Here is a 132,497-nt window from a genome sequence, read left to right on the forward strand (position 1 = left end):
CGTCAAGTATGATGCCATCAAAGCAACAGTAAAACATAACAATAAAACAATACAATAAAATGTTAATCAACAGTAAAACTGCACACTCTGTTTGTGCTACAGGCCATAATTGGCTGGGTCATACTTCAGAAAAAAAGCCTGTGTGAAGAGATGGGTCTTGCGAAGACATCTAAACTGAGGGAATGTCTAAACTTTGTTGTTTCCTGCTTTGATCAGAATGGAGAGACGGGTAAGAAATAAATTTTTATTATTATTATTATTATTATTATTATTATTATTAATGGCGATGGGTGCGTGGGAGGCTGTATGACAGTTGGCAAAGTGTTCTAGAGGGTAGGTGTTGCAACACTAAATGCTCTACAGCAATGACAGGAGTATGTGCCCCCCTCATGATGTCATACACCAACAACCCCACAGAAATCATACATCAATGTGTGATCATGGCTAAGCAACTTCATGATGCCATCCAACCCAGTACCCGTTTCCCCTCCACCCACACAACACACAACCAGGCAGCTAGAAAGGAGATAAGAAGTCTTCAAGGAGAACCCAGAGGCTTTTGAGGAGAAGGGATTGAATCCTGTGAAGGGAAGGCCTCCATTCAGGCATAATACTGCCCACAATGGCTGGGTTCACCCATCATGCTAAGCCATGGTGGGCAGCAAGCTAGGCTGGGTAGGTAGTTATGCAAACAATTAAATGGGACACCAGTAAATGAAGGGAAAATAATCTAGACATGTTTAAGAGTGTTAAAAGATAGAACTACTCCTTTTTAAATGTCCATGAGAAGAAAACTGGTAAGCTGCTTTGATATTTTGCTCTGCATAAGCCTTAACTTCAGGAGTGGCCAGCACACAGCCCATGGCCATTTTTCTGAGGGGCCCTGTTGTTTTCTTGTAAACTCACCACTTTTTGCCATCTCTGCTGTGGCAAATTTGGCAGGGGAGAGGTGCGGGGGGCAGCGGGTTCAGGGAGGGGCAATGGAACCCCCCTGCTTAACTTAGTATGATTTTTTTTTATTTATCATGTGTTTAAATCTATGCATGTGTATAAAAAAGACTGTATATCTAATAATGGAAGATTTGAACCTTTTCTGCCCCAAGGGGCATTTTGTTCTTGAAGGAATCTAAATATGCCCAGTTAACTGGGCATCAACAGTCATCTATGTACAGAAAGCACATTTTGAGGAAACCTCTGAACAAAACCAGATATGTCACAGTTTCATAACTAGAAGCTGAATATGGGAACCTGGGGGTTTGAGGTGAGGTAAGGGGAAATATCTGCCTACGACAGCTGATCTTGTCCTGTAGGCACCCATTCCCACATATAAGTTACACGACAACACTCCAGTCATCAAGCAATGAAAGTGCACGTGGGAACCAGCCCTAGCAGTGTTCGCATTTTGAATTTTGCAGCGCAGTCCTCCTAACCGTATTTATTTGAAAGCCATGTCCATTATTTTCAATAAACCTTACTATTGGTAAGACTGCAGCCTTCAGCACCTTAAGGCATTTATGTCCCTCACACGTGCAGACTACTTAGACTATATTCAATTCTTTTAATATTTTATCAGATGCCAGTCGCAGCCTCACTGCATTTCATCATTGGTGATGTTTCTGTTGCTGCCATTTGAGAATGCTGTACACTATTGTTCATACTTTTTCTCCTCGACTTTTAGAGCCATTGTCCTGCTTTGTTGCTATCATTGCTTGACATTCTTGCATGACTGAAAAGCCTCAAAACACTTTTGCATGCCTACTTGTAAGGACCTGGTTTTCCCAACAGAGGCTTCCAAACCTTACACTCGCAATTCTTTCTAGAATACCTCTGAATGCATTTTTAGCTCCCATTGCTTTTCTGTATGTATGTATCCTTCCTTTCTACCAAAAATAATGGCACTCAAGGCAGCTGAAGGAAGGATCACTTTGACTTTTCGTAGATTAGCTAAAGCAATTGCCTTTTCAAAAGCCTTTGTTTGCATTCACTTACAATTTCATTGAATTCACTGTGTTATTTTAAATAATTTTGAATCAGGTTGTTTTGAAAGTGTTTGCAAAAACTACATTGAAAATAATTACACAGTTCATGGTGTCTCTGCCCAGGCTGTTTATGATGAGTCTAGAATGGTCTATAAACAAGATGGTCTGCATATACGACTGAAGGGATTCTGTATCACTTGGCAATCTTATATGAAAACACCAGGTGGGCCACGTATTTGTTCCTTCCTTCTGCCCAGCTTTTGCAGCAGAAGAAGAATAATGCAATCAGGAAAAGAGATTCCATATCGGATCTGCAACACTTAACAAATTAAAATTAGTCTTCAAGGTAAGAGTTAGGAGATGGCATCCTATGGCTGGCTGGGGGATGCTGGGAGCTGTAGGACTTCTTCTATGTCTAAACATACACAGGATTGTAACCTAAGCCAATAATGGTCATGATTTTTTCCTTCATGGGAAGAGACCAAGTATTAGGGATTTTCTCTCTTTCCTCTTTCAGTACCTCAGAAGGGAGTGGTGTACTAATGGCCTGATCAGACCCAAAGTATATTTGCAATGGCAGTCAACAACACCATAAATGTTTATGTATAAGTGCTTCTACACTGGGTTTTTTAAAGGCTTGTGTTTGTTAACTATATCCAGCTTTTGTAAACCATCTGATACCCACCCCCATGCACCAATGAACAAAGCAGGCATAAAGACTCATGAACCAAGCACTAAGACACACAGTCTAAGCTGAGGAAGAAGTACTGTTTGTGCCCACAGAATCATAGAATAGTAGAGTTGGAAGGGGCCTATAAGGCCATTGAGTCCAACCCCCTGCTAAATGCAGGAATCCACCTTGAAGCATACCTGACAGATGGGTGTCCAGGTGCCTCTTGAATGCCTCTAGTGTGGGAAAGTCCAGAGCAAGACTGGACCGGACTGGCCATACATTTGGATGAAGCAACTTGCTTCAAGCAGCAATTGGGATGGTACTACACAGCTTTTGGCCATATCAGAAGGATTGGCAGCATTTGAGCTCTGCTTCAGTTGGCAAAACACCTTGCACTGCTTGCTCTGTGTGTGTGTTGAATTGTTACTAGCTTTGTGTTGAAGCTCTTGGAACGTTGATTTAAGTTCCATGATATTTTCAGGGCCAAATTTAATGTGAAGTTAAATTAGGGTGACCATATGAAAAGGAGGACAGGGTCCTTTATCTTTAACAGTTGCATAGAAAAGGGAATTTCAGCAGGTGTCATTTGTATATATACAGAATCGTGTGATATTCCTGCTTCATCACAAGAGTTAAAGCTACAGGAGCCCTGCCTTCTTTTTTATCTGGTCAATAAGCCAGGTTCCTGCAGCTTTAACTGTTGTACTGACGAGGGAATTTCACCAGGTTCTGCATACATACAAATGACACCTGCTGAAATTCCCTTTTCTATTCAACTGGAAAAGATACAGGAGCCCTGTCCTCGTATGGTCACTCTAGTTAAATGCATCTTTGCATTTAACAGTGGAAGATTTTTTAAAATGCAAATTGCATCAGCTAGGGAAGCAAATAATTAGGTAGATGAGAACAGGTGTGGTAGGGAAATTTAACCCTTTAACCCTTTAATTTAACCCTGCTGTGGTCCTGAGGAAAATCTCTCTTCAGAAGGAGAAGTAGTATTTGCATGTCAGGGGAAATCTTACATTGGTATCTTCTGTAGAGTGACCATATGAAAAGGAGGACAGGGCTCCTGTATCTTTAACAGTTGCATAGAAAGGGGAATTTCAGCAGGTGTCATTTGTATATATGGAGAACCTGGTGAAATACCCTCTTCATCACCACAGTTAAAGCTGCAGGAGCTATACTAGAGTGACCAGATTTAAAAGAGGGCAGGGCACCTGCAGCTTTAATGGCTGTGATGAAGAGGAAATTTCCCCAGGTTCCCCATATATACAAATGACACCTGCTGAAATTTCCTTTTCAATACAACTGTTAAAGATACAGGAGCCCTGTCCTCCTTTTCATATGATCAGCCTAATCTTCTATCCCCAGCTGATGTGATTTGCTATTGAAAAAAATCACCCTGCTTTTTAGATGCAAGGATACATTTAACATCATGCACTGTTTGGCCCTCAATTAAGTCAATTATTTATTTTTTTAAAGCTAAGTTCACAGCTTGTTTTGATAAGGACTACAAAGCAAAAAAAAAAGCTTTGATGTTTTATTCTGATGAATTATTTCAGAAATGGGAATGTTTGGCCCTGGGTATGCCTCATAGGAACTTTAATATATTGCTAGTCAGCTCCCCAGAGAAAACAGCAGACAGAATGAAAATACATAAATCCTAAAGAGACTCTTTGAAACAGCCCCAAGTTATTATGGCAGAAAGGGAAGGGCATTGATTGTTTGGAGAATGAATCACTATGAGCGGCTTATACCTCTTTAAGCACATCCACTTTGCTCTCATGTTGCCAGAATGCATGGCTTTTCCAAGCTCACAGAGTAGCCATTTTCTCTGAGTACTATGTATTTTAGATGATGAGAACAACAGCAGAACAAATTGTCTCTGAAAGGTGCAACGTGCCTCAGTGTCCTCCACAAACACCTGTTTCTTCAAAAATTAACAACAGAAAATTTTATTTTATTTATTACATTTCTATACCGCCCAATAGCCGAAAAATGCACTGAGGAAAACATAAAATCATTACATAGATGAAATGCTGACAGAGCAGCACAAATCGGGGACACTGCTGTGGGCCAATGTACACATGAGGCTTAGTCACATGTCATTTGTCCTCAATATTATTATCTTTTGTTTGGTTTTGGTTTTATAAAACTGCAGACCAAAATGGAAAACTAGACCAGGCTGGGGATGGACAGCAGGTTCTTAATCCTTTCCCTTTGTGTCATTTTTCTGTTATAAATCACACCCTCCTGATAGCTTTTTACTCCATAAGGAAGGATAAAGATATAAATACCTGTATCTTTTCCCTTGTGAATCCAAAATAAAAAACATCAGGATGATTTTTACTAGAAAACTTTAGGGTCTATGCTATACTTTGCTAACCAAAACACCAGACAAACCATATGCATTTGAACATCGTGCAAAGGTTGTCCCTTTCCCTCAGAATTTATACCATGTTATAAAGCAACCTTCCCCTCTAGATCTAGTGGACTACACCTCTCATCATCCCCAGACAATGTGGTCAATGTGGAAGTCTGCTATAAGCATCAATACCATGGCAGGATCTACACTACTGCTTTAAAATGGTTTATAACAGTATTGACAACTGTTGGGGCCCAGGACACGCTCCATCTACAGTTTTCAAAATGTTTTTAAAGCTTTGTATCTTGCTTGGTGTTGATATGGCCCTTGTGTGCGTGTGTGTGTTTAAAGTGCTCTCTCTCGCTCTCGCTCTCTCACTCTCTAGCTGAGGGCTGGGCAACTTCAGTTTTAGAGGACTATAAACCTCATTTTCCCTTACCACTGCCTATGCTAGCTAGGGCTGATGGGAGTTGTAGGCCCAAACATCAAGTTGCCCACCTCTGCTCTCGCTACAGCTGGTTCATCAGGCAGGTTCTATAGGGCTCCCTTAACCTGATGGTCTCCAAATGTGTTGATCTTCAACAGCCATCATCCTCAGCCAGCCATTATGGCCAACAGAGGGGGTGGGAATTTTAGTCCCATATGTCTGAGGGCATCAGGTATGGAAAGGCTAAACTGGTAGCAGAGTCACCAAAATGTATCGACTTAGAGCTCAAATAGACTTGATCTGTGAGATTTGCAATTGGAGTCTCCCACAGGTGTGGGGTTTTTTTCCCACTGGGTGGTGGTGGTGGTGGAGGAGGGTTTCCTCCCCTCCCCCAGCATTTTGAAGCAGTTGATTGGGCTGCTGACTTGTTTGGACACCCATTGCTGGGAGAGGTCTCCCAACCTCCACCCCACCCTGCAGGCTGTTATTAGGTCTATCAGGGGAGGGAAGCGTCTGTATCTTCTTTTTTTAATCACCATAGGACTGAGGATTCTTCATGACAACTAGTTTGGTCCTGATGTTCTCATGCCTTTTCTTTTGATTAGCTTGTGTAAATTTCCTTAAGAAGTATCCATCGTTAGATAGTCCTACATTTCCTTATCCAAATTATTCAAGCCATTTTACACATAATAAAATATTATGATCAACAAATCGTAGATCATTACTAGTCCTTTAAACTCATTGTTTTTATCAGCTATGCTGACTCAATAATAGCCAGATCTACTCCAAGCAGGATACGACACTTTGAAAACTATATATAGAGTGTGTCCTGGGTCCCAACAGTTGTCACTACTGTTATAAAGCAGTAGTGTAGATCCTGCCAATGAAAGATTTATAGGTAAAATGCAAAGGAAGTCGCTGCTACCCATGTCCATCAAGCATATTAGACATCTTTATTCAAAGGCAAGGTCACCCACTCATACAGTTTTGATGTGTTAACATGTCCTCAACAGCTAATGCTAACTTGAGAAGAGACGCGAGTCCAATGACTGCTTTATCTGCTTTGTAATTCTTATTCTCCGGGACCAAGTCTTCTCTATAGGGAACATTTTTTATTGTTGCTAATATTCCTGTTGAAATGAGGGCTTTTGTATGTCAGTCTTAGAAGAGCTATACAAAAGCAACTATATAGCTATGGGGGCCATGCTTAGAAACATCACGCAAAATGCAAATGATGAATTGATGGGAACAAAAGGCGGCAGTCAAATCTCGCGGAGGATCCAACTGGAGCAGGCTGGGGTGAAACGGGGCCGATGTTCCAAGAAAGCACAGAATACGCTGAGCTCTTCTGACAACAAAAGAACAGGATTCAACAGGAGCTAAACACCTTGAAAAACCTTGCCCCGGACTTGATACATTTAAGTTCTAATTAAACTAGATTGAAATGCTCAAAACATCTATCCTTGAGGGTCTAACATCTTAGGCCTCAGCTAGACGAGCGGGGTAGTAAGGCGATGATCTCGTGATTTTATGATCGTGAGATCGTCGCCCTGGTTTACATGCAGCATGTGACATTGCGGCTGCCATTGTTTTTTTAAAGGAAACAGAGTGCATGAGCACTCGTGTGCAAAATGGTGAGTTTTTATTAAAAATAATAATTTCCCCACTCACCCCACCCCACCCCTGATGGTGCTCTGTGCCCCATGCCCGGGTCACGGGTCCTCACGAGGAGCCGGGACAAACTGCAACGCCTGTCCACATGTTCCACGGTCTCGGGATCAGCCCGAGACCACGGAAAAAGCGGGCTAGAAGTGTAGGGTGATATCCCAGGGAAAGGGAGGGATGATACCTCCCTGCTCCAGGATCCCCTGTGCGTCATGTGGATGCACAGGGACAATCCCGGGGTGATCCTTATATTTGGCTTTATATTTGTGTTTGGATAAAATGAGCAGTGCCTCAGGATTGCTCAGTTTACCATTGTCTCTCAGCTCTTTCCTTTTCCAGGTCCCTTCAGGATTCAGAGATGGGACTGTGCAGGCTTTCTGGGCAATGGTGGTGTTTCTGGTGTCCCCTATAAAAGAAGGAACTGCATCAGGGAATTCTAGTAAGTCCTTTCTCCTTCCCTCGGGATAATGTGCCTGGCCATCAGTGGCCCTGCTAGGCCAGGGCCCAAATCTGTTTCCCATGGCCCCGATTCTATTCCCCAGAGCCCTAAATCTTCACTAGTCCCAATGGAAGGATTTTCTTTTCCCCTCAATTGCCATGCAGGAAGGAATTTTCAAGGAGGGTGGGTTTGCAGCTGGAGAGAGAAGGGCTAATCCCCTCTCCACATGTTGTAATGCCCTCCACCCCCTGCACGGCAATTAAGCTGAGGAAAATAATAATTCTATTGATGCCAATGTAAAGATTGGGCCCCAAATCCTTTAAATGCTTACCAATGCACCTGCTGGCCATATATGGCAGATCAAAGATAATCATAGAACCATAGAATCATAGAATAGCAGAGTTGGAAGGGGCCTACAAGGCCATCGAGTCCAACCCCCTGCTCAATGCAGGAATCCACCCTAAAGCATCCCTGACAGATGGTTGTCCAGCTGCCTCTTGAAGGCTTCTAGTGTGGGAGAGTCCACAACCTCCCTAGGTAACTGATTCCATTGTCGTCAGGAAGTTTTCCTGATGTCCAGCTGGAATCTGGCTTCCTTTAACTTGAGCCCGTTATTCCATGTCCTGCACTCTGGGAGGATCGAGAAGAGATCCTGGCCCTCCTCTGTGTGACAACCTTTTAAGTATTTGAAGAGTGCTATCATGTCTCCCCTCAATCGTCTCTTCTCCAGGCTAAACATGCCCAGTTCTTTCAGTCTCTCTTCATAGGACTTTGTTTCCAGACCCCTGATCATCTTGGTTGCCCTCCTCTGAACACGCTCCAGCTTGTCTGCGTCCTTCTTGAATTGTGGAGCCCAGAATTGGAAGCAATACTCTAGATGAGGCCTAACCAGGGCCGAATAGAGAGGAACCAGTACCTCACGTGATTTGGAAGCTATACTTCTATTAATGCAGCCCAAAATAGCATTTGCCTTTCTTGCAGCCATATCGCACTGTTGGCTCATATTCAGCTTGTGATCTACAACAATTCCTTCTCGCTTGTAGTATTGCTGAGCCAAGTATCCCCCATCTTGTAACTGCATTTGGTTTCTATTTCCTAAATGTAGAACTTGGCATTTATCCCTATTAAATTTCATCCTGTTGTTTTCAGCCCAGCAGTCCAGCCTATCAAGATCACTTTGAAGTTTGTTTCTGTCTTCCAGGGTATTAGCTATCCCACCCAATTTTGTGTCATCTGCAAATTTGATAAGCGTTCCTTGCACCTCCTTGTCCAAATCATTAATAAAAATGTTGAAGAGCACTGGGCCCAGGACTGAGCCCTGCGGTACCCCACTCATTGCCTCTCCCCAGTTTGAGAAGGTTCCATTGATAAGTACTCTTTGAGTCCGATTCTGTAGCCAACTGTGAATCCACCTAATAGTTGTTCCATCTAGCCCACTTTTAGCTAGTTTGTTAATCAGAATATCATGGGGCACTTTGTCAAAAGCTTTGCTGAAGTCAAGATATATGACATCCACAGTATTCCCACAGTCCACAAGAGAGGTTACGCGATCAAAAAATGAGATCAAATTAGTCTGACAGGATTCGTTCCTGACAAATCCATGTTGGCTTCTAGTAATCACTGCATTGATTTCAAGGTGTTTACAGATTGACTTCTTTATAATCTGCTCCAGAATTTTCCCAGGGATGGATGTCAGACTGATTGGTCATTCCACAGCCGGGGTGCCACAGCAGAGAAGGCCCTCCTCCTGGTAGCCACTTGCCTCACTTCCTTTGGCAGGGGCTCACGGAGAAGGACCCCTGAAGATGACCTTAGGGGAGGAGGCATTCCTTCAGATAACCTGGCCCCAAGCCGTTTAGGCTTTAAATGTTAATACCAGCACTTTGAATCGGGCCCGGACCTGGACTGCAAAGATAATAGACAAAGGTTCTGAGAGTTCTTCTGCTAGCTCCTTCATTACTCTAAGATGCAGTTCATCGGGCCCTGGAGATTTGAACTCATTCAAGGAAATTAGGTGTTCTTTGACCATTTGTTTATCAATCTCAAACTGCAATCCTGCCCCCTCAACTTCTGCTTCACTTTTTCCATGGGGTCATAGACCCGCTTTTGGGAGAAGACAGAGGCAAAGTAGGAATTGAGCACTTCAGCCTTTTCTTTGTCATCTGTTATCAATTTGCCATCCTCATTAAGCAGTTGAACCACCATTTCTTTCCTCTGTCTTTTACTACTCACGTATCTGAAGAAAGCCTTTTTATTGCTTTTAGCATCCCTTGCTTATCTAAGCTCATTCACAGCTTTAGCCTTTCTGACACCATTTCAGCACTTCTGCGCCACCTGTCTGTACTCTTCTTTTGTAGCCTGGCCTTCCTTCCACTTCCTATATGTATCCTTTTTTGTTTTCAGGTAATTTCTAAGCTTTTTGTGGAGCCACATTGGTTTCCTCTGTCGTCTTCTATCTTTTCTCCTTGTTGGAATTGTTTGTATCTGTACCTTTAAAATTTCCTTTTTTAAATACTCCCACCCATCCTGCACTCCTTTTCTCATTAGGCTCACTTGCCACAGGACTTTACTTATCATAGTTCTGAGTTTATTAAAATCAGCTTTCCTAAAATCCAGAGTATGTGTATGGCTACAGTCAACTTTTGTGTCCTTCATAATCAAGAATTCAAGTATGACGTGGTCACTTTCCCCCAGAGTTCCCGTAACTGCCACTTTATCCACTAAGTCATCCCTATTGGTCAATATCAAGTCAAGGATTGCCGATCCTCTAGTTCCTTCCTCCACTTTCTGTAGGAGAAAGTTATCACCCATACATGTCAGGAATTTCCTGGAAGGGCCGCTTTTGGCAGTATTTGTCTCCCAACAGATATCAGGGTAATTGAAGTCCCCCATCACAGTTCCTTGAAACACTGGCAATTTGTTTCTCAAAAGTTTTGTCCTCGTCCTCTCCTTGATTGGGTGGTCAGTAGTAGACTCCGATTATCATGTTCTTTTTATTTCTTGCCCACTTATTTTAATCCAGATGCTCTCGATGGGGCTCCCAGTCTGATCCGCCTGTATTTCTGTGCAGGGATAGGTATTAACATATAGGTATTTTTAACCTATAACAGGGATAGGTATTTTTAACATATAAATGCTGCCCATTTAATCTGGCATAGAGCAGGTGATGCATCCAACCTGAAGGATCACCTCCTTCCACCCATACCTATTCGGGCCACATGGACCATCTTTGGGCACTCTTCTCTGGGGGCCTCCACCAAGTAGGATGTGACAAGAGGCTACTGAGGAAAGGGGCTTTTTGGTGGTGGTCCCGAGTTATGTGAAGCCTTCACCAGAGAGGTTCAACTGGCATCTTCCCTTTACTCTTTTTGGTCCCAGCTGAAGACAAAGTAAAGGCTTTTTAGATCTGTGCACTTTTAATTCATTGAATTTTAAACCTGCCATGTACTTGTCATGATGCTATGTATCTTGTACAATTGTACTCGTTGCTGCTGAAATTTTTATGTTGCTTCTAATTGTTTTATTGACTGATATCACACTTTAATGTTTTATTAATGTAAGCTGCCAAGAGAATGCTCCATTTGGGCAGCGTACAAATAGCGTTAATAAACAATAATTAAAAATAACATGGAACAACTTGAGGAAAACCAATATTTTCTGGGATTGGCACACATTTTAGGATCATTGTTTTAAGAGGGGAAGCTGCATTTGAAATATGCTGTGTCCCTCGCATAGCAGACATAGTACATGTGCTTTTTAAATTATTATTGGGTATCTGTACCCATACACAAAAATGTTTCCTCAAAAGTGGGCCTTGTTTGAGACACATATGAACAGAAATAAGGCTTTGGTTAGTTCTCCAAAAAGAGATTGCCTCAGTTTTGATACTCTGAAAATAACCTGTCTTTGTTGAATTCATATCCTCCTACCAAGGAAAGTCAAATATAGATTATTCAAATATAGATAATTCAAACATAGAACATTTGCTGTCAATCTAAAAGAATAGAAGGATATTCTGTTCCACTGTAGTTTGTGGCTAAGGCCATGCCATACAATAATGTAAGCATCGAACTTTACATGATTCATGAAGGGAAATAGAATCAACCCATTGTGAGAAATGCAATACAGAAAGAAGACTGAGCCTGCAATCTTAGGTTGCTGCATGAAGGACAACTCCAAACACCACCAGTCAATAGAATATGAGCAGCTATATGTTTTTTATCTATGGTTTTCCTATGCTACGAAATAAAATGGTAGAAGCAGTGGGGAAAAGTGGTAGGGTCTCAAATGGACACAATCTCTGGACCTCCCATAAAAATTCCATGACCGAGGCACAGCAATTGCACAATAAAAGCTTCATCTGGAAGCACCCTATGACCCAACTTGTGGCCCTCCAGATGGTTTGGCCTACAGCTCCCATCATCTCTCACCATTGGCTATGCTGTCTAGAACTGATGACAGTTGTAGCCCAAAACATTGGAGGGCCGCAAGTGACCCATTCTTACCAGAATTACTTTTACGTTAGCACAATATCGTCTATATTAGTAGCAGTGCAGCACTGGGTACTACTCAATCTTATCAGAGATGCATAGCATTGCAGTGGGATCTTCTGTCTGCAAAGTATGTGTTCTTACCACTCAGCTATGGTCCTTTCCCTCTTGACAAACTTTTCTCTGTCACTCTCTTAAAGGTTGATCTGCTCTAAGATCACATTTTCCCTGACTATACAAACTTGTCTTGGGCCCACTGGCTGTCATTGGCTTACCTGCTCTGAGGAAATAAAGAGGCTCACCCATTTTAGCAACAAAGCTCAGGAAAGAATCATAACTGAACAGAAACAAACAATAGTAGTAGGCAACCTTTTGAGCCCATGGTCACATATGGATATTTGAGAAACTGTTCTGGGCAAAAACAGAAATGGCTGCCATGGGGTGGGCCTGGCTAGTCACAAAGGACAAGTAACCTGCCCAGAAACCTTCAAGGGAAATTAAGATGGCAGCCGCTAGAGGCTACAACTTCACTTTGAAACAATCCCAGCTCCCAATAAGAAAATATAAGAATATTTTTAAACTAAAAATTGGAAGGAGTAGGGTGTCTCAGTGGGCCCCAAGGAAGTTGTCTGGGACACACTGGTGCCCACATGAGCCACATTGCCTACCCCTGACTTACATGGTACAGCAAATCCATATTAGAAACTTTCTATCATCTTGCCCCAAACATTCTCATGCTGTATGGGGATATATCGGAGAGTATTCAAATATTGAACCCCCTCTATCTACAGCTCAGCAAAAGCCATACCATTTAAGTGTTCAGCACGACATTATAATATACCACTGATTCTATCCACTTAGTTTAACTGTGCTGTGCTACTAAACAATTTATGGCCAGAGATGAATGCAATATTAAATCCTTCAAACCATCAATCATAATTCTGTTCAAAGAAATAAATAATGCAAAAGAAGACATTCAAGTACAGTTAAACTGAAAAAAAGTCTCTCTTGTTTATATAATGGCCTTGAATTTGAATATGATGGATACAAATTTAAATTTCCGCATATCCAGGTACATAGTGAGGGATGAACATTATGCACGAATGTATGTAATGGAACCTTAACAGGTTTCTAAAATGAAAAGCAGCCTTTGCTGCAATTCTGAGTAGAGAAGCCATGGTAGGGAAGGGGGTTCTGGATCCTTCTGTCACTCGCTATTTTTCCAAGCCAAATTGCCCTCAATCAGTGTCCCCCGCATCCTATGGTGTTCCAGGTGTGCATTAGTCCTTTTAAATACACATCTGGAAATGGCTGAAGCAGCAGCAGCTTCAAGGAAAGCCAACTGGCAGGGAAAGGGTTAAGTATCCCTCTGCTGCTTCTCCATTTAAATTACAGCCTCCCAAGAGTGTGTTTCATTAAAAAAAATAACCACAATCACAACCACCACCACCTGTTGGGGCTCTTGAGTTGTCCAACAAAGCAGCTCCTTTGGGTGAATCTTTCTAAGACAGAATGGGAAATATGACAAGTTCGAGAGCTGTTTCAGCTCATGGAATCCTCATCCCCACAAAGAAGTTGTTATGGAACCCTCATACCCACAAAGAACTTTTTTTAAAGAAATAATTTCTTAGGGTGACCATATGAAAAGGAGGACAGGGCTCCTGTATCTTTAACAGTTGTATTGTAAAGGAAATTTCAGCAGGTGTCATTTGTATATATGAAGAACCTGGTGAAATTTCCTCTTCATCACCACAGTTAAAGCTGCAGGTGCCCTGCCCTGTCCTTTTCATATAGTCACACAAATGCTAAGTGAAAAATATGAATAGAGGTTAAATTTATTTATTTATTAAATTTTTATACTGGCCATCAGCTGAAGCTCTCTGGGCAATGCACAATTAAAAAACATAAAATATAACAAGTATTAATTTAAATCATTAAGAAGTTAAAAAGGCAATATAAAACCAGCTACATTAAAAAAAAAGGGAAAGCCTGTGTAAAAAAGGCATGTTGTCCTCTGTGAATAATTTTATTTAAATTCAATATATTCCTTTTTTTATTTACTTCTTTTCTTTTTCATACTTCTGGTTGACTTTCTTTTGGAAAATATCCACAGATAAACAGTTTTTTGTGTGCTTTGCCCCCTAAAAATAGGGGGAATAACACTGAATCAAAATATTTCCTTACAAAGGGTTTTGGAGAATGTAAAGCAATGCCTATATATTAGGGTGACCATATGAAAAGGAGGACAGGGCTCCTGTATCTTTAACAGTTGTGTTGAAAAGGGAATTTCAGCAGGTGTCATTTGTATATATGGGGAACCTGGTGAAATTCCCTCTTCATCACCACAGTTAAAGGTCCAGGAGCTATACTAGAGTGACCAGATTTAAAAGAGGGCAGGGCTTTAAAAGAGGCCCTGTCCTCCTTTTCATATGGTCACCCTATTAGTGTCTTGTAATGTTTAATTCTTTGTATGGTTCTGTGAAGCTTCAGTCTATTCTGTGTAGGTCTCAGGCCTGGTTTTTGTTTCTATCAAAAGCCTGTTATAGTAATTATTTATTGATGTTCTGAAGTGGGGTTGGGGGAAGAGAGAAACAAATAATTTGAATATTTCTGGGTGGAGCTTGGATCAAGTAAATTCAATTCTGGGCGTTCCTGTGAGGTGGGAAAGAGCGGGAAAAGATATTTTAAGTCAGTCAGTCAGTCTGAGGTTAGTCAGCGAGAGGGAAGGGGTGTTCTTTGGTGGGTGACTTTTCAGAAAGAAAACTGAGGAGAAACTCAACAGCCAAGGCTTGAATATGAAACTAAGGCTTCTGTTGAATATTCCTCTCAAATATTAAGCTATTGGATGGATGGTTAATGGAGGTCAGGTGTTGGGTGGCTGTGTTATGCCAGAAAGCTGCCCTAAAAGAAGCTTATACAAGCAGGCAGAGGCAAACACCCAGATAAATGGCCCAAGCAGCCAGAAATACAATAGGAGAAGCTTTGGGATTCAGAAGAAGACTGTTATGGGGTGTATTTGGCTAAAAGTTTAGGGGGGTGATTTTTCCTGAGGGAAAGGAAGGTTATACAAGCAGGCAGCAGCAAACACCCAGATAAATGGTGGGAAGGGGACCCCTTATTGCCGGCCTTCACACTATACTGGCCAGACTCCCCTTCAAGGGAAGAGCAGTGCTTACTGCCGGCCTTCACACTTTAGTAGCCAGACTCCCCTTCAAGGGAAGAGCACTGCTTATTGCTGGCCTCCACACTTTACTAGCCGGACTCCCCTTCAAGGGGAGAACAGTACTTATTGCCAGCCTTCACACTTTTTCCTCTTCAAAGGAAACCAATGTGGCTTACATCGTCATCTTCAAGGGAGAATAGCTTATTGCCGGCCTTCACACTTTAGTGGCCAGACTCCCCTTCAAGGGGAGAACAATGCTTATTGCTGGCCTTCACAATTTACTTTTTACTTTACCTTTTTATTCTCCCAACATTTTAACAATTTATAAATTTTAAATAACATGGTTTTAAATTTGTAATTTTGCATTGCTGCTGTTTTTATCTGGTTGAGCTTTTATATTGTATTTTATATTATGGTTTTATACTGTTGTTTTATACTTTGAATGGTTTTAATTTTTGTGAACCGCCCAGAGAGCTCCGGCTATTGGGCGGTATAGAAATGTAATAAATAAATAAATAATAAATTATTATTATTATTTATTTATTTATATAGCACCATCAATGTACATGGTGCTGTACAGAGTAAAACAGTAAATAGCAAGACTCTGCCACATAGGCTTACAAAGAGGTGAGCCCTTATTACCGGCCACACACTTTTCCGGCCAGATTCCCTTCAAGGGGAACAGTGCTTATTGCCGGCCTCCACACTTTACTAGCCAGACTCCCCTTCAAGGGAGAACAGTGCTTATTGCTGGTCTTCACACTTTAGTGGCCAACCTCCCCTTAAACGGAGAACAGTGCTTATTGCTGGCCTCCACACTTTACTAGCCGGACTCCCCTTCAAGGGGAGAACAGTACTTATTGCCAGCCTTCACACTTTTTCCTCTTCAAAGGAAACCAATGTGGCTTACATCGTCATCTTCAAGGGAGAATAGCTTATTGCCAGCCTTCACACTTTAGTGGCCAGACTCCCCTTCAAGGGGAGAACAATGCTTATTGCTGGCCTTCACACTTTACTTTTTACTTTACCTTTTTATTCTCCCAACATTTTAACAATTTATAAATTTTAAATAACATGGTTTTAAATTTGTAATTTTGCATTGCTGCTGTTTTTATCTGGTTGAGCTTTTATATTGTATTTTATATTATGGTTTTATACTGTTGTTTTATACTTTGAATGGTTTTAATTTTTGTGAACTGCCCAGAGAGCTCCGGCTATTGGGCGGTATAGAAATGTAATAAATAAATAAATAATAAATTATTATTATTATTTATTTATTTATATAGCACCATCAATGTACATGGTGCTGTACAGAGTAAAACAGTAAATAGCAAGACTCTGCCACATAGGCTTACAAAGAGGTGAGCCCTTATTACCGGCCACACACTTTTCCGGCCAGATTCCCTTCAAGGGGAACAGTGCTTATTGCCGGCCTCCACACTTTACTAGCCAGACTCCCCTTCAAGGGAGAACAGTGCTTATTGCTGGTCTTCACACTTTAGTGGCCAACCTCCCCTTAAACGGAGAACAGTGCTTATTGCTGGTCTTCACACTTTAGTGGCCAGACTTCTCTTTAAGAGGAGAGCACTGCTTATTGCCTGCATTCACACTACTGGCCAGACTCCCCTTAAAGGGAAGAGCAGTGGTTATTGCCGGTCTTCACACTTTAGTGGCCAACCTCCCCTTCAAGGGGAGAACAATGCTTATTGCCAGCCTTCACATTTTAGTGGCCCGACTCCCCTTCAAGGGAAGAGCAGTGCTTATTGCCGGCCTCCACACTTTACTAGCCAGACTCCCCTTCAAGGGGAGAACAGTGCTTATTACCGGCCTTCACACTATAGTAGCCAGACTCCCCTTTGAGGGAAGAGCAGTCCTTATTGCTGGCCTTCACACTTTTATCCCCTTCAAAGGAAACCAAGGCAGCTTACATCGTCATCTTCAAGGGAGAATAGGGCTTATTGCCAGCCTTCACACTTTACTGGCCAGATTCCCTTTAAGGGAAGAGCAGTGCTTATTGCCTGCCTTCTCACTTTTGTGGCCAGACTCCCCTTAAAGGGGAGAGGATTGCTTATTGCCAGCCTTCACACTTTGTTGGACAGTCTTCCCTTCAACGGGAGAGCACTGCTTATTGCCTTCACACTTCAGTGGCCAGACTTCCCTTTAAGGGGAGAGCACTGCTTTTTGCCGGCCATCACACTTTGGTGGCCAGACTTCCCTTCAAGTGGAGAGCACTGCTTATTACGTGCATTCACACTCTACTGGCCAGACTCCCCTTAAAGGGGAGAGGATTGCTTATTGCCAGCCTTCACACTTTGGTGGCCAGACTTCCCTTCAAGGGGAGAGCACGACTTATTGCCTTCACACTTCAGTGGCCAGAATTCCCTTTAAGGGGAGAGCACTGCTTATTGCCTGCATTAACACGTTAGTGGCCAGACTTCCCTTCAAGGGGAGAGCACTGCTTATTGCCTGTATTCACACTCTACTGGCCAGACTCCCTTAAAGGGGAGAGGATTGCTTATTGCCGGCCTTCACACTTTAGTTGCCAGACTCCACTTTAAGGAGAGAGGACTGCTTATTGCTGGCCTTCACACTTTAGTGGCAAGACTTCCCTTTATGGGGGTCAACAGTGCCTTTTGTCAGCATGCAAACTTTAGTGGCCAGTGTCCCCTCCTCTCTCTCCCCTTCATGGGGTGGGCTTTGCTTTTTTCCTCTTCAAGGGAAACCAAGGTGACTTACATCGTCATCTTACTCACCGTCTCATCCTCAAAACAACCCTATGATGTAGGTCAGTCTAAGACTCTAAGCAATATATTACACTGGCTTTGCTTGCAGTTCTTTTTGTGTTTTATTTCCTTCTCTTTCGTTGATTGTAGATTTTCACTCCTCTGTCGCAGGTTGATTGTCTGCTGCACTTCTGAAATCAGGAATCTGCCTTGGCTGGCCTGGCTGAAGACTTCCCTTGGCATTTCTCTGCTTTCCACCACCCGGATGGATTGAGTAGAAAGTGAACGTAGCTGCCGAAGAAGGGATGCCTGGAAATTCTGCTGCAAAGACTTGAGATGAGATGAAAGCAAAACCTTCAGAGAGAGGGGACCCCTTATTGCCGGCCTTCTCACTTCAATAGCCAAACTCCCCTTCATGGGGAGAATAGTGAAGCCTTCATTTTCAATTGCTTAATGTATTTCTCCCAATGAAAACCTGTATTTTTTTATTTTAAGCCTCTGTCTGTGGACTTTTACCCTGAAAGGTGGCCAGGAAATGTTTTAAATAAAATGTATAAAGATATAAATGCCTGCTTTTTTCATTTAGCCCCAATCACTACTCGAACCTGGCTTCCAAGAGCTGTTGGGTGTTTTACTGTGGTTTTAATTTTTGTGAACCGCCCAGAGAGCTTCGGCTATTGGGCGGTATAAAAATGTAATAAATAAATAAATAAAATAAATATTCTGAAGTTTAATTTTGGCTCTTGTGCTGAATGAGGTTTGACACTCACTTCTACCACAGCCCCAGTTTTCTAGGTTTTTAGGGAGGCTTTCCATAGTGTTGGGACCCCAAAACTCTGAGCAGTTGTGTCTACATTGTCTTCCAAGAGGTCCCTCAGTCCTCACCAGTTGCTAATCACCACAGAGGCCCCTCAAGTTGCTCTCTTGCCATAGTCCTACATGCATTTCCTTCACATACCTGACTTTCAATAAGTGTGAGTGAATTAATTCGAACAACCATTTTACTTGCAAAAATACCCTCTTCAATCATCAGGGTAGAGTAAGCAATAACAATTTATAAATCAATTATGATAAATAATAATGCTGCACGTGTGTGTGTTTTGGGTTTATATGGTTCTTACAGCTTTGACCCTCCCCACCATGACAGTGTCCTTGGTTCGTGGGAAAAGGCCACCCCAAGAGCTCCCCACCATCCTGACCGCAAGTCCAGCCCCGCACCAAGGTGTTGCCATTGCAGAAAAATATCTATCCTGCTGTGCTAGGCTTCTGGAGGATGCAATCTGTCTGCAGCACCACTTTCCTTTTGCTACCCCCGTCTCAGGGTGACCAGATACCAAAGAGGACTGGGCTGCTGCGCCTTTCACAGGTGTGTGAAAAAGGGCATTTCACCAAGTGCTGCTTCTCATGCATTCACCCTCTTCACAGCTCTCAAAGGTGCAGGAGCCCTATCCTTGGCCTCTGGCAACCCTGCTCTCAATTCAATTCACCAGATCCTGTTAGCAAGAGGAAGTCAAAGTGACAGAAGTGGATTTTCATTCTGGGACTGGGGGAAACCAACTAACTCCCTGTTCACTTCATACACTTCAGAATGCATACTGAAATATTCCAGTTTTTGCTTCAGTTAGAAGCACCTTATTTTTATACTTCTCTCTTTATTTTCCTCTCTACAATATCTGTGCATCAGCCACTTAGGCTCCTTCAGAATCCAGTCATTCCTGTGGTTGCAGCTAAGATGTATTAGAATTTGTTAATCAGCACTAAAGTGGATTGAAATACATCAAGTGGGTATTACTTTCACCAGATAGAAAGAGGTGAGACTAAAATGGAGAAGTGAGAATTAAAACAGGGATAAAATTGTATCTTTTTCTTAGCACAGGGCAAATTATTTTAAGCAAAGTAGTTCTGATGTAAGCGAACATTATTATGTATTGGCAGTATGTAGTGAATTCAGGAACAAAACAAAACAAAATACATGAAAGGCCACTTTAAATAGCCTTTGCCAGAAGAGTTCTGGGCCAGTCTTTAGACCTATAGCAAAATTAAGGTTCTTTTCAAATATAATGTATATACCATAATATGCACTAAGAGAGAATGAACTCATACAACTTTTCTGATGTCATTTGCATAAGAATATCTAAAAGCAGACAATCTGACTGACAATTGCTATTTTTAAGGCATATTTCTAGCAGTATCTCTTTTTTCATTCAGTTTCTTTCCATAAATTAGCTACATACACACCCCACGCAAGGTAAAGATCATACTTTTTGTTATACCTATCAGTACCATTCAAATACTTCTGCCCCACTCCGTTACAAATGGGGGGGGGGATCTTGTGGACCATTCAGTAGGGTTTGTTTTGCATTAAAATGCAATTTTATTTTATTTTAACCTATCATAAAATACAGGAAGACCTTCTGTTTGAGAGCAGCATCTGATGCTCAGGCTAGAGAAAGATCTTGTAGTCCCTATTTTGGAAAAAAATAGGGGACAAATTGATAGCTCCTCTAATCGATGTCCTTGCCCATGTAGGGTTGCTCTCTATTGAATAACTGCCAGTTTTAAATTGGGATCAGGGAAAGGTCGCGTTCAGTCTGCTACTGAAGGCCTCCAACTGTAGGATTTCCAGGCAGCCCGTTCAAGGGATAGAAGGAACAAGGGACATTTGTGTGACAGGCGACATCTCCTCTCATTTTTTATCCCAGTCCTCCAAGGTATAAGTGGCCATAAAAAATACAGTGACAATTATCATTGCTTAACTGAGCAATGTAACATGATTTTCAACGCTGCCAGTTCTTTTGCAGTTGTATAAATCTAATCAACTCATTCATCCTGGCTTGTTTCCCTACTCTAAAGGATTATCCCAACCATGAGTAAACGCATGCTCCAACAGCATGCACACCCAGTGATGTGGTGGTACATTTTGAAGCATAGGAGCTCATCATGCTCAAAAGTCTGACAGCAGCTTAAGTGCCTTCCTCAGCGAAGAGGAAGATGCTGTTCCTTCTGGGAAAATAAAGTGATCACAGAACAGCAAACCTCAGAGGTCTCCAAAGGCTTTGGAGCCTAGCCCCTTGGATCAGAAAGGGAAAGGCGTAGAGAAGAAATCCAGGTAAAACAATTAATATGGGTCCCATTTCATAGCAGGGGGTTGGACTCGATGGCCTTATAGGCCCCTTCCAACTCTACTATTCTATGATTCTATGACAACCCCATAGCCATACCACATATACGCATCCAATGAGCAGCAGTACATAGGATAAGGCCCATTTTATTAGGATCAGCTGACAGTATAGAATACTGAGCTGACCAAAGGTGGCGTAGCTGTTAGCACATGACTTTGGTTGAGGAGGTGTGTTTTCACATCCCTGTTCCACCATGGAGGCCATTGGGTGGGCATGGCCCAGTAACTTCTACCCTCTTGTCATGGTCGGATCACTTCCTATTGAGGTTTAGACTCTCGGTGGCCTTTCCCCTCTGCAAGGGTGGGGGGCCTATTAAAATGGTCCGCCCCTGGAGGCTAATGGACTCCAATGGATTCCAGAGGGCTCTGGGGGATTTTCCTGCTGATATGGCCGGTGCTCCTGTCAAAGCCCAGGTCGCTCTGTGGAATGCAGAGATGACTCGGGCGGTTGACATGATCGCGCCCAAGCATCCTCTCCCTCTGAGCAGAGCCCGGTCAGTTCCTTGGTATACACCTGAGCTGAGGGCAATGAAGCAAGAGGGGAGACGGCTAGAACACAGGTGGAGGAAAACTCGTGCTGGGTCTGATTGAACATGGGTTAGAGCTCACTATCGAGCCTACTCTGTGGCGGTAAGGGTGGCAAAGAGACAGTTCTTTTCCACCAGCATTGCATCTTCTCAGTGTCGTCTGGCGGAGCTTTTCCAGGTGGTTCGTGGCCTGTTACACTCTGGGCCAGGGCGTGAGATAGTTGAACCCTCGGTAGCACGCTGTGACAGGTTTGCACGGCACTTTGAAGATAAAGTCGCTCAGATTCGTCATGAATTGGACACCACACTTAATGCAGCTTCACTAGTAGAGGCATTCAGAGCGCCGTCCGGTTCAGTTTTATTGGATGAGTTTCAGTTATTGAGGCCTGAGGATGTGGACAAGGTCCTTGGCCAAGTCCGGTCGACCACCTGTGTGCTTGCCCCTTGCCCCTCGTGGCTCATTACATCAAAGAAGGAGGGGATCGCCGGCTGGGTCCAGGAGGTTGTAAATACCTCCTTGAGAGAGGGAGTGGTGCCGGCCTCTTTAAAAGAGGCGGTAATCTGGACCCGGAGGACGTTAATAACTATAGGGCTAATATCCCCTTCCTGGGCAAGGTGCTTGAGCAGGTGGTTGCAGGACAACTCCAGGCACTCTTGAATGAAACGGATTATCTAGATCCATTTCAATCGGGTTTCAGGCCTGGTTTTGGAATGGAAACTGCCTTGGTCGCCCTGTGGGATGACCTCTGCTGGGAGAGAGACAGGGGGAGTGCAACCCTGTAGGTTCTCCTGGACCTCTCAGCAGCCTTCGATACTATCAACCATGGTATCCTTCTGGATAGGTTGTCTAAGTTGGGAGTGGAAGGCACTGCATTGCAGTGGTTCCGCTCCTACGTGGATGGCCGATTCCAGAAGGTGGTGCTGGGGGATTATTGCTCTGTGCCGTGGCTCCTAAGCCATGGGATTCCGCAGGGCTCTATCTTATCCCCTATGCTGTTTAACATATACATGAAGCCGCTGGGGGAGGTTATCTGGAGATGTGGACTGAGGTGTCATCAATATGCGGATGATACCCAGCTCTACCTTTCCTTTTCATCAAACTCAGGTGAGGCAGTGACTGTTCTGAACCAGTGCCTGGGCACGGTAATGGACTGGATTAGGGCTAACAAACTGAGACTCAATCCAGACAAGACGGAGGTACGGTTAGCGGGTGGTTCATCTGTCCGGCGAGGTGATGTTTGCCCTGTCCTGGACGGGGTTGCACTCTCCCTAAAGGATCGGGTCTGTAGTTTGGGGGTGCTCTTCGATCCAGAACTGTCACTTGAGGCACAGGTGAACTCAGTGGCAAAGAGCACCTTTTATCAGCTTAAGTTGATATACCAACTATGCCCTTATCTGGACAGAGATAGCCTAGCTACAGTTATCCATGCTCTGATAACCTCTCGTTTGGATTACTGCAATGCATTATACGTGGGGCTGCCTTTGAAAACGGTCCGGAAGCTTCAGCTGGTACAAAACAGGGCAGCCCGTTTACTAACAGGGACTGGCCGGCGAGATCACATTACGCCAGTCCTTTTACAACTTCATTGGCTGCCAATCCAGGTCCGGGCCCGATTCAAAGTGCTGGTATTGACATTTAAAGCCCTAACCGGTTTGGGGCCAGGTTATTTGAAGGAACGCCTCCTCCCATATGTACCTGCCCGGACCTTAAGATCATCTACAGGGGCCCTTCTCCGTGAGCCCCTGCCAAAGGAAGTGAGGCAGGTGGCTACTAGGAGGAGGGCTTTCTCCGCTGTGGCACCCTGGTTGTGGAATGAGCTCCCCAGAGAGGTCCGCCTGGCGCCTACACTGTACTGCTTTCGTTGCCAGCTGAAGACCTTTTTATTCTCTCAGTATTTTAACACTTAATTTTAACTTAAATTTAAATTTTACTGTTCTAACTCTGTATTTTAATCTTATATCAATTTTGCTGTGTGGTTTTATCCTGGTTGCGCTTTTTATACTGTATTTTGTAATTGTGCTTTTAACCTGTTGGTTGTTTTATTATGGTTTTAATTTTTGTGAACCGCCCAGAGAGCTTCGGCTATTGGGCAGTATAAAAATGTAATAAATAAAATAAAATAAACTGTCTGGATCTAGCCAGCTAACAAAAGGATCATGTGCCAGGTCAGTCCTATCCTCCAAATGCCCCATCCTTACAAGATTGGCAAATAAAGCTCTAACAAATTTGCTGTATGCAGCTTCCACTGTGAAAACATATACTAGAGTTGTGCTCCCCTGTGTTCCTGTTATGCATAGCTCCCCAAAGACAGTTGCCAAAAAGGGATTTACCCAGTTTCTTGAGAGGTAGGAAGATTTGGGAATGTCCTCTTTACTGGAGCCATTTCCTTGTGGAGTGAGAAAGATCTGGAGATGTATGGTGTCTTTGTAATATCTGTTTATCTAAGAGGTACAAGTGGAGTATATTGGAATCAAGCAGACTCCCAAAGCATTCAGCACAACTGCTATCCTTGTATTAGAGCCCTAGAGAACAACGGCATATGCTCCCAACCCCAGGCTGCTTTCAGTTTAATTCCCAGCTAAATTCCCAGCTCTCTGTTTCACTTTCTATCTAAATTCAAGCTTCTGGCTGCTTTCTTTTCTGGTGCACACACATGCATGCACAGCCAGGAGCACATTGGTCCCAGTCCTATCCTGAAGATAGATTGCCCATAAAACAAACATCTGCATCTCCCTTTGAGGAAATATCAGCTGATCGTCTCTGACCATTACTGAGCAAATAAAAGATGGTAATCCAACAGGCATTGCCAACAGTGCGATAGCCACCAGTCCATATTCAAAAGGGTGTGGGTCATATGTACTGCTACTTACTCTAATTTAAAAAGAAAAATTAGGATATGTATGCATTTTGTTACTGAAGCACATAGAGCATTTCTACAGCGGGGAAAGCCCCGCAACTTTACCACAGCTTTCAGCTTCCGTTTTCATCCCACAATCACAATGTGCTCTCTTACGTACACTTCCCTTCACCCCTCCCCTTTAACCAGGAGTTCAACTTGTTTCATTGATACCGCCACAAGATAGCGCTGTAGTCTGCCTCTTCTTATAGCACAATTTCATCTTTTCAAGCTGAAATGGAAAGGATTTTTTTGTTACTAGTTTATTTCCATTTCAAAGAAAGCCACCTTCCAAAGTACAAGAGAGGCAGTGGAAGTTTACAACAACATGTAATCAGACTGGAAACTTCTGGGAATGGCCAGTCTCTATATAATTTCATTTTTAAAAAAATTCTATCTTTTTTGGTATATTGAATGAGTGACTAATAAAGTGGCATTTGCTATAATTGGTTTGTACCCTACATAATATTTTAATTAGGACTGAAGGATTACATTTTAAAACAATTTTTCTCAATACACCTCTAACAAACTTCTAGATCTTTCAGAATAATTTATTAACAGGTCAATCATCTATGTATCTACTCAAATGAAAGTCCCATTCATTTCAATGGGGTTTAGTCTCAGGTAAGTATGTATAGAATGGCAGCCTCCATCTCCATTGCAAATTATTTCCTGTAATTCTATTGTCTCATTTCTTTAGAATTCAAATGCTTCATATCTTTAATACCCTATTGCCTCAGGCCCTTAATTATCCAAACAGTCCCAGTCCCTTAATCTTCAAATGTTCCTTGATATTCAGAGAGCTTCTAGTATTCTTCTTCTGTCCCTAAGTACCGGAAGAAATTGGCAAGACTTCAGTGAGTTCAGTGGACAATTTACCTCCTCTGCTTTCCTTTTCTTGAGGCTGTAGAGGTCTCAGCTGCAGTAGTTCTAATATCATAAGAAAGGTGAATGTCTTTTGTCTTTCTTACCAGCCTTATCCTCATTCACTCCTGTGCCCACTCCAGGTGTGATCACCAAGCCCACCTTCAGCATGATTGACTAACAGTGCAATCTTACCATGTCTACTCTGAAGTATGCCCAATTAACTGCAATGGGACTTACTCCCAGGTAAGCGTGTATAGTATTGCAGCCTTAGTGTGGGCTCAACTGCAAGTGAACACATTGACCTTAGCTGCAGCTGGATTTCCAAACAGGAGACAGCAAATATTCCCTCCTTTACTGGCCAAATCCCATTGATTTTCATTGGGGAGAGTTACAACGCAATCTTATCCCCACTTTCCTGGGAGTAAGTCCCATTGAACTCAATGGTATTTGTGTCTGAGTAGACATGTATAAGTGTATGCTCTTAAGTACTTTAAACCAATGGGAATTAAATGTGGATGGATTTTGACGTGTGTGTGCGGGTGTGTATATGTATGTAACCTGTGATGTTTTTACCTCCCAAACACAAATGCATTGTGTTTGTGGACCTGGACTGTGTGACTGTTTTGGCACAATAAGCAATGATTGAGGGGAGAATGTGAAAACAATAATAACAAAAAGAATATAAAAGCAATGCATGCTTACCTTCTCAAATCAGTCACATACCTTTTATTTTATTTTATTTTAAAAACTTTGTCTGCATTTCTTCAAAGAAACTTTGGTCAGTTTGAGTTAAACTTTTGCTTGTTTAAACTGTGCTAGAAAAGAGGTTAATTTGATTCACTGACCTGTATCTCCAAAGGCACCAAGATTCTGTCTCCAGAATACGCGCTGAGGGGGAAAGCGCTTATTGCAAGAGAACGGATTTGGCTTGAATGAAAGGAAATATCGACGTGTTCCCTCCCTTCTCAGCACTGGGGACATGTGTCCTGCTGCTCCTCTGAACTGGCACTAAACAAAAAGCGGAGGGCTTTTTTGTACTTCGCTGAAAGCGGCTGCCACCACGTTTATTCCAATGCACAATGAGTATATTCTCTCCCTCCATAATGCCCATCTCTTACAGCCAATCCCCAGGTGAAACTTATTTTTTTATTTTCAAGACAAAAAGCCATTGTAGAGGAACTGAACAGCTGAGGGCAGAACTGGGGAGTTACCTGACAAATGAATGTTCCCAAATCCACCTTTCCTGAGACAATGGGGGTGGGGAAGGCCCTCATGAGGGAGGGTCAGTGGCTGGCCTAGGACCTGGAGGGATAGGGTGACCATATGGAAAGGAGGACAGGGCTCCTGTATCTTTCACTGTTGTATTGTATTGTATTTCACTGTTGTTGTATGGCGTACCACAAGGTGCCATCCTATCCCCAATGCTGTTTAACATCTACATGAAACCTCTGGGAGAGATCATCCAGAGGCATGGGGCGGGGTGCTATCAGTATGCTGATGACACCCAAATATATTTCTCTATGCCTTCAATAACAGCATCAGCTAAGGATAGTGTGTCTCCTGGATGAGGAAAAACAAACTGAAGCTGAATCCAGACAAAACAGAGGTGCTTGCTGTCAAGGGCTCTGACCTAGGTTTGCAGGTGTGTCAGCCAGTTCTGGATGGGGCTACACTCCACCTGAAAGACTGTGTTCGCAGTTTGGGGGTGCTCCTGGATCCGCCGCTCCAAATGACAGCCCAGATGGATGTGACGGCCAGGAGTGCCTACTATCAGCTTCGGCTGATACTCCAGCTGCGCCCCTTCTTAGAGTCAGAAGACCTAAAGACAGTAGTGCACGCGCTGGTGACCTCAAGACTTGACTTCTGCAATGCGCTCTACACGGGGCTACCATTGTATCTAGTTCGGAAACTTCAACTAGTTCAAAATATGGCAGCCAGGTTGGTCACCAGTACATCTAGGGGTGAGCATATTACCCCAACATTAAAATCACTCCACTGGCTGCCAATTAGTTTCCAGGCAAAGTACAAAGTGTTGGTCATTACCTTTAAAGCCCTAAATGGTTTGGGTCCAGGTTACCTGCGGGATCGCCTTCTCCCATATAGTCCTCCCCGCACACTCAGGTCCTCTGGGGTGAACTTACTTCAGTCAGTTAAAACTAGGCTAACATCATTTTCCCAGAGGACCTTTTCGTCTGTCGCCCCCGGATTGTGGAATGGCCTGCCGGAGGAGATTTGTAAAATTAACTCTCTGTGTGATTTTAAGGAAGCTTTAAAGACTAGCCTTTTCCAGCAGGCCTATCCAGATCAATGTTAAATCATGAATTTTTAAGATGTATTGATTCCTGTTCTAATGTCTCAATCCAAAGGGAGAGGCGGCTAAGAAATAAATAAATATATTATTATTATTATTATTATTATTATTATTATTATTATTATTATTATTGAAAGGGGAATTTCAGCAGGTGTCATTTGTATGCAGCCTGCACCTGGTGAAATTCCCTCTTCATCACCACAGTTAAAGCTGCAGAAGCCCTGTCCTCTTTTGTATCTGGTTACTCTAACTATACTCCTGCAGCTTTAACTGTGGTGATGAAGAGGGAATTTTCACCAGGTGCTGCCTGCATACAGGAGTATTTTTCACCCTTCCCCACAGCTGAGCTTGCTTCTAGTTTCAGAGCCCAGGTGAGGGGGGAAATCAATTAAAACAGCAGTGGACAATGCATGTGTGTGTGGGAAATCAATGGGCAGTGAAAGGGTTACACATATGCTCCCACTTACAAAGTCTCCTTTGCAAGTGCTTCTCACACACACACTACTGTTATGTGTGGAAAAGAGGCTCCCCTGTTGCTCATAACCTCTGTTTCTGCCCTTTGATTCAGTTGACTGGATTTTAATCCGGCAAAAAACAGAAATATCTTGGTCAACGGAAGTTGCAGGTGTTGTAGGGTACGTGGGAAATATCCTCTGCACAACCTAGGGAGGTTGTGGGCTCTCCCACACTAGAGGCATTCAAGAGGCAGCTGGACAACCATCTGTCAGGGATGCTTTAGGGTGGATTCCTGCATTGAGCAGGGGGTTGGACTCGATGGCCTTGTAGGCCCCTTCTAACTCTGCTATTCTATGATTCTATGAACTCTCTATTTCTTAATTGAGGGTATCATCCAGTGAGGGGGGGAAGGATAAAAGGTTCATTTCTTGTCTCTTCAGCAACCCAAAGCCTGGTGATTAGCATAGTTGCCTTCATTTCTCATATACTCATAGAAATAATTGGAAGATACTGTACACTGAGGGGTAGGGGGGATGCACTGCTTCATCTCTCCCAACCTGAACAATGCACAGGTACCAAGATGAAAAAGAAGCTGTAGACCCAGCATATTCAAACCAAGTGAGATTTGGTTAGACCCATTTCTCTAGGCTGTCCATATGAAAAGGAGCAACAACAGTATAATAAGAGTGATAACACTCAAACCACAAAAACATCAAAACAACTTTCATAAATGAATAATTCAAAAACTTTACAAATGTACAAAGAACAGGCACATCAACAATATTTCTAGGATGTTCACACCAACGTTCACAACAAAGCCTCTTTAAAGATCTGAGAGCATTACTGTCGGCTTTGAGGACGTAAGAATGATATGGTGATAAACCCTGGTGAGTTTCTTTCTAATTGTGTAGCCGTGGCTCCTTTTGTAAACCAGTTGCGTCATACTGAGGAAGAATCTTCGAAACAGCTATTTGTACCGGACTACTGTATATATATTAGGCATGTGCTCCGCTCCAATTAGAAGCGCAGAAGCAGGAGCGAATTGGCCTGCTCCGCCTTGCCCAGAGGTGGAGTAGAAGCGGACTGCGGACCCCTAGAAGCAAGGCGAAGAGAAGCGCCCATTTTCAGAGCGCTCCGGTTTCCGCAGTCCGATCCGATCGCCATCTTGAAACATTTTGCCCATAGGATTGCATTGCGGAAAAGAAAGGGGGATAACTGTGTTGTTTTTGAAGTTATCTTTCTGAAAATTCTTGTGCTTGGAGAGTCGTGGATGGGGGTCATTTTGAGCCTACTCTCAGCTCTCTGCGTGGTGCGGTTCGTGTGCTAGAATTTAAAAAAAAACTGGCGGGAAAATACCTTTTCCGAAGGGCTGAGGGGCAGAGTCAACTCCCGGTCATGATCACATGATCCCAAAGTTGGAGGAGGGGATAGGCAAAATGGGTAACTTGGGATTCTGGGAACTTCTCTTTCTTAGTCTGAACAGACTTTTCCCAGTGTTTTTTAAAACAGTAGCCCCACCAAATGCACAAACACAACCTGAAATCATATACTATTCAATAATAAGAGATAGAAACACAGCACTGCTACCCACCCTAACTTTGGGGAACAACTGAAAAGATGTGGTGCAAGGGGATGAGCTACCCTAGAGCATCCCATGTGGACGTGCCCTCACTCTCTCCTGTACTTGGAGGGCCATCAGAGCCCTCCAAAGAGAGTAACCCGGTGGAGCAATGCCTATCATGAGTTGAAGTGACAGTTCTACTCCTCAGCTCTCGTGAAGCAATGGCTTTCATGAGTTGAACTGGCAGCTGCTTCCCCCTCCCCTGGGCACGTCCCCCTATTGCTGGTAAAAGACAGATATAGCCTTTTTTTTAAAAGTTCTTCTTGTTGTTTATTCAGCAACACTGCTGCTTTTAATTCCACCCCTCCTTTGTTTATTTATTTATTTATTCCATTTTATATGCATTACTGGCTTATCCTTGGCTCACTTCCTTATGCCCCCAGAAATGTCTCCTGCCTGCCTTCCCTCTCTCCTCCCCTGCCCGCCTTGCAGGGATGTTGTGTGTGTCTGGCTTTGACTCAGGGGAGAAGTCCTTCCTGCGCTCACTTGGAGTTTTGGAAGTTCCAAATACATTTTTCAAGTGTGAAAGAAGATTCATATAGGTTTATCTCTACTCCCCAATTCATGGCATGTTGGGATTTCCTTTGAAATGGCCCCATTGAGAGGTCTGCAGGTTTAAGCCCCGCCAAAAAACAGAGGATCATGGGACTGCCTTGAGTCTGGGCATGCGTGTGTATCCCTGGATAAGCTATCATGGTGGCGAGTTTGAGGTTTTTAATGTGCAAATTGACGGAGCTATCGAAAGGGGTGTGAATGGGGTGTTGGATTTTCATAAATTCCCCAAAATTCAGGGGATGATGGGATTGCCTTGAGTCTTGGCGTGCGTGTGTATACCTCCATGAGGTGTCATGGTGCCAAACGTGAGATTTCTAACTTTCACAGAAAAAAAGTTGTATACTTTTTTAGCTGAATGCAAGCCTATGGGGGGGGAAATGGAGCTGCGATCCGGATCCGGAGCTCCGCAGCAGAGCGGAGTGGACATAGGCGGAGCGGGGGCAGAGCGAAGCGGCCCGATCCGCAAATTGCGGATCTGGAAGGGAAGCGGAGCGGGGGGTCCGTGCACACCCCTAATATATATTTAGATGCTTTATGTGAATAGTCCATTATATGTATATTAGGAGTTTATATTGTAGGCTTTGTGGTGAATGTTGGTGTGAACATCCTAGAAATATTGTTGATGTGCCTGTTCTTTGTACATTTGTAAAGTTTTTGAATTATTCATTTATGAAAGTTGTTTTGATGTTTTTGTGGTTAGAGTGTTATCACTCTTATTATACTGTTATTGTTTCTAAACCACAGCCTTCTCGTTTTTCTTCATATGAAAAGGAGGACAGGGCTCCTGTATCTAACAGTTGTATTGAAAAGGGAATTTCAGCAGATGTCATGTGTACATATGGAGAACCTGGTGAAATTTCCTTTTCATCACAACAGTTAAAGTTGCAGGTGCCCTGCCCTCTTTTAAATCTGGTCACTCTAGTATAGCTTCTGCAGCTTTAACTGTGGTTATGAAGAGGGAATTTCACCAGGTTCTCCATATATACAAATGACACCTGCTGAAATTCCCTTTTCTATGCAACTGTTAAAGATACAGGAGCCCTGTCCTCCTTTTCATATGGTCACCCTAATTTCACATAAGACTTAGGGAAAGACTTTGAAGGAAACCAGCTATTTCCCAGTATAAATTTAAAGGGAGGTCATCTTATGGTATTGAAGACTCTTGGGTTAGCAAAAATTGAGCAAAAAAAAGATGTATGCTGTAGGATGGGATTGTCAGGGGTTGGGAATTTCTTTCATATGTGTTGGACTTGTTTGGTGGCCAAGACATTTGGGATGCAAATAGTTGACAGCAATGGTGTAGTGGAGGGGGAACACAAGGCAGTGCAGCTCTGGGTCTTTTACAGAGCAGGAGCAGTGAGGTCATCCACTGAAGCACTTGAGTCATTGCTAGTACCCCATTCACTTCCTCTGGCAAGTGAATGGGGTACTAGCAAGGCTTTCAAATGGTACTATTTAGGCATGTGTTCCGCTCCGATTAGGAGCGGAGAAGCAGTAGCGGATTGGCCTGCTCCGCCTTACCCAGAGGCGGAGTAGAAGCGGGCCGCGGACCCCTAGAAGCAAGGCGAAGAGAAGCGACCATTTTTCGGAGCTCCTAGTTCAGGCGGAGTGCTCCGATCGCCATCTTGAAAACATTTCGCCATAGGATTGCATTGCAGGAAATAATTGCGGATAACTAGGTTGTTTTTGAAGCTATCGTTCTGGAAATTCTTGTGCTCAGAGAGTCGTGGATGGGGGTCATTTTGAGACTACTCTCACCTCTCTGCGTGGTGCGGGTCGTGCACTAGAATTTTTTTAAAAATCAGCAGGAAAAATACCTTTTTCAAAGGGCTGAGGGGCAGAGTCAGCTCCCTGTCATGATCACATGATCCCAAAGTTAGAGGAGGGCATAGGCAAAATGGGTAACTTGGGATTCTGGGAAACTTCTCTTTCTTAATCTGAACGGACTTTTCCCAGTGTTTTTTAACACAGTAGCCCCACCAAATGCACAAACACAACCTGAAATCATATACTAAGCCAATAATAAGAGAGCACTGCTACCCACCCTAACTTTGGGGAACAACTGAAAAGATGTGGTGCAAGGGGATGAGCTCCCCTGGGGCATCTCATCGTGGACGTGCCCCCACTCTCTCCTGTACTGGAAGGCCATCAGAGCCTTCCAAAGAGAGTAAAACGGTGGAGCAATGCCTATCATGAGTCGAAGTGAGCGTTTACTTCTTAGTGGTGGAGCAATGCCTATTATGAGTTGAAGTGAGCGTTTACTTCTCAGAGCTGTTGGTGAAGCAATGGCTTTCTTGAGCTGAACTGGCAGCTGCTTCCCTCTCCCCCGGGCACGTCCCCCTATTACTGGTAAAAGACAGATATAGCCTTTTTTTTAAAGTTCTTCTTGTTGTTTATTCAGCAACACTGCTGCTTTTAATTCCACCCCTCCTTCGTTTATTTATTTATTTATTTATTCCATTTTATATGCATTACTGGCTTATCCTTGGCTCACTTCCTTATGCTCCCAGAAATGTCTGCTGCCTGCCTGCCTGCCTTCCCTCTTTCCTCCCCTGCCCGCCTTGCAGGGATGTTGTGTGTGTCTGGCTTTGACTCAGGGGAGAAGTCCTTCCTGTGCTCAAGTTCCAAATCCATTTTTCAAGTGTGGAAGAAGATTCATAGGTTGATCTCTACTCCCCAATTCATGGCATGTTGGGATTTCCTTTGAAATGGCCCCATTGAGAGGTCTGCAGGTTTAAGCCCCGCCAAAATACAGGGGATGATGGGACTGCCTTGAGTCTCAGCGTGCGGCGTATGTATCCCTAGATAAGCTGTCATGGTGGTGAGTTTGAGGGGGGTTTTTAACGTGCAAATTGATGGAGCTATTGGAAAGGGGTGTGAATGGGTGTTGGATTTTCATAAATTCCCCAAAAATCAGAGGATGATGGGACTGCCTTGAGTCTCGGCGTCCATGTGGACACATGGATAAGCTATCATGGTGCCAAGTTTGAGGTTTCTAACATGCAAATTGACGGAGCTATGGAAAGGGGTCTGAATGGGGTGCCCGATTTTCATAAGTTCCCCAAAAATCAGGGGATAATGGGATTTCCTTGAAACTTGGCGTGCATGTGTATACCCCCATGAGGTGTCATGGTGCCAAACATGAGGTTTCTAACTTGAACAGAAAAAAAGTTGTTTACTTTTGTAGCTTTCAATGCAACCCTATGGGGGGAAAAAACGGAGCTCCGATCCGGATCCGGAGCTCCGAGCGGAGCGGAAGTGGGCGGAGCGGGGGCGGGGCGAAGTAGCCCGCTCCAAAAATCGCAGATCTGCAAGTGAAGCGGAGCAGGGGGTCCGTGCACACCCCTAGTACTATTGTTTGGGGGAGATTAACACAGAGGAAGTCAGTGTGGTGTAGTGGCTAAGGTGTTGGACTGGGAGTCAGGAGATCTGGGTTCTAATCCCCAGTCAGCCATGGAAATCCACTGGGGGACTTTGGGCCAGTCACACACTCTCAGCCCAACCCACCTCACAGGGTTGTTGTTGTGAGGATAAAATGGAGAGGAGGAGGATTATGTATGCAGCCTTGGGTTCCTTGGAGGAAAAAAGGTGGGATATAAATGTAATAATAAATTAAAATAAGTCAGAGGAGGAGGAAAATAATCAACCAGAAGTTGGATGGATGCTACTTTTTTAAAATGGGATTTGTCCTTCACATAGTAACACTTCTTCACAAGATGATTTGCATGTTGACTTAAGAGCTAAAGGTTTTTGTTGCCCTTGGACTCATCAGGAATGCAATTTATTTAATCTCCTTCAGGAGGAATTTGTAATTGAGGTGCTGCATTCCCACCAACTGAACCTCTCCCCCCCCCCCCCCAATATCAACGTCTGTTCTGGTGATTAGAGGTGAAAGGAGAACCATGGGTTTCTCTTGCTTGCAAACGGGCCCAATTCTGTTTTTGTTTAAGTGACAGGAAGGGGTTTGCTTTGCAATTTCAATGTTTTAAAGTCTGTAGGATAAGAGTTGTCCTCCGACTGCGGTGAACAAAGAAGAATTTATTCCAGGGCATGTTGATTATTTCAGCCAATGCAACTTAGGACATTTGGCAGACAAAACTCATTAAAACAGCATGGCCCATATTCTATTTATCACGCACGCATGCTATTTATTCCAGGCCTATTTACCAACTCCGTCTGCGTTCCGTCTGAAGCACAAATGTCCATCAACAATTCTTACCAAAAAGGAGGAATGACTACTATGCTAAACGTTTATCTGTAGAGAGCTAGGATTCATGGGGGTCTAAAAATCCTAATTGTGGGTTTTAAAGAATTGTATTGCAGGGAATAATGACTCTGCAGTAACATTCACATACCCTCTGAAATGCTAAAGCTTCCACCCATGTAACAATCCAAGTACATCATGTTCTACGGACTGCATGATTTCCCTGCATGTTTCAGTATTTTTTGTATCATGGGCTATTTTAAATGTGCTACACAGCCTTGTTATGTCATACATTAACATTCTGACGCTAAATTAAACATTACAATGTGTTGCTCTGGAGAACGTTGCACTTCTGAGAAATTCTGCCCACCTGGCAATAATTATTCAGTAGGCAGGCTGCCAACAGTGTCAGAGAGCTTAAAGGTAACGGTGAAGGCCTTGCTACATCCGAGAGATGAAGTCTTGTGTTCATTTCAGCTGGATTTCTACATTCAGGAGACTTTCCATCTATATACTAATAAGAAATTCCAGGGTTCTGTGTTGATGTGGCTTTAGGGCATGTCCTGCTTTTCATGCAACTGTCACAGAGCTCAAAGCAAATCATGGTGCATATTTAAAAAAACACTCTTCAGGACAATTTTTTAATGGAAAAAAACACCCCGCAGATCCCTTTCAATTGTGGCAGCAGCTGCTATGTGCTGAGGGTGAAATAATAATAATAATAATAATAATAATAATAATAATAATAATAATAATAATAATAATAGTTACCTGCCTCTCCCTCTGGATCGAGGCGGGGTACAACACAATTAAAAACAACATAAAATACATAAAACTAATTCAAACATTTAAAACCAGTGCATCATTAAAAGCAGCACACCATTAAAAAAAGGCATCTTAAAATTCAGCTGGGTAGGCCTGCCGGAAGAGATCAGTCTTTATGGCCGTAACATGTCTTATCAGTCTTTAGTAGCCGTAACATGGGGTTGAAGGACATGTAGTACACAGCTCAAACCACTGAGGAGCCAAACCCCAGGAGAAGTATTTTAGAATGAAGAAGGCACATGGTGCTCAGCAAAGCTCAAAGACTTCTTCTTTGATATAAGCGTGACCAATCCATCGAGGGACAATGAGACCAAACCCACTCGCCTCGCCTCTTGACACCTGATAATCCACATGTGCCATTTGAAAAGGGAGCCTACACTTCTAGGCAAAGTCAGTCACAAAGCCTGTTCCAACTGGGCTGTCCCTTCCTGTCTTCACAGGACCATTACCGCCAACTGCCCTGTGAGGATCACAGACAAAGGAAGGAGGCAGAAGAAGTTCACCTCAAGCCCCGCTCCAACTAGGCTATCCCTCCCTCCCCACACAGGGCCATTACCACCAAATTCCCCATGAGGATTGCAGATGAAGGAAGAAGGCAGAAGAAGATTACCTCAGGCTTGAGCTTGACTGTCCCTCCCTCCTCCCATAGCGCTTTCTACCATCAGTTGCCTTGTAGGACAGACCCTTATAAGTTGTTACTTTCAATATTGTCTTATGATTTTCCTTTCCTTTCATAAGATTTTATCCTGAAAGGCAGGATCAGCACCACCACTAGAGACAGACCATGAGGTGCTGGTGTGGGGCCCCAAAGTCTGGAATAGCCCCCAAATGACCCCTGACATGTGGCACTGTGGGCAGTAGCATCTCTTCCTCCTCCTGCTGACCTGCTGTTTAAAGCGAGTGCTACGGCAGGGCCAAGGCTACTGCTCTGTGGCATGACATTTTATAGTGTGGGTTTTTCAGATGCTGCCATGGGGAGGACCCCATGGGGAGGACATGGCCAATGAGGACATTGGAGCAGAGAAAAGACTGCCCTCTTCACCACTTTGGTCTGGCCAGGCCCAAGGCAGCTCACCACCTGAAGTGGAAACTCACCATGGATAAACAAGCCACACATAAACCTGTAACAGACCATGGGTTCTGGGTGACTTGTAACCCATGGCAACAAGCCAGCCTGCCTGGGTTCGCACAACACCACAAGCCAGGGGATAATCATGTTAAACCTCTCAGAATGCAACCAGCATGTGTGAGGAGGGGGGGGGGAAACAGAGTGGCTTATTTCTCCTCTGTGTTCTGCAAACCCAGCCATTGTGTTGATTGTGCAAATGTCAGGGCAAGGGGTGGGGCAGACTTGCTCCCCCCTCATAAATTGGGTGTAAGCATGGAAGGGATCATATGAACATCCCTGTACTCATTATTTTTGAGTGGGGACAGAAGGTGCATCTTGTGGGCATTTGTTATGTGTACATTTTATGCCACATTATAAGGTGCCCTAAGAATAATCATATGTGATCTGCAACCGGGGGGAAGGGTAACTGCCCATCCTCTCAGGCCTGAATATATATATTCATATACATTTCTGCTTATAAATATATATTTAATCCACCCTTCATCACATAGATATCAGGACAGTGTCCAAGGTATAATCCAAAACAGTCATACAGCTACACAATGCAATCAAAGCATAAAAGAAATAAAATATCATCATGTATGTTAAGTAGGTCTGTGCACTGCCTTGGTCAGAATCCAGAGCAGTACTGTATCAGCCTGAGGTGCTCTGAGGCCAAGGAAGACTGGCACTGAAGCCTCGGAGGTGCCTCAGGCCACTTCGGGGCAGTGCTGCGCACTTCTCCCATCCACCTGGGAAAGCCAGCGCAAGGCCAGCCATGAGTCCAGATGAGTCCACATTGGACTCACTTCCCTCTGCCTCCCCAGCCTGCGCTGCTACCACCACCACTTACTTGAAACATGTCCTCATCCTAAAAGCCAGGCCGCGATATTACGTTATCACGGGGATCATCTGTTTTTAGTAGGGGTGTGCACGGACCCCCCGCTCCGCCCCGCGGGCCGACCCGAAAATTTCGGATCGGCCCACTCCGCCCCGCTCCACCCATACTCCGCTCCTCTTCGCCGCGGAGCTCTGGCTTCAAATCGGAGCTCCGCAGTGGAGGGGAGTGGCACCAGGTAAGGCCGGGAGAGGAGAGCGGGGGGGTTACCGGGCCCTGCCGCCTTCGCCGCCCATGTGGCGATGGCGGCAGAGCCCGGTAAGGGACCAAGGGGGAGGGGGGCCTTACCTGCCTCCGCCCATGGTCCGTCGGCTTCTTCAATTGAGCCCGCGGTTCAACCAGGAAGTCTGGGCCGCAAGTGTGGCCTAGACTTCCTGGTTGAACTGCGGGCTCAATTGAAGAAGCCGACGGACCGCGGATGGACGCAGGTAAGGGAGAGGAGGGGGGGTTACCGGGCCCTGCCACTGTCGCCGCATGGGCGACAGCGGCAGGACCCAGTAAACCCCACTTACCTTTCCAGCGGAGCTCCGGATCGAGGCGAAGGATCCGCCTTCACCTCGATCCTCTTCGCCACGCTCCGCTGGCCCCCCAATCCTCTTCGCCTCCGCCTTAAGGGCAGGTGAAGCCCCCCGCTCCGCTTCTAATTCGCCGGTCCGATTAGAAGCGGAGCACATCCCTAGTTTTTAGTATATCTACTAAAACCAAACACAGCAGGAACATCCCTTCTAGAGCTAATAGTTTTTTGGGGGAGGGAAGGGTTAAGCCCCCTCCCAGCACACTGTAGTCCCAATTCTGATCAGACTGACAGTCAGACAGACATGCCTGCTATCTACCTTTTTAAAAAATGTTCATAAAGCTATAAATGACATGTTTAAAATCACAAGTGAAAAATGTAGCCAGGGTCATGAAGAGAAAGAAGTTGGCTGTGACATATTATCAAATTGGGGCGGGGGGGGAATCGTCTTGCTTCCAGCAAATATAAGTGAGAAATGAGACTTCAATAACATCTGTCTTAATTCCAGAGAGATTTCTTCCTTAATTGCTGTTGTGAGACATAATTATAGCTGCTGTAAGGCATAATTATTGCAACAAGAAGGGGGCATTGGTCCCTCAGATGCAATTCCATCAGAAGTTTCATCTTTGCTCAAAAGTCTATCAAGCTGCTTGCCCTTGCTCTTTCAGAGTTCCAGTTAGTTATGTCCCGTCCCCCTTGAATGGTGTGAGAGGAACCCACTTCAGAGAGCTGTATTGGTACAAGTGTTGTTACCAGAACCTTAAATCAGTTCAGTTTAATTTGCTAGTGGGTGGGGTGAAACATCTCTTTCGACGTTTGCAATAGGTAAAAGCAGTAAATGCTGGCAAGATGGCAACTAGATGGTAGGTAGTTCCTTGACCTTCCACTCATGCTTGTAGCAACTCGTTTTTCTTGCATAACTCCTTGTGAATTGAACACTCTACCAGTTGAGATCTTTTACATTCAATCCCTCCTGGTTTCATAGAAGATGCTTTCGAAAGCTGAAAGATTGATTTGTCCTTTAGGCGATGTTTTAAAGAGTACAAGCTTAGCTCATGAGTCAAGCCCAAGAGCACGCACCAAAACACATCAAGATGACATTTCCCCCCCAAACGTACAGTAATTGAATACTTAAGTTCATCCGCTAAGCTTTTTTCCACTTGCTTTAAATCAAAACTTGAGACAGTTATCATAGAAGAGTTGCTAAAATAATCTTATTTTCAAGGAGTACATGTATTATATAGAAGGTTATCATTCCAGACTAGATTAATGGTCATAAAGGACAGTTTGTGAACCATTTGTGTCTTCATTGCCTCCTCCAACTTTGTTTTACCTCCAAAGCGTGATGGTGAAGGGTTAACTAGAAACTAAGGCTTAATGCTGAAATGCTTCTTAGGCAAATTATAATCATTTAAGGAGAGCTTTCTGTTTTGATTTGTATGATCAGCTACCATAGATAGCTGATCCTAGAATCAGAGAGCTGGAGCATACATTATGAAGATCACATGGAGACAGTTGGCGGTAACCTCCATGTGATGACTTATACCTACCATGGCTGTAATGCATAATGCCAGTCAGTGGCCCTGTTCAGAAGACACCTTAAATCACAGCTTTAGCCATGGCGAATAAGGTTTTTTGCCTTATTCACCATGGTTGAAGCCTTGGTTTAAGGTGTCTTCTGAACACAGCCAGTATGTCATTCGGGCAATATTTGGACCTGTCCAAGACAAGGGAACTATTGACATATCTCTTCCCTCCTACTACACAGATTACTATCATCCCACCTGGTAGAAAGCACCAAATTGAGTTTATCTCTTGCTGCATGAGTAGAACCCAAGAAAGGCTGGGACAGCCCCAGGATTTTCTTAGTGGCTAGTAGGTCCTTAACTGCACCTAATAAAGCTGGGGTCTTCAACTTGTTGCCCACAGGACCAATATGCTCACAAACACCTCCCTTGGTGCCTGCAAACCTCCCTGTCCTTTCTTATTTTTATTTAGTATCTTGGGACATTATTTAATTAAAACAAATTAATAACTGGGAGGTTGACATGCTGCCAAAGTGAAGTGCTGCCCTCCAGAACCATCTTTATTTGGGTTCAAAGGCGTGTTTTTGTGTTTTGGAGTTCAAACCCTACCTCTGCTTTGCAGAGATTCTAAAGCAAGTTATTTTTCATTTAGTCTCGCCTTGTGGGGAATAAATATTTTGTGACCGGCCATGCACATCATGGCAGCCATTTTATCAATGGAGAACTCCACCTCATCCAGGCAGCTATTTTGTGAGAGCACTCACAGCACTCCCTCAAAATACCAAATATGGCCATTGCCCACTGGCTCCAAAAGTTGGCGACCGCTGAGATAACACGTGAGTGTGCTGGACTATTGCTCAGTTGTAAATATTCTTTTTGGCTGAACTTCAGGTATTCCTAAATGACAGGGACTTCAGTTGAGCTTCTGGCCCAATTCTGGGAATGAAATTGCCTTTGTCACCCAAACTGATGGCCTTTGCCAGAAGATGGATACTCCCTGTTGATGCTCCTGCTCCTCCCAGTAGTTTTTGATACCACCAACCATAGTATAAAGGAGGGGCCACAGCTCATTGGTAGAGCCCAAGGTCTGCATGCAGAAGGGCCCAGGTTCAATCCCAGCATCTCCAGTTAGGGTAGCAAAGAATCCTGCCTGAAACCCTAGAGAGCCGCTTCCAGTCGGTGTTGACAATACCAGGCTAGGTAGACCAATGGCCTGACTCAGTATAAGGCAGTTTCCTATGTTCCGATCCTTCTGGATTGACTGTCCCAATCGGGGGCCAGAGGCATCATGTTCTGGTAGCTTTAATTCTAGTCAGTGAACAGATTTCAGAAAGTGGTGGCAAGAGGCTGTTGCTCTATTCAATGACATTTATTTTATTATTGCATTTATATCTCACCTTTTTCCCTCCAAGGAACCCAAGGGGACACAACAACCCTGTGAGGTAGGTTGTGCTGAGAGTCTGTAACTGGCCCAAAGTCACCCGGTGAGCTTCCATGGCCAAGTGGAGACTAGAACCCGGAACTCCCAACTCCCAGTCCGACACTTTAACTACTACACCACACTGGCTTTGGTGCCTCCTAGATTAATATCTACATGAAACTGCCAGGAGAAGTCAGTACAAGTTCTGAGGTGAGGTGCCACCAATAACTTGTTACAGTTGTCCATGCCTTGGTAATCTTTAAGAGTTTAGAAGTTGCCGCTCTTTGTTTGGATTGCATTGCTTCAATGTGTGGTTTTTAATCAGAACTGTATGTTACCCACTTCGTAGAGTACACTATGGTAATGTGGGTTATATACAGGGTCACCCCAAGACATTTTACTGTCTGGGGTGGAGGGCAAGAAAGCATCCCCTTCCATTGCACATACAGAAGGTGACTGGACTGGCAGATGAATCTAACTTCACACTGGCAATGGGATAGGATCTTCCACCTCAACTGAAGGCAGCCGGGTAGTTTAGGAGATACAAGACAGGCTACGTGGCACAAACAGACCCAAGGGCCAGGGAGAAGACCCAGGAGATCAGGAGGAATATTGGGGTGGAGGCTGCCATTGCTGCCTTCTAGCATCTGCCGCCTGAGGAAGTTGCTTCACTCTGCCTAATAGTAGGGCCTGCCCTGGTTATATATATTTTAGAGGAACGACTCTATACACAGAGCACTCAAACATATCCTCACCCCAGATCATCTCCACATACAAGCTTTCCGGCTGTGCAGATATGTATACAAACACACCCCTGGAATTTTGCCAGTATGATACTTGGCCTTGCTCATCCTTTCTTCAAAGTTACAGGGATGATAAACTCCTTTTCTTTTAAGTAATAAAATAGACCCTATAAAAAGATCCCGCCCATCTGCAGCCACATAATGCATGGATTCAGTAAATAGAACAGCAGTGACAGATGCTGGCAGGTCTGTAGCAAACGCCCCACACTTGTCCACCCTGCTCCTCTTTCCATCTCTTTTCATCTTAGATCCATTAAGGAAGTCCATTTTCTATCTCATTGCACACCTGAGTGACACATAATACAGTGCAGTGCCAGAACCTCATTCCCCGTAGCATAGCTAACATTAACAAGATGACAGCATGGTATTTTTAAGAGGCCTAAATATTTGATTGAGGGCAGAAGGGGGAGAATTGAACATAATGTCCAGGGGGATGGTGGAGGGGGGTGGGTGGAGAGAGATAGAGACAGGTATTGAAGGGGGAGTTCTGAAAATAATCTAGCCATCAAAAACAACACACACCTATTTCACCCTGGCCCACAATTGGTATTAAAGCTGGCTATGGGATCAAGAATTCCGCTGGCCTGATGGGAGAAGATAAAACTAGTAGGAAATGTAAACAATGATGTCTATGTTTGTTCATATTGAGAACCAATGCGGTGGAATAGCTCTGCTACAAGAAAACTCTCTAGCAAGCAATTGGTACACCAATAAATACCAGTTGTGTTAGCTGGTCATTTTATTTTATTTTTTATTATTTATTGCATTTGTATACCACCCCATAGCTGAAGCTCTCTGGATGGTTCACATAAGATAAAAACACTTAAAAACAATATACAAAAATTAAAAACCACAAAAACATGCAAAATGCACATACATTTAATACCACTATAACTACAATTAAGATAAGGCTTAGTTATCATCTAGGCGAGAACTTCTTACTATAAGAGAGAGAGAAAATACCATCTGTTGAACACCACCTCCACCATCAAAAGATAGCAATGCTAGAACACCAACAACAACAAAAATAAGAACAGCAAGTCATCCCCACCCATTAAAAGATGGCAGCTTGACAATTCTCCAACAGGAGGGAGATCCACAATCATGGCATCACCACCAAGAAGGCCATGATATGTACCTGCCTGATCTTACGTATGGATGGGAAAGAGAGAAGAGCCCCTGAGGCCAATCTCTATGGCTGGGCAGGTTGGAATGGGAGCAGGCGGTTTCTGAAGTGCCCTGGCCTTGGGGTTCACATTAAATTAACACCCAGTGTTGGCAGCTAAACCTAACAAAGCAAAAGGGTGTTATGGGTTGGGCACATGGTCCCTTTAAGAAAACATCTTTGCATTATCCCGGAGAGAAGGAGATGGGTTTCTCTGTGTCCAGAAGGGAGTAGCAAGCTAAATGCCAAGGCCGTGCTTTCGCAAGAAGCGCCTAGCATCTGACAACGCCTCCCCGGGCTGGTACCGGGGGAGAGTAACAAGTTGCAGCTGCGCAATGTCTGGGAGCATTCCCCCTCCCTTTGGGTGAGGTGTAGGTTGCTAGGGGGTTTCAATTGGTCAGGGTGGGTCTGGTGACAAGGGGGTCCCAGAAAGAGATAAAAGCTTGGGCACCCAAGGGTCCAGTCTCTTTCCTGTGGGTGTCAGGAGTCCGGTGTGTGCATGGTGAGCAAGAGCATCTAGGCCGGGCCGGCTGGATGGCAGAAACCCGATGTGGCTGCTGAGGGAAGGAGTCTAGTTCGAGTAGCATGGAGACGAGTTGAAGTGAGCAACAGAGGTTGAGTCGCAGTGTTAAGTGTTTGTTTTGTTTTAGAATAGGTTTAGGTACAAGTGGGCAAGGGACCTTGCCGGAGTTACAGCTAGTGGGTGGTTAGTGGGGAAAACTTTCAAAGGGTGGGCAGATTAACAATTATTTTAAATAATTTCTTTGGAAAAGGTGGTCAGGTCCACTCCTTTGCTTCAAGGTAACCAAAATGCTTACATCTGCGTAATTTTTAAATATAAAGAGATCAAACTTGGCATGGTGATAGATCTTAAGGAGGGCTTTAGCCACCCCACGTTTGAATCAGATCTGTTCATGGCTTGATTTTAAGGAATTTTTAAAATGGAAATTCACAAAAATGCTTACATCTGCATACTTTTTAAATATAAAGAGATCAAACTTGGCACAGTGATAGCTCTTAGGGAGGGCTTTAGCCATACCAAGTTTGAATCAGATTGGTTCATCCCTTGATATTTTAGGATTTTTTTTAAAAAAAAATCCCCCTTAAACCCTTTCCCCATAGTCCCCCAATGCAAAAGTCCACATGTTTGCAATTCTGCTAGGCTGAAAAAATAATAATTTATTTGTTACCCGCCTCTCCCTCTTGATCAGGCAGGGTACAACACAAATAAAAACACCGTAAAATACATACAACTAATTCAAACATTTAAAATGGTGTAATGATGCAATGGTGTACCTAGGGGATTAAGGAAAGTCAACCCCTTGCATCTCCACAGACTGGTCTACCTTCAATGAAGTATTGTTGCACTGTAAAACTTTGGAGAAAGGGAGGGGGGAGAAAAACAACACATAATGCTTTCCCTAACATCCTTATAAACCGAGTTGGAGGACCAAAAGTATGATGGACCTACTGAGCAAACTACAGGGGTGGAGGACCAAACGTGCACTGCCTAGCCCCGTTTTAAAAAAAAAATCCCCAAGTGAAGTGAAGCAAAGCTTCACAGGGTGAATCGCCACCACCCCTGTCCCGGTGCATTTTCCGCATTTCTTTTAAGGTGAAAATGTACCTCTGGTCATGTCTACTCAGGAGTAAGAACACAAGAGTTAAATGGAGAACCGCCCCACCCTCCTCTTTTGTTAGTGAGTCCGCCCTTAGACACACACGCCCCCAACAAAGAACGGGATGGTTGAATAGAAGACAATGACAGCAATACACGGGAGGGAGGAGCGCCTTTATTTCACATGGAGGGGGGAAAAACCAGACTTTCCACGCTCCAAAAAGAAACGAAACATGGAGAGGAAGAGGCAAAATGAATGTGGGACATGGATGACATCATGTGAGTACCAGGCTGCAAAACCGCATAGCAGGCATGGTGAGTGTGCGATAAATCACTGGTGTGATGGAGCTCCATATATCTAAATAAACATCCAGAAAAATTGGCGACTATTGCATATATATTGAAATGCTGCAAGATTGTTTCTGAAAGCCCTACGAACTTGGAAGGAGAACCTTTATGGGATTTGGGGTGGGGTTTTGGTGGTTTTTAAATGGGCAAACTGCAGCCCACGGACCACATGTGGTTGTCAGTTGTTTCCTCTGCAGCCTACTGGAACTCAGGGTACCCCCTCTTCCCACCTGATCTACCATCAGCTGGGGGATGGAAAAGAGCTCTCCATTTGAGGATTTCTGGGGCATGGGAGAAGGGATTTAACCTGTTTCCCTGCTGCTTATTGAGCTTCTATAGTCCACTTACACGCAACCCCTCCATTTTAAAAGGCAATTTAAATATTAATAAATCCAATCTAACAACAGATCAATAGAACACAACACAGTATCGTCAAAGCCCCATAGAGTCAGTGATCATCAGAAGATGGGCCAATAAAATCCTGTCCAGCAAAGTTATTGCTGTGCATACATAGTATAGGGATATGTAGCTCTTCAGCCATATTGGAACTTCCTATCCTTTCCTTTTTAATAGCCACTCGACCCACAGGAAACATGCAAAGACTGGGAGGTAAATCAAAAGAACTACAGCAGAAACTTTCTACTACAAATATATTCCTAAGCAAATATTCTCCAGATCCCCCATTATCTGCTCCCCATCTGCCCCCGAGGCTTTCAATATGGTCTCACTGGGGAGATCCACCACTTCGATAACAATTAAGCCTTATCGCCTCACTATGGCTACTAATGCTCTTTTCTACCTTTTTCGTGTGTCAAGAGACAGAAGAATTATGGCTTTGCTGATGCGTCCGTGCTTGGCTAGTTTTAAAATATTACCCACTTAAGAGGCATAGCTGCCAGCCGCTTGTAAATTGTCGAGACACGCCCGGCATTCAAGGAGAGATCTCTTCTCTGACAACTTGCTTTAAAAGGGATTACTTAAATGTAATGAAAAAGGGAGTTTGAAGAGCAAGGCCGGCTGTCTGGCCTTTTGAGGATTGTTGCAACAACAAAAAGCTTGCCCGCCTGTGCAACAGCATCTGTTATTCTTTGTAGCAGCTCAACATGAAGAATATTTTAGGCTACGCCATATGCAATTTAATACTTCCTTCCTGTCTAACTTTAATGAAGACTAGAAGCTGTGTAAATTGGTCTAGTCCTCAAAAGTGACCTGCAGCTCTCATTATTTAATGCTTTTGTCTACGTACAAATTATTTGCTTTCTGTGCCTAAACAAGTCAGGAGGAAGTAATTTGAGACCAAGTTTTCTCAAAATTTGGTTATTATTATTTTTAAGAAGTGTTGAAGCACCATCTAGTGGAGGCTTACTTACCTTTGCAGTTTAGACCAAGGTGGTGGACAAACACATAATTTGATCAGCAAGCCCATTGTAAAAGCAAGCATGTTGCTTCTTGTTTAGATCTAGTCTCCTTCCCTGGCTGGAGTTCCAGGAGAAAAGTGGTTCTGGGCATTTATAATGGAAGACAACAGTTATGCGCTGTGTCAATAGGTTGAAATGTATGAACAACAGGTGCTCACCTTAACCAAAAGTTAAACAACGAGTGACTACAAAGTTAAGGAAATAATGAAACAATAAATTTATAGCAAAAGCAATCTTTTATTAAAAAACAAAAAAGAATAAAATGTGGAACACTTTTTGTCAGCATACACACAAAAATAATAAGCATACGAACAACAGTAATGCAATAATAAATCTGCTCCACAATATCTGTGAGTGAAGGCCAAATGTGGAACAGATTTATTATTGCATTACTGTTGTTCGTATGCTTATTATTTTTGTGTGTATGCTTACAAAAAGTGTTCCACATTTTATTTGTTTTTGCTTTTGCTATAAATTTATTGTTTCATTATTTCCTTAACTTTGTAGTCACTCATTGTTCAATAGGTTGAAAACCAGCAATGTCCTTAAACCCACATACCCCAATAATCTCCAGAGCATGACTTTAAATATATATATATATATATATATATATATATATATATATATATATATATACTTCTACTCTTAAAAAGAGGGACAAATGCTCATTTGAATGTAACATATGTAGTTAACAGCTTTGGGGAAAATAAGGAGGGATGAGGGATAAGAGACTACTGAATAAGCATCCAATATCTCTTGCCTGTTTGTTTGGTAAATGTGGCATAAAGGCAGTATGGGAAGACGTGGCATAGTGGCAGGTTCAAACTCCTGCCTGGAACCCCCAGGCAAGCCGCCGCCCATCCCTATCAATAAGACTGAACTAGATGAACCAATGGCTGCTTCAAACTGCAGAGGGGGGAAACCCAAGGATTACCACAGCAAATCCTGATTCGTCTGTAGGCTCCTTCACACAGAGCTTATGCACTGCGATCAAGGTCCATTACTCACTGAAGTTTGTGGGTCCTTTTTGCAACGTTGTCATCTTCCAGTGCATCTTCTGCCTTTTTTGAGATTTATTCCACCATGATTTAACTCGCCGAAAATGCAGTAACAAATACAGCCATCAAAGAGCTGGTGCATTTAAGGGACAGTGCAATATTCCTGTAATGTTGCAGCACCATCTGCTGGCTGTATAACTGGGGCATATGGAATTTCCCCACAAGGAAACCACCCAAAAAAGGGGGAGGTACGCTTATTGTGCCCATGATAATCCCGGAAAAACTCCGCAAGAAGAAAGCCCGGTAAGGGTGTGGGTTTTTGCTTTGACGAAGAGAAGTTCTGTCTTTGCATTCTAAATGACCATTCTAGAAATACATAACCATCATCTTGTATTTCCAGTTGCATCGCTATTGCATACTGTGTATGGTTGTATCTATTTAGTCCTGCTTAAAATGTCATGACTATCCATTCATTTCAATGGATCTTCTCTAAGTAGGACGAACACTGGATATAACCCACTGTGCACTCATGTACCTACACACAAAAGCAATTCTTGTGTTGTACCACACTCTGCAGTAACACAGAAATGGAACTAGGACAATGCCATGGAGACAGAAGGATACAACCACACAGGTATAAAAGAGCTGGATCCATTCTCAGTGGTCTCGACCGAGTTCTATTTATTTATTTATTACATTTTTATACCGCCCAATAGCCAAAGCTCTCTGGGAGAGCTAGGAGGAAAAGTAAAAAAAACCAAGAAACCAAAGCGCACAAAGATCACGTTTGCTTCCCATTTTAACTCTTGTGTTAAAATGTCTGTCCTCCCTTGCCCTTCCCAAGTGCAGACTTTTCCCTGCTCCCTGTGTTCCTTGCTGTTATTCACTCCTCTTGGAGTTTGGGCAGGGGGAGTTAAACTTTGTACTGAAAACACCATTGTGGTGACTGTCAAGTCAGGCCTGGTCATAGCCAACACTGAGAGTGGCCCAATCTTCACTGAGTGAGACTTCCTAGGGAAGCACACAACTGTCTGAAGAAACAGGGCCCAGGTTGCAGATCTGCACATGAATACATGGCCTTGAAGGTACAAGAATGGTAAGAGGAACTTGGACCTCAGTTGAGCTCCATGGAGAAGGCTACAGTCCTACCTGCACTTACTTTGGAATGAGCCCCAGTGAGGCTTACTTCTGAGTAGACAGGTATAGGCTGTACCGTAAGCAGAGATTTGAGCCTGGGGTGGCCCTGGTCTAAGACCAGCACTGGCTCTCTGCTGCAAAGGATTCTCCCAGTATTAGGTAGGTCAAAATGCCCCTTACAAAAACACCAGGCGGCCTTCCCAACATACTTTTGGAGCACATGGGAGTGGTGATGGCACATAGGTCCTTAGTCGCATGAAAGTTCAATGCAAGAGCAGCAAGCAGACATGTTCAGAAAACGACCCACACAATGCAATCATTCAGACATTATGGAGGACTCAGTTCTCAATACCTTCAATGCACCACTTAAAACACCAGAAGGTAAGACAGTGCATAGATGTTGTGTTGGCTGAGGGAAGAGATTTACTGTAGTGAGACTTCTGAAGTGCTTAATTTCACTCCCTGCTGGTTGCACAAATGTGCATTAGCGCAGTCATTAAAGTAAATATATATACTGCTCAAATTTAGCCTGGGAGCACTCATTAATTTGTTTTTCTTTTAAAAACAGAGATTATCCCAGGAAGAAACCAAAGCATTAGCATTTGCTACATCAACAAAGAACAGCCCTAACCTGACTGGAGAACTCTCAAGGGGTAAAACCCAGCATAAGACCTACTTAAGAGTACAACCCATTGAAATGAATGGGGCTTAGATTAGTCATGACTAACTTGAGTAGAACATACATTCGATTTTATCCAAGGAGTATCATTTAATTCCATATTGGAAAGGAAGACAGATTGGAAAGGAAGACAGCCAGTTTGAAGCGCTAACTTCTACCATCATTGGAAACGAAAGTCTACATACCTAGAGGTTTAAATAAGGAATGCAGGGACTTCATTTATGTGTGCAGCAATTCAGCATATGTAGCCATCAATAGGATCTTGTGAGGTGATCAACCCACGGTGCACTCAAATGCCACTGCCTGAGGCAAAGAGTTATGTGGTACCATGTGACAAGCTGAGCCCCGCCTCCATCCTGGATTTTCACCTAGTATTATCTGCATGTTTTAAAGCAGGGATGGAGATTTTGTGGCCCTCCAGAAGTTGTTCAAGTTCTATTAGACCCTGCCACCATATCCAGTGGTCAGGGATGATAGGAGTTATAGTCCAACATCATCTGGAGGGCCACAAGTTATCCACCCCAGTTTTAAAGGCTTTCTCCACAGCCTTAAAGTTTAGAAATATAGGCATTTTTGGTTTTTTTAAAGAAACACTCAAAGCCAAGATCCTGAATATGCTGAACTCTCTGCCCAATGCCCATATTTAAGCTGAACATAGTATAGTTACAGACGCAGTCCTGTGTATTATTGTCTCTGGAGAGAATGGAAAACGAAACACACGTAGGTACATATTAATATATTTAATCCCCCCCTCCCAATTTGAACAGCTACCAGTACCAAAGTCTATACACAAATTTTGGAAATGTGAAAAAGAGGGAGTGCAATGTTTGTACTGTACATATAACTAATAGTACAAATGCTACACAGTTCACAATCTGAAGCCACTTCTCAGTTTAGGAGAGCTCCATTCTGAAATTCAACCGCTGAGAAGTTATGCTCATTATTCTCCAATTTAATAATAAAAAAACCTCAATGCATTTTCTTTGTTCGGAGTCGTCGCTTGATGATTTCATGATCGCTTTCCTTTTGATCCAGAACAATCTGAAAAGGAATTTAAGTTCCGTTATATATCAAGTACTGGCATAATATGATCACATTGGCCTGTCCCTATTATCGATCTCGCTGCCCTATTTGTACCAGCTGAAGATTCAAAGGTGTATAATGCAGTACAGTAATCCAGGTGAGAGGTTACCAGAACATGGATAACTATAGCTAGGCTATATCAGCCCAAGCTGATAAAAGGCGCTCTTTGCCACTAAGTCCACCTGTGCCACTAGTGAAAAAGCTGGATCCAAAAACACCCCCAAACTATGAACCTGATCCTTTAGGGGGAGTGCAACCCCCTCCAGAACAGGTTGAATATTGCTTAGATGAGTATATAACCACCAGCTAACACTCCCCTCCATGTTGCCTGGATTGAGTCTTAGTTTATTGGTCCTCAGCCAAGTAATGGAGCCCAATGGATTCCCAGACCCAGTCGGGCACTCGCAACATCCCTAGTCTTAGTTTATTGCCTCTCATCCAGTTTATTACCTCACCCAGGCACTGGTTCAAAACACCTACTGCCTCATCTGGATTTGATGAAAAGGGGAGATATAACTGGGTCTTATCCACATATTTGTCCATATCTCCAGATAATCCCTTCCAGCTCTTTCTTAGATATTAAACAGGATAGGGGATAGAATAGAGCCCTGTGGCACCCCATGGCTTAAGTGCCAAGGGACAGAGCAATAACCCCCCAGCACCGCCTTCTGGCATTGGCCAAGTAGGAGTGGAACCACAGCAGTGCAGCACCTGCAACTCCCAGCCCAGATAGCCTATCCAGGATACCATGGTCGATGGTATTGAAAGACCCAGAGAGGTTCAACAGGGTCGCACTCCCCCTGTCCCTCTCTCAGCAAAGGTCATCCCACTGGGTGACCTAAGCAGTTTCTGTTCGAAAAAATGGCCTGAAGCCTGATTGAAATGGATCTAGATAATCACTTTCATTCAAGAGTGCCTAGAGTTGTCCTGCAACCTCCCACTCCTTTCCCAGGAAGGGGATATTAGCAATTGGCCTATAGTTGTTGGCATCTTCTGGGTCCATGTTAGGCTTTTTCAGGGGTGGCCTAATAACTGCTTCCTTGAAAGTGGCCAGTAGCACTCCCTCTCTCAAGCAGGAGTTGACAGCCTCCTGGTCCCAGCCAGACATCCCTTCCCTATGTAATAAGCCATGATGGACATGGATCAAGCACACAGGTGCTTGCTTGGACTTGGCCAAGCACCTTGTCCACATCCTCAGACTTCAACACCTGAAACTCAGCCAAGAAAACTGAACCAGATGGTGCTCTGGACACCGCTACTAAACAGAACCACATTAACTGTGGTGTCCAGGTTGTGGCGAATGCAAGCACCTTTATTTTCAAAGTGCCATGCAAACCATAGAGAAGCAAAAGGCAGGAGATCAGCAGTGGTCAAGTTAAGAGTGCGTCCATGAGAGAGGCGCCTGTGTGCCTCACCGATTCACTGTTTGGAGCAAATTCTTTGGTGTCAAAGCAACTGCATCACTGTGCTCATGACAAAGCAATTGTCTTCAACTGTTTAGTTAGAATCCCCAATAGCTGCCGGCCAACTCCTGTAGAAGCCAATTAACATTCTGCTTCTCTTAGGGTGACAGATAATCTGATCTCATGACAAGCCACTTAGATGACAAGTGCTTTATCATGAGTGGACAACACAGTGGCTTTGTTTGCATGTTAACACTAAACCATGGTTTAGCTTTATGAGGGTGAACCAGGCCATTTTGGGGGCACACTAAAAACAATCACAGACTTTAGCTCTTAAAATTCTGAGGTCAAGGTAGGACTAGGCTTCACATTAAGGATGAAGCGGGGATAGACTGATTACACCCTCAGGGAAATCCTACAATTGGGTCAAATCTACCCATAATCAAGAGTAAGGCTACAATCCTATGCACACTTACTTTGGAGGAAGTCCCATCAAACTCAGTGGACCTAAGTTTTAAGTAGACATGTATAGGATCATGCAATAAGAGAAGGTGGGGGAGAGGGAGGAATGGGAGGATGTAAGCATAAGCCTAACATTACTGCAGGATGAAATGCACTTGTTCTATCATATCCCCAGAGGGTCAAGTCAACATCTTCAGCCTATGCAGCATCTCCAGAGGCATGGCAAAAACAAGTTTTAAAAAGAACACCAAAAAACATCCTATATCCATTTGGCCGATCAATACTATATGGCAGTGCTAGTTCTGATCTTCAGATGTGTACTCTGCCTTTCATCCGAGGACTGGATCCTCAGACCTGGGGGGTCAAATCCAACCCTCCAGAAGGCCCCACCCCCTTCCCCCAACCACCAATTGTTTGGCAGTTTCTTGGCTTTTGTGCCGTTTTCCCCAACCCCACCCATTTTGCTTTTGCTCCACCCCCTCTGCTTTCAGCCCCACCCACTGCTGGGATGTGGCCCCCAAGAGCTTCTACGGAATGGAAGGCGGCCCTCGGCTTGAAAGACGCTGTGCACCCCTGCTTTGCAGCCAAGTTCCAGGGCATCACAGGGTTTTACTTACCACATGGCCGGAGAATTCCATAGGCGAAGAAATATCAGTGGAGTACAATCTGCGCTTAGCTCGCTTTGGCTTGACATCGTTTTCTTTCACGCATTCCTCCTCAGTAGATTTGGGAGACTGGATTGTTGCCATCAGCTTCTTTGCTAGAAGAGCCATTTTTGTAACAGTTTACCCCTTTTGAGGAAAGCACGCTAAGGCAGCGGAAGCATACCTAACTGGGCTACAATTCCCATAGCTAATCAATATCCATGCTGGCTGGGACTGATGGGAGCTGTAACCTAGAACCTCTAGAAGGCACCAGACTGGGGGAAGCCACCTTATGCTGTACTCAAGCCACCCATTTTATTTATTTTATTATTGCATTTATATCCCACCTTTTTTCCTCCAAGGAACCCAAGGTGGCATACATAATCCTCCTCTCCATTTTATCCTCACAACTCTGTGAGGTAGGGTTAGGTTGAGAGATGGGGACCAAGGGCAAGTCACTCCATGAGCTTCATGGCTGAGTGGTGATTTGAACCTACGTTGTTGTGGCCCAATGCTCTGACCACTACACCACACTGCCATTAGTGCCAATGGCTTTTACTGTCCCAGCTACAGGGTTGGGGTCCAGTTCCAAAGCCCTTGCTTTGGAAAAGGATCCAGCTAAAAAGTGTCATTAAATTTAAGTATGCCCCCAACAAAATGCTACAAGCAAGGAGAGTGAGAGTCTGGAAGAAGACCCCCAGTCACTTCTTCCAGTTCACATCTTCCTCAATCTGATCCCAAACACAAATTGTTCCCCTCAGAATGTGCCCTGTGCAATCAGAAACTACAGAACCATTTTAGCAACTGCCAAAAAGTTTAAGGAACTTAGTTGTCGTCTTGCCATTTACCTTTGGACTGTATGATCGAAGGAGACGTCTGCAAGAAATGGCCAAATTTCTGTAGAGTTCCACCTGCATCCCTGGGTGTATCCCCAAGACCCTTACTTCTTAAGGGATACTTCTTGTTGAGAGAGGAGCCAAGAGCAGTCTGAAGCAACACAAAACATTCGACAGACTTTTAGAATATTCCGTTTAAAATCCAGACCATTTCGAAAACTGTGCCAGATCCCAGCCTACAAATAGTAGTTGTTCTTCTGCAGAGAAAGGCAGGTTCTTCTGCAGTGGATTGCATTTAATAAAGCCAAGTCCTTTATTAACAACAGCAAAAATCCCTTTATTTGCATAGGATCTCAAGTGGGGCTTAACACATTTGAAATGTGACTCAGCTTTGCAACATGTTAAGTAATTTACAGCACAAATCTATGGTTGTCGACTCAGAAGTAAGCTCGATTGGGTTCAATGGCACTTACTCCCAGGTACGTGTGCATAGGATTGCAGTCTTACGAAGAAGCCTTTCTTTGCCATTTGAGTAACTGCAGCTAATCGCTCCTCTCCGATGCATCCAGGATGGCTAGATTTGCTCTGGCAGGTTTTAGTGTTAGTGTTAATACCTCACAGTAGTAAATGCTGCAATAAGTAATAACTAAAAAGTAGTGGATTCTGGCTATCTTATTCCTCCTGATCTAGTTTACATGTTACAGTGCCAGCCACGTTGATCCATTCAGGGAGGATAGAGGCACAAATAGGGTGCTTCTCATAGAGGCACCCTCTGAGTGAACAAGCAGCTCTAGATAGGGACTGTATGCACACGGGCACTTCCATTTGCACAAACTAGCATCTCTACGTATAGGCAGGGATCCAGTAGCAGCTTTGAGCATTCCCAAAGTACTCGCGTGGTACCACCGTCAAGTATGAACCAGCGCTTTGTTAAATGATGCTATTGCTCAAATGGACCCTTAGGGTTCAATTACTAAAGCTGAAAAAGAAAACAGAGAACGTTCCTGCCAGAAAATCGCATTTCAGAATTCATGTAGGAACTGTTAACAACATAAGATTAGATCAAAGGCCGAGATTTCTGTTCCCAGTGGCCAACTGGTTGCTTATGGGAAGCCCACAGGCAAGGCATGAACAAAATTTAGCACCCTCCTCTCATTTTCCCCAGAAACCGGTTGGTATTCAGAGTCAGGCATCCTCAGATACTGGAAGTAATATTCAGCCATCATGACTAGTAGCCACTGACTGCTTTATCATCCATGAATTTTAAGGCCCTCCAAATTGGTGGTCATCATTACGTCTTTTGGTAGCACATTCCATAGTTTAACTACGGACTGCGTACAGAACAATTTCATTTTATCTGTCCTGAATCTTCTACAACTCAGCTTCATTGGATGTACCCAGGTTCTAGTAATATGAGGGAGAAAGCTTAAAAAGCCCCAAGCATTGTAACCTTTCCCCGTAGCTGAGTAGCTGCAGCCCCTTGACCATTTTAGTCACACTTTTCTTTTCCGCTTCTATCAGTAATGCCCCTGGAGTAAGGTGTTGGATCCAAGAGGATCCAAGAAAGATCCCTCAGTAGCAATTGCCAAGAATAAAGCAGTTGCACTCCATATTGGCAACAAAAATAGACAACATGATAGGCAGAAGGAAATTAGAACAGCAATGGTGAATTGCACAGTAATATTTTGATGACTCACATTTAACATGGAATTATACTGGCTCAGAGCAAATCTCATTCCTTAGTAGCTATCCTCTTTTTTCTGGAGACAGGAGAGAACACTAGTGTTTCAGATAATTGCCCAAAGGGTTGGGAAGAATCTGCCAATCAAAACAGAGCTGTTCCATATCAAAGCAAATGATCACATACAATGCTTTTAAGTTTATTTATTTTTGCATTTATATCCTGCCTTTTTTTTTCCTCCGAGGAACTGAAGGTACATAATCCTCCTCCTCCTCTCCATTTTATCCTCACAACAACAACCCTGTGAGGTAGGTTTGGCTGAGAGTCTGTGACTGGCGCAAAGTCACCCAGTGAGCTTCCACGGCTGAGTGGAGACTAGAACCCGGATCTCTCAACTCCCAGTCCAACTCTCTAACCACTACACCACACTGTGTTAACACACATGCATGCACATACCTTTTTCTTTTGCCTACTTGTGTTAGCCAGGGATGTAGCGTTCTTCTCATTTTCACTCTTCAAGAAGTCCTTAAAAACAGAATGGCAATGTTCAACATACAACTACTCTTTCCAAACTGGCTTGTTTACTACTACTTCTCAGAGGAAATGGAGAACAATTATTAGAATGGAAACCAATAGCAATGCTCAATTCACAAACTATTCCACAATAGTGCTTAAGCTTTGAACATGAAAGGAACATGCTCCCAAATGAAATAAGGCTGAAAAATTGCCAGTGCTATTTTTATTTACTTTTATCATTTATTCTGTGCTTTATATTTCTTTTGCCTGCATATTTTACAAAGTGAAATATATTTTCAGCTTTTTAATAGATTACAAAGTCAGACAGGTAGCATTTTACACTGACCAGCCAACACATGATAGGTCATTGAGATGAGAAAATGCTATTATGTACAAGGCATTTGTGAATAGGAAACTTGATGCAAGCTTGATAAAGTGGTCAGGCATTTTTATGTTTTTGGGTGGGGGGAAGGAAGAACAATCTTGACTTTAGATGGGTTGGCTACCACTGAGACTTGAAGGACTCAAGGCAGCGGTGCAAAGAAGGCAGACAGATCACAGTCCAGCAGTGAAATACTGTTTCTGCTGGAACACCAATCATTCCAAGATGTACACATCATGTAGGTGAGGGATGAACAAAATTCAGATTGGGGTCTATATTTTTATAGACCATCAGCCCATTCAAGGCATAAAAGGAGAGGGCTTGGGTGTCTGAATGGGAAGATGATCAAGTTTTGAACTCCATCATTATGGCCACTCCAGGAACTAAGCCATCAGTTTTATGTTCTGGATTCTACTGTAAATGTGCTATCATGGATGATGGCCAACGCTTAGCCCCACTTCCCGTGCTGAATTCCTCAAACTTGCAGAACCATTTCTGGCAGGAAATCTAGCCCATTTCAGCAGAATTCACTTCCAAGGATTTGAGCTTAAGACCGTGGCCTAAGTACTCCACAAGAGCGTTAGCTGACGCAGGTAGGCTGATTTCAGCAGTGACGCAGTATCAGTTCTGTATACTAGAGGAATACGGAGGAACAAGTACACTAGAAAAACAGATTATTCGAAATATGGAAACAGAAGTGACAGATGAGGGACCGACTATCGTAGTTCAGTGTTACTAATGTGTTAGGATCTAAATGGGCTACTGGAATGGAAAACAAGGAGTAAGAGGTGATACTGGTAAGTACTCTGATCTACAGTATCTATATATCTACAGCTGAGAAGGGATTCAGTACCTGACTGACACCATCAGAAGCGCATTTATTTCTAGCTTTGCTTTTCCTGCAACTCGACAATGTATTGCTCTTGAAGAAAAATAGTCGAGGAGAAAAAGTTAGTTTTCTAATGAACTCACCTCCTCCAAGAGTTCATGTGCAATACCGAGCCTGAATTCAAGTGGCCCCTTCAAGAAATCCTACACTACTTTGAAGTTTAATCCTAGCAGTTAAATGTGGTCTTGATGGTCCTTATCTATCACAGACAGTGATCTGGGAGGAGCACGCACACAGCGTTCTGTGGCAGAAAGCGACCATGACGTAAAGCTTAATAATTCATCTGCAAGACTCCTATTCATTCAAAGAAGGGAAGGCCAGCACAATATTTTTATGGGCACAGCCTTTCCCACAAATCTGCCACTCTCAGTGTTAACTGTGGGAGGGCAGCCCTAATCAAAGGGGACAGCTTGCGTTCAGCTGGCAGATCAAATCTAAGATGAACGTTCAGATTCCCTTGGGAAGATAGAGATGTGCTCTGTGGCGTTGTGCAGCCCACCTGTGGCTTAGTCACCCAGAAATGCCTAGAAGGCAGGATTTATACCTGCGACTGACTAGATAGTAGCACATTTCATATCTAGCAAACCATAACTTCAGAGGATGGAGAAAGCATTCTAAGAAGCCTCGAGGAGATCAGTTTGGTCCGTGTTTTTAATGCTAATACTTGCTTTCTAAAAATAGGAACATTTCCCATTCAGAAATCTTCAGAAAAAGATGCAAATGTCTGACAAATACTGTGTTAATGCAGATTATCAGGCATCGATAAACATGAACCTACCCGTACACTCTGCTCAACATCGAAGGTCCTCCTCCGAGTGCCTACTCCGAGGGAAGCTCGGAGGATGGCAACAAGGGAGAGGGCCTTCTCAGGGTGGCCCCCCAATTATGGAATGATCTCCCTGACGAGGCTCGCCTGGCGTCAACATTGTTATCTTTTCGGCGCCAGGTCAAGACCGTTCTCCTTTCCCAGGCATTTAACAGCATATGCTGATTTTATAACTGACCGAAAATAGTTGTTTTAAACAGGTATTGTTGTTTTTATACTTTTAGTGGTTTTAAATTTTGTATATCGGTTTTAATGTTCATTGTTTTTAACTTTTGTAAACCGCCAGGAGAGCTTTGGCTATGGGGCGGTATATAAATGTAATTAAATAAATAAAATAAAATAAATCGATAAAGGCAAGGTGTACGTTGTTGTAGAATTCAAGCAACTTCCCAGATTATAAATACAGAGCACAGCATGACAAAGCAGTTATGGAGCAATCCTATGAATACAATACAGCACAATCCTATGCATCTTTGCTAGATGCGTGTTCCCTGTGTTCCCTTTGTAGGTCTGTTTAGGATTGCAGGCTTAGGTGATTTTTCAGAACTGTGTTTTTTAAAATTAGAAGTGCTGTTTACAGCGGTGTACAGACACATGTCAGGAATGCTTGCTTTCTGTCACTTCTTAATACCTCATCCAGTGCATTGCTCTTCCTTTTCCTTGCCTTTGGCACTTTTATAGTCACTGTGGAAGGACTCCCTTGATGCTTCACTTCCATCTTATTTGGCTGCAGAGGCGTAAACTGAATTTCCATTTCAGGTTTTGGAAAGCGGCTGGTTTGGCCACTCTCTGAAGATACTTCACAAGAATCGAGGATGGCGTCCGACTGGTCCTGCGGATAGAATAAAACGGTGAGAAGAGGGAATGGTAGGAAGACAACAAAAAGCAAAATTTCGCTATAGAAGGTAAGATAAGAGGTTTAACACAAGCGAAGCCCAGAAGTAGTTGCCACACAACTAGGTTTCACTTTGCAATGATAAACGTTTGCAATAGGAACTACTGCTTGATTGTCTTATTGTAACAACGCAAGTTACGAGATTCTCTTCTTCCCAAGGGGGAAGCAAATACAGTGTCTTTCATTGGAGGAGGGGGGGGGAGACAGAGAGGGAGCACATACAGGATGCTATTTAATTTTTTTACAGGTTGATCAGCATGATAGAACAAGCACACAGTTACTACCAGAACATCTGCTCAGCAAATGACTGGAACTACTTTCAGTTTAGCAAAACCCAGTCTTTCCAAAAAGTTTAGGGGAACTCAGCATGACTTAATTTTAGTGGGGTACACATGACCCCGACCATGTAGATATTTGGGGGAGCGGATGGCAGCCGGTCCTGCCCACTGCTGCCACACACTGCCCCAAATATCCATTTGAAGATTGGGATTTTTTCCCCCTGTGTATAGAGATGTATGTGCAGATAGCTTCTAGATGAGAGGAGGGACCCTGACCAATCAGCTTCCTTCCTCGCATGAAGTTGTCTCCACCCGTACATCTGATGGTGCAGAGAACTCAGTTGGGTGAGTGGGGAGCAGGGTGTACCGTGATGGCAGTGGGTAGGGCTAGCCTGTACAGCCCCCTCTGCATGTTCATTCAATGCAATGAAAGAGGTCATGTATATGTAGACCTCCCTGAAATGGTGCTGTTAAGATCCTGAAATTAAGAATACTGAACTGCTCACATTCAGCAAGAAACACCTAAGAGAACATTTCAGAGCTTTGGGCTGGGACCATGCACGTGCACGCACACACACGTGCATGCACACCAATGAGCAAATCATGTAAGATTTCCTCATCAGGATAGAGGCATACCTGAATATGTTCTACTGAAGATACCCTGTTAGGACCTTGTAGCAATGAACCCGGGTCCCCAACATTATTGCAGTTTAGCAGGCCATTTTGTTTTTCTTTAAGCTGTAGAAGAAAGAGCTGAATGAAAATCTTAAGGCTTATATCATTCAAGAACACTTCTGATTTTTGATGCCACTAACGCTGGAAGAGGCAAGTATGTGGACCATATTATGAAATGGCTCCGCTCCCCGCAGTGGGTCTAGCTTTGTCAAATGTTGGTGACATTTCAGCATCAAAGCCCTAGCTTTTTCAAAAGGCATTCACCACTGGCTAATATGAGGCTTTTAAAAAACTGCAGCTGTTAACTTGGCTGTGTATTTATCATTTGCTACTCTTCCTGAGTTTTGTCAATTGCTTTAATAACCATTAATGTTTTTACTGATGTGGTATTCTCTGGAGGGAAATGACACCTGAAATAGTTTTTAATAGAATCAGAGCAGTTTTATTTTAAGCCATATGTAAACAAGTGAAAAATCAACTTGTTAGTATTGCTCCGTATACCTGGATTGCTTGAAATGTTATACTGAAATATACAAACACACACACACACACACACACCCCTTTTCCTATGTTTTAAAGCAACCTGAAGTTTAAATTTGCTATGAAGGAAGAGGATAATGAGATTGCTAGTCTATTCTAATCACTAAAGAAATAGTTTATATAAAGGGTGTTATCGGGTTAAGAGGGCAGGGCTCCTGCAGCTTTAACAGTTGGGATGAAGAGGGAATTTCACCAGATGCTGCATGCATACAAATGACACCTGCTGAAATGCCCTTTTCAATACAACAGCTAAAGATATAGGAACCCTGTCCTCCTTTTTATATGGTCACCCAAGGTACCAGTCTTCCAAAATATATTTTTTTAAAAAATCAAATTGTTTAAGGTAGGTTTATGCTTGTGAGTTTCTATCCTAAAAGAGAGAAACAACAATTCACAAGAACCTGCAGGAGTAATAAAAGATCCCTAAAGTCAGGGAAGGGGCATAACTCAACAGTAGATCACAGACTTTTTATGAAGAAGGTCCCAGGTTCAAATCCCTGGCATTTCCAAGTAGGGCTGGAATAAATCCTGCCTGGAGAGCTGCTGCCAGTCATTGTGGACAATACTGGGTTAGATGGACCAAGGGTCTGACTCACTCTAAGGCAGCTTCCTATGTTCCTATACTGACCAGTGAAAGTGATGCCAGACTACACATGGGAAGAACTTGACCCTGTTTAAAGCCTCAAACAGAAGAGAATTTGTACCCGCTGAATTTTCTGATTGCTGCTGCTGCTCAATCAAGTTGCGTAGTCAGCACTATTGCCCTAACTGGACTATACTTCCTTCACGCTTCATGTGTAAGGCAAAAGAGATCCCACCAGAGATGCTGCACTACTGTACAAGTAAAGGGGAACAACTGGTAGGAGGTACTGCAGTCTCTCCTGTGGCATCTCTTCCAACTTAAACCTGAAGCATGAAGAAGGCATACTGCCATTAAGCCCACCCACGCCTGCTAAATTCTTGAGAGTTCCACCAATATTAGATCTCAAAGTGAGAAGGGATACTTTGGGAATGGCTTCGGGCAGAGAATAAGACTGATATTGACCTGGAGGTTCAGTGCTGGAGAAACAAATGAAGCTAGCTTCTGAGAGGGAAAAAGAAAAACCCTCTACAGATATACCACAAAAAATATATAATGTCCTCTCATTTGCTTTCTGGCCAATGAAAGTCAATGTCGTTAACTTGGATTTGTGGAGCAATCCTAAACAGGTTAGGGAGAATGATCTGGACTTCCGTCTGTGCCTAGAACTTTTAAAATTGTCATTTTAAATGTTTAAATATTGGAATATGTTTAATATACTTTTAACTTTTGTATAACTCTATAGGTTTTTAATGTATATGTTTTAAATTGTGTAATGCCGCCTTGAGGCCCAGCATTGGGCAAAAGGAAGGATATAAATAAATATAATAATAATAATGAATAAATTGGCAGATTATCTCAAAGCCTGGCCATCTCACTCAGCGGACTTTTTTGGGGGGGAATCTTCTCCCCCACACCCTGCTCCGAAACCAATGGGGAAAAGTTAGCTATATCAGCTCCAGGCCGGCATAGCTGTGGGGCCAAATCTGGGGGCTTCTTTGGGAAACAGAGGAACATCAGATATAGCAGACCAAAGCCAACTCTGTCTCCACCCCACCCCCATTTGGGGCCTATCACCAGCAGGAAGACCGCTGGTGATAGATCTAAGCCCACAGAGCTTTCTAAGGGCATACCAGGGTCAACATGCCACTGCCAACCAATACTAGAGTCCTGCTTTGAAAAAATCTGCACTCCTCAGTTGGGAGTTGGTCTAACTGAGCACAGCGGGACTTATTCTCAAGGACTACATAGTAAGACACAGCTAGTATTGTGACATTACCTGTTCACAGTTAGACAGATCTTCGCCCTTATTTTTTTCTGGACTTTTGGGAATGGGCGACATTACAGTCGTAGGTTTCTTAGAACCAATCCATTTTAATTCCTTAGTACCATCTCCCCTAAGTTCTTCAGAGGTACTTCTTTTACAAGCCTTTTTTTAAATACAGAGAAAAAGAACTAGACAGATTCAGAAAGGAGTGGCGAACACAAAAGTTAAAACATACTGTATTTACAGTGAACTGGATTTTTATAGACAAAGATAAAGCTCATGTTGTAAGTGAATCTGTTTATATACTTAAAACGAATTAAGAGCACAAAGACGTTTTGAAACACCCCCACACAAAACAATTCTGTATTTGTTATAATTTGGTAATTCTGTCAGAGAAATGTGACAATATCAAGTCCAGTCTATATTATAAGTACTACAAAATAGATTCCTGTCACGATACAGCAACAACAAAGGGGCTTCCCCACATCCTTGCTGAACTTTCAAGCTGCAATTTTAACAATTCCCAAGTGCCCCAACCTGCATTCCCCAACCTGGTGCCCTCCAGATATTTGGGACTACAACTCCCAACACTCCTGATCATAGGTCATGCTGCCTGGGGCTGCTGGGACTTGAAGTCCAAAACATCTGGAGGGCACCAGGTTGGGAAAGACTGTCCAAAGCTGGGAGATGCAGGAAGGAGGGATGCTTAAGTTTAATTGTGTAGCCTTTGGGGGCCATCTGCTATCACTTACACCATCTAAAAAGGGACCAGAAAAAGGATTTCACCTTCTGTTAGGGTTGGCTCAGAAGAAGAGTCCTTCTGGATCTGACCAAAGGCCTGTCTAGTCTCGCATCCCATTTCCCATAGGCCCACTCAGATGTACTTCAAATGCCCATAAGCAAGGTGTGAAAGCAATATCCCCTTCCCACTGATGTTCCCCAGGAACTGGTATTCAGAGGCTCACATGACTTGATGGCTGCCAACATTACGTGATGACTTACACATATGACTCGGCCCTTGCAATATCAAACACCACGGGCAGAACTTCCTATCAATGCATTTCATGGAGTCAGTTCAAGCGTCCAAATGGCGGCCACCCAAGTGTACAGTAAGTCAAGTGCTATATGTGCGGATCAGATCCTCGTGGCAATTTGTTTGGGAGAGGGAGGAGGTGTAGTTGTTCTAGAGACCCATAGTTCCTTTCAAAAATACTTTCCCCATATTTTGAGACGCCACAGTAGGCAAAGTAATTCCATCAAAGTAATTCTCATCAACAGAAAAAGGCAATAGGGGGAAAAAGGGGAAGATTATACCAACCTTCCCAGGCGCTTTCAGTACAGTCCTTTTCAGTTCTTCTATTTCTTTGTCTTTCTGTGCATTACTGGCAGCTAGAGAGCTAAGCTGAACTTCCAGGGCTGCCACCAGCTGATCCCTCTCCGCATGCCATTTTTGAAGAGCATCCTCTTTTTTTGTCACAAGTTTTTCCTGAAGAGAAGAAAAGGGATTAAAAATCCCTGTAAACATTCCATAGGTAAGAACTATCCCAACTGCATTATTTTTAATTTGATTTTTACTGTCCTTGGAAGACTGTTTTTTTTAAAAACTACTTTAATATTTTTTGTATTTCTTACTGGTTGTTTTTAATTGTACATTATTATTATTATTATTATATTTATTTGTATCCCGCCTTTTGCCCAATGCTGGGCCTCAAGGCGGCCTTACAAAGTTTAAAATATACATGGGGGGGGGGGGGAGGGAAACAAAACCATAAACAATTAAAAAAATACACAACAAAATTATAAAACATTAACATAGATGGAGGGCTGGATTATTCTCCAAAGGCCAGCTTGAACAAAAAAGTTTTAGCCTGCTTCCGAAAGCCCATCAAGAAGGGAGCCAGCCTAGCTTCCCCAGGAAGAGAGTTCCAGAGCACCGGAGCAGCCAACGAGAAGGCCCTCTGCCATGTTCCCACCAAGCATGCCTGTGAAGAAGGTGGGACTAAAAGAAGGGAGAATACGGTCTTTCAAATAACCTGGACCCGAACCATATAGAGCTTTATAGGTCATAACCAGCACTTTGAATTGTGCCCGGAAACAGACTGGAAGCCAGTGGAGCTGTTTTAACAGGGGAGTTGTCTGCTCCCTGTAACCAGCCCCGGTCAACAATCTGGCTGCAGCTCTTTGAACCAGCTGGAGTTTCCGAACACTCTTCAAAGGAGTGTTTTTTGCGTTGAGTACTTCAGTAAAAAGGCAGTTGATTAACTGGAACACACTGACATCTCCCACCGTTACATTTCCTGTCTCCTCCAAGCTGAGCCTTTGAAGGAACAGGAGGCTGTTCCACAACGAATCATAGAATAGTAGAGTTGGACGGGGCCTAAAAGGCCATCGAGTCCAACCCCCTGGTCAATGCAGGAATCCACCCTACTGCATACTTGACAGATGGTTGTCCAACTGCCTCTTGAATGCCTCTAGTGTGGGAGAGCCCACAACCTCCCTAGGTAACTGGTCCCTTTGTCGTACTGCTCTAACAGTCAGGAAGTTTTTCCTGATGTCCAGCCGGAATCTGACTTCCTGTAACTTGAGCCCATTATTCCATGTCCTGCACTCTGGGAGGATCGAGAAGAGATCCTGGCCCTCCTCTGTGTGACAACCTTTTAAGTATTTGAAGAGTGCTCTCATGTCTCCCCTCAATCTTCTCTTCTCCAGGCTAAACATGCCCAGTTGTTTCAGTCTCTCTTCATAGGGCTTTGTTTCCAGACCTTTCCAAAATGAAAGGCAGCATCTGCAGATCTTAAGAGTTTGGGAAGGTTCGTGCAGCAGGAGGTGATGCCATTGTCCTAAGAAACCTAGCACCCACTGAAAGTCATACAGTCAGTTTCAAGATACTGGTGATGTCCCTCAAAACTACCCAGTGGGCACAAAAATTCTCTTAGTACAAGACAGCCCAAGTGACCAGCACTGACTAATTTCTCTGCTGTCACATTTTGGACCAATTAAGGTTTCTGCGCCGCCTTCAAAAGGCAACGCCACATAGGAAGCATTACAACAGTCCAGTCTTGAGGTTACGGGCTTATTGGGGATTGCACTGTGCGCCACAGAGACTTCGGTTCGAAGTTCTCATCTCAGCCATGAGGCTCTTTGGGTGAACTTGGGCCAGTGACCATCACAGCCTAGACCTGCCTCACAAGATTATTGAGAGCATAAAATACAGGAACCCTTATTATCACGACCTAGAGCCCTTTGGAGAAAGGGCAGAGATATAATCCCCATATAGAGAAGTGATGATTTAAATTAAACCTGCAGTTTGGACAGAAAGTCATTATATTAGTCATTTTACACTGAGCAACTAGCAGGAACAGCACATATCGAGCAGGATTAAGGCTGCCAGCCTACGCACACACTTGCCTGGGAGAAAGTTCCAATGAACACAAAGGGACTTCCTTCTGAGTAGACATGTCTCGGTCTGTGCGGTTAGACCCTTATATTTAGAACTTGGTTTTGCAATATGCGAATTAGAGCACAAATTGTTCACTACTCACAGCTTCCTCAAGCTGCCTTGCATGATTTTCTCTGTCACCAGCAAATCTTTTCATCTCCCGGTTACGGTGGGTCTCAGCTTCTTTCGCCTGAGTTATGAGGAGCATTTTTTCTGCCAGCCACTTCTTGCGATCCGTGTTATGCTGTTCTTCATATTCCTGTTTCAAACATTAACCAGAGTTAAACCTATTCTTCTTAGGTCTGCTTGGTGGCGGAGCAGGCTGCCTCAGAATGTGGTGGGTTCTCCTTCACTGGAGGTATTTAAGCAGAAGCTGGGCGGCCTTCTGTTGGGACTGCTGTGGCTGCACCCCGCATTTAACAGGAGGTGGCTCTGTTACCTCCAAGGTTCGGAAAGGAGTCCACTTAGAGCTCCATCACACCTGGGGAAAAACGCCGGCTATCGTCGCTTCTCTGCTCCTGGTTTCATCACTCAGTTACTTCCTGTTTGAAGTAAACAACGAGCACGAGGCCCATTCAGTCAGGAGTTGTAATTATGCTGCTTCTCCTGCACACAGCAGGAGAGAGCAGCAACTTCCAGTTTTAAAAACGTTTCGGACCGTTTTCCTTGCGGTGCAAGGAAGGCCAGAAGGGGCAGAAGACGTGCAGGAGGCAGACGACGTCATGTGAGGGGCCTACGAAAAATCCATGAGTGCCCAGTAACAAGCGTGCAATAAAACGCTCGTCGGATGGAGCTCTTACAGTTCTGAGTCACTGAGGTCAAGGTTCGGCCATTTAAGCAGGATCAACTGGGAGCTTGCTCACACCAGCATGAGTGGAATATTTTTACATCTATCCAGATGCATGTCAAGCTTTTATCTATGAAGTTTGCATAGATAACACTCCTTCAAGTTGCCACAAACCCAATTTACTAAGGGTACTTCAAATATGCCAGTGTGGTGTAGTGGTTAGAGTGTTGGCCTGGGAGGCGGGAGATCCGGGTTCTAGTCCCCACTAGGCCATAGAAACCCACTGGGTGACTTTGGGCCAGTCACAGACTTTCAGCCCAACCTACCTCACAGGGTTGTTGTTGTGAGGATAAAATGGAGAGGAGGAAGGCGGGGGATATAAATGCAATGATGATGATGTGAATAATAATAATAATAATAATAATAATAATAATAATAATAATAATAATAATAATAATATAAAATATTCATGCAAAGTGGGGAATCATTAAAAACAAACTTGAATCATGGTGGTTCAGACTTCTGGTCTTAGAAGCTCAGGTTTACTTGCCCCTTTAATCCTCAAAAGTTTTAGTCAAGATTACCAACATACATTTATTAGTATTCTTGACAAGAGGCAGACAAAGCACACGTGGGTGCCCTGAGTGGTTTGCAGTGAAGTCGTACACATTCTTTCAAGTGTGACAAGAACCCAGACATTACCTTCAGTTTCTGTTGCAATCTTTTTAGCTCGTCAGGCAAGGTGGTGCTTTTTTCACATTCAACATTAACAGTCTGCTGCAGACGACTGCTCTGCTTCTCTAACTCGAGGTATCTTCTTTTCCATTCTTCCAATTCTACAAGAAATAAAAACACATTAATGAGGGACTAAACACATTCCGTTATTAGAAGTTGCTCATGTTTACTGAGAAGTTGCTCATGTTTATGGATGACTGGAATTCACGTATTTTGAATAGGTTTAAACTTAAAATGAATTGCCACAGACCTGGTGCTTTCCAAAAGTGTTGGATTAGAACTCCCAATCCAGATGTTGTGGAGCTCTCCAGATATGTTGGACTACAACTGTGAGTTCTAGTCCAACACATCTGGAGGGCACTAGGTCAGGGAAGACCACCGTAGACTGTTTTTTGTTTTGTTTTTGGTAGTTCATGACTTCTCAACCCACTGTTTACTTCATTTATTTCCCTTTTCACCCACATGAGATAAGAGATAGATACACATGCTAGCCAACTGAAGACAACACTTTATGTATCTGATGCAGCTGACTCTAAACCTTAAACAAGGGCTGGCGACCCCTCTGGAATTCAACTAGTCGGTCGGAAACGTGACCCTCAAAACGACCTCTTTGAAGGATTTCAAATGACTTTCTGACTCTACAGTTTAGATCAATCACGTTGAGAGTGGAGAGGATTGGGGGATAGAGATGGGGAAAGAGGGAGGAAGGGAGAGAAGTGGTCCGGCCTCATAACTTACCTGCCACACATCTTTCGTTCTCTTCTAACCTGGCCTCAAGGATTTCGTCTTGCTCGGACTGAGTCTGCTCTTGCTCCTCTAATGTCAGTTTCATATCTTCAATGATTTTCTCTTTGGAACATAGATCTACAGATTTAAGAAAACCCACTTTCAAAGGCGTCCTTTCTTTAAGCCCTCTTCAGAAGTGCTTCTACAGGTTCAGCAACTGCCTTTGTGTGGTGGGAGAGGGAAAGCAGGGCTGCCCCAGCCCCTGTCAACATTCCCCAGCCTAAACATGTAGGCTCCCCCTTCGGCCAAACACACAGAGGGGCACTTCGATGGTGGGGGTGGAGCCAACGGGGACAGCCCCACTTCATGCATTCACTGAACGTGGAAATCCTGTTGGCACTCCCCAGCCGATTTCACTATTAGAGGAGCAGTACTCTCGTCCAACTTATTTATTTATTGCATTTCTATACCGCCCAACTTTGTAACGACAACGGTCAGATACTAGACCAAGATCAGAATTTTCACTTGAGGCCTCGCTAAACCTGAACTTCCCTTTCATTTTAGTTGCAGACATTGGAGGAAAACATTAAACTTCTCACTACTTCAGAAAGTCTTGAACAGACGTCTTCTGCGCATATCCGATAGTTTATTTGCTCCTTCTTTAAAGAACGTTTAAGGCTATTAACAGCTGTTCCCAGCCCACCAGCCAACTGCTTACTGAACCTGGATGCCCAGGTTTCAACGGTGGCCAGGAGTGCATTTGCACAGTTAAAGCTAGTGCGCCAGCTGCGCCCGTTCCTAGAGATGTCGGACCTGGCCACAGTGACACATGTCTTAGTTACATCCCGATTGGATTACTGTAACACACTCTATGTGGGGCTGCCTTTGAAGCGTGTCAGAAGCACATGAAGGGAAAAGAAAAACATATATACAAACGCTGGTATTTACATACCCTTACATGCGCTCTGATACTGCTGTGAAATATCCTCTAGTTTCTTATTCAGCTCTTCCTAATTGGGACAAAGAAAGGGAGGTTACATACGTACAAGAACTAAAAAGACATAATCAATATGATTATGTGATCAAAAGCTTAAAGATGCATTTATACAATGATAACCCTATACATGTTTACTCAGAAGTAAGTAGGTTTATAATCCACCCAGAGAATTGGATAGATTAAAAATATAGTAAGTAATAAGTAAGTCCCACTATCTGAATAGGACTTGGGCTGCAATCCTATAGCCACTTATCTGGGAATAAGTCCCATAGAACTCAGTGGGGTTTACTTCGGAAAAAACATGTATATTAGGGGTCCCCAGCCCTTTGGGGTTGGTGGACACATTTGGAATGTTGAAAGTTTGTGGGTACTCTCACAAAATGTCTGCAATGGGAGAGGGGCTTGCCATGGCCAGTCAAAGAACAATTATTTCCCAGAAGTCAAACTGGTGAAGCTAAAAGAAAAGTAACTTGCTCATGTACCTAAATACAAGGCAGAGGTGAGGTCTGAGCTCCAAAACATGAAACCACTCTTATTTTGATTCAAATATAGATAGAGTTGGAGGGCAGAACTTCACTCTGAATTACAAACAATAAATATCTTAAGGGGCAGGACCCCTGGTGGGCACCAAGAAAGCTGCCCATTGCTGCTCACAGGCACCTCATTGGCGACCACAGATATATAGGATTAGACTACTAAGAAACAAATTTATTATAGGACAGAAGCTGCATTGGTCCTTAGCTAGTGCATTGAGAACTACTAGTGGGTTGTAGCCTGAACTAAGGTGGGTCACAAAGGCACTACCACTGTACCAATATATGCTAAAATTAAGAAGTGGGCCCCAAATGCATATTTGGGTTAAAAGTGGATCCAGGGTCTGAAAAGGTTGAAGACCAAAGGATTAGGGAGTGATGCTCCTGCCACCAGTGGATGGGAAGGAAGGGCAAATTATAGGGCATAGCGTTGATATGCCATTTGGCTTTTCTGGAATAGCAACAACAAACTACACCGAATTTATCAGATTCTAGTAAAAGCAGGTTAGGTCACGGAATGATGCAGAGGCCCAAACATGTGACAAAAGTTCTTGACCAGTTAGTTAAAGTCTTATGCCTTACTTAGAGGCCCCCATAGAAGAGATTGCAGGAGCCTATTTTATCTAGCTTCAGATGCCGTGACAAGATCAAACTTTGGTTTAAAAAATGTTTTATATAAGGTATTACTTAGCACTTCCACTCTGTACTTTAAAAGGCTCAACATGCTTCATTAACCTTCACCATTCTTAAGGGCCCGTTATAAAGGCAGCCAGAATTACCACCACCCTATTGCTGATTGGGAAACAAGACAGAGACAGTGATTTACCTAAAGGCAACCTAGGCAGCAACCCTATGCATGTTTAAACAGAAAAAATGACCTACAGTTCCCAGAATCCTGAGAGTTGTAGGACTTTTTACATTTAAACTTGCATAGGATTGCATCCCTTGTGAGTTTGCGGCTGCTGTGAGATTTGAACTAGGGACTTCTGGATTCATACCCTTAACCCCTATGTTCCACTAGCTCTGTATTTTCAGCTTATGCAAGTCGCTCTCAAAGAGTCATCCACAAGCAGCCATGACCGAAAATACTTTGCCATACCTTCTTAAACTGTTGGATGGTTCGCTGCTTGATGTCTAGCTCTTCAGTTAGCTGGTTTTTGGCCTTTTCAAACTCGTTGACTTTGCTCCGCAGTGATTTCTCTTCAGCACGCATGCTGCACACCTATAAGGAGATTCAGTGGGCTTGTGTTATATGCAGTGCTCAGATGCTTTTATCATGGTGTCTTCTGAGTGATGCACTCTCAGACATGAGCCAGAAGCAGTCGCATGATCCAGGTTTACCTACTTTGGGGTTGCAATTTAAGAGTGCCGAGAAGAGAGGGACAGCTCAAGAAAGGACATCTGCAAACTGACAGTTCACAGCTGGTGGACAACTTGAAGGCTTCCAGATGTTTTGGCCTACAACTCCCATGATCCTTCACATTTATTTATTTATTTATTTATTTATCATATTTATACCCCGCTCCTCAGCCAAGAAAGGCTCTCAGAGCGGCTTACACTTAGCAAAAAAGACATTGACTATACTAACCAGGGCTGATGGGAGTTGTAGGCCAAAACACTTGGACGGCTGCAAGCTGCCCACTACTGGCTTATAGGTTCCTGCATACCTGGATTGTTCCCAGGACACGAAGACATAAAAACTGACACGGCAAGAATTGGTAAAAGAAACAAGCCAGATGGACCGGATAACAGAAGCCCTGCCATCATACATTATAAGAGAAACTATTATCTGTTCCAGGTTAGGGCAAGATGCCTCCGATGAACCTTCCATCCCTGAATATGCCAACCTCCTTGCCACTGTCACAATGGCCCATTCACCTGCTCTCTTCCTCTCCCAGTTTGCACGCCTAATACAGCAACCAGTGAAAACTTTGGAAGGCTGATCTCTTCCGCTTCTTCACTAGTGTGCTTTGAAATGACTCCAACCCTTTTCATATCCCATCTTCAAGACCAAATATAAGGGAGGGAGCAGGGAAGATAAGAGAGGAGCTGTACACAGACTGGAGGGGGGACGACAACAACTCCTTCCCATCTATCCTCTTACACACCTCTCTCTGAACTTGCTCGATTTGCTTTTTGGCATCAGCCAGCTTCTCCTTCAGGTCTACATATTCTTCATCTTTCCGCTGGATTTCCAACTGCAGATGGGAGGAAAGAGCAACGCTCTCCGAGAGTTGTTTGTTCAGCCTGGAAGGGAAGGGAAGAAAAACTACATCTATCCAGGTAACAGAACAGAACCAGGGGTCTGAAACATCTTCATTTCCATTTATCATTACAGACTCTTCAATTCAATTCTCACCAGCCTCAGTGGAGTTCACCTGTTGGTATTGTTACCCACGGCCAGTTAGTGTGAGGAGGAGCTGGCTGAGGTAAGGCGGCCTGGCAAAAATATACACCACCGTCTCCTTTCTTAACAACATTCACACATCTCAGCATTGCATGGGAAGTCCCCACAAGGACAGTGGCAACAACCATTTTACTTTTATTATACGTGTGTCTGAATTCTCTGCGGTTCAGAAGAGGTCTGACAGTTCCTTTGGTAGCCAAGAGGGAAAATAATTGCTCAGGGGCGAGCAGTTTATTAGCATGAGCCGTGGACTCATAGAATCATAGAATAGCAGAGTTGGAAGGGGCCTACAAGGCCATCGAGTCCAACCCCCTGCTCAATGCAGGAATCCACCCTAAAGCATCCCTGACAGATGGTTGTCCAGCTGCCTCTTGAAGGCCTCTAGTGTGGGAGAGCCCACACTCATGCAAGTCCATGACTCCTCTTCTTCAAAAAGGAAAGCAGTGAGGTCTTTTTTCACAGGAGAGCAGCTATCCTACATGAGATGGCAACTCACACATTACGCTGCAGACCTGAGCAGGGGCTGGCTCGCTCTTTTTATTTTTTCGCTCTAGTTGGCTCTCGAATGGACCATTTCCAAGCACACTACTTGGTTTAAGGAGGGACATAACTACAAAACTTTGGAGCCACTGAACACCTACTGCCAGCCCTGTAATAACAGAATGCATCCCAGAAACCAATCACTGACTTGGGATTACATGGCCAATAAAAACAACAGTTTTACTTTTACTATTGGTGTTTTAGAATTCTCTGCAGTTCAAAAGGTCTAAGGGTTCCTTTGGGAGCCAAAAGGGAAAATAATTGGTCAGGGGTGAGCAGTTTATTAATAGGACTCATGCCAGTCTGCGACTCTTTCTTCATAAAGGAAAGCTGCCATTTTTTACCTGTCAGAAGCCTATACCCCCAGTGCTACAGCAGCTGGACAGGGTAACTATATTTCCATGCGAATGCACCCAAGTATTGGAAGCAGCAAGGGGGGAGATCATCACAGCGACATCTGCATGCATCGGAAACCCAAATTCATGGCCAAAATGGCTTCCTAGCATTTCCCCTATTAACCACATGGCTAGTTCCAGAAGGTGGCAACATGGTGCAAATGCCAGACCCTGCAGCCCAACAAAGGGCCCACCGAGGAGCTCATGAATTGAACAAAACCTTCAAGAGTCATTAACAGCACCTCAGGGAAACAAGAGTTGCTGTTCACAGAACTGCAGAACAGTTAGAAGCTCTAACGTCCATATACAAAGCCTACAACTGGTTACAAAATGATTGCCAGAACCACCACATTACTTGACGCTTCCGTTGCACAAATGCACCTAAAGCAATAAGAATGCAACCTGACAAAATGTCCACTGACTTCAGAAACATCCGAATTTGATCCCAAATTATAAGCCGCTCATGAAATCTAGAAGCAGTATGATGTCCACCTGCTCCATAAATTATTTCATCATTATTATTATTATTATTATTATTATTATTATTATTATTATTAGCAGCATCCTAAGACACATTGGAGTGAAAAGCAATCAACACCCCAAACAATGCTCAAAATACAAGTTTTAAACCCAAATAAATCTATTTGGAGAAAGCTTCCTTCTCCAAATACTTTAGAAAAACAAGAAACATGCAATGTCCTCCCAAAATTGTTTATCCAGACTAGATTAAGTGGGGCTTACTTAATACATATGTTTGCAGCCATAATGTTTTAGGATTAACTCTATTAACACTCTCTCGTTAATTTAATTTGTACTAGCCCGTTTCAGCATGGAAGTAAATTGTAGAAAAGGGCTCTAAACAGCCTGAAGGCACATAGCTATTTTTATTGGATTTCTTTGGCTGCTCTCGTCATAGAATCAAGAGTACACAACATACCAATTTACAATAAAAGCCATAAGAGTCAATCAATAACTTGATTACATAGTACAGTTCAACTTCTAAAAGTAAGTGGGGTGAATCCAACTATAAACAGTCTCTGGATAGGCAACCATACTATGTAAGCCACATTCAGCTCCTTGGGAGAAGAACAAGGTATAAATATAACATACCTAAGCTAATCTCACCTTAACTTTAAGCTCATGTCTGAATATTATTAGGGGGGAAAAGAATGGTTACTTACTGTTCCATAGCTTGCTTTGATTCTTCCTTATCCTTTTCCTGAAGTTCCACATTTCTCAAATTACTCCTCAGTTCTAGAACTTCTGCCTTCAGTTGAGCTTCCTGATCATTGAACTCTCTGATTCTAGATTCTGAAAGGTTAAGTTTCTCCTGCATGTCTTTAACCGTTCTTTCCATATCTAAAATGGCTGATTCTTTATCTTTCAGTGTTTGCTCTAAACAAGCTATACTGGCCTCTCTTGCCCTACATGCTTCCAAGAGCCCATCATTATTTTTAAGTTTCTCAAAATAGCCAAGTGCTCTGTTCTCCTCTTCCCTAAATTTTTTAGCATAAAGAGCATTTTCCTGTCGCAGGTCCCGTAATTGATTCAGGAGACACTCCTTTTCCCGCAATGCTGCCTCCTTCTGATTTAGCGATTCACTCAGCTTTGAATTCAACTGACACTTCTCATCTTCAGCATCCTGGGCCCTCCTCTGCAATTGCTCGACCTGTTGGAGGAGGCCTTCAATCTGGCTGCTTTTTTGAGAAGAAGCATGAACAATCTGCTGGCTTACGGCCCAGATACTGTCAATGCTACAGTGAAATGAGCCATTTTGATCAAGGTTCACATGAGTTGGCTCATGACCCTCTTTTGGAAGCTCAGCCATCTCCTTTCCATTTGCCTCATCCACATCTAAAACAGGCCACTGTGACCTGTTTAGCTCACCAATTTTTACCTCAACTACTTTTATCTTAGATTTTTGTTCTGCAATAGTTTGGCTAGCAGCCTCCAGTTCTTGCAACAGCAGCTGAATTCTCTCCCCTTGTCCTTTATTGATATCTTTCAGCACAACTAATTCAGACATTATCTTCCCACAATTAGCCTGCTGCTGGTTGAGTTCCTTGCTCAAACCAGAAGCCCTTTCTTCGGAAGAAAGCAGCTCCTGAGACAAGCTTGCTATCTTTCTAGAAAATCCCTCATTCTCGGTTTTCTCCTTTTCCAATTCCTCTCTAAGTGTAGTCAACTGAATATCAAGCATATTATTTTTCTCTTTAAGTGCTACCATTTCTCCCCTTTCCTTCAAAGTGTGGGGTTGCATTTCTTCGAGTTGTTTGGTCTCTATGGCATCTTTAGAATAGTTGTGAATGGACCCTACAAAAGTTAAAAAGATGGTTACTTTTATTCAAACCATAAGCCAGCACGTGTACCTCACAACAACTTTTATTAACAGGGCCTATTAACAGGACCTTTAAGCTCCTCATCGGCTGTGGGGGTGGGGAGGAGGAGATAGTTTTTTCCCTACTACTCTAATGGCGGCCACATTAGAGTAGAAGGGAAAAACCCTTCTCCTCCCTTACCTCCACGTCCATCGGTCCCTGAAAGGGCCTCTTAATCCAAGCATTAACAGGCATGGGGGCAGGGAGCGAAAGCGCCCATCCGGGGTCACTTTCCCAGATATGTGCATCGCCAAGCACTCAGCTGGAACAGGGCCGGCTGGGCAGTGCCGGGCAAATTTGATAATCTGTACGACCCTTAATCTCAAGCAATAGAAGACTTAATGGTCTGGAGATCAAACAGGAAGTAAATAGGGCCCAATTCAAAAAAAGGAAGCTTTGCCTCCCATCTCAATTCTTTAATGCACGACTAAATATTCCAAGTCAAGAGGACACATTTGGAGTTATTCTAGTTGCCTATATGTCAGCTACATCCAGAACCACTGGTCTAGTTTGAGGCTTAGTGCAAGAGAACACATGCTTCAGAGGAGACTAGCGACTGACAGCAGATTAGATAAGCAGAAAGGTTACTCCTTTGGAAAACAGAAAAGAAACAGGGGAGCAAAACTCTCTCATGCTTTCCTGAACACTTTTAAGTCTTAAGAAAAGGATGTGAAGTGTTCATGTATTCTAGAATAAATTATGCTTATTAGCAGAAGATTGGGGGGGGGGGCAGTCAGGAAGATAGCCTGTCAAAGCGCAATGGTGGGGATCTAAAATGGATACTTTAAGGCACACACAGATATTATTATTATTATTATTATTATTATTATTATTATTATTATTATTATTATTATTATATTTATTTGTATCCCGCCTTTTGCCCAATGCTGGGCCTCAAGGCGGCCTTACAAAGTTTAAAATATACATGGGGGGGGGAGGGAAACAAAACCATAAACAATTAAAAAATACACAACAAAATTATAAAACATTAACATAGATGGAGGGCTGGATTATTCTCCAAAGGCCTGCTTGAACAAAAAAGTTTTAGCCTGCTTCCGAAAGCCCATCAAGGAGGGAGCCAGCCTAGCTTCCCCAGGAAGAGAGTTCCAGAGCACCGGAGCAGCCAACGAGAAGGCCCTCTGCCATGTTCCCACCAAGCGTGCCTGTGAAGAAGGTGGGGACTAAAAGAAGGGCCTCTCCAGAAGATCTCAAAGCACAGGCAGGCTCATAAGGGAGAATACGTTCCTTCAAATAACCTGGACCTGAACCATATAGAGCTTTATAGGTCATAACCAGCACTTTGAATTGTGCCCGGAAACAGACTGGAAGCCAGTGGAGCTGTTTTAACAGGGGAGTTGTCTGCTCCCTGTAACCAGCCCCGGTCAACAATCTGGCTGCAGCTCTTTGAACCAGCTGGAGTTTCCGAACACTCTTCAAAGGCAGCCCCACGTAGAGCGCGTTACAGTAATCCAATCGGGATGTAACTAAGGCATGTGTCACCGTGGCCAGGTCCGACATCTCTAGGAACGGGCGCAGCTGGCGCACTAGCTTTAACTGTGCAAATGAACTCCTGGCCACCGCCGAAACCTGGGTATCCAGGCTCAGGGCTGAATCCAGAAGCACACCCAAGCTGCGGACCTGCGTCTTCAGGGGGAGTGTAACCCCATCCAACACAAGCTGAATCCCTATTCCCTGATCTGCCTTTCGACTGACCAGGAGCACCTCTGTCTTGTCTGGATTGAGCTTCAATTTGTTCGCCCTCATCCAATCCATTACTGCCAACAAACAGCGGTTTAGCACAGAAACTGCTTCCTTGGAATTGGGTGGAAAGGAGTAGTAGAGTTGGGTGTCATCAGCGTACTGGTGGCACCGCGCCCCACAACTCCGGATAACCTCTCCCAACGGTTTCATGTATATGTTAAATAGCATGGGGGACAAAACAGAGCCCTGAGGGACTCCACAGGCCAATGGCCAAGGAGTCGAACAGGAGTCCCCCAGTACCACCTTCTGGGTCCGTCCATCCAGGAATGAATGGAGCCACTGTAAAACAGTGCCTCCAAGACCCATCCCAGCAAGGCGGCCCAGAAGGATACCATGGTCGATGGTATCGAACGCCGCTGAGAGGTCCAGCAGAACCAGCAGGGACACACTCCCCCTGTCCAGTTCCCGGCGAAGATCATCCACCAAGGCGACCAAAGCTGTTTCTGTCCCATAACCAGGCCTGAAGCCAGATTGAAATGGATCTAGATGATCCGTCTCATCCAGGAATCCCTGGAGTTGGGAGGCCACCACACGCTCCAATACCTTGCCCAAAAATGGGATGTTGGAGACTGGCCGGTAGTTATCCAATACAGATATACAGCTGGCTGGGGAATGCTGGGAGTTGTAAGGCTTTTTCTGTCGAAACTTGCATAGGATTGTACCTAAACCATAAAGATTGAGATGTCTAAAATGCTTGCAAAAAGCAATTCTGCATAAGGATTAAAGATTACAGTAAATTACAGTTCCACAACCAAAACTGTACATCTTTACTCCAAAGTAAGTTCCACTGTTCAGTGGGGCTTAGTCCTTCATAAGTATGATAGGACTGCATGCATATGACAGTCAAGCCTTTTGTTCTGGTACAGACTATTCTGTAGAGATTACTGCGGCACACACCAATACTGTATAGCATAGCATGTGAACATGCATGTACCTATAAACATACAGAACTGGCCGGCACATCACAGCAGCAAATCATGAGTTAGTTATGCCATGATTTGCATGCAAACCACACAAGATGCTTCCGGTTTGTATAAACAACCTATGAATGTCTCATTTGTAGATTGTTAGCACGACATCCAAACCCTGACACTTTGGGTTGTTTATGGGTTAAACAATCCAACCTACTCATTTATTATTTATTATATTTCTATACCGCCCAATAGGCAAAACTAATAAAAAATAGTTATTAGGTTAACTCTGGGTTGTTCAATCCAGAGACAACCAGTGTCTGGGATTGGACGGGGTTTATAAGTTGTTTATACAAACTGGAAGCGGCTCATGCACTTTGCGCATCCTGACAAATTGGGGGTTAATTAACCCACAATGTAGTGCCATGACATGTAACCTGGCCCATAATCTCCCTGTTTTATCACAGACACACTGATGAGTGAGACAGATACCTTTACTGGTAGAACATTCTGAGAATCCATCTTTTCCTTACAAGGACCAATTCCATATTTTAAAAAAAACAGTAAAGAACCATCTTCGAAGGAATGAGACCACTGAATTGTTTTCCTGCTAAAGGCCCTAGGTAGACAAGCTTCCCCAGCTGGTCATTTTTATTTAACTGAGGAAATACAGGAAAGACAGAGGCAAGCAGTAACTTTGGATTTTAACGATATTCTGTTATTAATGTATTGTGTGCCACCTTGGAAAGTTGCATAGAAAGCTTTGACTTTTAAAACAGAAATTTCAGTTTCAATCTCCACCCCTGAGGGGGCCACAGTTTTCCCTTCAGGATTTCTTCAGCTCTATGCACTAGGCCTAGCTGAATGGCATTTCTTGAGGACGATTTTTCACTTTGTGTTCCCAAGCATTGGTTGCACGCGACAAGGGTGGTATGACTTCTGCTGGTGATCTTCTAGGATAACCTTCGCCAACCTGGCACCTTCCAGATGTATTGGACTACAACTCCAAGCATCCCCTAGTGACCATAGATGGCTGGGGCTGCTGGGACTTGTAATCCAACACATCTGGAGATCAGTAGACCAGGGAAGGCTGTTCTAGGGTCTAGCAATGTTTTCTTTTGCTTTCAAACCCTGATTAAAAAATGCTAACAACGATTGGCTTAAACTTAGTGCAAAGAAACATTGCACCTTCTGTAAGACTGAAAGAAAGGAAAAAAAAGAGGTGGAGAAGAAAATAATATGCATGGAAGAGAGGTCAGAGCTCACAGGGCATGCCTGCTCTCTTAACCATGGTTCAGGAAACACAACATCTGCAGGATTTTGGAAGGCCCTCTGATTAGAACATATCAGAGAATCAAAGTTACATATTCAAACGGGCCCAAGTAGGTTCACTAAACAGAAGATAGTTTACATCTACTCTTTGAGAAATACACATAGAACATGCAAAAAAGGAAAATCTGATTTTCTATTAAAAATATTTATTTTGGACTTTTATAAAATAAGAGCAATAAAGAGTTCGTGCAAGATTTATATCCATTTTGTCTTTCTTCTCAACCCTTTATTTATTTTGTGCCTTTTGGGATATACAAGTAATTTTTGACCTCAGGAGCCTTTCTGCATCTGCGGAACAGGAAGCGATACCTTGCTTTGCAGGTGGACCTTCCTCTTCCTTCTCCCTTTCTAAACAGCGTTTTCTTCCAGTACCCACACATTTCTCCATCGACACACTAGCATGAGTACAGCTTGCTTTGTTAGGGTCCTGCTGTTCCATTTCTTGTTTAACAGCAGCGATTGTGTTTTCCTGTTTTAAAATAAGGAAGACAATTCTATGAAAAACAGAGATAATAGAAGTTTGCTTAGTCTTGTGAGGATGAAGTTAAATGAAAGCTAACTAAAAGCCAGCATTCAGAAGAAATATACATCTGCCCACCATGACATCTAGTTATTTCACTTGTCAAAAACAATTTTACATATCTCATCTATTTAACTTCAATAGTTCTTTCCCTTTGTCAGGGCAACCAACAGGATTCTCTTGGCACGGAATATTATTCGAGCGGATGTACACATGTGGATGTGCACATTCTGAATGAATGTGAGGAGCTGCTGGAAATCCAGCAAACTGCTGCCTTTTGATACCACAAGAATTTTAGTTCCATCATCCATACTTTGACTGGCTGCAAGTAAGAAACAATAGTACATACCTCTGCTGGTTCCTCTCTCCCATGATGCATGCATGAACAAAGCAACAAGAAGCCCAGAGCTTCCCAATTGCCTTTTCTAGCATTTTGCCTTCAGGAGAAAAATCTGGGGGAACAGCCCCTGTCCTCTCATAATGGGCCTCACATCTATCTTCACCCCCGAGATTCCAACTGCTGTTACCAAGCGGAACAGCTAAGATATGCCTGGCTAACTTCTTGTTCATCAAGATACATAATGAACTCTTTGTTGTTGGTTGACATATATAACTAAGGCATTTATGAAAGGAAGAAAATAAGTTTCAAATATACGTTTCTTTCGGTTTCCCACTTTTTTTCTCCTCTGCGTTGGGCCCCACTGTTTTCAGTGCTCTGCTCTTCACTCTCTTACTACGTAGTACCTTCCACCTCCCCGTCCAGCCTATTTCTGTCCATTCTCCCAATCTGGTTTGGCCATGTTAGCGTGTGTTTTTAGCTTATCAGCCTGAAGTTGCTCTGTGAATTTAAGTCAGGGCTGCTCACATTCTGCCCTTCTCAAAAGTGATACAATAAAGTGATGGGGTAAGGCAGAAAATATGGCGCAAGGTAGTGATGTCGTTTTCTATGTTTCTATCAGGGTGGATTTGATTTAAATCAATTTGATTTAAATCATGATTTAATCATGTGACACACCCCCCAAAAGTGCACTTTTCCTCGCTATATTTTACACAAGCACCATGTACATTGATGGTGCTATATAAATAAATAATAATAATAATAATAATAACTCTGACTTACCAAAGACTCATTCTTGCTGGTGTAATCTTAATATTTACAACCAGATGAAGGTTTCATTTTTAGAATAGCAACTTCTCAGACTAGTTTTACAGTTATATCAAAAAAATACTGATTTGGTTATACTATTAGAAACACATCATAGATAGATAATTTTGAAATTATTGCGAGGTGAACTATCTCCAGTTTAATAGGTTAATCATTCATATTTGGACAACTTTTCTGCTGCAGTTTATTGGAAGGAGAAAAATAATCTTACAGAAACCTCTGGAAGAGCATGACATTGCGAATGGATTAATGAAATTCATTTACCAACAAATTTAAATAGCCTCATGCTACATAGTTAAAAACTAATCCTTATTTCATGAATAACCTTTGGACTATAATGTATCTTAAATAGAAAACTATCATGAGATAGATTTTCCTCAAAAAGCATTTTATAAAAAAAAAATCAGATTTAAATCAAAAAATCCAATTTAAATCAAAAAATCCAATTTTTTTATATATATTTTAAAAAATCATTGATTTTTATCCACTCTGGTTTCTATCCCACCTTCCTTCTGAAGGCACTACACATGGTGTGCTCAGGAGATTTCCCGTTCAGACACTGATTAGATTCAGGCCTAACAGCATGTGACTTCAGACTGCGCCACTGGACCAAAACAATACATTTGTTATGTCCAAAAGCAGCAAAGCAAATCTTACTATTTTAAATGTTTTTATGTGTGATTACAAGCAACAAGTTTAAAGCCAAGACACCAGGAATCAGGGGGCCATTTTAGGTACACCCAAAGGTTTCTACATACCTTTAAAAAAAAAAACTTGTTTGAACAGCATAGGATCATAGAGTTGGAAAGGGCCTATAAGGCCATCGAGTTCAACCGCTTGGTCAATGCAGGAAGGCCACTTTATTACAAAACATGTTTGGAAAGTCTTTATTTTAAGAGTGGTTTTATTTTAAGAAACATAGAGGCCTGCTATTCACGGAGGATAAGGCTATCGTCAGCTACTAGCCATGGCCTCTCTTTGCTACCTCCACTATCAGAGGCCGTATGCCTCTTTACACACATTGCTAGGGAACATGAGCGGGAGGCTGCTATTGCACTTGTGTCCCACTTGTGGGTTTTCCACAGGCAGCTGGTTGGCCACTGCATAAACAGAACACTGCACTAGATGGACCCTTGGTCTGATCTACCATGGCTCTTATTTTTTTAAAAAAAAAACACAACCCTCTTCGATGTCCAGCATTGACTATGTTGCTTTTGGATCCCAGCCTAAACAATGAGCTCTGGGACAGCACTTTAGTTTGGCATTCTATGTCAACACCCGACTGCTACTTTTGAGATTAAGAAGTGGGAAAGTTTAACACTCACAGAGTCTTTGATGATTGCTTCCAAGTGAGTTATCAGAACTTGCAGCCTACTTATTTCGTCGTCCTTCTGCTCCACAACTTGACTTAGCTCTTGTATGCGTTTGTTCTGTAAAGCCATTTTCTTCACAAGAATGAGGGAAAATATGTTTAAGATTAGATGTGATGACTGCAATATAACTGGGACTTCGTAAACTCAAAATATATTAGGCCAGATTTGAATGATTTTTCCCAGCTTCATAAATCTGGCTTTAGACTCAACCAAGTAGGTTATGATGAGGTAAAGGCTATGTTAAAGAAGTCAAAACAAAATGTACCTCAGTAGCATCTTGAAGAACTTTAGTAGATTCACTCAATGTATTCTCTTGCACTGTTCCCACTGCAAGAGATATTTTAAAAAGAAGTATTAAATAAATGCCACAGAATGAAATAATTGCTCAGATTTGTTTAGTAATACATCAGACATGGTGCTTAATTGCATTCTGTTACATTTGCTTGATGGTGCAAAGTAATGTGCTTTTTCTCTCTTTTAAGAATTAGTAGAGAGATAGTGGGCGACTTTGCATGATCATGGAGGAAAAATAAGCTTATTTTCCCTCTCGTGCTCGTCGTGAGCTCCCTAATTAGGATAATTACCCTCACTAATAACCTTCTAAACCTGTGAGCATGGGTGGCTGGAGTGGTTTACAAACCACCCTAAAACATCCCAGCCACCCACCCTCACCAAGTTCAGATATCATGGCAATCTGTGCCCACAGAGGATAATTACGCTAATTAGGCAGCTCGCGACCCACATGTGTGAGGATAGAAAATAAACCATCATAGCTTATTTTCCCTCCATGATTGTGCAGACCCAGTCAGTGACCTGGTTCAGACAATCTTCTAAACAAGCCACAGTGGCTTGTTAAAGCTACGTCACATACCAGGAGCACTTTCCATAATTACCCAACCTGCCACAGCTTGTTGTGCCATCAAAGCAAAGCAGGGAGGGAAAACAAACTTCAAATAACCCAACAACAGCCTCATGCAGCAGATCAAAAGGGATGATAAATCACATGTCTTCTCACTCCACTGCTGGGAGGTCCACCTGCTGTGGCCTGTCTACTACCATCAAAAAACGACCCCTCAGAACGAAGCATTGGGTAACTGGCTGCAACAGAGAGATCTCCTGGCTGCCTCTTACTGTGGCAAATGCTACATCAGGTAATTGGTCAGCACCACACTCCACTGTGGCCAGCCTAATGCCTCACTCTGAGGGAGTCCCTCCGCAGAGTGAGGTGCCCAGAGAGACCACCTATACCTCTACAGAGAAAGGTGTTGAGCAGGAAGGGAAGATGGTAGTGTATCACGGTCTCAGGTAGGAAGACATCTTGCACCATTGCTGGCCTTGAAGGAGCAGCTCACAAACCAAACATACACACACACACACACAGGCCAAAACTTTGCTTCCACTTGACAGAAGGCCCTCCAGCCAAAAGAACATAGGTAGAAGGATTGGAAAGAGGGAGATAAATAACACAGGAAAAAAAGTTTTAAAATCTTGTCAGAATAAGTGAGTGAAATAATCTCGAGAGGAGTGTGAGGATGCTCTGGACCCCCTCCCCCCCCCCCGGCATGTAGTCCCCGACAGAATGTGGCCCTCCTCTTCTCCAGGCATGTTTAGCCTGGAGAAGAGAAGATTGAGGGGAGACATGAGAGCACTCTTCAAATACTTAAAAGGTTGTCACACAGAGGAGGGCCAGGATCTCTTCTCGATCCTCCCAGAGTGCAGGACACGGAATAACGGGCTCAAGTTAAAGGAAGCCAGATTCCGGCTGGACATCAGGAAAAACTTCCTGATTGTTAGAGCAGTGCAACGGTGGAATCAGCTACCTAGGGAGGTTGTGGGCTCTCCCACGCTAGAGGCATTCAAGAGGCAGCTGGACAACCATCTGTCAGGGATGCTTTAGGGTGGATTCCTGCATTGAGCAGGGGGTTGGACTCAATGGCCTTGTAGGCCCCTTCCAACTCTGCTATTCTATGATTCTATGAAAAAAGGTTCCCCACCCCGGGGCTAGAGGTGCAAACAGGGCGTTCCATACCCTGGCCCCCGGTTTTCCTTTTCCAACCAATATTACATGGCCACAGAGCATGTTCAGTCCTCACTGGGCTGTTTCCTACCCCCTTAGGTTTGAGATCTGAAAATATTTCTGCAAACCTTGGAGCTCCCAAGTATGTCGACACCTCCCTTTTACCTTTCTACGGCCCTCTTTTGGCTCTGTTCTTATCGGCACTCACCACTCAAGTCTGCTACTTACAGGAAGTGATATTTATCCACGTTTGGTGGTCTAAGAGTAATCTGCTCGTTTTGTTCTCCCCCAAAATTCATTAACAATCGCTGGCTTTTCAACCCAATTCCTACCAGTCGGCTTCCCTTTCTCCAGAAAAACAGCAGTTTTATTCATTCTATCCGGATCACAAACATTCAATAAACACCATGTTATAGAAGGGAGATTTTATTTTCTGCACATCCCATTGCAGAGCTGAACTCAGCAGGAGGCTACACTGAACATGCTTTCAAGAGAAACATATCCAAGTAAAACCTGCAATGGCTCCAGTAGATCAGCAATTTGCTTCGATTACTTTATACCTAAAGAATTTTACCAGTACACACTTCCACCAAAGACAAGAAAACTTCTGTAGCATGAAGGGTAGCATGCCAGTGTTTGGTTTGTTTCACCTGGCCTACCTTTATTGCTGCACAAGAGCTCCTCTCGAGTTTGGGATAACTCCACTGTAACTGCAGCCAACTGTTTCTCAAGCCGCTCAATGGTTGCTTGGGGTTCTTCGAAGGCATCGAGCACCTCGTACGCCATTTCTGCCTGCTGCTTAATATCAGCGACGTTCTGTTGCAGCAACTCCACCATGCCCGACAACTCAGCAGCACTTCCTGGTTCTCCAGGTTCACCTCCCTTGTTGCAAAAGACGCAGAATGTAAAAATGTGGCAGTGGAGGTAAAAAGAAAAAGAAAAAAAGGCTCACACAGATCTGCAGAAGAAGCCTCAGCAATTATCTTAGCTGCCAGTGAAGAAGTTTGGGTTGCAGTTTGAAAGTAGGTCAGTCCTTTGGAAAGATCCCTGAAGTTGCAAGGTGCAAGCCCCAGAAGTATCTTTCAGGTAGCAGTCGAGTACAGTCTGACCTCATAGGCACCCCAAGGCCTTTGCAACAAACACATTTGTTCCTGGGGCTGTTTTAACATTAGAATTCTGCTATGTTCAAGAAGCTCGGAGGGTGGCAACAAGAGGCCTTCTCTGTGGTGGCCCCACCAACTGTGGTACAATCTCCCTGATGAGGCCCGCCTGGCGCTGACATTATTTATTTATTTATTTATTACATTTCTATACTGCCCAATAGCCGGAGCTCTCTGGGTGGTTCACATCATTTCAGCGCCAGGTCAAGACTTTTCTCTTCTCCCAGGTGTTTCGCAATAAGTAACAAGCCTGGGTCTGTTTTTTTGGCTCACCGTTTCTAAAGTTGTTACAGTGGTTTTAATTGTATGCGCATTTTGCATGTTTTCGTGGTTTTTAATTTCTGTATATTTTTAAAAATGTTTTATCTTATGTGAACCGCCCCAGAGAGCTTCGGTTCTCACTGTACTCCTTTCGTCGCCAGTTGAAGACCTTTTTATTCACTGAGTATTTTAATACTTAATTTTAACTTAAATTTAAATTTTACTGTTTTAACTCTGTATTTTAATCTTATATCAATTTTGTTGCATGGTTTTATCCTGGTTGTGCTTTTTATACTGTATTTTGTATTTGTGCTTTTAACCTGTTGGTAGTTTTATTATGGTTTTAATTTTTGTGAACCGCCCAGAGAGCTTCGGCTATTAGGCGGTATAAAAATGTAATAAATAAATAAATAAATAAATTATGGGGCAGTATACAAATGCAATAAATAAATAAATAAGGTCTGGGGTCCCAAACCAGCCCTACCAGGGTCCTCAGATGGCTACACTTCCTTCCCACAGCTCCATACCCATCTCCACAACCACTCCCCTGTTATAACAGCTCCACAGGTTTCCGTTCTGTTTCCAGGCACAATTCAAAGTGCTGGTGATGACCTCTAAAGCCCTATACAGCTTGGGTCCAGCTTATCTGAAAGTCCGTATCCTCCCTTACAAGCCTGCCTGTCCTCTAAGATCTTCAGGGGAGGCCCTTCTCTCGGTCCCACCATTACAGGCACGCCTCATGGGAAAGTGGGAGAGGGCCTTCTTGGTGGATGCGCCAAGGCTCTAGAACTCCCTTCCCAGAGAGGCTAGACTGGCTCCCTCTTTGCTATATTTCTGGAGGCAGGGGAAAAAACCTTTTGTTCCAGCAGGCCTTTGAGAATAGTCTGGAACTTTTGTTAATGCGCTGGATTTTTAAAATTCATTTGCCTTTTAATCTTTTAAATGTTTTAATACTATCGATGTTGTAATTGTATTTTTAACTTTTGTATATTTCTATTTACGTTTTAATTGTATATGTTTTAATTTTGTAAAGATGCCTTAAGCCCCATTATTGGGGGAAAAGGCAGGATACAATTATTATTATTATTAATAATAATAATAATAATAATAATAATAATAATAATAATAATAATAATAATTTACTTATTAAAACATTTGTATCCTGCCCTGTATCATTGAGATCTCGGGACAGCGTACAGATAAAATTAATTCATACAGTATAAAACAATAAATAATGTACACAGTTAAAAACATATTAAACTATTAACAAGCTAAAAACCAGTAGAAACTGTAAAAGCAATTAAAACAATTAAAACTAGGTGCAGCTTTCAGGCAAACTTAGCCCTCAAAGCCTTTGATAAAAAGCCATGTTTTAACTTGGTGCCGAAATGAAGCCAGTGTCGGCACCAGTCAGACCTCCAAGGGGAGGGCATTCCACAGCCAGGGTGCCACAGCAGAGAAAGCCTTCTCCCACCTCCCACTATAGCGTATGTCTCGCGTTGGTGGGACGCAGAGGAGGCTTGTATAGGGAGAGGTGCTCTCTCAAGTACCAAGGTCCCAAGCTGTGAACATCATCACCAACACCTTGAATTCTGACCAGAAGCATATAGGCGGCCAGTGCAATTCCTTTAAGACCGGTGTTATATGGTCTTTACACGATCTTCCGGCCTATTGATGGTTCATTGGTTTCCAAGCTTTGGGGCTGTTTCCTCCCATTCTCAAAGGTTGCAATGCCTCTTCTAAGGCTTAGTTTCTGGCAGTAATGTCTTTAAGCAACAATAGGGGCTCCCCCAACTTCTTTTGCCTTCAGCACCACCCACCACTGGAAGGCGGCCTCCAAAAAACATTCCTGAAACGGAGTGAGGCAGGTGGCTACTAGAAGGAGGGCTTTCTCCACTGTGGCACCCCAGTTGTGGAATGAGATCCCCAGAGAGGTCCGCCTGGCGCCTACACTGTACTGCTTTCGTCGCCGGCTGAAGACCTTTTTATTCTCTCAATATTTTAACACTTAATTTTAACTTAAATTTAAATCTTACTGTTTTAACTCTGTATTTTAATCTTATATCAATTTTGCTGTGTGGTCTTATCCTGGTTGTGCTTTTTTATACTGTATTTTGTAATTGTGCTTTTAATCTGTTGGTTGTTTTATTGTGGTTTTAATTTTTGTGAACTGCCCAGAGAGCTTCGGCTATTGGGCGGTATAAAAATGTAATAAATAAATAAATAAATAAATTCAGCTTTCAGTCTGAAAGGGGTTCAGCACCCCTGAACTAGGCTTCAGTCACACATCTCTAGAAGGTAAAAATGGGATCAGGTTTACCGATGTTCCATCCGGCTTATTCGCCTGCGTCTCTGGAGCCTCCTCTGCTCTTTCTCCGTCGTGGGTCAGTAGGATACAGTCTTTCACCAGGTCCTTGTAGATCTGCATGCGCTCCTCACAGTGATCCTCCATCATCTCTTCCCTATAGCTAATAAGTGTCCTAAAGATCACAAGTGACAGAAAGGAGTCACAGCTCGGCTGACGCACACCACAGAATCCTGGTATCACGTGATCAAGTAAGCGCTGACCGATGGCTTCCACTTGGCCCCCTCTGTCACCAGGACCATGGATTCTGGCTTGCTTCTCCCCAAACAGGCCAGAGTTATAAATGAGCCAGAGAGCAAAATCTAACAGAAGTCCTATTTAGAATAGACTCTCGAAATGAATGGGACTTAAATTAGTCATGACTAACTTAAGCCCCATTCACTTCAATGCATCTTTGGATTTTACCCAGAATCCCTACTTCAGCTATTTTTGCCCCTAAGACAAGGATCAGGAAAAACCTTTCATATAAAATAATAACATAATCCAAAAACAGCCATTACCTTATGTCAACCTAAGTGCTACCTCCAGTATCAGGGGCAATAAGTCTATATACACCAGTTACTGGGGAACATGGGTGTGAGGGTACTGTTGCACTTATGTCCTGCTTGTGGGTTCCTGGTCAGCAGCTGGTTGGCCACTGGGTGAACAGAATGCTGGACTAGAAGGACCCTTGGTCTGATAACAGCATGGCTCGTCTTATGTTCTAACCTTCGCCAACATGGTGCCTTCTGGATGCGGAGCTGCTCCCAGACTGTGGAATGGCCTACCGGGAGAGATCCGCCAACTCAACAGTCTTTCTGAATATAAAAAAGCTATAAACACTGATCTCTTCAGGCAGGCCTACCCAGTCGAATTTTAAGACGTCTGGCTGTTATTTGAATAATGTATTAGTTTTATATGTTTTAATCAGTTTTATGTATTTTATAATATTTTTGTATTCTATATTATTCCCCGTCTCAATCCAGAGGGAAATAAATAACAACATTAATTATTATTATTATTATTATTATTATTATGTGTTGAGACTTCATCTCCCAGCATGCACTACAATACATGTATTGGGTAGCAGGTCTTATGTGCTCTCAGGACTCTAATGGAAGATGTTCCCAATCTCACTTCATCTAGTTCCTGGCTTGGAAGCAACAGTGGGTGAGGAAGAGGAACATCCTGTCTGAAAGGGCCTTCGTTTTTATAAGGTCCATATTTCATCACAGATGAGCTAGGTCTGTACCAGGGTGTTTTACCAGCTACCACAACCCCCACCCCACAGGCAGCCTGAAAGCTTTCACGTTTACATACTAAGATCCCGTGCACATTAGGTTTGCCCTCATTCCCTCAGGCACCAGTATGCAATGCAAATACTGACAGAGTGGCTTCAACACAGACACACGTCCTACGTTTTAAAAAAACCTTCAACGTTACTCCAGATTCTGGCAAAACTTACTTGATGTCACTCTCCTTCTTAGCAAGATACTGAGCACATTCCTGCGTCACTTCTTCACGGATTCTGAGCTCCATGTGTAGCTTGTCTTTCTTTTCGTCAATCAACTTGTTTTTCAGATCCTCTATGATATTGAGCAGCCGCTAAAGTGGAGTCAGTACAGGGGAAGCGTTAGGCATTCATTGCTGCAACATGGCAGGTGAAATTTGTGGACTAAAGCTTAGTGCTTCCTATGCTTTCGGGTCATAAGAAACAAACAGACAAAAAAAAAATCCATGGTGATCAGTAGGGCTGCGGTGAACATATAAAATGGTTTATGCAGAGAAAAGCACTGGAATGGGATCACTGGGTCAGAAGGGCTAGAGAATCCAGACTAGACTTTAAACCAGAGCTGTGGGGCCTCTTGCAGCCTGAGGGAAAAATCCCATCTTAGAGAAGCTTTCAGCAGCCACATACACATGGCCAGAATACCCAAAAAAACCACACAGCATATTTTCACGTAAAGCTTGCTGAAAACTAAGCATATCAAGCTTCTCAAATGCCGGGGGGCGGTGGGAGGGAGACAACACCATAGCCATAGGAATTAAGGCAGGTGGCTACCAGGAGGAGGGCCTTCTCTGCTGTGGAATAAGCTCCCTAAGGAGTTTCACCTGGCACCTACACTATATTCTTTCAGATGTCAGGTGAAGACCTTTTTATTCTCTCAGCATTTTAACAGGCTATAAATTTAATTTTAACTTTGCTGTTTTAAATTTGTATTTCTGCACTGCTGCTGATTTTATCCTGGTTGTGCTTTTATATTGTATTTTATATCATGTTTTTATACTGTTTGTTTTATACTTTAAATTATTTTAATTTTTGGCAAACGCCCAGGGAGCTTCAGCTATTGGGCAGTATAGAAATGCAATAAATAAATAAATATAAATAGCCAGGAAAACATCAATCGACAGACAATCAGAGGTCATGGAAAAGGGGCCAGAGAAAGGGGGCGTGGCCATTTGGGGAAACCCGAAGGACCAGGTTGGGATCCAAGAAGGACCAAATTTGGCCTACGGTCCTGAGGTTGCCCATCTCTGCTCTAAATAGACAGGACATACTAGAACACCAGATATTTAACTGAAGTCAAAATCAAGTGTTACTAACATTAGTTACACACAATGGGCGCCATCTCTCAGTCGCGTTCCCAACTTACACTTTGATTCGACCCTTCACTCAAGTTGCTCAAGGTGGCGCCACTGGTTCTCTAACTCTGTGAGCCAGGTCAGGCTGGAGAGTCCAGTCCCTTGTTGTTCTCTCTGGAGGTGGGAGCAGGAGCGGCGCCATGCCTCCCCACATCACCCTGCTGGCTCCGCCCCGACAACCACATGATTAGCTGGCCATCTGAAAAGTGGGCCTGGATGTGTGCAGCAGCTGTGCAACGCCTTAGCCCACCACACTGGTTCTCACCTTGTTGACTCTCCTGTGCTTTTCCTGACATATATATGTACTTAGGGGCTTGTTCAGACAACACACTAAGCCGTTGTTAGGCCGCTAATCCTTTTGCAGCAAGCGATGAGTGAATTTGTTTAACCTGTGTTTATGCAGCCACCATGGTTAGGAATGGTTCACACGACACCCTAAGCTGTAACGTTTTGCTCAAAACACTTAACGACCATGTTTAGTGTGTTGTCTGAACAGGGCCATTGCATGTTGAATCTACCTCAGCGTCTTCAGTCTACCTCAGCCATATCATAAAGTGGGCTGCCACACAGACTTATCAATCTGTTCAACATCTGCATTCTGCTTCTTAGGCCTTCTGGGTCACTTGTCAGAACGAAAGACCTTTCTAGTTTTCCCCTTCCCTGGTCTAGGACATGTGATCCTCTAGATGCTGATGACTTCAACATTCATCATTGGCTATGCTAGCTAAGGCTGATGGGAACTGCAGTCCAACATCTGGAGGGCCACACATTCCCTACCCAGGGATAATCTCTCATAGGTGGGTTTTTATGGTGCTTTCATTACTGTTTTGGTAGGATTTTTAAAACGTTTGTTGGGACACATGACTTGGAGCAAATTTTCCCATCCTCTCCTCCACTTGAAGCCTCCCATACACTCCCCACCCCCTGCCCAAGACCTGCTCCAGAGGGTTCCGTAACCCTCCAGAGCAGATCTGTTGGGCAGGCAAAGGGAAAGGGGTAATTCAGCCATCTCCCTTCCATTGGTGGAACAGTACCACTGGATAAAACCCAGTATTTTAAAATTACTAGGCAGTTTTGAATAGGATTTATCATAGGAAGGTGGAGTCCAAATGCGCAAAACAAGCCAAACTAGTCTTACCTTCAAGCATTCTGGAACATAACTATTCATCTGGCATACCTGATATTTTTCTTTTCCAATGATGATGTCATCATCTTCATATTCCACCTGGCTTGGGGACTCTTCTGTCACCTCAGGCTCACTCTTCTTTGCAAGGGTGTTTTCAGCCATGCCGTTTACCTCATGCACCCTACTGCTGACTTCTATCAGCTCCTCTTCTTCTTCCATTACATCTTCCAGTGTCCTCTCCAAAAACATAGTGGCTCTTTTGATGGGTAAACACACATCTTCAGTGATGGTTTCAGATTCTGCTTTGACAGACAACTGGTCAAGTGACTCTTCTTGAGGAGAATTGGAAGAATCTAGGACTATGACCTAATTAGGAAAGAAGTCAACAACACATTCAAAGCTGCAGTTGTAATAGTCATTGCAGCTGCTTAAGAGACCTTCCTGCCAAATAAAATTCTAATTTTAAATGATTCCTACTACACATACAAGAAAATTCTACAAAATCCCCATTTTCTCTGAGTACAAACTAAGATTGCTCTATATAATGGATTTATTATGTCAGTGTTCGTTACCTTGCAGTGTTATGAAACGCTGCATTTTTCTGATGTGTGAAATGTAGGGAACCTTTCAGTCAGAAGACCGAAATCAATTTCAGAGAAGCTGTTGAGGTCTGCATTCCAGGGTGGACAGAACCAAAGTCCAAACAGGCGGGAACAAAAATGCCAGCCTATTTTAGCTTAAAGCACTTACTGCCCTTAACTAGGCATTAGGAGAGGCATTTTAACCTTTTAGAACGGGGAAGAAACAGCACAAAAGCTGGTAAGCCACCAAATAATTGGTGACTGGGAGAAAGGGGTGTGCCCCCCTGGGAACCCCGAAGGTCCAGAATTGGCCCATAGGCTTGAGGTTAGAAATGGAAATAGAAATAATTTTTGGCACTGTTTCTACAAGAGAAACGCAGAAGCTCCCAGCAATGCATCTGACTGGCGTGGTGGTCAAAAGAGAACTGAGGAGATTGGCGGGAACCCAGGGACATGCGCAGTGGATGGTGGGGGAGGGGTTCCAACCAAAACGTTCCTTCAGCTTTGGAAGTTTCCCGACATGAGCTCCGCTCAGGCACAGAGCCCATACGTGTGATGCACAGAGACCACGATGAAGAACCGTATTCATGGAAAACACACTCACACCCGCATGAATTGTTAGCAACTGACAATATAGAGCTGCAACTAATTTGTAATAAAATGGCCAGCGTGGTGAAGTGGTTAGAGTCTTGGACTGGGACTCAGGAGATCCGAGTTCTAGTCCCCACTCGGCCATGAAGCTCACTGGAAGACTTTGGGATAATCACCACCTCTCAGCCTAACCTACATCACAGGGTAGTTGTGAGGATAAAATGGAGAAGAGGGTGACCATGTAAGCTGCCTTGGGTTCCTTACAAGAGGGAATGTAGAAGTAAATAAAATAAATATAAATCAACTAAAAGGTGCGAAGGACATAGAAAGTTAGGAGACTGTTAACTTGGACACCTATTTATAAACTCTGTAGAAAACACAGGCTGCAAATATGCCAAATATGTAGAGAATCATTTGTTAATATTAGTATTACTCGCGTTAACTGTAATCTTTTGAGATTATAGGGGAGGCAGATCAACACCTTTTATTAATGTGTTTGTTTTATATAGGAAGGTGGACTATTAGGTTGTTTACTTCTAAAGTTCCTTTGGTTGCTCATATTTATGCAAAGCCTTCAAGTTTCATTTCATGTACACTTGATTGAAGTTGTACACTTCTCTGCTCTTTGTTTATCTGTTTACAGAAAATAAAAGAGGGCCTTCTCGGGGGCTGCCTCTAGAATGTGGAACTCCCTGTTGTGGGAGGGAAAGTTTATTCCATCTCTCCTGTCCTTCAACTGGTATTTATTACAAAGAAGTATTTGTTATCTTGCAGTATTATGAAACAACAAGTGGGCCTTTGGCATGTAAGTGAATAATAATAAAATTATTTCTTACCCGCCTCTCCCTTTGGAGCTGCAGGGTTGGATGCTGTCTTATTCATGTTTTAAATGTTTTAATATTGTAGCTTGTTTACTTATTGTTTTATTTTTTGTATATCTCTATTTGTTTTAACTGTACGTTTTAATTTGTAAAGCCACCTTGAGTCCCAGTTTTGGGGAAAAGGTGGAATATTAATCACCATTATCATCTGTTATTGTAGTGTTTAAATTGTGTTCTAGTGCATTTGTTTTATTCAAGTTTTGTCTACGATTGTAAGCTGTCCTGAGTGCCATTTTTCTTGGTAGAAAAGCAGGGTATGCTTAAGGTAAACAAATAAATATAAGCTTAATTTGTATAAGCAGAAGCCAAGGATGCTTTTTCATATATCAGTTCTCGTAAATGGGAGGCTAATTTCTCTCTCCCCGCCATATCCCATGATGTTACTATCACTTCTGTGGATTAGTCCTATCATTAGCCACTAATTTCCATCTGCCCCCATTCAACCCCCTTATAATACCTGCAAGAAGGCAAGTGTGAATCTTTTCCGAAGCCATACATATTTTTCTCAAGCATCAGAAGCATTCCAAGAGCAATTAAGAATTTAAGACAAAAGAGGCAAAAATCCATCTGACCATACTACTAATATCCCAAGACCCAGACTGCTATCCTCTGCATCCTTATTTATGAATAAACCCAATGGAGCTTTGGCAGAATTTACTTCCAAGTGAAAACGTACATGGCTCCATGCGGCACACTCCAAATTCCTAACTGGACCACTTGCGGAGCTGCAAGGGCAAAGGCCAGAGACTTGGCCCGTCGCCATTTGCAAGTCTGTAGCTTTTAGGTGACCTGATGACTACAGAATCGTTATTTTGTTCCCAGCTAGTAGAACATTTGAACACACTTACTTGTTGAGCAATTGCTGAGAACCTGAGCACATTGAGGGTTTCGTCATACGCAGAGGCACTCTGGCTAACGTTGACGATCATACACACCTTCCCTTTCCCACTGAAGAAACCTTGAAAGAAGTGAGTTAGCTTACTTTCGCGGAAGGGGATGTGTTGCTGCAGCCTAGGATGGAATAAACCCAAACATGTTATTGGTTGCAGTGCGTTTCCAAACAGATAACTTTGTTAGTAACAGTTGCTAATTTTTAGAGCCAAAATGGCTGCAGGCCGTTTATGGGTATGGGCTTCGGGTTTGTTCAGGTTTCCTGCTTGCCAGCCACATGCCTCACTGTGGAACAAGTGTTTGAAAGAAAACCATACATCCGCAAAGACATGGGGACATGGCAGGGAACCACACCGATTGCTGCCCCTCCCTGCATGCCTCCCATGTGTTTATGGACACGGCTCTCCCTTTCAAAGCACACCAGGAACAAGTTTATTAAATGTATTAAATGCCTTATCTAGCTGGGTGGTTTTTTTACAATTTTAAAGAATTATTATATCGCAATAAAATCAAACATAAAACTAATAAATGTGCCAACTCAGCATAAAATATAGTATCAGGTATAAGATTAAAACCACACTGCAAGGACTAAAATAATAAAACACTAAAGGCACAATCCTATAGACGCTTAGACATTGGGAGTGCTATAACATTCAGCATTCCCCAGCCAGCTTGCTTGCTTGGGAATGCTGGAAATTGTAGGCCTTTTCTCTCTCTAAACAGCCATAGGATTGCAGTCTAAAACATTTAAAAATACTTCACTTGATAAAATACTTTACAAGCTGTGGATACACAGTAAGCTTGGAGTGGCCTTTTATTATTAAATTAGACATTTACTATTCAAGTCTTTTGACTTGCTTCAAGAAAATTTAGAGAGCGTAACCCTCTTATAAAACAAACAAAAAGGATTTTAAGCACATCATAAATATTATGGCCATGTCATTTATTATACTTTTGATATGAATTTCAAAAAGAAAAAGGCCGCATATTATTTTGGCATGTAAACAACATTGCTGATTTTAATAACTGGTCAAGAGTCTTGCAACCACAGGCTAGCTTAAGGATATGCCTGGCCTAAAAACTGAAAGACTGGTGTTTCACAGAAGAGGAACACTTATTGAAAGAAAGACTGTTGAGAAGCTTAAGACAACATCTGGAAGAAGAAGGCAACTTCTGGTCCTTTGCAGGATTCCAGCCTTTTGTGTTCTTTCTGTTTGTTATGATTCCCATCCCATCCCACAGGGATAGTGAGGTAACAGGGGACCGACTCCTGAGAGTAAGCGTTCCATTGAGGAAGGGGAAGTGCACAATTTGATATTTTACATTTTAAAAAGTGAGAGTCCTATCAAATAGCTAAGCTACCAAAAAGTCAGCAACGGTCTCCACCAAAAGCATGCATACCTCCTCCCCCCACTTAGTATTTTCTTACTCTGTTACTAAGGCCAAGCTGGAAGGGAGATAAGATTCCCCTGGTAAGAAGCTAAAGGCTCCTCCAGAACCTACTTTGATTGCTGGCTGGTCTTCAGGGCATTGATGCATTTGCCTAGAATGAGCAACGAAGTGTTAATATTCCCACTCTCTTTTAGCCTCTCTCCTTCGTTGTGGGTTCTGGTACAACGCTCTGAACCAGCGAGGTCACAGAGAAATAATCTGGAGGTAGAGAAAAAGTCACACATGTATACAGCAGGAAGTTCAGGTTGCTCCACATTCAGATGTTGAAAAAACTAGGATGATTTGTTTCAACAGCAAGGTCACTCACTCATTGACTTGCATTACGCTTGTTGTTCCAGGATCAATTTTTAGCATCTTCACAGTGAATATGCTGTGGCTGGAAAGAGAAAACAAAAGGAAGTCAGACAGTTCTAAAAACACACACAACCTTTTAAAGAAGGTGAATCGTTGAGATACTGCTACCGTTTCCAAATATGCTGTGTCCATTTTGGCTCTAGCAAATCCTCAAGGCGTTTAAGATCTATTTATGCTGACTGAAGATGTGTAGCCATGCACACACTCCCCTAACACCTGAAATTTAATATACTTCAATTTCTTTTATTACATTTCTGTATTACAGCAGGCATGGGAAATGTGGGGCTGCAACTCCCATCATCCCCAACTACAGGCTATGCTGGCTAGGGCTGGTGGTAGTTGCATTCCAATCCGGAGGGGCCCATGTTCTCCACCCCTGTATTTCAGGCTTCTTCAGTGCCCCACTCAAAAGCGTTCCACATGAAAAGCCACACTGTGTTTGGATGCCATGTTACACACTTAGCAATATGTGAATGAATCTAGCTTCCCTCTGGGCTTTGCACACTCCATTTCTCCTTTCCCGCATAGCAGAGTTCAGAATCTCTCTCTTCTGATTAGTCAAAGCTTACAGTGCCATCCAGACCCAGAACTGCAATGAACCTGAACTGTGTTTCATTTAGGCAAGCCAGCTGTAGTAAAACTATATAGCTTAAAGTTGGCTTGTTTTAAACTAACCATGATTACGACAAACCGTAGTTGGCTTGTTCAAATAACACAGCAAGCTGTGACTAATCAGAAGTGGAAGCATTCAAACTACTCTGCTTGGCCACACCAGAGGAGGAGGGCTAGGCTTGCTCATATCCAGTAAACCATAGTTTGGCACGTCTTCTGAATGAAGCCACTGGTTCCCCATGGAATTTATGTCATTATCTGTTCATCATTAATGATTGTTGAAAACATCACAGAAGCTCCACATTAGAAGCCCCAAAAGCACAGTACAGCCTTTTAAACAAGATCAGAACATTAGAGTAGTTATTTCAAGAAGCACACATGAAGCTTTACTTTGGAAAGCTTCTCCAATGCAAATTTAAAAAGAAAAGAAACCATGACACTAGTCCACATTGAATACATCCCGCTTATTACCTCCTACTGGAGTTGGCATTCAGTTTTGTCGAAGCGAACCTCTGATGCTTCAACCCTAGCTTCATGAGTTTAAAAGCTTCTTTGGAATTTGAAATGTGAATCCATTGTAGATCTTTAAGAAATAACGATTACTTTATTAATTATTGAACACACAAAAATAGCATTACGTATAAATGTAATTAAGAAAGTGATGGAAATAGGAGTGAGAATTAAAAGCACTTTTTCTGGAATTAAGGAGGGATTTCCAGGCAGCCTGGTTAGGCACCCCGTGATGTCACAAGGATATAATCTCAAGGTAACATCCACCGCCCACTACCCTTGCTTTCCTTGTTCAAAGCAGAAAGTTTGTGTGACTAGGACTTGCTCCTTATTACAATGGAGGGAGAGATTTCTGAGGGAAAGCAGAAGGGAGAAAGGGGCCCTGGGCTTGTTTCTTTGCCCAGCAAGACAATCTACATATTATGTATTAACCCTGCCACATAATACATCTAAATCTGCACAAACTGTCTTTATGGTCTTATCTTCAAAAAGCAGATTGAGTGAAACTTAAAATGCAATTTTGAGCTTCAGTAAAGGAAAAACAAACAGCTGGTCACTGTTTTTCCTAGATGGCAGATTGTTTTTTAGAAGAAAGTGTATAATCAGCGTGTAACCCTATGCAGGTTTAGACAAAAAAAAATCTCCTACAACTCCAACATTCCCCCAAACTTTGGGTTCAATCCTATATATTTTTAGACAAAAAAAGGCCTACAATTTGCAGCATGCCCCAGCCAACCATGCTTTCTTCTGTCTAAGCATGCATAGAATTGCACCCTTCGTTTCTTAAATACCCATGACAATGAAGTATGGTGGTTTTACCCAGATTTAAAAGACTCACGATGTGTTAAAACTATAATGAAACAAAACTTGACCTATAGGCATACATAAGAAAGGCCCAAGCAAGGGAAGATACTGAAAATCATTACCTACCTCATATTATAATCATTTTTCAAATATTTATAATATCTTTTACAGTAGAGCCCTATGCATGTCTATTCAGAAGTAATTCCCATTGAGTTCATGTGGTCTTATCCCCAGGTAAGTGTATATAGGATTATAGCCTTGCTGTCGCTAATGTTTCATGCCTTTCACATTTTACATTCTTAATCCTGTACACTATATATCGGAGTGGGCAGACTTCTGGCTTGTGGGATCTACTCAGTGTTTTTGCCAGAACTCCAAGATCCACCAATCAGAGCCAGGTACAAAAATGTCCCAGAAACCTTGCACTGGAAAGCCTCTTGTGTATGTACTCTTTCAAATATGTACATACACAACCCCCCCCCCCACAAAAATCAGTTTATGTTGAGTTCTTAACTGACCCAAAATAGCTGTTTTAAATGGATATTAACTAATCTGTTTTTATGCTTTTTATGGTTTTACATTTTGCATATCGGTTTTAATCTTCAGTGTTTTAATCTTTGTAAACCGCCCAGAGAGCTTCAGCTATGGGACAGTATATAAATGTAAATAATAATAACAATATCCGAGTTAACTACAGATCAGGGATTTGAAATTTTGTTGTTTATTCGTTCAGTCGCTTCCAACTCTTCGTGACTTCATGGACCAGCCCACGCCAGAGCTTTTTGTCGGCTGTCGCCACCCCCAGCTTCCCCAAGGTCAAGTCTGTCACCTCCAGAATATCATCCATCCATCTTGCCCTTGGTCGGCCCCTCTTCCTTTTGCCTTCCACTTTCCCTAGCATCAGCCTCTTCTCCAGGTTATCCTGTCTTCTCATTATGTGGCCAAAGTACTTCAGTTTGAATGCAAACCTCTAAAACCAGCAGCAAGGCCTGGTCAAGGCAACCAATTAATTTTCATATTTTACAGAAGAGAGAAACATTGAAGCCGATAAGAAATAAGTACAAGGCCAGCCATTGCAGGGAGGGGTGTGTGGGGTGGGGGAGGGGGGAATTGCAATTTTACTTACTATTATTTACATTACTGACAGTCAGGAAATCCTTGCTGATCTATTGCAAATCATCCAGAAATCTACCAGAAGATCCAGATTTGTCTCACATCTCCTATAAATTGCAGTACTACTCTGTACTTTTGGACTCATTAATAATTTAAATACACAAACACACATATAATTGCCTTGCCTAACCCTAATCCAAGAAGTATTCATTGGGATGGGGCGAGTAGGCAGGGCAATGCTTTCCCCTCCCATCCCAAGGATAAATTGCATTGGTAGTCCAAGGAAGACCGCTTCCTGTTGAATAAGCCGGGCATTTTAAGGCTACTAAAACTGTGGTCACCAATTACTAAGATGTCCGTTACCTTTAACATACGAACAGCCTTTTATGTCCTGGGCCAGGCGCAGCACCTTCCTTCTCTTATCGCTGGATATTGGGAGCAACAGGTCATAAATGTACTCGTTGTAAATTTCACAAAACGAAACCCAGATGGAGAATTTTGCATCTCTCTCCTCATCCAGGCTGGACTGTTCCGCTTCTTTTACCGGTTCCTTCGAATCTGGCAGAACACCGGAATTGGTGAGACCCATCCAACAACGCAACGTAAAACAGCATTGTCCAGCAGCATTTTTTGCTGTGGATGATCTAAGAGAGAGCCTGCTTTTGAAGACTACTTCACATGGAATTTATGCAGCCTGACATTTTACTCTTTCAAATATGCAACTTACCTTCAGAGTTATCATCAGTTCTGCTGCGATTCCCGTTAATGTCACTTGGGTAATCTATCTGGAAATTGAGAAGAACAAACTTGGGTAATCTATCAAGAATTTTAAGATGCTGTGACTGTTATTTTATTGGTTTTATATGCTCTTTTAACTAATTTTATGTATTATATTGTATTTGGTGTTGTTCCCTGCCTCAATCCAGAGGGAAAGGCGTGTAATAAATATTATTATTAGGGAATTGAGAAGAACAAACTATCACAAATATTTGTATTATAGCATGAGAAAAATTGTGTGTTAATGGAGAGGTGCACAACCTTTTTGACCTTGAGGGCTACATTCTCGCTCGCTCGCACGCACTCCTAGAGCTTCCCTTGCTTATCTCCAATCTCTCATCAAAAATTGTTGATAAGGGACAGGCAGTGGCAAATTGGTCGATATTGGCGGGTTCTGGCAGGCCGCCGGAAATGGCTTGGTGGTCTGCATGCAGCCTGCGGAGCACACTTTTTACCCCCAGCTATACATGGAAAACTACTACAATATTGCCACTTATGTGGCAACTGTAGTACGTTTTCCGGGAGTAGCTGTGTCAGTCTGCTGCAGGAACTGAACAAAGCCATTGTTCCCTTGAAAGGTTTTGATGAAGAAGCTCTCACAGGCCAGAATCCACTTTGTTAGCTGCATAAAGTGATCTCCTTAGTAAAATGAAAAATACTAACTTTCAGAAGGCAGTGGAAAAGCATTTCAACCTCTAGGACATACTGTTGCAAAGCTTAGTGTTACCATCGTTTATCAACAATAACAATGGATGCTCTATTAGGAGGCTACCAAATTATAATTCGTTAACGAATCTGACACTCTGGATCTTCACTTCAGGCAGTGGAGTGTTTTCTCTCACTGTTGAAAGATGTTGTCCCACAATAGGCATGCATGCTATTGTGTTGTGGTAGACATGACTACCAAAGGCCATACTATGCTAGACATGATTTCCAATTAAGACTGGAGCACACCCAGTCAGATTGGTATATTTTTGTGCCCTTTGCATAATGCTATGACCCATTTACAGCTGTTCCTTGCACTTCTTGGCCCAGAATTATTTTTTCCTCCTCCTCTCAGTGCCCCTGATAAAATGAGCTTCCGGCTCATGCCACAAGAAAGACTTGGTGGCATGCTACAGTGGTTTTGACAACTTGTGATGACATCCTTTTGCTGGTCATTCGACATTTCAAAACAAATAACTGGAAGAAAGCAGCAACAGCCCAGATGGACATTAGGATAGGAGCAGCCAGAGCGGTCCTGCTTCCCTTCTCTGCACAATTAACGGCCACATAGCAGGATGAAGAGGGGCAGGACACACCTGCCTGTCGCTTTATAAAATGGCTTTGATAATTACATAATTTTCTAGTTCACTGGTTGCCAATATGGGTTTTATGGTGTCATTGCATTTATTACATTTCTATACCATTCAATAGCCAAATTTTCCGGGCAGTTTACAAAGATTAAAACCTTAAAAATACTTAGCATAAAAACGGTTTATATACAGCCATATAAAAAAGATAGTACATACACATATATAATTATGCTGGGGTCCCTAACGCAGCACCCGCAGGGACCTCAAACAGCAACCACAAAGCTATCCACTCCCTGGCCTCTTCAAAAAAAATTGGGTGGTTTTTTTAAAAAAATTCTCCTCTCCACTCTCTCTCTCTCTCAGCCTCTAACTTCACTATCTCTCTCCCCACACCACCTCTTTTGACTAGCCAGACCCCCACAGCACCCATTACATGACTAGCTACATCCTCTATGGGAGTTATTTTTTTGGGGGGGTGCCCAGTTTCTCAAATTCCCAAATGTACCTACAGGTCTAAAAAGATCGGGGAACCCTCATCTAAGCAATTTTAATCAATGAAAAGAAAATCCAGGACCTGATTAAAACCTTATTATACGCTGACAAATGCCTGAGACTAGAAGAAGGTCTTAAACTGTTTGTTTTTAATTGCCATCTATGTTATTATTAGAACTAAAAGTGGGGAAGCATTTATTTAGACATCAAGCATAATGGAAGATATTTTCTATTGTCTAAATTATCCCAGATTTGGCAAAATTGATTCATTTTCACAAACGGCAGAAGAGCCTTAAGGACAAGCCCAGCAGATTCCCTGCCATCCCCTGGAGAATGAAGTTATTTTAAAGTACATTATAGGCCACATTTTTCCAGTATGCTCAAGGTAGCTTAAAAACATTACTAGTTACACATTTTTCATTGCCACAGTTTGCCTTTAGTATCAAAGAATATAGTATCAAATTGAAGAATTGTATTGCCCTTTTAAAGACACAAAAGGGTGTGTTGCCTGACTCACATGTAAAACATTTAGCCAGGATTTAGCGTTACAGGCATGAGCAAGAGTGTGCCTGTGCGAATCACTGTGCTCAAGCATTTCCCCCCTCTTCTCCCCCACATGCAGCCAGGCTCAAGAAGTGGAAGATGGTGATAGCCTGAAATTATGGCCACTAATTTGGATAGCATTAAGAGGAGATCGGGCAAATTCATGAAGGACAAGGCTAATAACGGGCACTAATCATTATGGCTATGTATTACCTCCCATATCACAGACTGCACATGCTTTTGTACGCCAGCTGCTGGGAATGCAAGTGGGAAGGTGCTATTGTGGTCATGCACTGCTTGTGGGCATTTGAGCATCTGGTTGTCCATTGTACAAGCAGAATGGGAGACTAGATCCAGCAGGAAACCTCTTGCGTTCAGATCCCCTCTCCAGATTCCCCTCCCGCAAGACGCCTCTGTAAACTATTTTGAGCGTCTTTAGGAAGAGCAGTTAATACATTTTAACAAACAAGTTGCCACACCTCTTTCACGAGACGAAGGAGCGAGTTTTTGGTCGACATTTCTTCTCTTATTTCTTCTTTAGTCAGCTTTCGGTGGTCTCGGCATCGATGCGGTTTGAGATTCATCTCTGGATACAGTTTACTTTGAATGCGTTTAAACAATAGATCCAATGCCCTAGGGAGAATTCCACTATCTTCTTCGGTGCCTGTTATGGAGAACACAAGACATAGCAGGACTTTGAAGAAACAAAAAGTCAGTTTATTTGGATGTTAAGCCTCACTGTACAATAGGGTTACTCCCAGGTAGGCATGCAGAGGGTTACTGCCTTTGTTGATCACGATAAGGCTCCTATCAGGAGTATTTTGTAATTCCAAGCCATTTGCTAATACTGGACATTTATCCAACTCATATTACTTATTTTTTTAACTTGTAAATGTACAAGTCACCTTTTGACCTCAATATGGGCCCAAATGTGACTTACAGCTAAAACCTGTGACAAATGAAATCTTCAACACTTTCAGCTTACAACAGCGGAAGTCATAATATGCAGATGTGATGCATGGGCAGCAGTGGTGTGTAAAGAAAGTTTTGCATTTCACAAAATTAATTAGCAACATAAATAATCTGCATAATACCAGTCAAAATGGGCAATCTGAAAAGTTGTAATTAACTTTTCCCAGGTGATTATCCCTAGGTAGTATATACAGTGACTGGGGCATGTGAAAAGTTCAGTGCCCATCCCGTCTTTAGTCACAAGTGAAGTGCATACTGTTCAATATTTATGCCTTCCGCCATGTACAAGTATACCAATAAAACAGTTTCCAAGATTGGCATTGATATAATATTGAAACCACATTGTGTCCTTCATTGTTCTCCCAACTGCCCATCAAATATTTCAGTTCAAAAGCTTTTGGCTATTTTGGGAAAGTTTGATGTAATTTATGAGATGTAAAGAATGTCATACTTCTTTAGTTTGCTTTTTAAAAAAGTGTCAAGCAGACATGTTAAATCAGGGTCCCGTAAATGCATTGCTCCTGAAACAATTTTTAGAAAGCTTTTAAAAACAATGTGGGTTTTTTTGGTAACAAATTAAATATTTTGTGTGTTCTGTGCTGTTATATCAAATGTGAATTGTGTAGAAACTGTTTAACATTTTAAAGTGATAGATGAAAAGCCACGCTTGATCTCTGTCAGCTGCTGGGCGGTATAGAAATGCAATAAATAAATAAAACCAAGATTTTTGTGAATGTGCAATTTCTGTGGTGCCACTTTATTCTGGGAATGACATGGGATACGTTACCTGCTGATGTATGATCAAGCTAAATACAAAAATCCCGTATCATAAAATCCTTAAAACTAGAACAAATCTGTCACAATATAATCCCAGCCAAAAAAAAATCTGAAGAATTAGTCACTGTAGCAGACAGAGCACAAACAACATATGCAGATAACGTGCAACTGAAGTTAACGTTTTTCCAGAGAATCATGGAAGTTCAGCCATACCTTGGTATGTGTATGTTTTCCCGGCATTTGTAACACCGTAGGTAAATACGAGGCGACTATGTCCCTTTATGAAGTCTATCACTGGCTGCTTCACGGTACCTTCGAAAAGCTCTTCTTGTGTTGTTTTGGAGCCAAATACCTAACAAATTAACAAGGAGAACTTGTGCAGCCTAAGATAATTGTCCATGACTTCAATCATTAAAAGTCTTCATTTACATAAGCTTTTCCAATTATATAAACATTTCATTAGTCATGTATATTTGCATATTATGGGATAAAAGTCAGCCTTTAAAAAAAGAAAATTGACTTACCTGTGAAAAAGTAAATTTCTGCACCAATTGCGCCAAGTTTTTTTCACTAAGCCGAAACATCTTGGAACTCTTGGGGGCTTTTACTACAATGCTTGTTGGATCAAGAACAGAAACGCACTCCTGTAAATAAGTGAGGGGGGGGGAAACCCTTTTAACTGAGCAGATGGCAAACCTTTAATGAAGTTTTTTGCCTTTACAATTTTCTCATTTTTAATTAAGTCGTACCTGAAATTCACTCTCTTTTTCAGTCTGCATAAATGGTCTAATACGTAGGCAAACATGAATACGTCCTTTGGATTCCAAGCTCTCTCTCTAAAAACAATTTTAAAAAAATGAGGGGAAAAACTCTCCAAGAAGAATTTTCATGAGCCTTGGACTAACAATTTTATAAAGAGATGTTAATCTCAAAAAGACACTCCCCCACACACACACACTCATCCAGTCAAACCATTTCTCCTAGCTATCTCTTTCTCACATGTGGACAGGTTAGCACTTCACTTGTCACAAGAAAGACAGGCAACTTCTTCAGTACAAACAGCCCCATTGACATGTGGGCCATTCCAATTAGTGCCTTCTTGCCTTAATTCTTTGTCTCCTATGCCTTCTTTCTCAAGCCTCATACTCCGCTTACCTTTGCTTCAGGTTTGTCTTCAGTCTATTCCCCATTCTGCATTCACACTCTTTGCCTCTGAGCTCCCTGCCCTCAGTTTCCCTGCCACTCAAGACCTCTTTGCAGTCTTCATGCATCCCCATTGCAATGTTTTCATCCTAGCCAAAATGACAATCTTCCCTTCCCTCACAGAAACTGGGAAGCCACTTAATTCCATGAGCAATTGAGCATTCCAAAGCCATAACACTCACCACAGCCACACTACTGTCAGAGAGGCCATGTCCACAAGTGCAATACAACTGAGTGATATCTTAGGACAGGAATGAGCAAGCTCTGGCCCTCCAGATGTTTTGGTCTCGAATGCCCATCATCCCTCACCAATGGCTATGCTGACTAGGGCTGATGGAAGTTGAAAGCGCAAGCATCTAGATTGCCACAACTTGCCCACACCTGTTTTAGGAGATTAACAGTGCAATCCTATACATGTCTACTATGGAGGAACTAATACTGAGTTAATGGGACTTAGTCCCAGCCAGTCATATTGAATATCCTTTTGGATAAAACACAGTTAAAATTATAATTAAAAAGCCTAACAGAACTGTCTAATTATGACTCATATCTTAATATGTTTAAGATGTATAGAAGTAAACACACAAAGATGCAGCCATATGCCACTATTTATGACAAGCCCAAATAACATACAGAGAGATCAACACTCTACCCTCCTCTCCACAACTGAACCAGATTTTGAAGAAGAAATGAAGTCGCAGGTGTTTGGGTCGCTTACCTGGCTTATATCAGAGATTGCTGAAAAGTCACCATAGAGATCTTTCTTAATGTCACTAGCATCCACAAGGCCAGTTCTTGGGGACAGCTCAACAGAAGAAAGAAAGGATGGCCTGGGAATTCCTGGCTTATCCAAATTTGCCTCCATCCTATTAAAGATGGGCGGGGGGAGAGAGATCATTGCTTTGTTGTCAAAACAAATTGTAGTTTTGACAACTACAAAATTTGGTCACATAAACATATGTCAGATCAGATGCTGTACTTCCTGTAATGTATCCTTTACCTCTTAGCTCGAACTTCCCTTGAACACTGTAAGACATGAGAGCATAGCAAAGGAACGAGGAAAGCTGTGAGTTAGACCAGAAGGTTTACAAGTATGTTCCACAGAACTCTGATGCTCCTCAGAAGTTTCAGGAATTCCTTAGTGAGAAAATCAGCAATGCTGTTCAAATTCTCTGTAAAACCGCTTGCCCATCAGTACCAATCTTGCACGATAATGTGCAGACACAGTATTCCCTGCTGCATGTTGAAAGCAAGGTCCAATAAAGGAGGGATGGGCAACTTATGGCCCTTCAGATGTTACAGCTTTGCTAAGACTGAAAGAAGCTGTAGGCCAAAACATCTGGAGGACAAGTTGCCCACCCCAAACCTATAGACTTGGGCAACATGTCATGTCGATCAAGTGCATGCCCAAGAATACTCACCCCTCCCCAAATCCTCTGCAATGCATCGAGGCTGTGCAACTGTGAACGTGAAGAGGCAGCCAGTAATGCTACTAATGTAGAGATTGCCATCATGGTTATATGAAGTTCAAATAAAAAAATACAATTGGCATGAACACTCTGGGTATATGATTGCCAGAGAAGTCCTACAACTATAAGCTGGCACAAAAAAATTCCAGACAGATAGGCATTGGAAGTATTTTTTTCCAAGACTAACTTAAAACATAAAGAACAATAATTTCTCCTCACTGTTCAGCTATACATTGCATTTAGAACATCACTTTGCAAGTTTGGTGAATTCTCTCATTGTTGGTTACGGAATGCTGGGAATTGTAGGACATTTTTCTGTCTGTACATGCATAGGATGGCGACCTAAATCCTGTTTCCCCCAATGAACTATAACATTTTCACTAATCATCTAAAAAACACATCACTACAAAGACCAATGAAGCTCTGGGGTGGGGCATTATGATATAGCCACCACCACCAGGCTGAAAACAGTACGCTAACCTGAGCATATGTGCCTTAAAACGTAGTGATATTTACTGCTAAGTAAACACTGAGGGCTGGGCTTATAGAGATTTACTACCAACTAAATAGGCACACAATGTGCAGATTGGGAGAATCCTATACACACACTTACCTGGAAATAAACCCCATTGAAGACCATGGGTTTTACTTCCAAGTACGAAAATACAGTTTTTCAGGTAACACCTAGCAAGAAATTATACACTATAGCCAAGGGTTCAGTACTGAGATTCAAAACAGATTTGTTCAAAATGACAACATATTATTCAAAAACATCCATGAAGACATATAGACAGAAAATACTAAAACAAATGACAGTACTTGCCCATAAGGAAACTATACATGTCCATACATAAGCATAGGTTAGTACTTGCCCATAGAAAACCACATCTGCTCATAGGGAAACATCTATTAAAAAGACACCATCACAAGTTACTACAAGTTTACTAGCAACTCAGGCAGGATCTACACTACTGCTTTATAATGGTTTATAACAGTAGTGACAACTGTTTAGGCCCAGGACATACTACATATACCGTTTTCAAAACGTTTTCAAAGTGTTATATCCTCCTTGGTATAGATCTGGCCTCAGACGTGGATTGATAAGGCACAATGCCACTTCAACTTCCAGTTTGAGAGCATAGGATTGAATTCCAGATCCTTAAATGCAAGAACCCAACAGATTTTTTTGTGGGGGGAGGGACATCAGGAAAAACTTCCTGTTTGAGCAGTACAATGGAATCAGTTACCTAGGTAGGTCGTGGGCTCTCCCACACTAGAGGCATTCAGGCATTCAAGAAGCAGCTGGACAGCCATCTCTCAGGTATGCTTTAATGTGGATTCCTGCATAGAGCAGGGGGTTGGACTCGATGGCCTTATAGGCCCCTTCCAACTCAACTAGTCTATGATTCTATGAACTCCTATTATCTTTCACCATTGGCTATGCTGGCTAGGGCTGATGGAATTTGTAGTCCAAAAGGCTGGCTGGAGGGCAGCACGTTGCCTAACCCCGTTTTAGTGACTATAAAAAGGGAAACGGCAGTTATTTACTTACTTTCAGATCTAGGGATGGGGTGGGGGAGCGATCAGGTCAGGATTCAGTGGCACACCGGCCAGTTCTCCCCACGCTGGACTAAACAAACTTCAGTCCCATCCCAGTCACCTCTCGCTACAGGAAAAAGGGCCGAGCAGGCTCCCACACACCGCTTTTACCGGAATAAATGCCCCCTCAAGCCTCCGCCACTGCGGCTCCGACCCATCAAGTGCCCCAAAGCTGCTGCCACAGACAAACCCCGATTTGGAGGCCCTGTGAGCGATGAAATCTACGCCACCGCAAGATACCTGAGCCGCGGGCTCTTTTTCAAATCTAGTCGTAAAGGCTCATGGGAACCAGCCGGCTGCGCCGAAGAGCATGCTGGGAAATGAAGTTCTCTTGGCAGATACAGCATGAAACTGATCGGTGTCTTACAAGCAAAGCCGTATTCGTGGAAGTGTCCCAACACCAAAGTATTGATTTTTATAATATTATGATTTTAATAAATTTATTATTAAACTATAATAAATGTGTCAGCGTTTAAGATCTGTGCTTGTTTTTCAGTGCAACAGACCTGAGTTCCCCCAAAGCTGGTGTGCTCCAGATGTGTTGGACTACAATTCCCAGCATGCCCCAGCCATGGGGGATGCTGCAACAGATTAACACAGTTTAGAGGAGAAAGTCCTACGCATGTTTACCTGAAATGAAATACAAGTAGGAAAGTATTTAAAAGCAACTAAAGTTATATTTTCTAAACAATTCTAGTTGTTATAAAAGAGCATTGCTGAGCCCATTTTTCTTACTAAGATTGCTATAGAGTTGTCTGGCAAAGCGATTTCTGTCTCAAAGTTTACTAATTATCCCTAAGTACATATTTTTTCTAGGCATCTATATATCAGGCTTTTTAATGTTTATACCTTATACAATAGTTTTTGCTCATTAATTGATAAGAAAAAACTTTTAAGTTCACTTTGACCCTGTACATGCTTAGGATGTCTCTCCATTTCTCACATAACTCTTTTCAACAAGTAAGTTTTTTCTAATCATTGAAAGCACATGGTTGTCTCTGCCTGAAGTATCACAGAGGGAAGGTGAAGCTTCATGCACTGTTCCTAACTGTCCTTTTCAGCATTTAGGCCACAAGTCTGAGTACTAAAAAGCACTCCGGATGTTCTTGGACACCTACTCCCATAAGCCCCAGTCTGCATGGCCAATGGTCAGGTGTGATGGGAACTGTAGTCCAACAAGATCTGAAGGAACACAGGTTCCCCACCCCTGATTTCTACTATTCCACAATTCTTGATCAGTGAGAGGGAAGGGGATGGGAAACAGCATCAGCCTGCCCCCTTCTAGGCTCTCAGCATGTTGTTGCTCAAGTGTCCGTTCTTGAATAAGAGGAACATTTCTGTGGAATCTATTTCTCTTATTTAGAGTGACCATATGAAAAGGAGGACAGGGCTCCTGTATCTTTAAGAGTTGCATAGAAAAGGAAATTTCAGCAGGTGTCATTTGTATATATGGAGAACCTGGTGAAATTTCCTCTTTACCACAACAGTTAAAGCTGCAGGAGCTATACTAGAGTGACCAGATTTAAAAGAGGGCAGGGCACCTGCAGCTTTAACTGTTGTGATGAAGAGGAAATTTCAGCAGGTTTTCCATATATACAAATGACACCTGCTGAAATTTTCTTTTCAATACAACTGTTAAAGATACAGGAGCCCAGTCCTCCTTTTCATATGGTCACCCTATTGCCTATTGTGCAATGTTTCTTCAGAAGTCAGTCCCATCATGCTCAATGGGGCTTATTCCAAAGGTTATCTGGCTGTAGAAGGTTTGCAACCTAATGAATAGCCCCACTGGAGTCAGTGGGGTTTACTTCTGAGTAGACATGAATAGGATTCATTCCATTTATTACATTTCTATACCGCCCAATAGCCAAAGCTCTTTAGGCAGTTTATTTATTTATTACATTTCTATCCTGCATTTTTTCCTCCAAGGAACCCAAGGCAGCATACATAATCCTCCTCCTCTTCTCCATTTTATCCTCACAACAACCTTGTGAGGTAGGTTGTGCTGAGAGTCTGTGACTGGCCCAAAGTTTCCATGGCTGAGTGGGGGCTAGAACTCGGATCTCCCAACTCCCAGTCCAAATCTTAGCTACTAAAAACCTTTTCAAATACATTATACAAAGTGTAAAAACTATTTACATACAAACATATAAACAGCAGCCACACATATGTAAAATAATTTTAAACAATCAACAAGAAAAATGCAGGAGCTAATTAACAGGATTGCACTGTTAATACATTTTTATTGGGGTGGGGGTTCACCCTGAGAGTCTGGGACTGGGGTGGGTGGAATTTGGGCATGAAAACAGGAGGGGGGAACTTAAATGCCCCCTCCAAGATCACCATAGTCCCAATCCAAATGAGGGGGTGCAGGCAGTTACAATGAAGTAAGGAAGCCAATAATGCACAGCTCTGCTATATGGCATAAGCAGAATGTTTGGCCCTCAGTCAGTTGAATCTGTTCACTGCCTGTTTTGTTGTCATGTCCTCCCCACCAGCCTTCCCAACCTAGTGCTCTCCAGATATTTTGGACTTCAAGCGCAATTAACCCTAGCCAGATGTCCAAAACATCTGTCGGGCACAAGGTTGGGCTAAAGTTTACAGTTGTTCTGTCCAGAAACTATGGTAGGTTCCATTGACTGATGCTGGACATACATTGATGTTGTGATGTATCTGCAAGCAGCCTCCTTCAACCTGGTGCTTGCTAGTTGTTTTGAACAACCCCCAGAATTCCTGAGCATTAGCCAGGCTAGCTGGGGCTGATGGGAGTTGCCATCCAAACCCTCTGAAGGATGGCAGGTTGGAGGACGTTGATCTCCAGTTTTGAGAAGCTGAACGGAGGAGCGATTGCTTTAGTCCAGTGGTTCCCAAAGTGGGCGGTATTGCCCCCTTGGGGGCGGTGGGATTGCATAGGGGGGCGTTAAGAGGCAAAGGGACGGCAGGGGGCACTAACAGGCAAAGGGGCAGCAGGGGGGCGCTCAAGGTGGTCTCTCCAGAAGGTCCTAAAACCCAGGAACCGAGCAGGAAAGAGCGGCAAATTCAATTGCTCTCCCCACACTGCTCCTGCTCAGGAAGGGCTTTATCATTCATGCAGCCGCTCTCTCCTATCAAGCCCAGCGGCCCCACCAGAAGTAGGGGGTGGGGGAAGCTCGCTCCCTCGGCCAGAGCTGCTCCCTCCTACAAGCTGCACCGGCAGACCTCTCGCGATAGTTGCTGCACAAGACGGGAGCAGCAGCTGTGTGGCAGAGAGGAAGGAGCATGTGGAGGACGGCGGGCAGCAGAGCAGCTGCCAAAAACAGCAGTCAGCCGGCAGGCTGGGTGGGGAGCAGGACTGCTTGTGCTGCTGCAAGGTATCACCTGGCTCCCTTCCCCTGTCAGAAGTTGCAGATTGGGGCCATCTCCTCTCTGAGCTGCTGCCCTCCTGTCCTAATCAGTCCGGCAGCTATTGTGAGGCTTGGGGGCAGGGGGGGTTGGAGAGAGAGAGAGATGCTGTGTGTCTGTGTGTGTGCTCCCACCCCCCAAAAAATCTGGACTACAACAGGATTGGGAGAGAAAAGAAAAGGGGGAGGGAGAGAGAATTGCAATTCCCCAGGTCCTTCCTGGCTAAAGAAGATTCAGCAGCACATTTTTCCAGAATGCTTGCTGAAACAATTCCTATCTGCCCTTGCTTATTTCAGGTTGTCCAACCCCCTTTTTTGAAGCGTTCTTTTGGTAGACATGGTATGTGTGTATCTTGTGTCACCACAAAAACAGAGCTGCAACACAATCCTAAGTATGTCTACTCAGAAGTAAGCCCACTGAGATCAATAGAACTTACTCTGAGGTAAATGTGCATAGGATTCAGCCTGAAAACGAAGAGAGGGTGAAGAAAAGACAGGAGAAAATGAATTGTACAAATAGAATAGCAAGGTAACTGTGGGATATTTAACCATATTTAAAGACAATAAGTACAGTAAAATTAATGCCCCTCTACTTCAGTCCCAGCCAGGTTTTCCATAGGAAAACTGTACCAGGTAGCAGATAATTATTTTAAAATTTTAATTAAAATACATTATCCTTTCCTATAACAAAATGGTGCTTACTCCTAAGTAAGTGTGTTCCACTGAAGAAGTAAATCCTATTTGATTCCTGTATTCATGCTAGTGTGACACGATAAGTTAAAGGCACAATTTTATGCATGTTTAGACAGAAAAAAGTCCTTCAACTCCTAGAATCCCCTCTAAATGGGAAGCACCTGCCCCAGGCTTGCCGAGGGAGGGAGGGAAAAGAGAGCGAATGCCTCTGTTTGCAGCCAGTATGGCAGGGCACACCAATTGGATTTTAAATAAAGTATTCAATTAATTGTTACTGTTTTGAATTTTATTGTTATTATCTTCCTTGGTGGGTCGTTGAAAACCACTATTCTGAATAATGATTTTTATAGTGTAGGGTAGGGGGGCGCTGGGCATGAGTTTGTGGAACCAAGGGGGCAGTGACCTGAAAAAGTTTGGGAACCACTGCTTTAGTCAGAAGGGCAAGAGAGGCAGGCAGACGGCAGGTTGTGGGGTGGGCAGAAGGGGTTGCCCCAGGTGGCAGATGCTGATATGAGAGGTGGCAGTGAAGTGCTGGAAGAGAGAGCTGTGGGCAATATGGCCAACGCTGCACCCACTACCTGAGTCTTCTGCCTCAAGGTGGATGTTGTCCTGCCGCCAGGGCAGAGGAAAGATTCAACCGCCAGTCCATTTTTTGTACCTGGAATGGGAGGGGGTGCCATCTTGTCCCTCGCCTCAGGCAGCAAAATATGTAGGGCGGGCCATGGTGTGTTGGGAGGGGGAGGCGCCATTATTAAGCAGCAGAACAGGCCATGCGCTGTGCGAAGGATTAGGGAGCCGAAGGAAAGGATGGAGGCGGGAGCGGTGGCCCTGGCGTAGGAGGGCGCGAGCCGGGGGCTCGGGCTGCATTTCTGCCGGCACGGGCTGCCCTCGCACGGGAAGGAGGCGGCGGCGGTGATCGCCACCTGCAGGTGCCCCGTCGCGGCGCCCGCCCGCCTCGTTCTCACAGAAACTGGCTGTGCTTCAGCTGGACGCCACCGGGGAGGCGGAGGCCCGAGAGGTGCCGGCGGGATCTGCTCGTCAGTTGCAGGGCGGTGCTGCATCCCAGCGGCCGAGGGGAGACGAGCTTGCGCGGCGTCTCGGCAGAAGTGGCGGCACAGGGTTTAAAAACAAAGACAAGGAGCGGGTGGGGCGGCGGAATGAGAGGGCATCCCGAATTTACGCAACTGCTGTCGGATTAATCCCAGGCTGGGATTAAATCCCACTGCACGGGATTGAGGTCCGGTTAAACTGGTAGATTGGATTGAAGACGGTTGCACAACAGTGTCATGGCTGCGGGATCAAGGAAGCCCGGATGCAGGCAGGACTTCATTTGAACGGGGCCTCAACGTAGGTGGAGCGATGGGTGGGCCTGGATTTTAAAAGGCGGCCTCGAGAAAGCCAGAATAATAGGAAGCAATAAAACAGTGCCTTTAAGCATGGGCAGAGCGCATTCCTCCCACCACTGAATGAGACAAGACTCCTGTATACAGTTTGAGATGAGGTGAATTACTGAACAATAGGGTGTGGCTTTCCCGTATAAGGTAGACACCACAGCCTCTTTTTATATAAATAAGGAATACTTTACGCACGAAGCACAATCAAGTAGGGTACATCTCCAAACCTCTCTGGGTATGTACCACTAAAGTGACTGGGTAGCATAGTGGCTACGAGGCTAACCATCAAGAAGGCCCCAGTTCGAATTTCACTTTTGCCATGTCCTTAGGCAAGCCACACTTTCTCATGCTTAACGCCTCATGCTTAATTTGGGAATATCATACACTGACCTATTTTACAGGGTTGCTATAAGGATAACTGCAAGTTAATGTGCTACAGCAACCTTTCCCATCTTGGTGCTCTCCAGATGTTTTGGACCACAACTCCCAGCATTCCTGGCTGGGGCTGATGGGAGTTGAGGTCCAAAATATCTGGAAGGGACCAGGTTGGGGAAGACTGCACTATATGAATATTAATATTCAAGCTGCAAGTAGAAAATTGTGTGCTTTAGTGAAAAGGTTTTGTGCCCAGACTAAAGCAGGACGACATAAAGGAGGCTAGACTGGGCCTCCCCCACCCACCCCCATATGTTAATTTTCTATATGCAGGGAAGTTGGTTTTGGCAGGGGAGCATTTAAACAGATCCACCTCCACCTGCAGTCTCAAAGGAGAAGCACAAATCACTTTTAACACTTAACTTTCTTCATTGGGGGTGGGGTAGCCCTGCTCTTAGCCAGGATGAGGCAGTCCATGTTAGGTGGCCAATTATTGGGCCACCATTCAAAAGCAGCAGATTGTCAATCATATCTTTATTTTATTTTTACCATCGTTGAGGCAGAGAGGAGCTGCCCTTTGGATATTTTGCCCTGGGCACCAAGATGTTTTAGGCCATCTCTGTAGGCTGGCATCTCTTATTGGCATTTCAAAACTATAATTCCTTCTCCTGTTCTTAATGTGGGTGAATTAGATTGTTGGAGCACCCACTGTCTCTAAAGCTGTTATGAGACATAAGGGACATTTGTTTCTGGAGAAACCAGAATAGATCCTTTTCTTCATGTGAGGTCCCTTTATTCCCTGTCCAGGATCATGAATGAGAAGGCAGTGTTGAAAGTGTGAAACGCCAAGAAAGGGCAATTAATCTTGTGACCTATATCTGTTGGACAAAGGAAAGTTGAGTGTACATGCATGTATTTTTAAAATTGTCTAAAATTTATTTGTTTATTTCAGAACATTTCCATACTTCTCTTCATTTTTTTTCTTTAATCCCAAAGCAGTTCACAAGATAAAAACATGATAAAATACCATAAAACCAATCAATAAAACAGTAGTAGAAGAATAAGGAAAGGAAAGGAACCTTTCGTGCAAGCACTTGAGTCATTACTGACTCCTAGGCCGGATCTACACTACTGCTTTAAAGCGCTTTATAACAGTTTCAAAGCGCTTTAAAGTTAAAGCGCTTTATAACTGTTATAAAGCGCTTTAAAGCAGTAGTGTAGATTCGGCCCTAGAGGGAAGCCTGCTTTCGCTGATGTTTTCTTGGCAGACTTTGTAGCAGGATGGTTTGCCATTGCCTTCCCCAGTTGCAGTTACCTTTAGGGGTGTGCATGGACCCCCCGCTCCGCTTCACTTCCAGATCCGCGATTTTCGGATCGGGCTGCTCCGCCCCGGCCCCGCTCCGCCCATTTCTGCTCCGCTCTGCTCGGAACTCCGGATCCGGATCGGAGCTCCGTTTCCCCCCCCCCATAGGGTTGCATTGAAAGCTAAAAAAGTAAACAACTTTTTTTCTGTTCAAGTTAGAAACCTCACGTTTGGCACCATGACACCTCATGGACGTATACACACGGACGCCAAGTTTCAAGCCAATCCCATCATCCCCTGATTTTTGGGGAATTTATGAAAATCGGGCACCCCATTCAGACCCCTTTCCATAGCTCCGTCAATTTGCACGTTAGAAACCTCAAACTCGCCACCATGAAAGCTTATCCAGAGATACATACGCACGCCGAGACTCAAGGCAGTCCCATCATCCCCTGATTTTTGGGGAATTTATGAAAATCCAACACCCATTCACACCCCTTTCCAATAGCTCCGTCAATTTGCACGTTAAAAAACCCCCTCAAACTCACCACCATGACAGCTTATCCAGGGATACATACGCCGCACACCGAGATTCAAGGCAGTCCCATCATCCCCTGTTTTTTGGCGGGGCTTAAACCTGCAAACATCTCAATGGGGCCATTTCAAAGGAAATCCCAACATGCCATGAATTGGGGAGTAGAGATAAACCTATAAAATCTTCTTCCACACTTGAAAAATGGATTTGGAACTTCCAAAACTCCAAGTGAGCGCAGGAAGGACTTCTCCCCTGAGTCAAAGCCAGACACACACAACATCCCTGCAAGGCGGGCAGGGGAGGAGAGAGGGAAGGCAGGCAGGCAGGCAGCAGACATTTCTGGGGGCATAAGGAAGTGAGCCAAGGATAAGCCAGTAATGCATATAAAATGGAATAAATAAATAAATAAATAAACGAAAGAGGGGTGGAATTAAAAGCAGCAGTGTTGCTGAATAAACAACAAGAAGAACTTTTTTAAAAAGGTTATATCTGTCTTTTACCAGTAATAGGGGGACGTGCCCGGGGGAGGGGGAAGCAGCTGCCAATTTGACTGGTCCTAGTAGTGACCAGTCTTTTAAGAAGCAACGCTGTCAGTTCAACTCATGAAAGACATTGCTCCACCACTAAGAAGTAAAACGCTCACTTCAACTCATGATAGGCATCGCTCCACCACTAAGAGAAGTAGAACTGTCACTTCAACTCATGATAGGCATTGCTCCACAGGGTTACTCTCTTTGGAAGGCTCTGATGGCCTTCCAAGTACAGGAGAGAGTGGGGGCACGTCCACAATGAGATGCCCTAGGGGAGCTCATCCCCTTGCACCACATCTTTTCAGTTGTTCCCCAAAGTTAGGGTGGGTAGCAGTGCTCTCTTATTATTGGCTTAGTATATGATTTCAGGTTGTGTTTGTGCATTTGGTGGGGCTACTGTTTTAAAAAACACTGGGAAAAGTCCGTTCAGACTAAGAAAGAGAAGTTTCCCAGAATCCCAAGTTACCCGTTTTGCCTATCCCCTCCTCCAACTTTGGGATTATGTGATCATGACCGGGAGTTGACTCTGCCCCTCAGCAATCGAAAAGGTAATCTTTTTCCCGCCTTTACCCTACTTTTAAAAAAATTCTAGCGCGTTACCCGCACCACACAGAGAGCTGAGAGTAGTCTCAAAATGACCCCCATCCACGACTCTCTGAGCACAAGAATTTTCAGAACGATAGCTTAAAAAAACCCCAGTTATCCCCGATTCTTTTCTGCAATGCAATCCTATGGGCGAAAACCGCCATTTGACCCGCGCTGTCCCTGTTTGTAATGTTCGTTTACCCGATTTTTAAAAAAATATCGCACGTGACCCACACGACGCAGAGAGGTGAGAGTAGTCTCAAAATGACCCCCATCCACGACTGTCTAAGCACAAGAATTTTCAGAACGATAGCTTCAAAAACAACCCAGTTATCTATGGGCGAAATGTTTTCAAGATGGCGATCGGAGCGCTCTGCGGAAAGAGAACCGCTCCGAAAATGGGCGCTTCTCTTCGCCTTGCTTCTAGGGGTCCGTGGTCCGCTTCTACTCTGCCTCTGAGCAAGGCGGAGCAGGCCAATTCGCTCCTGCTTCTGCGCTTCTAATCGGAGTGGAGCACATGCCTAGTTACCTTTCCACCAGCTAGCTGGGCACTCATTTTACTAACCTCGGAAGGATGGAAGGCTGAGTCGACCTGAGCTGGCTGCCTGACAACCAGCTTCCGCTGGGATCGAACTCAGGCCGTGGGGAGAGTTTCGGCTGCAGTAACTGCCGCTTACCACTCTGCACCACACGAGGCTCAGTAGAAGAATAACACCTCATTAAAATAACTATTTAAATAACCAGGTGTAGCTGGCAATGCTAGTGGGCAATGGCTAGGCAAAGAAATACGTCTTAATTTATCAGAGGAAACACTCCATACCAGGGCCCCAGAGAAATCCTCTTACGTCTTGATTGCCAGTATCATAGGCTAAACACTGGAGTGCCCAACATGGTGCCCACGGGCACCAATGTGCCAGCAGATACCCCTCTTGGTGCGTGCTAGGCCCCATGTCCCTTCTGATTTTCATTTTATTTCTTAAGATTTTTTTTTTAGTTAAAAACATTAACTGGGAGGCTGACAAGCTGCGAAGAGAGGTGCTGCTCTCCAGCACTATTTTTATCTGGGCTCAAAAGAGTGTCTTTGCTTGGAGCTCAGACCCCACCCCTGCCTTGTGCTGAGGTTCTTTGGCGTGTTACTTGTACTTGGGCCAGACCTGTACAAAGGCAGGCAGGTTTCGACAACTGCCTTGTACTGAAGTTCCTGGTTCTATAACAAGTTACTTTTCTTTTAGTATTTTAGTCTCACCAGTTTGCTTAATGAGAAATGAGTGTTTTGTGGACAGCCATTTTATGGATGGGCATGACACCTCCAATGGCAAACATTTTGTGAGAGTGCACACTAAAATTCCAAATGTGCCCACTGGCCCAAAGGGATCCCCTCTTAATGTGACAATTAAGGACAATCTAAATTGAGGCCAATTTTTAGTGAGTAGTATTATTACTGATAATACTGTACATTGTACTGCTTTCGTCGCCAGCTGAAGACCTTTTTATTCACTCAGTATTTTAACACTTAATTTTAACTTAAATTTAAATTTTACTGTTTTAACTCTGTATTTTAATCTCATAATCAACTTTGCTGTGTGGTTTTATCCTGGTTGCGCTTTTTATACTGTATTTCGTAATTGTGTTTTTAACCTGTTGGATGTTTTTTGTGGTTTTAATTTTTCTGAACCGCCCAGAGAGCTTCGGCTATTGGGCGGTATAAAAATGTAATAAATAAATAAATAAATAAATACTGATGATGAAACATCCTTGTAAGGAGTTATTTTATTGCTAAGTGTTCTGTATCTACAAAAGGTTATGCCAGCCTTCCCTAACCAGATGTGAATTGGACTGCAAACCGCATCAACCCCTGCCAGCACAATGAGCTATGAAGAATGATGAGGGTTGTAGTCCAATACACATCTGGAAGGTACCAGGTTTTGGAAGGCTTTGTTATGCTGTACTATATTTGTTCATTTTTAAGATGCGGCTGTTGTTTTTGTAACTTTACAATTGTTTTAGTGGTTTGTTTTCTGGCTTTTTGGTCACTCACCTTTACTTCGTGTTCTTCGGCCTTTCAGTCACCCCGATAACAAACTCCATAGACCCCCTATTAGTGACTAAATATTTTACTCCGTTGCTGCTGAATAGAACTGGAACTTTTGGGTATCAGTGTACTATCCAGACAAGAAGCACCTGACTGTGCTTGTGAACATGAGCGCAAAGGTGGGATCCATATGAGACAATGGTAAGGGCGGCATAATGGGAACTTAAATTCCAGACATTGTTCTTACAGCTGATTATAATGTTTCGGAACTGAGCCTTTCTCCTCTTGCCTAATCTAGCGCCATCTAATAAATGAGCCATTCCCCCCCCCTTTTTTTTTATGCTGCCTCAAATATTTATCCTGTTTGCAAAGCTGACGTAACTTCATGTAAAACTGCCTGAACCATGTGGATGTCCCTTGGGTAATTCCATGACTTACCTTCTACTGTAGGCACAAAGGAGTGACACAACAGAGAGGCTGTGTTTCAGTGGTAGAACACGTGCGTTGGATCTGGACAGTCTGAGGTAGGGCTGGAAAAATTCCTGAGCCTCGGCCAGCCAGGGTCAACAATACTGGACTAGAGGAATTAGCACTCTGACTCCATTTGAGACAGCTTCCTATGTTCCTGAAAATTGCAGTCATGAGGTTATCACTGACCTGACCGTGAGAATAACTAATTTAAATAAGTCCAGTTTGTTACTAACTTTCCATAGTTGCATATATGTCCCAGTTGAGTTTAATGGAGCTTAGTGCCATGTAATTGGGCATAAGATTGTAACTTTAAAGCATTAATCCTGTGGAAAAATAGACAATTAGAGATAATTATTCATCATTATTATTTCTGTATGGGTAGGCAGAACCCTAATAAAAGGTTTCATTAATATTACTCGGTTTCGCTTTCCCCAACCTGGCACCCACCAGACGTTTTGGATTATAACTCCCAGGATTCCTGACCATTGGCTATGCTGGTTGGGAGGTGAAATCCACAAACTCTGGAAGGCACCAGGTTTGATGATACTTACTTTGAAGCTACTTTCACGAGAAGGGCTCTTTCACACCTGTAAATTGGCAAATTTATTTTCTCCGTGTTACGAATGCCTAGAGAAACTTCAGCATGAATTGAGCTGTATGCAGATGTACTCCACGGTGGCCACCTGCTATGTCCCGGATCGCAAAGCTAACCCCCCAAAATGGCTGCTGAGCACTGGCTGGGAATGATGGGCATTGTAGTCCCAAACATCTGTTGGGACGCCAAGTTAAGGAAGGCTGAAATACAGCAATAAACAAAGGAAACTAAGACTATCCACTTATCTAGTGGACTGGCTGCTTTGCTGACTCTCAGAATTTGGGCGTCATTAAAATGGAATCCAGCATCTCGAAACTGGCCAAACCTTAAAAATCATGATGGATATAGGGCAATTTCATCACAGTTAGTACAAAATTAGAGATTTTAAATTAAAACTAGCTTCTTCCTGGTTGACTCATACTCTCAGGGAATTCATTAACAAAAGTGTGACTTTAAAGCTGACCGGTGTTGGTTTGTGGTCACTGCCTGCCCCAATATTCTGTTGAGATTACTGTTCCTAGTATCTTGGTGATACACAAATAAGGACTGTGATCTTAAATTGCTGGGAAATGCAAAATAGGCCCCATTTATTCATTTGTTTTCTTTCCTTCTTGGTATTTTCCTTTCCCCTTTCTGGTTGTTTTATGGAGATCTGTTATTTACAAGCAATGAGTGTTTGTAGTGTTTTTGCTTGCCATTGTTGAATGAAAAAGTAAAAGCTTGAAGGCACAATCCTATGCATATTTAGACCCCCCCCCAAAAAAGGGCTCACCATTTCCATGCTTTTTTCCCTGTCTAAACATGTGTACGATTGTGCCCTTAACATTTTTTTTTAAAAAAAACTAGATTCCTCCGCCAGTTCTCAAAAATTTTGCAACAATACTTCAGGTTGTCTTGCAGAGTAGCTACTTGCACCTACTGGTGTTTTCACCATTTTGGCTTTATGTGTCCAGGTATTAACCCTGATCCAAACACGACAGCACCGACCCAGATAGAGCAACTTCATTCCTATGCAACAACCCAATATGCATGGGTCCCTCCATTGAAATGAATTAGGAAGCACCTGAAGGTAGCGGAATCCCCATATGCGTTAGATTAGAACTCCTTTTGATCAACCATCTCTGTATTAGGGCAAATACTGAATACATCAGAGCCTACTTTCAGTTCTTACTTTCAATTCAGACATAGCTAAGCTATGGCACTTAAACAGCCATATAAATAGCTACGCACGGGGTATCTGGGGCCAGAACATCCTCTGAGTATCACAATACTTGTAATATGATAAACAGATGGTAAACAAAGGCATTATTTATTATTTAATTCTTACCCCACACTTGTTCCAAGAAGTTTATGGCAGCATACATAATCTCTCCCACCTATTTTTTAATCCTCACAACAATCTGAGATTTGTTAGATTAGGCATGGTGCAACTTCATCTCCTTAATTTCATGGCTGAATAGAGATTTGAATCTGAGTCTTAAATCCAACCCTCTATCCTAGAGGTAGGGCAACATGATGCCCTCCAGATGTTTGGGGCAATAATCCCTGACAATTGGTCATGCTGCCTGGAGTTTATGGGAGTTGCAGTCCAAAACATCTGGAGGCCACCAGGTCGTCTATCCCTGTTCTAGCCACTATGTCATACTACCTCAGTGCAGCAGGGTAGTAAAAAAAATATTGGGGTTTGTTACATTTGTAACCTAAGTGCTGATTCACACTTTTAAAATGGACCTTTTTTAATGTACAACTCAGCATAATGTGAGAATGAGACACACATTCCTCCAAACATGGATCATACTTGTATCATACATGTATCAAAGAACCAGGATTTGTTGCAAGGTTGCACTTAAAGCAAAATATCTTTTCTCGGTAGTGTCCTGTATTGTCAGGACTGGAATTTTACGTACATATTTCTTAGAAAGTCTTTGTTAATATCTGTGGGATTCTTATACTACACTTGGAAACTTTGTTGATCCAACATGAGAGTATTTGTAAGCTGCCTTGAGGATTTGGGAAGGTACGCTACACACAAATAATAACTAAGTAATTAATTTCCTTGAGAAATATCTGCGTGATCTGCAGTGATATTTGGTATTATTATTATTATTATTATTATTATTATTATTTATTTATTTATATAGCACCATCAATGAACATGGTGCTGTACAGATTATACACAGTAAATAGCAAGACCCTGCCGCATAGGCTTACAATCTAATTACTGCAGTGATAGAGGAGCTCATAAACTTGACAATGGTCATTCTGCAGAGTGGAATTTTACATATTTCTTTGAAAGTCAATGCCAGTATCTGTTGGATGATTGTACTACATCTGGAAACCTTCTTGATCTAACTTGAGAGTATTTTGTAAGGTGCCTTGAGGACTTCGGAGAGATTGGCACACACAAATGATCATTAAGTAATTAATTTCCTTGAGAAATACCTGCATGTTTTGCAGATCATTATTACTGCAGTGATGGAGGACATCATAAACATGACCATGTATCACTAATGGTGTTAGCACAACTTGGTGGATTTAATTACCAGCCCACCTATAATGACAAAATGGCTGCCCAGGTGTTAGTCAATTATTTTGATAGGAAAATGCAGATGTTGCAAGCGGAGGTGTTGACTGTGACTTGCAGACATGCGGCACAGGCTGAACCAGTTTACCAGTTTCTGCTTTTGTTTTTCAGCTTTAGGTGTATGGTATAGCTACCGGATGTCTAAAGCAACTTTGAACATGGCCACCCAAAATCCCAGCATTGAACTTGGGAGAGGAAAAGCAAAAGTAGTGTGTGTTTCATTGCATCCAGGAACTGTGGACACTGTCCTGTACAAACCTTATCATAGGAGTGTGCCCAAGGACAAACACTACCCCAGAATACTCTAACTGTCCCATTTGTATTATAGACAATCTTGATATGGAACAAACCAGGGAGTTCTTTGCCTGGGATGGCTAGGAACTACCATGGCAATTCAGAGTGGAATCCAAAGTATGTTTACTCAGAAGTAAGTCCTACTAAGATCAATTGGGCCTACTCCCAGGTAAGGATTGCATCCTAAGAGGCCTTTTAAGTGAGTTGCTCAGGTACTAGAAGGATAAGAGGTGTTTTAAATGCTGTCAGTGGAACATTTTGTTTGGCTTGTTTTGAAAGTTTCTAAAACCAAGTGGTCTGTAGCCTTGAATCTGCCACTGGCTTCTTGTCATCGTCTAGCGGTGGGGAAATATGTGACTCCCATCATCCCTGGTCATGGTGGATGTGGCTAATGGGAGTTGTTGCCCAAAACATCTGGACGCCACCAGTTCGGAGAAAGCTATTGCAGACATTCAGTGCCCAGCAGTGTTGAAGATAAAGATGGATGTAAGGCAAGCCAGAGGTTAGGTTCCAGAATAACCGGTGGAGCAGAAGGCGAAGTGAGATGACTTGTTTAGACTGAAAAGCCATGGTTGCAATTACATAGTGCCTGTCATGACTGTATGAAGGTCATGGCCAGTGCTACCACTCCAGGGTAGGTCACCTCAGCCCTCTCACGTGCTCTGTTTTTGCCATCACCTGCCCTTAGTTAAGTAGCTTGCATGGAGAGTAAGTAGGCCCTCTCCCTCGCAAGCATCTACTCAAGAAGCCATCTTGTCCCATCATTAGTATGGAAGACAGAGTCCAAGGCACTTAACAGCATTTAACAACGCTAAGTGTGTTTGTTTTAACATATCCCAGAACTGTTGTTTTTAAATGGATACCGTTTTTATACTGTTGTTTTTATAGTTTTGATGATTTTAAATTTTGTATATTTTTAATGTTCACAGTTTTGTAAACTGCCCAAAGAGCTTCGGCTATGGGGTGATATATAAACGTAATAAATAAATAAAAAATATAAATAAATCTGCCAACCCAGTCAGTTTTTGTACATGGAATGGGAGGTGGCACCATCTTGTCCTTTGCCTCAGGCAGCAAAATGTCATGGGCCTGCTCTGGGAACTGGGAACTCCTTCTTTCTGAGAACTGCCCCAGTGGCACAGGGAGTAAGGTGTGTGACCCTGCTGTTACAAGTCCTTGGTTCGAATCCAGCTGGCATCTTACATGAATGTGATCAAATTGTTTTGGTAGAGCTGGGTGTGGATTGCTCACAAAGTAATCTACATTTTGCTCTAAGGAAAGCTCATCTAGATGGACAATAGACACATGTGCTCCCCACCCTACTACCCCGTCTGTGTTTTGAAGAATGTATTCCAAATTTGCTGGTCATGAGACCAGGCAAGGGCTCTGAAGACCTGTCCTTCACCACTGGAAACTTTGTTCAAACGGTTCTCTGGCTTCTGAGGTTTCACTTGGCATAGTTTTAAGCATATTTCAAACAGAAATGGAATAAATAAATAAATAAGAAAAAACCAGAAGAACTAGAAACCTGTTCTTATTTTTAAATGACAGCTGATGTTCTCATGAAGCTGCATTCTGTGGTCATGGCTACACTCTCTGGATTTTTTATGCTCCCATAGAATCACACCATACAGACAACCTTGCATTTAGCATCTCTGTTCTTAGGATCCACCACCCAAAGTTACGGTGTCTGGGATATTGTGAGACTGAACATTTAGGAAAATGGGCTACATCCAACATCATCCAAACTGACTTCTTTTCCTACAATGGGATTTTCCTTCCTCTCCCCGACTCCAACCCCCACCCACCCACCCGCTCTGCAGGGTTCCCCAACCAACCAGAGCAGGGGGGATCTACACTACTGCTTTTAAAGCACTTTAAAGCACTTTGAAAACTTTTTGAAAGCACTATATGCAGTGTGTCCTGGGCCCCAACAGTTGTCAAAACTGTTATGAAGTGCTTTAAAGCAGTAGTGTAGATTGCTCACCACCACCAGATTTGGTTGTTGCAGAGAGAGGGAATCTGTTTCGCTAGCTGAATGGATATACTGGATAGAACCCAGTGTTTCAAGCGCTGTCCAGTATGTTTACCACCACCCATTTCTAAAGTAAAAAACAAATCAAAACTCCATTTATCACACCAACATTTAAAATGTTAAATCATTTGCCTTGTGAAAGGCATAACTTGAAGTAGCTTCTGATGTTTGTTATCATTACTTGGAAGACTTTTAGAAAAGGTGCGGATTATACAGTCTCTGTGCTGGTGTTCCATTTGGAAAGGTAAGGTGAACATTTTATAGAGAATAGTTCTTGGCTGGCAGACAAGATGTACAACATTAAGAAAACGGGTAGAGAACCTAAAAGACTGTTGCTCTAAGTTGTTCGTCATCAGTTTTCCACAACCCCACAGTCACCTCTGCATATCCTATTCTCCATCCTGTCCTCATGGTTTATATCTTTTGGAGAATGAGGATTTCACTGGCACTTTCTGCCTCCTTAGGGAGGATGTGGTGTTATAGGCTTGTGAGCCTTAACTCCCAATTTCCCTGCTTTTAGGAGTTTGGTTGAAAACTGTAGAGCCTTTAATGTTGTTTTGTAAACCGTAGGGTTTTTGTTTATTGAATTTCATGGTTTTGTGTAACGGATGACGACACAGAAAAGAAGCCATATAAATGTATGGGATGTGGGGAAAGCTTCAGCTGTAGTGGGACCTTGAGTAGACATCAAAGAACCCACACAAGGGAGAAAAAATATTTTTAAAATAATTTCCCAATTTACACTGCAATTTACACTATAATTATAGTGTAATTATTTAAGAAATTACACTAAAATTTATAAATTTTACTATATTGACATTAAAGAATCCACTTAAACCAAGGATCAGAGTGTCTAGCATTTTTCATATAACTGCTTGATAACCCACATATCACATAACTTCCAGATAAAAGTCATCACCAAATGTTGCTTCCTTGCTCGTATTTTCTTGCTATATCAATAACTGGAGATCATTGTTAACAACACATTTAGGTAAACACAAATACATTTAGGTATTTATTGCAGAGCTTTGGCTATGGGGTGGTATATCAATGTAATAAATTAATACACCCAGGCTATGGGGCTGTATCTGAATGTAATTCCTTATGCCCCCCTTCCCGGCTTTCCCTCAGCCTACACTACCTCACAGGGTCATTGTGAGGATAAAATGAAGAGGAGGATGAAGAGGACTACATGCCCTGGACTACTGCAACTACTGAGGGGCATTGAATTCTATGATTCTGTGAATCTAAGTCTACAGCAACTGGAGGGTGCCAGGTTGTAGCAAAAACTAGGTCCCTTAACCATTTCTCTGGTGTGAAGTAATGTTTTGGGTATAAGATTCATGGATGTACATTTTAGAAAACGTTTTCCTTTCATACAAACATAAAGCAGATTTAGCTTATAAGAAGCAGGTACACAGAGAAAGGAAAATATTTCTATGTACAACCAAAACACACACAAATCTTTTAAAGAAAGCTTAAAATGTAGTTCAGCACCTTTTAAAGAAACACACACTACCTGAAGAAGTTTAAACTCATGGCAGATAGGCCAGGGTTAACCTCCTCTCATTCCTAGTCTGAATATTTCTTTCCATAAAGTTTAAACTTTAAGAGGCTTGGGTAAGGAACTGCCACCCCAAAGAAAAATTTGCCATATATTCTTTACTTTGAATTAAGAAGGATGCACCAGCACTTCAAACACAGACACACTCCTCCCTCTTCACAATCACAGACACACAACAAAGTGTATCAACCCCCTACCTGAGCCAGCCAGGTTTTCTTTTTCCTTGGAGGCCAGGGAAGGGCATCCCTCCAAACAAGGCAGATAGTTTCTCTCTCCGTCCCTGGCCTCCACAGCACTGTGGGGAAGGAGAGGGCCCAGACAGGGCCTTGGCTTATTGGCAGAAGGAAATGGCTCCTAAATCAGCCAGGCAGCCATCTTATTTCCAAAATTCCAATCTATTTGAGACAGGAGGGAGGGGGGAGAACGACGCTACTGAGCATGCTCCATTTAGGAGTTATGAGTCTGTACTCACTTTAATGGGGCAAAGAACTGTTCATTAAAAAACAATGGAAGTGAATTTTGAAAAAAGAAAAGCAATTCCACCAACTATAAGGACAGGGGGACAAGATCCCACCACTGGTTTAAAGGGTAAGAGTCCCAATTCGGAGCTTTTATTGCGCAAAAAAATCGTCGCCACCCGGAAATAGAAAAGAGCCATTTTGAGCCAGAGTGGTTTTCCCCATTTTGGTACTTTGAACTGCCATCCTGCTCTCAGTATTTCACAAATCTTCTTGAAACACGCAAGGTATGTAAGACCAGCATTTCTTTCTGGCAGGTCTCAGTTTCAGAAAGATTGGTGAAACATTTTCCATTTTATGAATGTCACAATGACTCACCCCCAATTTCGGCCTTAACATGGTGGAATGCTCTTTTCACTGATCGCCTATAACACAGGGAAACACTCCCATGTTTCCCTGTAATATGTCACTTAGTTCCAGGAGATAAGTGCTCAGGGTGAAATTGCACCCTTAATCTTAAGGGTGTAATCCTATGCAAGTTTAGACAGAAAAACATCCTGCAACTCCCAGTATGCTAGCTGGGTAATGCTGGGAGTTGTCGGATGTTTTTCTGTCTAAATGTACACAGGAGTGCACCCTTAATGTCTTAGTTCCTGGTGACCACCTGGCTCACTTTGAACTGTTCCAGTTACTAATATCTGCTGGAATGCAGAAGGGTGGTGGTATCCTCAGACCACCACTCACAGAAGCCCACATGATGGGCACCCATGAAGTAATCCAGTGTTAGTGCAGGAGCTTTGTGCAGAATTCTTCAGTACGTCTCACTTGCATCATCTGTATGTGAAAGAGAATCTCCTGGCTGATTTGCAAAATTTGACACTCCCAGATTGTGGAATATACTCCCCACAGAGCCAGGACCGCCCTCCACTTTTAGAAAAGGTGTCAAGATCCCAGGCATTTAGCAATATGTGATGAGCCTGGGTCTGTTTTTTTAGGCTCATATTTTTTACAAAAAGTTGTTATAGCGGTTTTAAATGTATGTGTATATTGTATGTTCTGGTGGTTTTTAATTTTTGTATATTGTTTTAAGTGTCTTAATATTATGTAAACCACCCAGAGAGCTTCGGCTATGGAGCGGTATACAAATGCAATAAATAAAAATCCCCCCTTTTTTAACTTGGTCTTTATTTTTTTTAGTAGTATTGCTATTTGTAATGTTTTTCATGACATTTTAGTGCTGGTTTTAATGTATTCATGATGGTTTTGTTTCTGATTTCTTGTATATCACCTCTGTTATCTTTACGGAAAGGTGGTATAAAACTACTATAAATACATATTTTTGTAGGCTGTCATCACAGAAGCTAGAGCAGGCCAATTCTTTTTCTTTTCTGAACAACTGGCAATACTAGTAGCAAGGGAAGTGGCTATGATTCAGAATTCCCTCTTCGGTACTTCTCTCATATTATCAAGCAACAATTGGTTGTTCAGTGCTATTGCAAGGCTAGCACAGAAGGGGACGTTGCTTCTGTTGTTCTAAATTAAGAAACGCTTTGTAAACAGCTACAGTTTGGCCCTGTGGTCTTTCCCCATCTTTTCCACACTCCATACACGCTGAAGTGAGTAGGTATAAAGCAATGCCCTTCCATAAACATGAACCATATTGATGCAATGAGCAGAGATCCATTGACATAAATGGGATATTTCTCATCAAGTTTCCCCACACCTACCACCCTGTGAACTCTAGTTGACAGGTGAAAAATCAAACAAGTGGTGACGCAGAAGGTCCTTCTTACTCAGGGTAATCAAGGACTGCAAATAGTATGCATTTCCAGAACCATCCAGCTGGGGACTTCATTGGTTAGAACGGAAAATATATTTCATTACATGTGCATGTTCCCAAAGACAAAAATGTGGCAACCTTCTGAAGCATGGGGAGGCGGTGGGTACACATAGATCTTGACGTAGAAGATACTTTTTATTGCGCATAACTTGTGAAACTTGATTTTATTGTGTTTAAATGTCTTCATTAGTCCAAAAACTGTTAATATAAAAAAGAAGTTGAAATTGCCAGTAGAATTTTTGCTTAAAAGGCGTGGTTATGACAGGCTTGTAAATGACAATGGTTGATTTTAGCGAGTAAGAACTGTTTCCAGATTTAGCAGCAGGAAAGCTTTACAAAAGGTCATTAATTTGAAAGAAGGGTTTATTGAGTGTTGAAAATAATCAATGATTTGAAGCAGTAATGAGTGTTGTTCCATTAAGGCATGGGTGGCAACACACCACCTGTGGGCCCTGTCCCCACTTAATTTGCTGCCATGGCAGTATCAGCAAAAAAGCAGCTATTTTGTCAGGAATCAAGGTGGAAAATCCCCACTCGCCTCCAGGAAGGGCTATGAAGGAATCCTACTTGAAACCCTGGACAGCCACTGCCAGTCAGTGTTGAGAATACTGCAGCTTCCCACATTCCTCTGAGTGCAGTGTTGCAAGGCTTTGTCCTGGACCCGGGCTAGATCTACACCTTGAGTTAAATCATTATGATGCCATCATGGTAATACTATATCCCTTTTGCATTTATATCTCATAGGACACACAATGACATTTCTTGCAATAGTTTGGATAATGTGGAATAAACCGCAAGAAATAACACCATGAAAGTGGTATATGGAATGTGTAATGTGCCCTACAGTTATCAGTGCACTTCAATACTGCTATAAAGTAGTAGTGTAGATATAGCTCGGGTATTCTTCAGTATTATTATTTTTAATTAGTGACTTAGATGAAAGGGTGGAGAGAATCTTAATTAAATTTACGAATCATGGGAGAAATAGCTAACAGCTCAGAAGAAAAGAATAACATTCAAAATGACCTTGATAGAATGGAAAACTGGACAGAAACTGACAACATTAAATTCAACGTAGAGAAGTGCAAAGTTCTGCATTTAGGAAGGAAAAAAGTACACATGTCTGGAATAGAGGGCACCTGGCTTGGCAGTTGTACATGTGAAAAGGATTTGAGGAACATGAGTCAGGAGTGTGATGCAGGTGCAAACACATACACATACACACACACCAAAAAAACCCAAACCCTTGTGTGATTTTAGTCTGCCTTAATAAAATTGTAGTTTCCGGGCTATGAAAAGGAGTATCACCACACCATCCTGCACTAATCAAAGTACTGAAGTACTATGTCCAGTTCTGGGCATCACAATTTAAGGCTATAGAGAAACTGGGAAAAACTGCCTCAGTGGTCAGGACTGAGGTGCGGCTGTAGTTCAGTGGTAGAGCACATGCTTTTTACGCTGAAGGTAGGGTGACCATATTTTGGAAACCAAAAAGGACAACATGGTCGCCCCAAGGGGGCGTGTCCAGTACCAAGGGGGCGTGCCCACCCGAACATAGCCTTGGCCACATGTCTGATTTTACAGCACACATTTAAGACAAATCTGTTCTACATAACATCTTAATGTTAAAATCACTGAAATAAAGAACAAGTGAGAGATTCAATGTATCTGAAATTAACTTCACTCACTCCTACTTTTGTAGGTTTTGCTGTACTTTGAAGCTTTTGCTATATTCTGTGTGTTACATTCTCCCCTTCCCTCAAATATCTTTTCTGACTGTATCTTCACTCATTGCAAGCTGCTGTTGTTGTTAACAGGGTTTGCTACTGCCCCCAGATCTGTTTCAAATTTGGTGTGGCTAAAGCTCTACCTAAAAGCTTTCATGGTACAAAGATTCATCTCTTTAACTTTAAAAATGATGATTTTAAAAATAATAATTTTAAAACTTCAATTTTTAAAAAATTCCTAAGAAATCAATGGATGAACGGATCTGTTTCAAATTTGGTGTGGCTAAAGCTCTACATAAATCCTATCATGGTACAAAGTTTCATCTCTTTAACTTTAAAATAAATTTTTTAAAAATAATAATTTTAAAACCTCAATTTTTAAAAAATTCCTAAAAAATCAGTGGATGAATGAATCTGTTTCAAATTTGGTGTGGCTAAAGCTCTACCTAAATCCTTTCATGGTGCAAAGTTTCATCTCTTTATCTTTAAAAATGACGATTTAAAAATTAATAATTTTAAAACCTCAATTTTTTTAAAAAATCTAAAAAATCAATGGATGAACGGATCTATTTCAAATTTGGTATGACTAAAGCGCTTCCTAAGAACTACCATTGTGCCAAGTTTCATGTCTTTATCTTAAAAAATGATGGAGTTATAAGCATTTTTGTTAATTCCCATTAGAGCTGCTCTTTGCAAAAAAATCCGGATTTCCTCTCCCCCTCCCGGATTTGCCATCAGAAAACCTGGGCAAACCCGGGCAAATCCGGTCATATGAACACCCTAGCTGAAGGTCCCAGATTCAATCCCAGGCTTCTTCAGGTAGGGCTGGAAAAGAATCCTGCCTGAAACCCTGAAGAGCCACTGCTATTCAGTGTCAACAATACTGCGCTAGATAGACCAAGGCAGCTTTTTATAAATTCTTATGACTGGATTGAATGGGTTTAAATTACAGGATAGTAGGTTTTAGTTCAATGTTAGGAGAAACGTATTAATGGCAAGGACAGCGACAATGGAACAGATTCCATTGTGAGTATGTGTTCTCAAAACATACTATTTACAATTTGAGAATATCATCTTGTTATGTTATCTGATCACATTCTTGTTTTTATGATCCACCTAATTGCTTTTATGGTTCCATGTTACTATAAATCTAATATAGGTACTTCCTTCCTTGTGCCCCAAGTGCAAAACCTGGCACCTCTTGTTTGAATTCCTTTCACATTAGTAAAGAATACCAATGAGCCAATAATCAATTACTAATTGTCTAGCATCTCTGTCCGATAATGGGGCAGATCATTTAAAAGATAATGTGTCTTGTATATAAAGTCCACATACACACTCAAACATATACAAATTATGCTGTGTGAAAGGATGTACATGTATTATTTGAAGCCAACTTTACATTTCATTCACAGTAATTAAGGCTGCAATCCTAATTTTCTAGGGAGTAATGCCCTTAAACTCAGTGAATTTCAACTGAGTGAATTTTCTTAGAATTGTGCTCCATATGTACATATTATTATGTGCTTCCACTTCCCCTAAGGTGAGAAGTGCCAGGGCAGTACTAGAGATCTGGCTTCCTTTGAATAAGAGAGCAGTAGAGCTTGGGAAACCGTATGAAAAGGAGGACAGGGCTCCTGTATCTTTAACAGAGGTATAGAAAAGGGAATTTCAGCAGG

At 42.9% G+C, this 132,497-nt stretch overlaps 1 protein-coding gene and 1 pseudogene across 1 annotated transcript; one reads left to right on the forward strand and one right to left on the reverse strand.

Moving 5' to 3' along the window:
• Positions 1-49,959: 49,959 nt before the first annotated feature.
• Positions 49,960-106,220, reverse strand: KIF20B (kinesin family member 20B). Its single transcript, XM_063131621.1, has 33 exons — positions 106,074-106,220; positions 104,902-104,988; positions 104,677-104,796; positions 104,366-104,504; positions 102,883-103,067; positions 100,024-100,081; positions 99,660-99,854; positions 97,341-97,452; positions 96,211-96,279; positions 95,955-96,101; positions 94,409-94,571; positions 91,559-91,873; positions 89,204-89,343; positions 87,715-87,874; positions 84,633-84,855; positions 82,222-82,283; positions 81,909-82,028; positions 79,208-79,367; positions 73,698-74,829; positions 71,283-71,421; positions 70,274-70,396; positions 68,597-68,654; positions 67,657-67,782; positions 66,886-67,019; positions 65,500-65,655; positions 63,276-63,443; positions 61,970-62,119; positions 59,532-59,633; positions 58,354-58,554; positions 55,566-55,634; positions 53,441-53,579; positions 52,566-52,708; positions 49,960-50,041 (listed from the first exon to the last, which is right to left on the reverse strand). Exons 1-33 carry the CDS (start codon positions 106,218-106,220, stop codon positions 49,970-49,972), a joined length of 5,514 nt encoding a protein of 1,837 aa, XP_062987691.1. The 3' UTR covers positions 49,960-49,969.
• Positions 106,221-113,303: 7,083 nt separating this feature from the next.
• On the forward strand, positions 113,304-123,341 carry LOC134403171 (uncharacterized; annotated as a pseudogene).
• The last annotated feature ends 9,156 nt before the right edge of the window (positions 123,342-132,497 follow it).

Source organism: Elgaria multicarinata, chromosome 8, assembly GCF_023053635.1.
Source record: "Elgaria multicarinata webbii isolate HBS135686 ecotype San Diego chromosome 8, rElgMul1.1.pri, whole genome shotgun sequence".
Classification (NCBI taxonomy): domain Eukaryota; kingdom Metazoa; phylum Chordata; class Lepidosauria; order Squamata; family Anguidae; genus Elgaria; species Elgaria multicarinata.

What these genes read in the sequence shown, in the direction of transcription:
- KIF20B (XM_063131621.1), bottom strand. Translation starts at nt 106,220, where the DNA reads ATGGAGGCAAATTTGGATAAGCCAGGAATTCCCAGGCCATCCTTTCTT. An exon ending in TCTCAGCAATTGCTCAACAA is followed by an intron (nt 91,874 to 94,408) that starts GTAAGTGTGTTC and finishes TTTCCTAATTAG; the next exon opens with GTCATAGTCCTAGATTCTTC. An exon ending in TGGAATTCTCCGGCCATGTG is followed by an intron (nt 50,042 to 52,565) that starts GTAAGTAAAACC and finishes ATTCCTTTTCAG; the next exon opens with ATTGTTCTGGATCAAAAGGA.